The sequence below is a fragment of the Macaca nemestrina genome, chromosome 3, assembly GCF_043159975.1.
Source record: "Macaca nemestrina isolate mMacNem1 chromosome 3, mMacNem.hap1, whole genome shotgun sequence".
Lineage (NCBI taxonomy): Eukaryota > Metazoa > Chordata > Mammalia > Primates > Cercopithecidae > Macaca > Macaca nemestrina.
In genome coordinates, this window is record NC_092127.1 from 186,056,577 (window position 1) to 186,200,755 (window position 144,179).

General features: G+C 41.0%; 2 protein-coding genes across 15 annotated transcripts; one reads left to right on the forward strand and one right to left on the reverse strand.

Annotated features, from left to right (window-relative positions):
* Window positions 1-22,039: 22,039 nt before the first annotated feature.
* LOC105487943 (uncharacterized) lies at window positions 22,040-104,416 on the reverse strand. 10 transcript variants are annotated; one of them, XM_071093860.1, is made up of 5 exons: window positions 104,065-104,416; window positions 52,075-52,245; window positions 51,084-51,187; window positions 42,405-42,552; window positions 22,040-23,695 (listed from the first exon to the last, which is right to left on the reverse strand). In XM_071093860.1, exons 1-3 carry the CDS (start codon window positions 104,169-104,171, stop codon window positions 51,154-51,156), a joined length of 312 nt encoding a protein of 103 aa, XP_070949961.1. In that variant the 5' UTR covers window positions 104,172-104,416; the 3' UTR covers window positions 22,040-23,695; window positions 42,405-42,552; window positions 51,084-51,153. The 10 variants fall into 10 exon arrangements, 7 of the variants coding, with proteins under 7 accessions (XP_070949961.1, XP_070949964.1, XP_070949962.1 ...); XM_071093861.1 differs by lacking the exon at window positions 22,040-23,695 and adding an exon at window positions 35,892-36,202; XM_071093862.1 differs by lacking the exon at window positions 22,040-23,695 and adding an exon at window positions 40,920-41,047.
* Window positions 83,411-114,562, forward strand: LOC105487944 (heparan sulfate-glucosamine 3-sulfotransferase 1). Of its 5 annotated transcripts, XM_011751607.3 has the most exons (3): window positions 85,308-85,368; window positions 111,345-111,516; window positions 113,197-114,562. In XM_011751607.3, exon 3 carries the CDS (start codon window positions 113,305-113,307, stop codon window positions 114,226-114,228), a length of 924 nt encoding a protein of 307 aa, XP_011749909.1. In that variant the 5' UTR covers window positions 85,308-85,368; window positions 111,345-111,516; window positions 113,197-113,304; the 3' UTR covers window positions 114,229-114,562. The 5 variants fall into 5 exon arrangements, with proteins under 5 accessions (XP_011749908.1, XP_011749906.1, XP_011749911.1 ...); XM_011751606.3 differs by lacking the exons at window positions 85,308-85,368; window positions 111,345-111,516 and adding an exon at window positions 83,411-83,646; XM_011751604.2 differs by lacking the exons at window positions 85,308-85,368; window positions 111,345-111,516 and adding an exon at window positions 84,178-84,370.
* Window positions 114,563-144,179: the final 29,617 nt, after the last annotated feature.

The window sequence follows — 144,179 nt, forward strand, 5'->3', positions numbered from 1 at the left end:
TCTGTCTCAGTGTAACCTTGAGCAAGTCTCATAACCTCTTAAAGCCTCTGCTTTTCAAATAAACAGAGAACCCGGTGCTGCATAACAATAGCAGCTACATTTCTTCCTGGCACGAGCTATGAGTCTGACACTCTACAGGGTTTTCTACATGTGCAGTTTATTTTTATTTTTATTTTTATTTTTATTTTATTTTTTTTGAGACGGAGTGTCACTCTGTCGCCCAGGCTGGAGTGCAGTGGCCGGATCTCAGCTCACTGCAAACTCCGCCTCCCGGGTTCACGCCATTCTCCTGCCTCAGCCTCCCGAGTAGCTGGGACTACAGGCGCCCACCACCTCGCCCAGCTAGTTTTTTTTTTTGTATTTTTTAGTAGAGACGGGGTTTCACTGTGTTAGCCAGGATGGTCTCCATCTCCTGACCTCGTGATCCGCCCGTCTCAGCCTCCCAAAGTGCTGGGATTACAGGCTTGAGCCACCGTGCCCGGCCGAGTTATATTTTTATTATTAATATCGCCCTGAGGAGGTTATGGCATTTGCCCACTGTCACAAGTTCAAGGACTCTGAACTTGAACTCAGATCTTCCTGACTACCAAGCCCATGCTTTTGGATCTCCATCTCATGCTTCTCTACTTAGGCTGGCCATGTGCCCAGGTTTGCGTGGGAGAGTGCCAGCCCTGGCTGATCACCATTTGATATAGTTTGAATATATGTCCCTGCCAAATCTCATGTTGAATTGTAATCCCCCGTTTTGGAAGTGGGGCCTGGTGGGAGGCATTTGGGTCATGGGACAGATCCCCAACGGCTTGGTACTGTCCTTGTGATATTGAGTGAATTCTCGTGAGACCTGATTGTTTAAGTGTGTGGCACCTTCCCTCCCTCCCCACTCTCTCTCTTTCTCCTGCTTTCACCATGTGATGTGCCCCCTCCCTCTCCAACCTTCAGCCATGTGTAGGAAAAGCTCCCCGAGGCCTCCCCAGAAGCCAAGGAGAGGCTGATGCCATGCTTGTACAGCCTGCAGAACCATAAGCCAATAAAACCTCTTTTCTTTGTGAATTACTAAGCCTCAAGTATTCCTTTATAGCATTGTGAGAATGGCCTAACACACTTTTCCCACTGATCTTTTCACTTTGCAACTTGTGTTCCCTCTCCATTAGAGGCAGCCATCAAGTAGGTTCTGTTCCCCTTCCATCTTTACTACATCCTAGAAAGAGTACAGAATCAGCTGGCCACAAGGAAGCTGAAGGGGAGAGTGATCACTGCACTTTATTAAAGGAATTTGAGTGATATGGTGTGTTATGGAGAGTCAGGTAGCTTTGAAATGAACACATCCAAATTTATTTGCCAAACTGAGAATGAAAGAGCTAAAGTGGTAATAATGATGATGATGTTAATAATATTAGTAATATGATAATAATGATAATAAAAACAATAAACACAACAATCATAGGAGTAAATATAGTTTTCTAGCCTCAATAATTTAGACAATTAAGTGTTCATTCATTAGCAAATCCTTAATGCACAGTTACTGTTCATCAGAGAAACTGAGTGGCTTTGTGTACCATTCTTTTATGTGAATATCCTAATCTCTGAACCACTTTCTTCCCTCTTATCTGTAAAATGGGAATAATAACCTCCACCTAATAGAGAGTGATGTGGCTACTATTCAAAGAAAAAACAATTATTGAAGGAACCATCCCCTAGCTAAGCAAATGTTTGCCTCTCACTCTTTTAATTCAAGTACCATGGCATAGTTATTCATAAAAGTCAGTGTGTTTATGCATTCTTTCACTCAACAAATATTTATAATATGCATAATATATGTCAAGTACTTTTCCAGGGGTATGAAAATAGGGCCGAAGAAAACAAAGAAAATTCTTGCTTTCAAATTATTCATATTCTAGTGGGAGAATACAGGCAAAATACATAGTTAATGTAATACAACAAAAAAGGCAGTGAAAACAAATTTACAAAGGTGAGAGGATGAATAGCAATGGAGGGGATGGTGCCACTTTAAACAGGATGATCAGGGAAGGCTTTCTTCTGGGGTTGACACTGGAGCAAACAGGTGAAGCTGGTGACAGCGCAGACGATGCAGGTGCAGAGACAGAGTTTCACGTGGGGAGAGGAGTGTGTGCACATGGGCTGCGGTGGGAGTGGGGACCAAGGAACAGCAGGAGGACCTGTGTTGCTAGGAGAAGGAAGGCAGCAAGAGAAGTCAGAGGCAGAGTCATCAGGGCTGTGGACCATGGCAAGGGGCTGGTGATTTATTGGGATCCTATTCCCAGTGTGATGGAAACTGTTGGCGTGTTCTGTTGAAGGTCAGTTAATAAAGATCATTAAGACAGAGCTAGCGTTTGGGTGAATACTAGATGTTAAGCAGCATGGATATAAACCTTGTACCAAAAGTTACTTGCTGAAGCAAACCAGACTGGTCTTGACCAGGTCGAGAGACCGTGACAGCACAGTGGAAGATTCCACTTCCAAGGGAGTACCTTCAAAATGAGTTTTTATGTGGCAGATAGGAGGCCCCAGCTTGCAGACCTATCCAAGATCCATGATGGGACATGAGGCATTATGTGATCAGTGCAAATGAATCCTGTGGAGATTTCTTTCCAGCCAGTTGCCTTGAATGAGAAGACCTCAAACTCAATTGAATTCCCTGGGCCAGGCTAGGGCTTCATAGACACAATTTCATTCAGATCTCACAACAGCCCTGTGGGGTGGAATTTCCAATTCACACTTTGCCTGCGAGGAGTTGAGATGGGAGATGGTAAGTGATTTGCCACGTTCACAGCTAGAAAGCATTGCTTCCGAGACATGGAAGCCCACCTTCTCCCTACACAGCCCCTGTGTGTTTGTGAGCCCCTAGACACCTCCTCTTTGTCCCTTTCATCGTGCAGCAATAAAACCTGCCAAAGGATGACTTAATGCCAGTAATAACCACCTCCCCACTGCAGGGGCCTCTGCAGTTTACCCAGCTCCTTCACACTCATTTTCTTCTGCCCTCTGCGAGCCAGTTCGCACCCTCCCTGCATTTTATTTTCACAGGCATGGCAGGTACAGGATGTGATAAATACTCTGAACAAGGAAACATTTAGCCTAAGCCAACAATTATCGGCAGCATCTATGACGAATGACTTAATATAACCCTGAAAAGCACAATGTGATGACTAATTTGTGGTTAAAGGTAGTTGGAAATTTACTTCGTAAAAAATTACATGGAAGTAATGTGAAGTAACCCGATCAACTTTGAAAGAGAGAACAAAAAAAGAAAAGGTGGGGGGGGGGGGGCAAAAAAATACACACATAATGATTTACTCCTCTTTGCAGAGGTAGCAATAAAGATAAGAATTACAATCCCAAGAGCAGTTTGAGAGGGAGTGAACATGTTTCATTTTGCATACTGGATGCAGAACATGGATCAGAGCAGGAAATGTTTAAGTAAGAAAGCTCTGGGGCTCCATGGACTTAAGCAGACCCTTTGTTTTAGATGGGAAAGGAATCTTTGGCTATCTAGTCTCTACAGTTACCTGATGAAGAAACTGAGGCATACATACAGGATCTTATTTGGGGTCCATTGAGTCAGGGCCTTCTCCTCGGCAGGGAGGAAAACGCAGCATGTTTCCAGAGAAGGATGCAAACTCGGAGGTCCTGCTGGCCTGAGCTCACTGGCTTCCTCTGGGCCACTTGAGACAAATCACCTAACCTCTTTGAGACTGAAATGTTTTATAAGAAGACCATTGTAATCCCAGCACTGTGGGAGGCCGAGATGGGCGGATCACAAGGTCAGGAGATCAAGACCATCCTGGCTAACACGGTGAAACCCCGTCTTTACTAAAAATACAAAAAATTAGCCGGGCGTGGTGGCGGGTGCCTGTAGTCGCAGCTACTCGGGAGGCTGAGGCAGGAGAATGGCGTGAACCCAGGAGGCGGAGCTTGCAGTGAGCCGAGATCGTGCCACCGCACTCCAGCCTGGGCGACAGAGCGAGACTCCGTCTCAACAACCAAAAAAAAAAAAAAAAAAAGAGAAAAAAAAAGAAGACCATGAATGACAATACCAACTTCCTAGTGTTGTAAGAGTTAAGTGGCTTATTGCATGTAAAATACCCAACACAATGCCTGGCATACAGTAGGTTCACCAAAAAATGTTCATTCCTTTCTTCCTCCACCTAGTTATTGTCTTTCCCCGTGGAAGTCATGAAAGCCATATCAAGCCTTTCTTAGTTCTCTAACCAATTCCACACCTCAGGAAAAAAAAAAAAAAAAAGATTGACATTAACCTCATGTTTCATTTCTTAGACTGCTGTAGCAAACTATCACAAACTCGGGGGCGGAAAAGAGTGGAAATGTTTTGTTTCACAGTTCTGGATGCCAGACGTTTGAAATCAAGGTGTCATTAGGGTTGGTTTCTTCTGGAGGCCGCAAGGGAGAATCTGTTCCATGCCTCACTCCTAGCTTCCGGTGGCTGTGAGCAATCTTGGCATTCTCTGGCTTGTCAATGCATCACTACAATCTCCACCTCCCTCACCTGACCTTCTCCTCTGTGTCTATATGTCTGTGTCTCAAATGCCCTCTCCTTTCTTTCATAAGGATACCAGCTACTGGATTTAGAGGCTATCCTAAATCCAGGACAACTTAATCCTGAGATTTTGAAATTAATCCCATCTACAAAAACACTATTTCCTTTTTTCTTCTTTTTTTTTTTCTTTTTCAGATAGAGTCTCACCCTCTGTCACCCAGGCTAGAGTGCAGTGGCACAATCTTGGCTCACTCCAACATCTGCCTCCCGGGTTCAAGCAATTCTTCTGCCTCAGCCTCCCGAGTAGCTGGGACTACAAGTGTACACCACCATGCCCGGCTAACTTTTGTATTTTTAGTAGAGACAGCGTTTCACCATATTGTCCAGGCTGGTCTCGAACTCCTGACCTCGTCATCTGCTCACCTCTGCCTCCCAAAGTGTTGGGATTACAGGCGTGAGCCACCGTGCCTGGCCCCAAAACACTATTTCTAAGTAAGTTCACATTTACAGGTACCAGGGGTTAGGACTTAGACATATCTTTTTGGGGAAGGGACACAATACAAGCTACTAAAGAGAGAAAACAACTTGTGTCTCTTGGGGACCCTCTGATTTCTCATACCTAGTACAGTGCTTGTAACCTACTAAGTTTTCATTAAATGTATGTGGAATACATGAACACTGTCACTTTAAGACTTCCCCTCTGTGATCCCACATTCTTGCCAGATGGCCCCTCCAACCCTGAGAGCTGCAGCTTTCCCAACCACCTGATCATCCCACTGTCTGTACTATCATCGAAGCTCCACAGGAAGCCAGGCCCCTGGAAGGCACAGCTCAGCAGGACTGTGTGACTGTCCCCAGACAAGCTGCATGGCAAGGTGCCTACATGCTGTTCAGAAAAGCAGAGCAGGCCTTGTTTCTGCTGAGCTCCATGGTGACAAATGTCAGTGACAATGCTGTCTGCTTAGGTGACCTTCCTTCCCACAGGGACATTGGACATAGTACATTCATGATTACTAATGCCTCTGCCTCTCTACACCTTAACTTTGCTTATGAGTGTTCTTACTCTCCTGAATCTTTTTCTCCCTCCCCTTCCTATAGTGTCTTTATCCCAACTATCAAATTCATCCCACTCTAAATATCTTCCTTAACAATAACTCCCCAAATAACCCAATCTACTTTCTAGCTAAATATATACTTTCCTAAAGTTCCTATTTATTCTTTAAAAGATTTAACACAATAGTAAATAATGACGAGTTTAATTACTTGTATAATGCTCGGCTTCCTGAACTATCTATAAGTTACATGAGGCAGATCTTTGTCCATTGTATAAATAGAATGCATCTCCAATGCCTGGAGCTAGAAGATGCTGAATGTGTGGAATCGACCACTTGAATCTGCATGCCACACTTTTTGTCTTAGCCTTTAGTCCTCTCATTCACACTTCAATTTTCCAATTCCCCCTTCATTCACTGTAAAGTATGTTCATGATCTACATTATTGTACACAACAAACTTGGTTTCCCAATATCCAGTTCATCATTAAGTCCTATTCATGGAACTATCAAATAGCCATTGGCTTCATCTTTCCACACTAGTAGGTGGATCCTTCCTCCCTGTATTTGTTTGCTACAGCTGCCATAACAAAGAGAAGTGGCTTTAACAACGTAACGTGGCCCTAACAAAGATGGTGGCTTTAACAACATAACTTGTTTTCTGGAGGCTAGAAGTCTGAGGTCAAGGTGTAGGCAGGTTTGCTTTCTTCTGAGGCCTTTCTCCTTGGCTTCTAGATAAATGTATTCTCTGTGTCTTTATAATGTCTTCCATCTGTGTATATCCATGTCCTAATCTGATCTTCTCACAAGGAAACCAGCCATATTAGATTAGGGAGCACACTAATGACCTCATTTTAACTTAATTCCCTCTTTAGAAGCACTATCTCCAAATACAGTCACATTCTGTAGTACTGGAGGCTAGGACTCAAGATACAAATCCTGGTGGGTGACAAATTCATCCCTTCAGACTTCAGTTCAAACAGTACTTCCTTGGAGAGGTTTGCACTGATATTTCAAATGAGGTCAGAATTCCCCATTACAGCCTCTTATAGCAGCCTACACTGTAAATTCATGGCATTTACCATAGTGATAATTTCATATGTGTGTGTATGCAAATATTCTATTTATGTGTATCCCTCTACTAGATTATAAACTCCATGAGGGCAATGGTTGTGTCTGGTTTTTCTTGTCATTAATAGGTCCAGTGCCCAACATTATCACTTCTTACCATTCACTCTTTATTATCTTCATCCTTTCAATTTCTAGGATACCACAGTTCCTTTTTTTCTCTTTCTACTCCTCAAGACTGTTCAGGATTCTTCACTCTCCTCCTGCTTTTGACCTACCTCTTGGATATTGTTTCTTTGAGATTCTATCTTGATCACTTTCTCTTCTTGCTCAATGAGCTCTATCTGGGAAATTGTCAACACTCTCAAGGCTTTAGTAAATATCCTGTTCTCTTATGACTTCCAAATTTCTTTTTCTAGTGTGGTTCTGCCTTCATTGATTCATTCCTGTATTCCCTACTACCTACAAGTTATTTTAACCTTACCCACGCCTCAAAAACATGTTCAACAAAGCAATTACATTTACCTTTAAATCTACTCTACCTCTATTTCTTGGCTTACTGAATGGCATCAATGTACACCCAGTTGTTCCAACAATAATATATAGTACAGGATCCCATTACAAATGTAACAGATAAGAATATAAAGATTATCCAATCCAATTTCTCTCCAACATCTCAAACTCAACTCTGTTGACTCCTGTGTATTCCTTGGTTCATTTCTTAAATCAGACACTTACTATTTCTCTGTAGCCACAAGAATATTTAACTAATAAAAATCCAAATCACTTTTCTGCCTAAAACCTTCTCTTGGGACCCCATCCCAACAGGATACACATCTGTCTGTTTCGCCTGACTCACAGAACCCTACATGAGCCAAAACACACTTATCTCTTTACACTGATTTCTTACTAACTTTCCGATTTTTCTGCATATCCTGTTGTTTGGCTAGCCTAATTTCTCATCTGCCTTTGAAAAGGCCAGACTTCTCCACATTCCTGTATATACCTCTCAGACCTCACTTTAGAAGTGTGGATTTGCGGAGGAAGCCATTAGCTGTCACTCTTCTTGAGAATATCTCAGCTGCAGAAAACTGCCTTGCCCAAGGTCACACCTCCTTCCACGGACAGCCTGCATTCATTGCTGATCAACAATTCTAATGGGCCTTTTCAGCTCCAGAGCTCCTTTTAGTGTTGGCTAAAGAGTTTTATGGGGCTGTATTGCTGCTCACTTTCTCCTTCTGCATATTCCTACTTCTGTACTTTTCTCCACAGGTGTGGAACCCAAGGGAACTCCTGGATAAAACTTCTACTCTCTAATCTCCATCTCAAAGTCAGCTTCCTTGGGAACCAATCTGTGACAATGGATATTTGCAGATGTACCCTCTGCTTGAATAGCACTTCTGAACATTCTTTTCCCGCCCAAATTCTTTGCATTCGTCACATCCCAAGTCATATGTCACGTAGGTACTGCTGACAAAGTGAGTCACATTCTATTCTCTCCCACTACAGCACGTTTCACTTTTCCCTGATTCCAACACATATTACACTGCATTATAATTATTACTCAGATATTTTCATTTTCTTCTCTAGTAATTTTATACTCTTTAAGAATGTGGTATTAATTATCCATTGCCGTGTAAAGAATTGCCACAATCTTGTTGGCTTAATACAAATAACACTATTTAATATTCTTTTGCAGCTCTGTAGGTCAGATATTTGGGGGAGCTTAACTAGCCTTTTTGCTCAGGGTCTCCAAAGACTTAAATCAAGATGTCAGTCAGCCTGGCTCTTCACTAGAGGTTTTGGGAAGAATCCACTTCCAACTCATGTAAGTTGTTGGCATAATCTAGTTCCTTTTGGTTGTAGGACTGATTTCCCTATTTCCCCACAGCTATCAGTGGAAGTCAGTCTTGGGTCCTAAAAGCTGTCTGCTCTCCTTCTCACATGGCTTCCTCCAGCTTCAAAGCAAACAATAGTGCATCTGCCCCTTCTTGTGCTTTGAAACTCTCTGGCTCCCATTTTTGTCTCCTTTTTCTTCACCAGTCAGAGAAAATTCTTTGCTTTTTAGGTCTCATGTGATTGGATCAGGTCCAGATCAGGCCCACTAAGATATTATCTATTTTATAATGTCAACTGTGTCATACAACACCATCACGGGTGTGGTATTTCACATTCACAGTCATCACTTCTAGGAAGTAGAGCATGGATTCCTGGTGGAAGTTCTTACAACCGCCTACTGCAGATAGAAAGAGCATCTTATTCACAGAGTATGTTCATCAGTGCTCAGCAGAGCTTCTTATATAAAAAATATTGATGCTCATGTCCACTCTTAGGTTTAACTGACTTCAGCTTCCATGAATATGACACTATTAACTCTCTGGTCTTAGTTGCATGCATAGCCAAAAAGCAAAACAAAACAAAGCAAATAAGCCACAACAAAAAGCACCTCAAATTGCAAATAAGGAAATAAAATAACAGTAAGGAAGCAGAAACTAGACTGAAGGGCTCTTGTGATAAGCATTGACCCACAGGAGAAAAGATAAAAAATAAAAGGGAATTGTTATGAAAAGAAAGAAAACCCTGTTGAATAATCTAAGTGCAGTTTTTCAGTTTTGCATATTTTATAGTTGAGTCTATCAATCTCCAAGGTCAAAAAGTGACCAAAGTTGTTTTACTATTAAAATGCCTTGATAAGATTAATTTTAAACAGCAGTCTGGTTTGGAGCGGCAGAAATGCAATGCTCACTAGTTTGCCCCTAGAGTGTACTGTGATGAGCTGGCACTTTTGATTTGGGGATGGAGTCATTCACGTGATTCTATTTATGTATTTGTTTATGTAAATCATTGCAGTGTTTTCAGGATTGCTTTCTGTCTACATATATGCCAATGACTCTAATACTTTTTGGTAATTACAGCTTCCTCCCTTTCTCCTGCTGATTGCAGCCATTGCTTCCCTTTGTGCTTAGATGCACAAAGTGATGACAAAGGTGGACAATTGTTTCTGGCTACAGTTCACTGAATAAAACTCTTCCAATTGATTCAGAGCGCCGATGTCAAGCAAGAACCTATACTTCTTGACACTGCATTTTTTCCCAGTGAATAATAAATCACTGTGCTTCCACCAACAGATTCTTTCCCTCTGCCTTTCTCTTTTTCTCTACCATTAGTCATGCTGGTAGAGCTCACCGCCTGCCATTTGGCATGCCTCTGCAAATGCTCTTACCCATGTAGAGGTGGGTTTGGTTTCACTGAAGTTGGGGACATTGCTGTGCTTACTTGGGTCTGAAACCCACCAGCTGTAATCTTTTTAAAAGTATTTTTTGACTGTTCATACTTATTACAATCTGTTTTATTCTTGGTGCAAATTTTTCAAACATTTCTATTATTACATTTTTGAACTTCAGGTAACAGAAATATGCTTCAGAATAAAAGATACAAGTAGAAAATATACAGTGGGTAATCTTGAAGGGAGAACTAGTGTTAGCTAATTGACTTGTGTATGATTCATATACCATAGCTCCTTTAAATAGCCCAAGAAATCTAATAGTGAAAAGTATGCCTTGTGCTCTTTAAATAGGTGGAAAAGTTAGACTAAGAAAACAGAAGCAACTTGCCTAGGTTGCTAACCCACTAAGTGAAAGATCTTAGACTCGAAATAATGAGTGTCTGATTGTAATGCCCTCAACATTTTCCCATTTATGTTTCAACTTCCTACTTGATTATGCTATTTTATTTCATCTATGTATTCAACATTCAAAGAATCCCTACTATGACCCCGACACTGTGCTGGCAGCAAAGTATTCACACAGGCAAAGACACAGTACTGTCCCACAGATGCTCATAGACTACCATAATCAATGTCCATGCAAATAAATAATTATGATGCAACTTCTTCAAAGTATTGTAATAAAAATAGTTTCGATGTAGGTCTATCTAGAGCTACTCTTCCAATGCAGTAGCCACTACTCCTGTGTGGTTATTTACATTTCAATTTGAAAAAATTGAAAGTATTTTATCAATAAATGTAAGAATTCACCTTCTCAGTTGCAGTAACCACATTTCAAGGGTTTGATATTCACATATGGTTTGTGGCTACTGGATTGGACAACACAGAACATTTCTATCACTGCATAAAGTTCTTTTGTACAAGGCTAGTCCAGATGATGAGTTAGAAAAAACCTTACAGAAAGTAGCTCTTGAGCTGAGACTTGAAGACTAAATTAGAGTTTCCAGGCAAACCAGCAGAGCCAGGAGATTCCAGGCTGAGGAAAGAAAATGTGCCAAGGCAAGGAGATAGCACAAGAAGGTACAGACTGTCCAGAAAGATGCAAACAAATCAGATCAATTTAAAATTTTTGAAGGGTGAGCTGGCATAGGCAGCACAACATGGATTGACTGGAAGATGGGGGACTCTTCACTAATAATTTCCTAGGTCACTGTATGGGATATGTATGTCATAGGATGGAGTGCAGATTTTCTCTTATAGACCAATAGTTTTCCAGCCTTTTTAGTTATATAACCTTTTGTTTTACTTATCTAATAATATATCATTAGGAACTTCTATACAACAGGCAGATACAAATAGAAATGCTCAGTTCAAACAGGGCAGAAGTCTTTCCACTCAGGAACTTGTGGACCTCGGAGACACCCTCATTCCACCCTAGTGTTCTGAAAAGCTAGTGGGGACTCTAGAGCCACTGGAGAATTTTGACCATGAGGCAGGTGATCTGAAGCTGTGTATTTGGAAGCTCATTCTGCTCCAATGCGACAGACTGCTGGATGGAGATAGGACAGAAGTAGGGATGGATGAGTACAAAAGCAGGAAATAGATGAAAAAAAAAGATAGTTAAGTATTGTTTTTAAATAGGGGGAGAAAGGACAATGTAAGGATCTGAAAGAATCTGGAATACAAGGCAAAGAACAAACATTCACTAACAGTCTTCTTTTTTTTTTTTTTCATGGGCAATTTGGCAGCTGTTGGTATCATTTTTTACGATGTGGGATTCTAGAGGGACATTTTACTTATTGGATGATTGGTTTAAATTCTCTATTCTTCAAAAAATAGCAGGGCAGGGAGGGTGATGGTTTACATTTAGGCCTTGAGTTACTGCTCTGTCATTCTGTCAAAGCCTGAGGGAATATCAAAAAAGCCCTTCTATTCACTTCAATGAATAATGTATGTCGTATTTCTTTATTCTTCCCCATAGCAAACACCAATCAGAAACATCAGAAACAAACAGACCACAGGAAACCAGAGTCAAAACCGGCATTTTGTCAACTGATTAGATAGCAGTTAGTTTAATGCTAACATTAATCAAGGTCTGATTACTCCATTGTGAGGAGCAAGGACTTTGTGCAAAGATTAATACACAAGATCTGGTTCAGAATATCTCTGCAGAAACCCCCATGCAGTAATTAAGAAGAACACAAAATGAAGGTTATTGATCCGTTATGTTATTGAGAAACAACATAATTGATATGTTAAATCTTAATTGTTCATTCCAAAGTAAAAGAGACAGTTCTCACAGATCATTAGTAACAAGGTTTTTTTTTTTTTTTCTCTGTTGTTTTTATCATTTAAAACAAAATATTGAGTTCGTATGTTACCCTACTTCAAATAAGCATTGATTTAATTGTCAAGAAATCTTCATTTGTAAGTATTTAAAATTATCATTCTTTGGACAAATCTGAGGCAATAGAATTCAGACTTTGGAGTCAGACAGATTCTACTCATCTGGCTTTGGGGAATCAAGTATGTCATTCAACCTGTCTGGGCCTCAGAAATCTCTTTTATAAAGTGGCAGTGATAACGGCCTCCTCACCAATTTGTTAGAGGGATTCAGGGAGAAAGTCAGTTTCTCAGAGCCAGTCTAGCACACTGCCTAGCAGCAAAGACAATGGATCAAAACTGCTGTCTTTCAAACCCAGCTTTGCCACTGATTAGCTGTGCAATCTTAGAAACATTACTTAACCTCTCTGTGTGCCAATGTCCACGTCTCTAAAGAGGAATAATAGTAATAGGCATTTCTGACAGTGTTCTTGTGAGGATTAAATAAATGAAGTGTTTGGAAGGTGGTCATGAAAATTATGAACACTAGATAACTGTTCATGTATTGCTATTATTTGGAAGTGTTTAGGAACATAGCTGATTCTTAATAGATATCAATTGCAGCATTTCCCCCTTTACAGCTGGATGGTCAATGATTTAAACCAGAGCCCTTGCCTTTTTTTGTATATATGTGGAAATGAACAGGAAAGGAGACAAATTAAAGCAAGGTCTCGTGTCTGTTTGCCTTGTGCAATGGTGTAATCTCAGCTCACTGCAACCTCCGCCTCCCAGGTTCAAGCAATTCTCTTGCCTCAACCTCCCAAGTAGCTGGGATTACAGGCAGCTGCCACCATGCCCAGCTAATTCTTTTTTTTTTTTTTTTTTTGTATTTTTAGTAGAGATGGCATTTCACCACATTGGCCAGGCTGGTCTTGAACTCCTGACCTCAGGTGATCCACCCACCTCAGCCTCCCAAAGTGCTGGGATTACAGGTGTGAGCCACGGCGCCCGGTCTACCTTGTTCATTTTACATGGAGCTTCCAGGAAGCATCCTTTTGCCTAATTTCTTAATGTGAAAAGATAACATAGGAAATATGAAGAAAGCTTAATGGAGAAAGACAAAGATAAATAATTGAGAAATAAAGACTCAAGGAGAAATAGATTGCTCTAATCAGGAAACAGATTCCAATTCATATCTTGACAAAAATTTGAGGGCAACTTGCCTTCAAAAAATCAGAATAGGATGTTGGAAAAAAGAAACTGTAAGATAACAAGACATCTTGGGGGTTAAAAAATACTACATGTAAAATTAAAGGGAAAAAATACATGGGCAAAAGGTAAAGTCAAAGAAATTGCACAGAACTTAGAAACAAAAAGATAGAGAAGAATGTAAGAGAAGAGACAAATCCAGTGGTCCCAACATTGAATAAAAGGAATCCTGGACAAGAGTAATAGGGACAAGGCAGGGAAGGATATTACCAAAGATATAATACAAGAAAAGTGTCTAGAATTGAAGAAAATGGAAATCTTCAAATAGAAAATGTCCCAACCACAAGATACAGCCATACTTCCACTAGAATAGTTAATATTTAAAAATAAATATGGAAAAATGGAAAATACTAACTGCTGATGAATATTCAGACAAACTTACACTTTCATGCACTGCAAGTAGAAATATGAAACAGTATAGCCTCTTTGGAAAAAATAATTGTCAATACCTTATAAACATAAACAAGCGATTACCAGATGACCCTAGAGTCTCACTCCTAGTTATTTGCTCAAGAAAAGTCAAAATATCTGGCCACACAAACACCTGTAAATAAAAGTTTATAGCATCTTTATATGATATCAAGAAGCAACTCAAAGGACTATCAAATCATCAGCTGGTGATTGGATAAACAAATTTGGGTACATACCAACAATAGAATACTACAGTAATAATAAGAAACAAGCCATTGATATATTCAACAACATGAATAAATCTCAAAAGTATTATGTGACAGACGTGAGACACCAAGGTCTATATACTGTTTGAGTCTATTTATGTGACGTTCTGGCAAAGACAAAATAAAGAGATGGAAATAAGGTCAGTGGTTGTCAGAAATTGGAGATGAGGAGTTGAGATCAATTAAGAAGGAGCAAGAGGGAACTACTGGTGTTGCTAGAAATATTCTGTTTCATCAGATGATGATGAATACATGATAGTATACCTTTGTGAAAACTTAAACTGTACTTCAAATGAGTAGATTCAATTATTTGTCAACCCTTCAGCAAATATGATGTCAGTAAAAAGGAAAAGGCCCACTACGTGCCAAACAAGATGATTTTTTGAAAGCTCTCATTAGATATGTCATTTAAAAAATTCAGGCCAGGTGCAGTGGCTTACGTCTATAATACCAGCACTTTGAGAGACTGAGGCGGGCGGATTACCTGAGGTCAGGAATTCGAGACCATCCTGGCCAATATGTTGAAACTCTGTCTCTACTAAAAACACAAAAATTAGCTGGGCATGGTGGTGGATGCCTGTAATCCCAGCTACTCTGGAGGCTAGCACAGAAGAATTGCTTGAACCCAGGAGGCGGAGGTTGCAGTGAGCTGAGATGGCACCACTGCACTCCAGCCTGGGTGACAGGGCGAGACCCCATGTCAAAAAAAAAAAAAAAAAAAAAATTAGAACACTAATGATCAAACAAAGGACCCATAGTCTTCTGGAGAGGTCAGGATATCTTCAAATACATCAGGAACACTGGATGCCCGAAAACAACAGAATGGATTTCTGAGATGTAAGGGCAAAACAGTTTCCAACCCAGAATTTTATACACAGCCAAATTGTCAGGGCAGATAAGAATGAAGTTTATTTCTCACATACACTGTTAGGAAGTTCCTTGAGAACGTACTCTAGCATACAAGAAAATAAAAACAAGAAAACATGACCACCAGAAAGTGGTAAAACCAACACAGGGCAGTAGAAATGGGAAGTCTAGAGAATATTGTTAACAAAGCCATTTTACAGGGCAAATAGTCTGTATTGGGTTAAAAGAATGAAAAGAATGATCACCCCCTAAAAAGGCATAAATCAGAGCAGATAGTAAGGTTGGAAATGTAGAAAGAAGGGGCATAAGTAGGCTGGGCGCAGTGGCTCTGGCCTGTAAACCCAGCGCTTTGGGAGGCCGAGGTAGGCGGATCACTTGAGGTCAGGAGTTTGAGACCAGCCTGGCTAACATGGCAAAACACCGTCTCTAATAAAAATACTATATATATATATATATATATAGCCAGGCATGGTGGCGAGCAGCTATAATCCCAACAACCCAGGAGGCTGAGGTACAAGAATTGCCTCAACCCCAGGATGCAGAGGTTGCAGTGAGCCGAGATTGTGTAACTGCCCTCCAGCCTGGGTGACAGAGCAAGAGTCTCTCTCTCTCTCTCTCTCTCTCTCTCTCTCTCTCTCTCAGAAAGCACAATTTGCAAGAAAATTTTAAAAAAAGAAAAGAAAACCTTGCAAGAAAACAAAACTGAATAAGAAAATTGTGATCCATATTTGAAGCTATCATGAAATATTGGAAGAGAAACTCAGCAGGCTTCAGGAAGCACATTCCAGCGGGTTTCAAGCACACCTCCATGTCTATATCTGAGCATAATGTCGGGGGACAGGCAGGGTCAAAGAGGTTTCCCTTCATACTGGCAAACACCGAACGATGCTGACATCACTACATGCAAATCACACAGATTCGCTGAGAAAACTCACTGAAGTTGAAAATGAAACAGCAGAATTACATATTTGTGAAAAAAATCAAATTTGAGCATTTGGTGTAAAGAATTGATCGGATGTGTAAGATTTAATGTTTTCCTTTTATTATCAAAATGTAAATCCGGCACATAAAATTAACAAGTAATTGTGTGGAATTAAAACAGATTTGTTGGATATGATATAAACTCTAAGCATAAACATTTACCTGTTTCCCCACTATCTTCATCATTCAAGTGAAATTGTTAGCAGGAAGATATGCCAGGTTTATCTCTGGGACTGAACTATCAGCCTCCCCAGCCCTCCCTACCTCTGTATACAACACTGTACCTCTTAGTGTTACGGAGTTTGAGATGACTCTCTTAACAGGATCTTCATTTACTGATATTACTCGCTGACAGCTGGCTCTGATTCTGTGAATACATAATGTTCTTAAAAAATTGCTAGCTGGGCTTCAAGATATTATATTATCCTACCAGAATAAATATTATTTTAAGATCAGAGGAAGGTTCTTGTTCTTTGTTAAATTCCTTATTAAACATTTAGTGTTCATAAATTTGTTTAATATAGTTGCTGCCTCAGCATTCATTTTTAGGCCTGATGTAATTTATTTGAAACCCAGGCATGCCATGTCACCATGTAACCTCTGACCTAGTTATAATTTCCCCTCCCCTATGTGACTGATAGATTCTGCTTGTTCCTCATCCCAGTGATGCAAAACCCTGCATACCCACAGCTGCTGACTATGAGCAATCTAATCGTGAACCTCAGAGTCACGTAAATAAGTTCCTCCTTTCACACATATTCTCTTTAAACTAGCCAGTCCACAACCTCGTTGGAAAAGCCTAAGGGATAATGCCAATAGACCTTAATGGGGGCATAGTCCCACAGGTTGGGTCCTGTGCTGCCCCTGCTGGTTGAGCTTTTCACCTTCTCTGAACTTCCCATCAGCACCCGTAACCTCTCTGGGACATGTACAAAATATATACTCTTTCTATTTCATGCATTTTGGCTTCACTTTCTCATTATATCTCACCTGAAACACACACTCAAACCTAACATTTCCCCTATCATGGCTCTCCTGGAGAGTTGCTATCTTGGCTTGGGGTCACTCTCAAGAGAGAGCCCTCAAGACCAAACTCCAAAATATCATTACAACACTATTCTATTGGAAAGCAAAATTCTGATCGACTTAAGTAGCCTTGGTGGTCTATGGTAACTTTCCCGTACATCTGGATCAAACACATTATGTCCCTCGATCCACTTGAATAGTATGTATCCAAATATTCATCTCAGGTAAGAAAAATGGAGGTGAAATGTGCTTAAAGTTCCCCAGTTCACTTATACAGTGGTATATCAGTCATTCAGCAATGCTTTATCAAGCATCTAACGTGTCAGTCACAGTGCTACATAATGGAGACATGATAGTGAACAGCTCATTATGTGATCAGATTTTGTTGATGAAAACTCATTGTTGGCTACAAGACAAATACATTAGAGGGCCAAATGGCAGCTATTAGAAGGCAATTGGATGTTTAATTGAGAGAGAATGGAAATGTGTAAAATCAACACGACTTGATGCTTGGGGAGAGGAAGAAGGAGGTATCAAAGACGTCTCCCACATTTCTAAATTCTTATTTGGATGATGTTCTAAGGACAGCTTCTGATAACAATCATGTTGGGGTACTGAAAATAATTTTTTTTCAGGAAATCCCTGGAAAGCCTCTCATTAGGATGGGGAATTGCCGCAGGCACTTGGCTTATCTCAAGAGTTTGCATGCTCGTAAATTCATTCAACTCCAAGACTCACTAATTACACCCTCATATTTTAAGCTTATTATGGAAGAAATTCAAACCACATGGGCGTCTGTCTACAAGCCAAAATTTGCTCAAGATAAGCCAATAGTAATAACTTAACTTCAGGCCTCGTGGCTCTTGAACATATTTAAACCTTGATGACTTAAGAGAGAAGGAGGCTAATAAATAGCTCAGAGTTCTTTCCAGATGGAAAACAAAGATTTCCCTTTTCCTGATTTCCCCTTAAACTTGTCATTATTTGGCAGAAATGGTCAAAATAAATGCACCATGCTGCAAAGCAGCCAACACATAAGAGACCAGATAGCAGCAAGACGAATCCACTTGTCTAGGCAGACATATGCTCTGAGCACAGATGTTCAAGAAATGAAGGGTGTGCACTTGTGATAATGTATTGCATCATTTCTTTGACCCCAAGATAAAAGCAAACAAAAGAAGCAAAATGTGCCACTCATCAAGCTATAAAAATGAAACCTGCCACACGAGCTCTGATCTATCGCATGAATTCTCCTTACCAGAAAGATGGAGTATTTTCATCAGAATGCCAGCTATTCATTCCTTCTTCTGCCTACACATCTTTTTGAAAGAGGAATGTGGCCAGGGAATAGGAAAGAAAGGGTTTTAATTTAATTTAATTTAGCTAATCCATCAGACCACATTTACAGACCTATACCAACCTCCCTAAAGCCTGGGAAAGAGGGAACACCAACCAGCCTCTATTGCAACAACTTTGGACGTATCCCTTTACTTTCTGCTCATAGCAGCTCTACAGGGGTGCAGTTATCTTTCTTATATTCAGATGAAGGAGTTTACCAAGGTCATGTAACTTACCCAAGGACACATAGCTAGGATCGAAATCCAAATCTAACTCTGAAGTTCATATGGTCCTCTAATTCTCATTCATTCTCAGAAGTAGACAGTCTATAAAATACAAAGCTGTATGGTTATAGTATATGTAAATAAACAATGTAAAATGATACAATGTAGCTCACATTTCAATACTGGGTCAGGTAATGCTTTGCATAATACTATAGGGTTTCATAGGTGAAAACACAGGAATGTGAAGGGGGAGATGTACGTGTTTTGGTATCAGACCACAGTCTGTCACAGCTCTCACTCTTGCATGCTGTGCTACCCAGAGCAAATCTCCTAAGCTCATAGCTGCAGGTTCCTTATCTAAAAGATGTAGTTTTCTCATCTCATAGAGTTTTTGTGAGGATTAAATGAGATGATGTGGTTAAATTACCTGACAATATGTCTGGTACACAGTATCTGTCCCCAAAATGCCAACTTCATGTTACTTCAAGTTAGAGACACTGTGCCACAGACAAATAAAAGAGAGATTCATTAACCAAGTTAACATTCGAATGGCAAGTTTCAAAAGTTCTCATGATGAATGTATTTATAAACCAACCTATAGGTATGTATATGTCATACATATTTGAGTTTTTGTATTTGTTAAAAAATAGTTCCTTTTGAAACCTTGTGATAATTACATCTATCAGAGACCTACTTACCTAGTCCTCTGCTAGGGAAAAAAAATGTAATTTCTTATTAATGTCACCAACACAATGGTTGAAGCACGCATGTACATTTGCAGCCCAGCTCCCAGGAAGATGAGTGTAAATGCAGCAATTAGTAGCATGTTGCACTAGGCTTCAAAATCTTACCTGCCATTCTTATGAGCACAAGACCAATACTCAGACACAGTTGTGCAGAGAACAAGGTCATCTCTGGTTAAATAAAAATCAGTTTCCATTAAAAAGGTGAGAAACTGTAATTATAGAAAATTTACAATACGTAGGAAAAAGTACAAAATGATTCCCCAAAGATATTGCCTCTCTATAATGGTTGCTATGCAGAGATTGTTTATATTATTATAATTTTATTAAATGGACCCTGCCATTTTACTCAGCGTTTTCCTTCAACATCACAAGGTAATTTTTAGCAGAATGGTTGAGTCTGTGAAGACAGACTGTGATATCCAGGCTTCTCTACTAACCAGCTCTGTGTCCATGAGCTGATCACTCAGCTTCTTCAAGCCTCAAGCCTTCTCATAGGAAGTGAGGATAATAACAGTAACTACCTAATTATAGGGCTGTGTGAGGATAAAGTGAGATGATCCATGTAAAACTCTCAGAGTGCTGGGTAGAGAGTAAGAAATCAATAAGATTAGTATTATTTATAACTGGTAAGATGTTTTCAACTGAAAATGACACAAAAAAATTTCAATTGACTTCAGCAAATGGAAGCACATTTACTTTCAAAATGGTAGCCTAGACATAGACCTGACCAGAGGCTCAATCACTGGGGAAACTCTTGCTCTGATACAAGTTACGCACGTGGAGTGACAGGACAGCTGCAGGGATGCCAGTGCTAGCCCATTGCTTCACGGCTCCAAGGCGGCCTAGAGTGAGAACTTACTGCCCTCAGTGCCAGTTCACAAGTCCCAGGATTTTCATGATTGGATGGACCTGGGCCATTTACTTATCCAAAACAATGACTGTTGCTGAAGATATTTGCTGCTTTGATTGGCTGGTTGTGGTAGACTAAGTAATGATACCCCAAAGGTATGAATGTCCTATTCCCCAGAATCTGTTACCTTATGACAAAAGGGATTTTGCAGATATTATTATATTAAGGATTTTGAGATGGAACTATTATCCAATGTGACTACAAGGGTTCTTATAGCAGAAAAGCAAAAGAGTTAGAGGTCGCAGTACAAAAAGCACTGTGACAGTGGAATCTGAGATTGGAGTGATGTGGCCACAAACCCAGGGCTGCCAGAAGCTTGTGCAGGCTGGAAGTGGCAAGGAACATATTCTCCTTCCAGAGTCTCCAAAAGGAACTAGCCCTGCCTGCTGATGTTTCGATTTTAGTCTCATGAAAACCGCTTTGTACTTCTGACCTCCAGAACTGTAAATCACTAAATTTGTGTTAATTTGCCACAGCTGCAGCAGGAAAGCTAATACACCAGTCTGTGTCACAGTTTTCACCCACACTGTGCTCAGACTACATGATTGAAAATGAAGGAGACATGAATGCCCAGGAGGAAAGCAGAAATTCTGTTATTAGAAGAGAATGAATACTGGGGGCAAAAGTCCACAATGTTCAACCTATCAATATTGGTTTTGTTGCGGCTACTTTTTGCTGTTTTTTTTTTTTTTAATTTTTATTTTTTTTGTAAATTCTGCATATACACCATTATGGTAGCTGAATGAATTCTTGAGTAGCTTTGCCATAGTGTGTTTACTTATTCTTCTGCACTTACATGTTGGATCCTTGAAAGGAGTTGTCTTTCTTTGTTCACTCTGGACATGCATGATGTGGGGATAATAACACAGTGCGGAGAGATCAGCATAATAAGAGAGTGGTATGTGATTTTCCTATTGATCACTTCACAAAGAAGGTATATGCCAGTAGTAAAGAACTCGATCTTACAAATGCAAAACAGTGAATTATGACATATTAAATGCTAAATTTTCCTCTTTCACTTGTTCATCTTGAGGACCTCACTTTTCCTCCTTTGACTCTTGAATTCATAGTCTATGAAGCAGCTGGAGTTGAACAAATGGAGTGAGCTCAAAGCTGTCTTCTAGCTCCATTATTACATGGAACTAGATTGCAAGGGAAGCACATGGTCTGCTTTGGGGCACAGGGAGATTTTGCGGAGGTGTGTTGAAGGGTTCTGGACTCAGGCATAATAAGACAATATTACAAAGAGAGATGATCAAGAGATCAGAAGGACTAAACCGCAGGGCCAGCGGCACTACCACCTAGTCTTCTCTTCTGTGTGATGTAGCAACAGTGGAATTGAATTCTTGGCCAGTATAGTAGAGGAAGTTTTCAGTGAGAAAATGGTCTGGAGAAAACTGTTATTTTTCTGGAGTAGTAGTGATAGTGGTATATTAAAATTGCAAACAGAATAGTCTCAGAGCTTTTCTGATCCAAATTCATTCTGATAGTCTCTTATAAAGGGGTTTTGATAATCTGACAAAAACTTCACGGGCGATTTTGATTATCCCCATTTCCTGAGGTCATGTGGCCCAGAGAGCCCCATCTCTGCCCGTTGAAAACCGGCGTCCAGCTTACATTTAACTTCCTTTGTGGTTCTCCATCTTGATTCTGAATACCAGTCTCTGAACCGATTTTTCATATGTAGGGACCCGGTGGACAATGGAGAAAGGAGAAGAACTACCCCTGTCACCCCACTTTTCATCTATGGCCTTTTTGGGGACCAGAGCACAGGCAGAGCTCTATGATTATCTATAATTAAGATCACTTTTCCATCCCTGAAGCAACCTCAGACTGAGCGGCTTAGGCTACAGAGGCTGTCTGAAGTCTCAGAGGTACAATTTCAACTTCTCCAGTAAAATACATTGAAGAGAGAAGTCAAATTCTGCAACTCAAACCTGCTGTCTCTCATAGTGAGATTCTGGCCACTACAAAATATGGCAAAATTCAGGAACTCAATTTTCTCTGACATCCCAGCATCAGGTCCTGACAGGACAAGCTGTTTAATTATCTGTCTGGCAAAGCGGGACAAATATTTTTGTTGAGTTAGTGATGGTCAGTGGTGGTAGATGCTTTATCTACAGAAATGTCTATCATCTAGTCTCATTTTGGGCTGTTGACCAGCTATTTTCTAGGCTGCTGTAAAAATAAAACCATCTTTATTTTTTGTGGTACTATTTTTACTATTTATTAACCAAACCAAGCATGCAAATCACTGGAGATTTAGTGATTCAGCAAATGATAATAGAACCCTAAATAACAAGAGTGATGGGGGCACAGTAAATCTCTGCTTTATCTAAGACATTCACTTTTGAAACAAGAAATGATTTAAAAATTAGAAGACTGTGGCATGATTTTTACAAGAAAAGGAATAATTAGAAGAGCTATATTTATTACTCCATGTCAAGAATTATGCTACGTATTTCACATTCATTGTATTATTTAATCTTCACAACAAAACTTAGAACTATGTAGATTTTATGGAATTGGAAAAATGAAGGAAAAAAGCCAGAGTTCATTCAGTAAAATGATTTTTACTACCTATTCTAGTTTATATATGAAAAGTAAAAAGCCTCCCTCTGCCTTTTCTGGTACAACCATGACCTGTCTCTCGGTTTAAAGAATATTTGCATTCCCAAGCAAATATTCTAGGCTTCTTTCGTGACAGAGTTGAGGAAATGATGGTGTCTAGAATAGAGACTTAGTCATAACCACAAATCACTGTCTACCCAGCCACATGCTTCTCTGGTACATTTGGATTGTGTGATTTTGGACTTATTTTTCCCCACTGACAGAAACCTACATCAAATTGACAAAAGCCAGTGGTATTGTTAAGACCATAACGCCAATGAATAAAGAACTTAGTGAAAGCATCTTGGGGCACTTGACAGCTGAATCACCCAACAGGAAATATGCAGAGCTCTGTTGGCTTTTAAAAAATTGGAACAAGGGGTTTAGAAATGGTGTCAGGATACCTACTCTATCTCTATCTTTCCTTGGTTCTTCGGTCTCTACATCATACTCTATGGTCTGGCTTACTCCATGTAGCAGAAAACTTGTCTTCCCATGCCTGGAGAAAAACTGACTCACATGCATTCTGGTCTCAGGTTTAGAAATTGGCTCACCTTATGTTGGGTGCCCATCATCTAAAGTCAGAGAAATAGCTCTGTAAGATCGGGGTACCTCCAACACAAACAACACAAATGAAGTAGAAAGATAAAATGTTCCAGAATAGGGGGACTGCTGATCCAACAACACCTTTGACATGCTGTGGGAGGGCACTATGGAGGTTCACAGCCAAGAGGTGAGGGAGAAGCTTCTGGTAAGTCGAATGCAAACATTCCGGTGCTGCATTTTCAAACTCGAAGTAGGTTATTGTCAAGACCTCCGAGCTTGCATGCATTCATTTATTCATTTCTTAGACATTTCCTGGTGCTGAAATAGAAGGAAAAACAATAATAAGATATGATTTCTATCCTCAGCATTTACTGCCTCCCTGGAGAAATAGACAACTATACTAATGATGTCAGCATTGTGAGCCCAGTGTATTAACGAAGGCTCACGAAGGGTGGTGTTTTTCATGCTGTATGTTGAGACCCACTGGCAGGTCATTAAATCAATTTACTGGGCTGCAGACAGCATGTTTTAAAGGAATAAAATAGGCCAGAATATATCAGGGTGCGTTGTACTGCAGTGAAGATACAAGAGTTTGGTAAAACAATTGTGTTCTGATTGCACAGGAGGCTCTGTATATGCGGGTTTGTGTACCAGGTCATGTTGTAAAAGGCGTTTCTGACTTCAGGTCATCATCAAAAATCTTCAAATGTCATCAGTATAGTGTGAGTAGGAGCACAGAGGAGAGGCATCTAGATGAGATTAGTAGGAGGTAGGAGAGGAAATGTTTTCAAAGAAGAGAGCTCTCATGCTGAAACTTGGGCAGTCATTCCAAGAGAAAGAACAGCTTGTGAAAAAGGCCCTGAAGAGTGAGAAAGGAGGGAAGATTGATAAAGACCTGTGGCTGGAGAGTAGCAGAAGGAGCCTGCAATGGGTCAGGCATAGGGCTTGAGTCCCTCAGTCTGCCCATGCAGGAGGAAGGACTGATGCTGAAGAATAGGGAAGTGGGGCACATACTTATCATGAAAGGTAGAACGTGATAAGGATAATTAGGATAAAATGCTATGCAGCTTTAGAGTAGTCCAAGAATACCTACCGTTCCTTAGAGAACCAGAGATAGCTTTATTGAGGAGGGAACATTTGTGAGTTATCTGCAAATACTTTGAGTTTGGCTCAGGAATCAACTATGTAGTGTTGGTGTGGCTGCTATGGTGAGTCAGGTAAGTAGGAGAGGCAGACATTCCAATAAAGTTTTAGAACAAAAGAAAAGGGGGAGCTATCAAATTGGTACACAGCTACCCAAACCAATTGTAGTGCTTCTTTAACGGAGTTCTAGGTACAATGTCAAGTAAAGTTTAATTCACTATTTGACATTGTCCTACATGCACAGTGGAGGACCACATCCACAATCCGGCTGCCAGAACTTATATCCACCTACTTTCTCTGTGAATTCAGCCTAGTTGCCTAGTCTCTCTGTGCTGGGGCATCCATATGGCCACAAGTGGTATCTGTAGCAGCCAAAGAAGTGTGCTGTTCAGATTTTCATTTAAGAACAAACTTGCCTTTTAGTTGCAAGCAGGGCCATTTGCCACCAGGCTTCAGCTGCAGAGTGTTTGGAGTCTACTGCAGAGTTCGAGCTGACACGAAGATTTGTCAGAAGCCCCAAATCAGTGACAGAGCACAGCAAGAGCATTAGGGATTGGCCATGTTTATCCAAAGTGGAACTCTGCAAAAATGCCACCTTTTTCCTTGGGTTGCCCAAAATCTTATCAGAGCCGTATCAAAATTGGAGGCTAACTCTACCAATCCTGCCTCCTGCAGACTCTTCTGTTTCAAGCTATCAGATCTGCTTTGTGGTCTGAAGCCTTTCCTCATGCAACTCCACTTCCTTCCCCTTTGTCTGTCACAGGCGAAATGTCCCAAGAAGCCTCTTGCCCTCCTAACAGTGTCTGAGCATCTGCTTCCCTGAATGAACACAATACCTAAATGTTGGGCAGCCCCAGGTCTCAGTCCTTGAACTGCTACTCTTTCAACTCTCGTTTCCTGGATGAGTCAGCTCAGTTTCTAGGGTTTTTAATACCATTCTTACATTGAGCATTGCCAAATTTATGTCTCCAGCCTAAGCAGTCGGCTGAACTCCAGACACATATATCCAACCCGTATTTACCATCTCCACTGGATATTTAATAGGAAACTCAGACCTAATGAGTCCAAGTCCAATCTCTTGTTCTTTTCTCCCAAATATGTCCTTCCTTCAATCTTAAGCATTTTAGTAAATAGCAACTCCATATTCCTGGTTGCTCAGGGCAAAAATTCTGGTGTCATCCTTGATTTCTCTTGTTCTCTCATAACCCACATCCAATCCATCAGCAAATCCTGTGAGCTCCACATAAAAATACATACTGAACCTGAGCAGTTCTCATCATCTCCACCAATAAAACACTGTTTCAAGCCACCATGCCCTCTTACCTGGGTTATTGTAATAGCCTCCTATTGAAACTTCTTAGTTCTTCCCTTTTCCCACTCAAGCTATCCTCTTTACAGAAGCCAGAATATCCTTTTAAAATGTAAACCATATCATTTTCTGCACAAAATCTTCCAACAACATCTGTCACTCAAAATAAAGCCTTAATCCTCAAAATAGCCAACAAGGTCTTATATGATCTGGCCCCTTCTTCACAATTGCTTTTTGTTCACTCACTGATTTTAACCACACTGGTTTCATTGCTATTCCCTAACTACTCCAATATGCTCCTATGTCAGAATTTTGCACATGCTACTGTCTTTGCCTACAATATTCTTCCCTAAGATATCTGAATGGTTCTCCATCCTACCTCCTTCAGAATTCTGCTCACATGCACCCTATAAGTGAAGCCTTCTGCTGTGGTCTGAATATCTGCATCCCCCCAAAATGCCTATGCTGAAATCTAATCCCCGAAGTGATGGTATTAGGAGGTGGGAATTTTAAGAGGTGATTAGTAGGTCATGAGGGTGGAGCCCTCATGAATGAGATTAGTGCCCTTATAAAAGAGGCCCCAGAGAGCTGCTTTGTTCCTTCCACCATGTGAGGACAGTGACTATGCCACCATGTGGCAGTGAGAAGCCACTAGCTATGATCAGAAAGCGAGTCCCTCACCAGACTTCGAATCTGCTGGCACCTTCATCTTGGAATCTCCAGCCTCCAGAACAGTGAGAAATAAATGTCTGTTGTGTGGAAGCCACATGATTTATGGGTTATAATAGCCCAAACAGACTAAGACACTTTCCCTGAACTCTGTGCAATATTGCACTTCCTAGAACTCTTTTTCTCTTCTCTACTGACACTTGTTTATAACATTCTTAACATCTAATAAAATTGGCATGTTCAGTTTTTCTCATTTCTCTCCTCTTCTCTACTAGAATGTAATTTCCAGTATAATTTATATGTATTTTATTCCCTATTGTATCCCTGATGCTGAGTTCAATATCTTACACATGGTATGAAGCCAGTAAATGTCAGGTATATAAATTAATAAATTAGGATAATAAGAGTGCCAACCTGGTATATGGGTCATGACTCTCAGATAGTTGATGCAAATTACTTAACACAGTGCCTGGCACATAGTAAGTACTCAACAACTATGAGCTTGTGTTAACCTTAGTAATTATTCCTCGTCATGAATATATGTAAAGTAGACATTTAAATGGTAATGTCCATTCTCTGGACAAAACTTGACAGCAATGATTTGGGGTAGGGGCCCCAGAGTCCAGGCATCTCTCTATGAAATAATTTGTTCAAATTCTTTTACAGAAAACTTTAGGAGGAAGCAACCCATGCAGATGAAAGTAACTAAACTTAATCTACAAAATTAGAACTCTAAGTAGTTTACCATTTTTTGGCGGGGGGGACAGAGTCTCGTTTTGTCGCCCAGGCTGGAGTGCAGTGGTGCAATCTCGGCTCACTGCAAGCTCTGCCTCCCGGGTTCACGCCATTCTCCTGCCTCAGCCTCCTGAGTAGCTGGGACTACAGGCGCGTGCCACCACGCCCGGATAATTTTTTTCTTTTTTTTTTTTTTTAGTACAGATGGGGTTTCACCGTGGTCTCCATCTCCTGACCTTGTGATCTGCCCCCCTTGGCCTCCCAAAGTGCTGGGATTAAAGGTGTGAGTCACCACGCCCGGCCAGTTTACCATATTTTTAACAAATGCATTGTACTATACTACTGTACAGTAGATTTCTAGTGTAAATGCCAATCTCTTCCTCAATAGTGTGAGAAACTTTCGCCAGAGGTAATTGAAAGACAAGACTCTGGTTTGGTTTGCCTGGATTTCTCCTCTTTCATTGCCTAAGACTGACAACTGTGACTACTTTTTTTTTAACAGATGTTTTCAGAGTGTCTATTATGTCAATACAATGTCCTAAGCAAGGGAAATTTAACAGCTAACAAGATGATAGGCTTGGTTCCTACCTTCATAAAGCTTATAGTTTATCAGAGAAGAGGGGCAATTAAAAAGGGAATTAGAGTCAACAAGCGCTATAATAGTGAAAGTTCAGGATGCACGTGAGAGAAACTAACTTAGCTGGAAGCTGGGAAGAAAGACGGGAGAAGATTTGTCTTTGTTTCCCAGCAGAAGTGACATTGGAGAAGAGTGTGAAGTTACCCTGGTAAAATTTTTTACTAGAAGTTATTTTAATATTAGTAATACATGCTGCACACTGGTTCGATAAGGAGCTTGAGTTATTCACAGAGTTTTTCCTTTCATCTTCACAGGTGTACTTTGGAGCAAACTTGCATGCAATTATTGATTACCACTTTGAATTGTAATTAATTAGAGCTATTAAAAACATATATACATAAATATACATATGCGTATATATATACACACACACACAAACATATGTGTGTTTGAGCGTATTTGTAAGCCGTTATAATTTATCCATATAAAATTGTTTACTTTTATTTTAGGTTCGGGTGTACAAGTAAAGGTTTGTTATACAGGTAAACTCATGTCATGGGGGTTTGTTGTACAGATTATTTAATCACCCGGGTATTAAGCCTAGTACCCAATAGTTATTTTTTCTGCTCCTCTCCTTTCTCCCACCGTCTCCACTCAAGTAGACCCTAGTGTCTGTTGTTCCATTCTTTGTATTCATGAGTTCCTACCATTTAGCTTTGAATTATAAGTGAGAACATGTAGTATTTGGTTTTCTGTTCCTGCATGCATTTGCTGAGGATAATAGCCTCCAGCTCCATTCATGTTTCCACAAAAGATATAATCTCATTCTTTTTTAATGGCTGCATAGTATTCCATAGTGTATGTGTACCAAATTTTATTTATCCAATTTGTTACTGATGGATAAACAATAGGTTGATTCCATGTCTTTGCTATTGTGAAAAGTGCTGCAAAAACATTTGTGTGGATGTCTTTATGGTAGAATGATTTGTATTTCTCTGGGTATAGACCCAGTAATGAGATTGCTGGGTAAAATGGTAGTTCTGCTTTTAGTTCTTTGAGTAATCACCATACTGCTTTCCACAATGGTTGAACTAATTTACACTCCACCAAGAGTGTATGCATGTTTTTTTCCACAAACTTGTCAGCATCTGTTATTTTTTGACTTTTTAATAACAGCCATTCTGACTGGTGTGAGATGGTATCTCACTGTGGTTTCGATTTGAGTTTATCTTATGATCAGTGATATTGAGCTTTTTTCATATGCTTGTTGGCCACATGTGTGTCTTCTTTTGAAAAGTGTCCGTTCATGTCACTTGTTCACTTTTTAATGGGGTTGTTAGTTTTTCTCTTGTAAATTTTTTAAAGTTTCTTACAGATGCTGAATATTAGACCTTTATCAGATGCATAGTTTGCAAAAATTTTCTCCCATTCTGTAGATTGTCTGTTTGCTCTGTGGATAGTTTCTTTTGCTGTGAAGAAATACTTAAGTTTAATTACATGCCATTTGTCAATATTTGCTTTTGTTGTAATTGCTTTTGGTGTCTTTGTCATGAAATCTTTGCTGACTCCTATGTCCAGGATGGTATTACTTGCATTGTCTTCCAGGACTTTTACAGTTTTGGCTTTTATATTTAACTTTTTAGTACAACACGAGTTGATTTTTGTATGTGGTATAAGTAAGGGGTACAGTTTCAATCTTCTGCATATGGCTAGTCAGTTATCTCAGCAACATTTATCGAATAGGGAGTCTTTTCCCCCACTGCTTGTTTTTGTCAGCTTTGTCAAAGACCAGGTGGTCGTAGGTGTGCAGCCTTGTGTCTGGGTTCTATATTCTGCTCTACTGGTTTATGTGCCTGTTTGTGTACCAGTGATATTTTTTTTTTTAAGAAAACTCCTGGCAAAGGAGTTACTTTGGTAAACTTCAGGTGGCTTCAGGCAGATGAGAAATATGTAAAAGGGCTTGGAGCCTTGAGAAAACATGAGGCCTCCAAGTCTTAAAAGTTCTGATAGGCATTCTTGAAGGCAAAAAAAGGCTCATTAGTTGTGTTGCATGAACAGCTAATCCATAATGAGAAGAGTTTCTCAGAATCCTATTACTAATTGCAGAACATCCTCAATTTGTCTTTAATAAGTGTTCAAAGTTAACTTCGAATATCAATAAAGAAGTGTTTATTTTTTGACAGTATACTCTAAAAATGTCTGCTAATCACTTTTAAACCCCAGCTAAAATTATTTATCTGTCTTCATGGCCATACAACTCTGCCTCATTCAAGTCCATAGTTGGCCTTGAGTTTGAAAATTGACCTTGTTTCTAGGCTGCAGTATGTGCTTATTCTTCCTTCTCTTTATGGGAAAAGTTACTTGCTAGTGGAGGTGGAACTGAACATAGATTCTGAAATAGACACAATATGAGAAACTTGATACTTCCTTCCACTACCAAGCCCAAGCAAGGGATGCCGTACAAGGCATTAGGTAACCTCCTTAATCTCAGGAAATACACAGTAAAAAGGAAGTGATAAGGCCTATGTTTGAGTCAGTTCATGCTGCTATAACAGAATGCCATAGATAAAGTGCCTTAAGCAATAGACATTTATTTAGCACAGTTCAGGAGGCTGGGGTTCTGAGATCAGCATGGATGCTTTCCTCTTGGTTTACAGATGGTCGTGTTCTCACTGTCATGAGGACATGTCAAAGAGAAAGACTTCTGGTCCTTTTTAGCCACTTAAAAGGGCATTAGTCCCATACATCTGGGCTCTAGTCTCATGATCTAATTACTCCTCAAAACTCCACCTCTAAATATGATTGCATTGAAGATTTAGGCTTCAGTATATAAATTTTGGGAAAACACAAGCATTCAGTGCATGGCAGAATATAAATATCAAAATAAAATTTAAAAAATAGTAAAAATTACAAACTTCCTGAAATGATGAGGGAATTGCCCAAAGAATGTAATAGGAAATCAAGAGAGAGAACATGAGAGTCTGAAAGAGCACCTCAGAGGAAGAACAGTTTAACCTGGGTCATGAGTAAGTAATAGGATCCTGATAGATGTGTAACAGCTGGATAATCCAACATAGAGAGAGGAAAGGTGCCAGGGTGAGAACACAGAGGTGAGAAAGAAAATATAATTAAAGAGGTACAGAGAAGCCTGTGATTAGTGTTCTGGGGATCAGAAGAGACCCTTGTACCCTTCTCTATGCTGGCATAATATATATTCTCATTCATTCCTTCAAATATGGAATGATTATTAAATGTCTAGGTTTTTTTTTCAAACTTTTAGTATAAGATTTTAAATCAAACTAAGAAAAATATATTTAAAGAAGAAATGCATGAATTACAATAATAAGCTATTTTTTAAATAGTTTCAGCTATTTAAGTTTGAAGCTCAAGAAATTACATGTTTAAGTGCCTAAGTAGTCTTCAGTTGACTTTTAATTAACCTCTTTTGCCATTTCTCATCCAGGGAAATTGGAAAATATTTTATAGTCAAATAAAAACTTGCTTTATAAAAGAATTAAGCAAATTTGAGCCACTACGATAATCTTTCAAAACATCTGATATTTGTAGCTGAATCCGGTTAAATTGTATTTATTCTTTATCAGTCTTAGTTATCTTGGCATTGCTCTCGTATTAATAAGATTCAGACAAAGCCTAGCCTTGCAGTGTAAAAGTGATAGAGAAAATCATTTTCCCTAGTCAAGTTGAATCTCATTTGTTGTGATTTCTTTCCTTTAGATTCTGATGTTTGCAGGTGCTTTTTGTGGAACATTATTTAAAACATGTCCTCCTGAGTGTACAACAACCACTTCATGAGGATTATTCTTCTTCTACCCTGTTTGCTTGCAGTGGAAGTTTCATTCATTCAGCTTAAACTAAATTTCAATAAAGAAAAGGAAGAGGTTCATTTTTAACACTTCCCCCCTTAAAAAATAATAACAAGACTATGTTTAATTTGCCTAAAAATAGATATAGAGGTCATGGCATTCAGTTTTCACTTTGATGATTGTAAGGAGAGGCATCTAGCCTCCTTGATGTCCCAAATCATGAGTTTCTTACACCACCCATGTTAACTTGTCACCTAAAAGGATTAACCGTTCTATTAGAGTGGGCTAGGTTGTCCTGCAGTAACAAATAAACTTTATAATCATGGTGGCTTAGCCCAACAGAAGTTGATTTCTTTCACACACAAAGTCTAATGCAGTTGGCCTAGGATCCTGGGATGACTCTCCATCCAGTGACTCAAGGATCCAGGCTTTCTTCACCTTATAATATAGCCCCTTAACCTGTCACTTCTAAGGTTGCTTCAGCACAGGGATAAAGAGAGGAAAGAAGCAAACCAGACTGTAATTGCCTCAGCCTGGAAGAAACATGTGTCATTGTGCTTACAATTCATTAGCCAGAAAGAGTCACTTGGCCTCAACCTCATTGCAAGGAAGAGCGAGAAATGAAGGGGAGCACACGGAATGTGAGGTGAGCAACAACCATCCCTGTCTCAATTACATAGTTAATTACATTTGACTCTATGCTAAGTCAAATACAGAAGTTCATGGAAAACATGGAATTTTTATCACATCGAAATCACTGCCAAAAACCAAAGTGTACATGATTTGGAGACAGAGTATTTTTACCGCCCGGTTTGCCATATTTCAGGAATAAGACCATTGGCAGGTCCCACAGACACTCTGAGCCTCAATATCTTCATCTGTAAAGTGGAGAGAATGCTGGTATAAGTCAGTTGAGAGGACTATAAGTAATGACTGCAAAGCATCTAATTAAGGGCCTGCTAAGTGTTAGGTATCCAGTTTTAAAACTGGCAATTATAATTATTGTATCTTAATGACAATAAAATGGAGATATCATTATTATCATGGAAAATAATTAATTAGTTTTGTTATATTTAATTTATCAAGAATAATGCAATAAATTTTCAAATAAAAGCCTCCATGAGACTTCCTAGCTGAGTTCAGAAGCAGTTTTGACCCTGCATTTAATTTACTGTTAGCAGCAAATATGGTATATTATTACCTTCAGAATTTCTCATTTGAGATGAAAAAAAAAATGAGCTGTTAAAGTAATTGTAAAAATTTTAAAGGGGCCTCAGTGAAAGCAGAGAGGTGAGTTTCCATGGCGATATCTGAACAGTGTAAGAGAACGGAAGAAGGGAAGGGGGGCATTTAATGAGCAGTTACATGATGTTAAACGGTGTGCTTGGCACTTTGCATCCAACGTCAACCTAAACACAGGAAAATGATATGACATCAGTATGATTGTCACAGGTTTATGGAAGAGCAAACATACTCAAAGGAAGAGACTCTCCTAGCGGACCACCTAGATTGTGGCCCCAGTGCTGTATGACCTGCCTTTGCCTGTAGCTGGTGCCCAGACTCTCCTGACACCAGCGAATCTCCTGTAATTCATCTTCTTTCTAACCCTTCATGCTCAAGGTCTCTCATTTCCCTGGGTTTAGGGTCTGATTTGTTCCCAGCCTTTCTCAGCACTCCTATAGGCGTAACATACAAACCCCTGTCTCCAGCATGGCCTCTCACCAGGACAAAAGGTTCCTACTTCTTTGTGGTAACAGGAAAAAATGTCCTCAGATACATTGTCTTGGCTCTTTAGAGACAGTTCCTTCTTAGAGTAGAAAACCTATGACAAAACTGGAGGTGGTAGATTTGTGAACTCACAGTGCTCCAATCATCCTAGGAAGGGTTGGTTGGGCAAGAATTCTCCATGGGTACCAAATCTCTGGGGAATTTTGAGAATGGAATACTCGTATAGTCTCAAAAGGTCCTCCACCGACTGCATAGTGGTTGAAAAGGGGAAAAGTAGTAACTACACAGTGGCATAAAGAGACGGCACTTTGACAGTGTGATCAAAATTAACATTAGCAATAAGGAACAGATGGATGTCACATGCCTCTAGATGTGTGCATGGAGAGGGAACACCATCACTTATGAGTATCCCCATTGGGATGCATAACCTGAATCTGATCATAAAAAAGCTTCAGACAAACCCACATTAAAGAATATGCTACCAGGGTCCTGTGTTTATTAAAAATGTCAGTGTCATGAAAGTGAGAAATACTGAAGAAACTTCTGAATTAAAGGGAATTCAACAGACACAGTTGCTAAATGGACCAGATCCCGTTTTGAAGGGAAGAGGACTTGCGCATTATTAGGACGATGACAAATATGGCATATAAAAATGTAGATTAGATGAAAATATTATAACAATGTTAAATTTCCTAAATGAAATGCCATTGTGGTTAAATTATTTAAAAGAATATTCTTAGAGAATACACATGGAAATATAAAAAATAAAAGAACAAGATGTAGCTAATCTACTTTCAAATGGTATAGAAAACAATAATTTTAGAATGCATATTTCACACGCATACGTGTATGTGTATGTATGTATGTGTGCATTACTATATTTAACAATATTTGAAAGAGAGAAAAGGAAAAAAAATAGAGGATGATGAAGCAAATGTGGCAAAATGTTAAAACGTGGCGAATCTGAAAAAAAGCATATGCAGAAGTTCTCTAGAGGCTGTTTTTTTCCAGCAATTCAATGAGCTTTAGGAGTTTAAACAAATTGAAGTTTCTATTAATAGCTAGCAATTACTGTGTGGCCATGCTTTGCTATGGATTGTCCTAGGCAGATCACTGGCATTCTTTCTAAGCTTTTTCGTAGCTGTAGGTGTGGAAATTGCGTTTTCATTTTATTTTTAGATATGAGGAAACTGAAACAGGATATGCACCCCACAGGAAGTGTCAGGGTCATGGATTTGAATTCAGACCTGGCTCACGTCTTTGCACAACAGAATGAGACGGTGCATGTGATGCCAGGCAGGAAGAGGTAAGGTTCCAGCCTTTAGGGGCTCGTAGGGGCTCATACCCCATAGGGAGAGTAGAGAGGGAAGACAGACAAGTAGTTGGGTACACAGTGTGGTGTGGTAAGCACAGTTAAATTTTTTTTTTTTTTGAGATGGAGTCTCACTCTGTCACCCAGGCCGGAGTGCAGTGGCACGATCTCAGCTCACTGCAACCTCCACCTCCTGAGTTCAAGCAGTTCTTCTGCTTCAGCCTCCCACATAGCTGGGACTATAGGTGTGCACCACCACACCCGGCTAATTTTTGTATTTTTAGTAGAGATGGGGTTTCACCATGTTGGCCAGGCTGGTCTCGAATTCCTGACCTCAAGTGATCCCCCTGCCTTGGGCTTCACAGTTAAATTCTTCTAACCTGAATTTCTAGAACACCTACTGGGGGCTGTTGTCATGCCAGTCTCTTCTGCCACTAGAGACACATGTCCTGTCCTCCTGGAACTTACACTGAAGTGGATGTGACTGATGTTACAGTGCATAACTGCTGTGGTAGCACATAATAGGGAAATCTATCCAGACTACGAGGCTAAGGTTGGCTTCTTAGAGGGGATGTGAGTGTTGCCTTACTTAAGTTCAGAGGTGGAACAGCCTGTGAAATTCCATTCATCCCTGAGTTCTAAAGACTTGGCATATAGGAAATTCACAAGCTGTTGACTCTGGAAAAGTGAGATACATGTTTTCTCTACTCTGCAGAGTCTATACTATTCTTGAATGAATCAATGAGTGAATGAGTTCCCTTCTGTGATTCGTAAGGAACCCAGGGCAATGAGGTCTTCCAGGATGTCAGCCTCTCTGTCATCCTTCCAGGTCACAAGAAAGAGCCAGCAGGTTTCAGCAAGCCGTTCCCTGGCTGATCTGGTGGTGAGAAGAATTTGGGGGTGGCGGCATGGTGACTAACCACAGCCAGGGCGATTCCTGCACTCCCTGGCTTCCGTGTTTAGCTTTCAGATTAGAGGAAATGCTTCATCAGGAAAAGCTGCTTTGTTCTCTCTCGTTCTCTTTTATTTTTTTCCGAGTTATTCATCACTTTTTCAGTCCCTTATTCTTGGAGGAGAAAACAAAGCCATCTTGTTGAAGCTCTACCTTAGGTATTATTCTTGCCAATGCCTTGCAAAGCCAGCAGCCCAAATGCTTTGCAGGTCAGATACAAGGGCCCATTACCATCAAAGATTAAAATCAGCATAGCTGCAAAACATGAGGCTCTTGGTTTTATTCAGTGCTTTTCTTACATGGTCTCATTGCATTCACAGAGTAGTGTTACAGGAGGTTAGAGACCCTTGGAGATAAAACACAGGGATTTCAACTTTTTGGTGACGCCCCAAGAACCTAGGAAGGAGCCTCCAGGCCTGCCCTCTGGGAACAGGGGCTTCCTCCAGGGATGGGAAGCCCATCTGGCTCATCTCTCTGCCCTTGGCTTAGCTGACCATGCAACTGCAGCTGCTTGCTTGGGTTTGTTTCATGCATGACAGTTTCAGTTACCTTTCACTCGAGAAATAGATCTCCCCGCTAAAAGAAAAAAAAAAAAAAAAGAAAATGTTTGAAGACTATGGATCAGTTTCAATACCTTCATATTGTTGATTAAAAAACACAGGCCCATGTTGCACTGGCCGTCCCTTTGCATCTCACTCTGCGCCTCAGTGAGCTTTCTCAGCTGTGCTACGCCAATGGGCATTTGCAGACCTCTTTTCCATCTTTCAAATTGTTGGCATCTCTCAACTATTCACATTTGTGGATTAATTTGTTAAATATCTTTCATTGTTATTCTAGTGGAGTTTAAGGAGGAAGCAACAACAGGATATGTATATACATATACATATACATATACATATATATACACACATACACATATACATATACACACACACAGAAAGAGACAGAGAGAAAAGCGTTTTGCCTCATTGAGGGACTCCTCTCATTGCCTGAAATATTCACCAGAGACTTGGAGCTCCAAGGACTTGAGGAAGGCGCCACAGTGAGTGGTGGAGTCGAAAACTGGAGGATTTGGTTGAATATTTCTATCACTAGCGCCTGGACTCTTTCCCTTCCCCTGCCAACCAAACATCCAAGCATCTGTCCTTTCTACTATGTCAGGAAAAGGGATTTTATTTTGTGGAGACTTGAAAGAGGAATTCACTACCCTACTTAGAAAGAATAAGATTAAGTAAAGCTTCAATATCCCAAGGCAAATAAAGAAGTTATTGAAAATAAAAAATTAGAACCAAATACCATTGAAAGCCTAATTAGAGAAGAGCATTAACACTTCTCTCCTTAAGGAAACATTAACTGTTTTTTCAATTTGTATACCTTTTTTCCCCAACAAAAAGTGTGCAATTGTTGTTAATAATAAAAGACATGATAATTAAAAAACAAAAAAGCAAAAAACAAACAAGCAAACAAAAAAAGCACAGGCTCAGAAAGGGACAATCACTTGCCTAAAATCTCAAATCCACTTAGTCCTTAGAGGCAAAGAAGGAACTAAGTGTTAGTCTTGGGTATCACATCAGTTTCTTCTCCAGGGTATGCAATTGCGGTATCTGGCTCAGGTGACCACAGTGAATGTAAAAACCCAATGATTGACCCAAGAGGAAAGAAAAACAAATTTAAAAAGTCCTGACAGCTGCATTTCTGGAATGTCCCCACCCCTTCCTCACACACCTGTGGCTGCCTGAGCTTCTGACACTGAGTGGTTATGGGAGGCCTGGTATTTCCTTATGGCACTGCCACTGGTGCTGATGAACCAGTTGAGGCAGTCACTTTTACCTCCCTGAGCCTCACTTTCCTCCACCGGAAACTGATTTAGGGGACAATAGTTCAGCACTGTCTCTTCTGGCTTCTATGTTCTTCTGGTTAAGAAAAAACTAACAACATTTCCCCTTGTCCGGACTTCGCAAAAGATTGAACATGAGGCTTCACTGATATCCTTGATGGAAACATTTTCTTTCCAATGTAAAATGATAAAGCCTGGTCATGTGCAAGTTGCTCCCAGCTGCTGTGCCAGGGAGAGAAGGGAGGCATGCAATCAGCTTCCAGGTAACGGAGACAAGCTGCAGCGCTCAGGGCCCAACTGAGAAACATATAAAGAGTGATTATATAATGAGCGTGTGTGTATATATACATATATATATATAGAGAGAGAGAGATTGTTCTATCTACAGAAAAGAAAGATTTTTCTGTAGAAGATAGTTATCCCCTGAGAACCAGGAAAGCTGTTGATACAATTCACAGAAGTCAAAAAAGTCTCCAAACTACATGAAGTTCCCTTAAAAAGGTAGGCTTGGGTTTCCCTGGTCTATGTATTTTGATTTGCATTTCTCTGATGGTGAGTGATGATAAGCATTTTTTCATGTGTGTCGGCTGTATGAATGTCTTCTTTTGAGAAGTGTCTGTTCATATGCTTTTCCCACTGTTTGACGGGGTTGTTAGCTTTTTTTTCTTGTAAATTTGACTGAGTTCTTTGTAGGTTCTGGATATTAGCCCTTTGTCAGATAAGTAGATTGCAAAAATTTTCTCCCATTCTGTAGGTTGCCTGTTCACTCTGATGGTAGTTTCTTTTGCTGTGCAGAAGCTCTCTAGTTTAATTAGATCCCATTTGTCTATTTTGGCTTTTGCTGCCATTGATTTTGGTGTTTTAGACATGAAGTCCTTGCCCATGCCTATGTCCTGAATGGTATTACCTAGGTTTTCTTCTAGGGTTTTTATGGTTTTAGGTCTAACATTTAAGTCTCTAATCCATCTTGAATTAATTTTTGTATAAGGAGTAAGGAAAGGATCCAGTTTCAGCTTTCTACTTATGACTAGCCAATTTTCCCAGCATCATTTATTAAATAGGGAATCCTTTCCCCATTTCTTGTTTTTGTCAGGTTTGTCAAAGATCAGATGGCTGTAGATGTGTGGTATTATTTCTGAGGGCTCTGTTCTGTTCCATTGGTCTATATCTCTGTTTTGGTACCAGTACCATGCTGTTTTAGTTACTGTGGCCTTGTAGTGTGTAGTTTGAAGTCAGGTAGCATGCTGCCTCCAGCTTTGTTCTTTTGGCTTAGGATTGTCTTGGCAATGCGGGGTCTTTTTTGGTTCCCTATGAACTTTAAAGCAATGTACTTTAAAAGTCACTTTTTTCTCTCATAGAGAAAAAGGATGTTGTCTTACGGCTTCTCCACCTGTGCCTTTTTTTTTTTTTTTTTTTTTTTTGAGATGGAGTCTTGCTCTGTCACCCAGGCTGGATCCCAGCTCACTGAAACCTCTGCCTCCTGGGTTTAAGCAATTCCCCTGCCTTAGCCTCCCAAATAGCTGGGATTACAGGCACACACTACCATGTGTAGCTAATTTTTGTATTTTTTTAGTAGAGACAGGATTTCACCATGTTGGCCAGGCTGGCCTCGAACTCTTGACCTCAAGTGATCCGCCGACCTCGGCCTCCCAAAGTGTAGGGATTAATGGTGTAAGCCACCGCGCCCAGCTGGAATGGTTTTCATACTGTCTGCCTCTTCCTTCCTTCTTCCCTTTCACCCAGTAGTCTCTCTCTCCCAAAACAATACAACTTTTTCCTGCTTAATCCCTACTGAGAACACCAAGTACATTTATGTAAAAAATAATGACAATAGTAAAATTCCCGAAAACCATAAAAGCAGTTAAAAACAAAAGTTTGAAGTGTCGATGCTCCATGAAATTACACTAATGTGATGAATTCTAGTGTTGGACATCACCTTGCTCTTTCACGAGAATAAAATGCTATTGTATAAGTGGTTCATCTGTGTTTTTTAATGGTATCTATGGATCGTTTCCTTTCTGTGAAGGTACAATGTTTATTTTCATAGTCATAAAGAAAATTAAAGAATGTCTACACAAGTTTTAAAATTCAAGGCGTATGCTAATATTCCCACTTTCTTTTCCACTATGGCCAAAGAAAATTATATATATAAATTTGAGAATGTTACTGTTGTCATTATATAACTATATATATAATGTATAATACTTCAAACTTTTGTTTTTTACTGCTTTTATGGTTTTTGGGAATTTTTACTGTTGTCATTATATAATTATATATAATATATAATAAAATTATATATAATATAATAAAACTATATATATATAATTATATATACATATTTTGTTGTTGTTGTTTGTCTTATTGCAGGTTGATAATATTGACCAATTAACCAAGTGTAGCAGTCTGTCATATTTTCCACACATATCGTAGGTTAGAGTTGACCAGTCACATTTTTCCAGTGCACTTGCTATGAAGTGTGAGTGCTCCCTCACACCTGCTGAATCTGTGACTTTAAGCACTTTACTTCTCTGAACCTCGCTTTCTTCATATGTAAAAAAGAGATAATAGGACTTCATAAGAATGTGGGGTGGACTAAACAAGAAAACATGCAGGAGTGATGCCTTACATACAATGGGCTCTCTATCTGTGGTGATTCCCTTTCATCTCACCAGGCAGATTGGTCTGATGAGCTTTGTAGTGCGGGCGGCAAATATTGTAATTCCCGCTCTGTGGTGGAAGGGACTGAGCTCACAGATATAAATAAACTGAGCAAGATCACGCAAATGGTGTCAGTTTAAACCACTGTTGCTCCTTTGGGATTAATTGTGCCTCCACGAGATGTTTGGCAATGTTTGGAGATTTGGGATTGTCACAGCTGGGGAAGGGGACCATTTATACTATTGGCACCTAGTGGATAGAGGCCAGGAATACTGATAACCATCTTTCAGTGCACAGAAGAACACCCTATAGCAAGGAATTATCCAGAGTAAAATGTTAATAGTGCTCTTTCCAATTCACCTCACATTTTCCAAAATAAAGCAAAGCACCTTGTAAAATGAAAACATTATTTTTGTTATTTGAAAGACATGGTAATATAATAGAAAACTTTAAAATTTGAAGTATCTGAGTCTATTCTTAACTCTCCTACTTACTAACATTTAATCTGAAAATTTCAGGCAAAATGAACTCACCCGAGCCCGTTTCTCTATTTGCGCAATGTAACAGGGCATTTCAACCGTAAGAAATAATTTAAATGAATGGTTGAGTATGGTGCCAACATGTAGTAGGGGCCCAGTTCATGACGGGACAATATAATAATGACAGTAGATATGGGAGGAGATTAATGGAATAACTTTCATTTTTTTAACAAATATTGATTGAATTTCCATTATGTGCTAGGCACTGAAGATATATCTCAGTCAGTTTGGCTGCTATAATAACAATATCATTAACTGGGTAGCTTAAACAACAGAAATTTATTTCTCCCACTTCTGTAGTCAAGAAGATCAATGTCAGAAGGCTGCGTGGTAGAATTTGGTGAGGGCCATCTTCCCGGTTTACAGACAGCTGTCTCCTCATTGCATCTTCGTATGACGGGGTTGCGGGGGGAGAGAGAGAGAGAGAGAGAGAGAGAAAGATTGAAAGACAGAGAGAGAGAGGGACAGAGACAGAGAGCAAATGAGAGAGAGAGAGAGGGACAGAGACAGAGAGAGCAAATGAGAGAGAGAGGAAGCTCTCTCCTGTCTTTTCTTATGAGGGCACTAATCTCATCATGAGAACTCCACCCTTGTGATTTAATTACCTTCCGAAGGCCCCACTTATAAATACTTTTCCATTGAGGTTTAGGGATTCAGTATATTAATTTGAGGGGCACACAAACATGCAGTCGATCACAAGATGCAGAAATTAACCAAACAGAAAGAGCCCTGACATCATGGAACTTATATGGTGGAGGACAGAAAATAGACAAGCAGGAAAAGTAAGAAGAGAAGTCTCTTAATATAATGCAGGTGGTGGTCCTGGAGGTCTTCTAGGAAGAGGCAACTGGAATAATGATCTGAAGGGTAAGAAAGCACAGGAGTGAAGAGGAAAATAAAGGGTATCCTTGAGAGAAGAAAGAACAAATGCACAGACACTCAGGCAAGAGGTGTTTGAAGATAGCAAGCAAGAGGGTCAGGTAAACCCATGCACTGTCAATCTGAGTCTGCACTGTTTCAACCGATGATCAGTCTGATGTGCTCACTAGACTTAAGACCTCTTCAGGGTCAACATGAGAATGCCCATGTCTGGGGTACAAGGTTGTGGCTTTTCTGCAGAGAGACCATGCTTCCCCACACTGCAGCCTCTTTTACATCATGACTCTGAGAGTCTGCTGGACCACCAGCCCAATCAGAAATGTTCCATCCTCCCCTCATCTCAACGGGAGAGTTCTGGATCCCTCTAACGATCTCCCAGGTCTGTGGAGCTGCTCATACTGCCTCAGGCCCACTGTCCAGCCCCCTCCCTCCACAGATAGTTCTACCTCATCTCTGTCCCACAGATAATTCTGCCTCACCTCTGCCTATGTTGAAGGTGTCCTTGTGGGGTGCTTCTCCGGGACTGGTGGCCTGGAGAAGGATGTCATCCATTTCCCCACGTTCTGACTTCCCCAAACCTTCCTGAATCTTTTTAAAACTTCCTTGTTTCCCAGTCCACATCCCAAGCTGAGGAGAAACGAGGCCCCCATTATCTCAATTCCTGTATCTATTTCTGTCGCTGAGCTCTTTTCCAAATGTTGCTGAGGCCAGAAGAAGCACATTTCAGCCTTCACTCTGTCATAGCCTGAATCTCTCCACCTCAGTCATACGGAAAGTCAGCTCCTCTGGCTTCTGGTCCCTGCTGAATCTACAGAAACTCATGAAATTATTCATCCTTTTATCAAGGCCTGACTTTAATACTCACCTCACTACACAGGGTCTGTAACAGAACTCAAAGTTAATCAGTGATTGTTGTTCCAGGCAGGACTCTGAGGTGATAAACTCTATCGTTTTGGAGTTCTCTTCAACATGGTACCAGGGTACCTGAGAAATATGAATATTAGAGAAAGCATCTGAAAAAAAAAATCAAACATTTAAGTCTATAAAGCTGCATTATCCCCAAAAGATCACTTGCATTATTAGATAGAATTGTTTGCCAGACTGGACTAAATTTAGATTTTTCTCCATCACCCAGTGAAATGGGGGCTTCCGAGAAAGACTAGAAAGAAAATAAAGATATCCTTTTCTCACATTTTAGTGTATTGTGAATGCATGTGACCCTAAAACAGAAAAAAAAAATAGTTGCATTAATGTCAATCTAGAGAGTTCCCAAATTTGAGGTAAACAGAAAAATAGAATTGTTTGCTTGTTTCCCTAAATGAAAGAGGAAAATCAAATGGGAGGAAAGAATCCTCCCAAGTCGTCTGTGGGGCTTGGGCTGTATAGACACATTCTTTGTGCCTGTCTTTTCCTTTTCTTTATGTTTGAGACTGGCCCTCAGTGCCTGTCCCAAATTCTGAGAGCTGTCCTGTTAATTGCTGACTTGTCCATTTCTTGCCAAGAAGGCTCTGGCTCTAGTAACAGCTGCTGATTCTAGTGCCCAGGCTTATGATTAGGGTTGCCAGAAAAAAAAAAATTGAGATAAACAATTTTTTTATGAATATGCCCAAAATATTTTATGAAGCATACAACAGAAAATTTTTGTTTACTTGAAATTTAAATTTAACTGGGCTTGTTAAGTTTTCGCTTGCTTAATCTGGCAACCCTACCCTGAGCAATAGCAAACCCAGACCCTGATCACATGCCACGTCGAAAGGGAAGAGGGTGGCCATGTCACCATCCATCCACAATGGGCCTCATTTAAGACTGAGAGACGGAATTGACTTCACCTCCAACATTCATAGTTGTATACAGATAAATGTAAATATAATTACACTCAAAAATATATTCAAAACTGAGGTTTTGGGAGGAGAAGACTGAAAACACCCAGCCATCCTGGGTCTCACCATGGAAAGAGGAGTGCCTTCCTTCTATATAAATATAATTGAACTCGACAAGGGTCTCGTGAGTAGGTGTCATATTTATTTCACAAATGGGTAACTAAGATTCGAGGGGTAAAAAACAGTGTATTTTAGTTAAAAGTCACTAGATTTATAGCATTTAAGATAAGTATTTGAATTTCAGATAAACTCAGAAATGATTAGTATTTTATTTTAGTTTTTATTTATATTAATTTTATATTTCTAATTGTTGTGGGTATGCAGTAGAAGTAGATATTTATGGGGTACATGAGATTTTGGAACAGACAGGCAATGCAGAATGATTACATCAGGGTGAATTCATCACCTCAAGAATTTATCCTTTGTGTTACAATCTAATTATACTCTTTTAGTCATTTTAAAATGTACAATTAAATTATTATTGGTAATGGTCACCCTGTTGTGCTCTCGAATAATAAGTCTTATTCATTTCTTCTATTTTTTTTTTACCCATTAGCCATCCCAACTCCCCCCATATCCCTTCACTGCTCTTCCCAGAGTCTAGCAACCATCCTTCTACCCTCCATCTTCATGAGTTCAATTATTTTAAGTTCCCACAAGTAAGTGAGAACATGTGAAATTTGTCTTTCTGTGCCTGACTTATTTCAGTTAACATAATGAACTCTAGTTCTATCCATGTCACTGCAAATGACAGATTCTCATTCTTTTTTTTTTTTTTTTTTTTTTTTTTTTTGAGAGGGAGTCTCCTTCTGTCACGCAGGCTGGAGTGCAGTGGCGATATTGGCTCACCGCAAGCTCCGCCTCTCAGGTTCATGCCATTCTCCTGCCTCAGCCTCCTGAGTAGCTGGGACTACAGGCGCCCGCCACCACCCCCAGCTAATTTTTTGTATTTTTAGTACATACGGAGTATCACCGCATTAGCCAGGATGGTCTGGATCTCCTGATCTCATGATTTGCCAGCCTCGGCCTCCCAAAGTGCCGGGATTACAGGCGTGAACCACCGTGCCTGGCCGATTCTTACTCTTTTTTATGGCTGAATAGTACTCCATTGTGTATAAATATCATATTTTCTTTACCCATTCATCTGTTGATGGACAATCTTGGCTATCCTAAATAGTGCTGCAATAAACATGAGAGTGAAGATATTTCTTTGAGAGACTGATTTCCTTTCTTTTGGGTATATACCTAGCATGGGGCTGCTGGATCATCTAATAGCTTTATTTTTAGTTTTTTGAGGAACCTCCAAACTGTTCTCCATAGTGGTTGTACTAATTTATATTCACAGTGTATGAAGGTTCTCTGTTCTCCACATCCCTTCTACCATTTGTTATTGCCTGTCTCTTGGATAAAACCCATTTTAACTGGAGTGAGATGGTATCTCATTCTAATTTTGGCTTCCATTTCTCTGATGATCAATGGTGTTGAGGATCTTTTCATTTTTCTGTTTGCCATTTGTATGTCTTCTTTTGAGAAATGTCTATCCAAATATTTTGCCCATTTTTAAATCGGATTGTTAGATTTATTTTTCCTGTAAGAGTTGTTTGAGCCCCTTATGTATTCTGGTTATTAATCCCTTGTCAGATGGATAGTTTCCAAATATTTTCTCCCATTCTGTGGGTTGTCTCTTGACTTTGTTTCCTTTGCTGTGCAGAAGCTTTTTAACTTCATGTGACTCCATACGTCCATTTTTGCTTTGGTTGCCTGTGCTTTTGGGGTATTACTCAAGAAATCTTTGCCCAATCCAATGTCCTGGAGAGATGCCCCCATGTTTTCTTTGAGTAGTTTCATAGTTGAGGTCTTATCTTTAGGTATTTAATCCATTTTGGTTAGATTTTTGTATATACCAAGAGATAAGAGTCTAGATTCATTTTTCTGCATATGGGTATTCAGTTTTCCCAGCACCACATATTGAAGGGGCTGTCCTCTTCCCAGTATATGTTCTTAGCACCTTTGTCAGTAATGAGTTCACTGTAGATGGATGGACTTGTTTGTGGATTGTCGATTCTTTTTCATTGGTCTATATATCTGTTTTTATGTCAATACCATGCTGTTGTGGTTACTACAGCTCTGTAGCATAATTTGAAGTCAGGTAATATGATTCCTCCAGTTTTGTCCTTTTGGCTCAGGATAGCTTTGGCTATTCTGGGTCTTTGATGGTTCCATATCAATTTTAGGATTTTGTTTCTATTTCTGTGAAGAATGTCATTAGTATTTTTTTTTATAGGGATTGCATTAAATCAGTAGATTGCTTTAGTAGTATGCACATTTTATCAATCCATGAAATTAGGGCATCTTAGAAATTTTATGTCCTCTTTAATTTCTTACATCAATGTTTTATAGTTTTCACTGTAAAGAGTTTCCACTTCTTTAGTTAAGCTAATTCCTAGGTATTTAATTTTATTTGTACCTATTATAAATGAAATTCTTTTCTTGATTTATTTTTCAGATTGTTTGCTGTTGGAATATTGAAATGCCACTGATTTTTGTACGTTGATTTGGTATCCTGCAAGTCTACTAAATTTATCAGTTTTAATAGTTTTCTGGTGGTCTTTAGGTTTTTTCAAATATGAGATCATGTCATCTGCAAACCAGAATAATTTGACTTCTTTCTATTCAATTTGAATGTCCTTTACTTCTTTATCTTCTTTGATTGCTCTAGCTAGTACTTTCAGTTGTAGAGCAAGCTCAACTATGTTGAGCAACAGCAGAGAAAGTACTCCCAGGTATATTAAAGCTCCATTGTATTTTATTTGTGTCTTTTCCCTTGCTGCTTTTAAGATCCCTTTTTTTAAAAAAAAATTATTGACCTTTGCGACTTTGATTATTAAATGCTTTGAGGTAGTCTTCTTTGGTTTTATATAACCTTCTTACACTTGAATGTTGATATTTTTCTCTAGGTTTAGGAAGTTCTCTGTTATTATGCCCGACTGAATAAATTTTCTTCTCTATCTCTTCCTCTACCTCCTCTTTAAGGCCAAAAAATCTCTTAGATTTGCCCTTTTGGGGCTATTGTGTAGATCTTGTAGGCCACTGGTTTTTACTCTTTTTTCTTTTGTCTCCTTTGACTCTCTATTTTCAAATGGCCTGTTTTCAAGTTCACTAATTCTTTCTTCTGCTTGATCAATTCTGCTATTAAGAGACACTGATACATTCTTCAGTATATCAATTGCATTTTTCAACTCCAGAATTTCCACTTGATTCTTTTTTGTTATCTCAATATCTTAGTTAAATTTATCTGAGAGATTTTGGAATTCTTTCTCTCTGTTATATTGAGTTTCTTTTGAGTTTCCTCAAAACAGCTATTTTGAATTCTCTTTCTGAAAGGTTGCATATCTCTGTTTCTCCAGGATTGGTTCCTGGGGCATTATTTTATTTGTTTGGTAAGGTCATGTTTTCCTGGATAGCCTTGATACTTTCAGATGTTTGTCCATGTCTGCAAGGAGGAGTTCAGTATTTATGGTAGTCTTTGCAGTCTTGGCTTGTTTGTACCCATCTTTCTTGGGAAGGCTTTCCAGGTATTCAAAGGGACTTGAGTGTCATGATCTAAACCATATCTCTATTAGAGGGTACCCCAAGCCCAGTAATGCAGTGTTTCTTGCAGAACCGTAGAGGTACTGCCTTGGTAGTCTTGGAAAACATCTTGAAGAATTCTCTGGATTACAAGACAGATACTCTTGTTCTCTTCCCTTACTTTCTCCTAAACAGAGTCTCTCTCCTTGTGCTGGAGTTGGGGGTGGGGTGACACAAGTTCCCCTGTGGCCACCACCACTTGAATTGTGCCGAGTCAGACCTGAAGCCAGCACAGCCCTGGATCTTGCCCAAGACCTGCTGGAACCACTCCCTGACTATACAGCCTATGTTCTCTCCAGGTCCTGGGGCTCTACAATCAGCAGGTGGTGATACCAGCCATGTCTGTGTCCTTCCCTTTAGGGCAGTGAGTTACCCCAGATCCCAAGTGGGTCAAGAGATGCCATCTGGGAACCAAGGACTGGAGTAAAAACCTTAGAAATCTACCTGGTGCCCTATACTACTATGACTAAGCTGGAACTGACACCACGAGACAAAGACTTTCCCATTCTTCTCTCTCCTTTGCACAGACAGAGGAGCCTTTCCCCATGGCCGCCACCACCACAGGTGCACAAAGAGTACTGTCAGGCTACCTCTGGTGTTCGCTTCAGGTCCAAGGACTCTTCACCTTGTGGTAAAGGCTGCTAGGCCTGGGACTCACCATTCAAGACAGAGGACTCCCTTCGGTAACAGGGCAGGTCCAGAAATGACTTCCAACAGCCAGGCCTGGAAGTGGGGATCTCAAGAGGCTGCTTGGTGCTCTACCCCACTTGTGGCTGAGCTAGTATCTGATTTTTGGTTCTTATGAAGGTTATTTTCTTACATAGATATTTGTCAAATTTGGTGTTCCTGCAGAGAAAACAATTGGTGGAGGATTCTATTTGGCTATCTTGCTCTGTCCCTCTTTTAGAGTCCTGATTAGTATTATTAAATTTCTGATTTTATCTTTGGGAAAGTAATATGTATACTGTGAGTTAGATGAAATAGTCCATGATTGCTGTACACAGATTATCAAATAGCACTACAGAAGATATTCAAAAGATAATGATTACTGACATTAATTTCTATGGGCAAGTTTCCCATAAAGTGATGCCTTGACTTAGGTCACAGACTTGATATATAGGACACTCTAGGTCACATGAATAGAGTTGTTTAGTAAAGTAGATTTGAAGTCATGTCTTGTTCTCAGGTAATTCCTTCAGGCTAAGAATTGGCCTCCCATACAGTCCTATTTTCAAAGGCAAATTCCACTGAATTACTCTAGTAATACCTCAAGTTATGAGCCTCTTTTAATGAATTATATTTATTGAATCAATTTTCCCATAAACAGTGAGCTCTGGGGCCAAGGACATGCTGTGGTTTTATTATAAAGGCCTTCTTTGTGGATAGACCCATGCTTTGCTCATCTCTGAGAAAATGTGAGCATAATGTTGCCTGAGGGAATATCAACAAGAGTTAAGGGAAGGACATGGGAAAACATAATGAGAAATAAATGTTTGTTGTTTATAAGCCTCTCTGTTTATGGTCTTTTTGTTATAGCAGCCTGAACAGTCTAAGAGAGCTGCATTTTCTTAGGTAGTTCAAAACAGATAAGATAGTCGCAAATTATATCAATAATTATAAAATGTATATTTATGTCTGTATACAACCTATCAGAAAACTGTCAATGTTATAGATTTAATCAATTTCTTCTTTATTTATGTCAGTTAATACATTTAATGCATTTTACAGATACAATGACCTCTCACACATGAAAAAAATTACTGCAAATCAATTGAAATGGTTGCATTATCAATCAACTATTAATCAGACCAAAGAACCCAGTTGAGACTTCCACAGTGAGTTAAATGCTAGCAGGTATTTATCACCTAGGTTTCTCTTATGATGAAGATCGACAGATTGTGCCAATGAGAATGTTCATAGCCATGCTTTTTTGTCCAACCTGGTGTCTCTCTCTCTCTCTCTTTCTTCACTACATGGGTGTCATGGGGTATGTTATGGGCTGACTGATGTCCTCCCAAAATCCGTGTTTGAAGTTATAATCCCCAGTACTTCAGAATGTAACCATAATTTGAATAGAATCTTTAAAGAAGTAATTAAATTATATAATATCATTAAGATGGGCCCTAGTCTAATGACTAGTGTCTTTATAAGAAAAGAAAATTTGAACACAGACATGTACAGAGGGAAATCTCTGTGAAGACAAAGGGAGGCCAAGGCAACCTACAAGCCAAGGAGAGACACTTGAAACACATCCTTCCTCATAGCCCCCAGAAGGAACCAACCTTGCTGACACTTTGATCTCAGATTTCCAGCCTCCAGAAGTGGAGAAAATCAATTTCAATTTTTTAAACTGCCCACTGTGTGGTATCTTTGATACAGCAACCCTAGCTAACTAATATATGATGTTTAGCCTCAACGTATAACTTAAGTCATTGTGTAACTTTTGTATCTCTGTAAAATTGTTTGAGTCTTCCATAGGTTTTATTTGCTAGGAGATACAAGGCTAAGTTGATCTGTCAGTCTTCATCATAAATTTTGACCAGTCCATCATGTAGCAAACCCATTTACACTCTATCCACCTGATTCTTGTCTATGGCTCCTTGAGGTGATGGTCCCTAGCTGTTCTTAGTGTAATTTCTACCTCCTTTCAGATGCTTTTTGCTTCTCCTTCCCTAGTATGCACAGAGGTAAGTAAAAAACAAAATAAAACAAAAAACCAACTTTTTTTTTTTTTTTATATGGAGTCTGGCTCTGTCACCCAGACTGGAATGCAGTGGCACAATCTTGGCTCATGGCAAGCTCCACCACCCGGGTTCATGCCATTCTCCTGCCTCAGCCTCCCAAGTAGCTGGGACTACAGGTGCCCGCCACCACGCCCGGCTAATATTTTTTGTATTTTTAGTAGAGATGGGGTTTCACTGTGTTAGCCAGGATGATCTCGATCTCCTGACCTCGTGATCCGCCCGCCTCAACCTCCCAAAGTGCTGGGATTACAGGCGTGAGCCACCACATCCAGCCAAAAACCAACTTATTAATACCTATAAACATGTACTTGGAGAAACAAAACATATATACCAATAGTCCCCTACTAATTTTACTTAATTGGAAAATTGCATTCACCCTTTTTTGTAGCATAATTATCATCTCATACATTTTAATGAACTTATTTGTTCTTTGAATGTCATGGCTTTCTTATAGACTCAATTCATTCCAACTAGTTATAGTTTCTTTCTTTGGATGCTCAAATTGTTGCAGCTTGACTAGTGGGGGTCTTGTTAAGCTATCTCGTTTGTCCTTTCAGTACAGCTCTACACATTGCCACAATTTCCTTGTTTTCTGGCAGCCACTCCAGCTCATAATCTATCCAAATTTTGCGTCATCCCAAGACTCCCAAGGCATGGAATCAATTGTTCTCCAAGGAGCCTTGGTTCTCTGTAGTTCAAGAACTAAATAGTATTAGGGCATAAGATGTGGCCACTCACTGTCCATAAGCACTGGGGGACAGAAAGACAGAAAGAACTGAAAAAAAAAAATGACTTCTATACAAGGTCATGAAGTTCACAACTACATTTCTAATTTAGCTTTAAGATTAATCAATCATTTTAATTTTTTCCACTCCAATATGCCTAACTTAGACTTTAACCCATCACCCAAACTGTAATTGTGCCCCATTTTACTTTTAGTTTCTTTTTATGTCTCATTGACCAATGTGACTTTGTAATCATTTTATTGACCCTAAAGAATTCAAAGTACCTCATAAATGGCCTCTATTTATTCTCCCTCACCTGTCACTATATCTATGAAGCAATTCATCCCCTTATATACATGTCATGAGCATCAACACATTCCAATTTCATGGAGTTATGTTTTACAAGCTTATGGCTCAATTTTCTAAAGACGCAATTAACAGGCTGAGTGACCTTTACCTTCATCTATAATCTTAAAAAAATACTAAGTATGAAAAAGAAAAAGGTCTTGAATGTTATGATTCAGGATCGTGAAAAGTCCAAGATCAAATCTGCTTTGTTACTTACAGTGTCTTCACAGGATGAATATGGAGGGAAAGATGAGGTAATTGTTCTATAAGAAACAGGACACCAAACCTCACTCAGTCAGGTTTTTTCTTCCCCATCTGAACCTGAAGATTAAAAGAGTTAAACTGCATAAAAGCACTTGATAAATTTAAACCGTGTATAAGTTGTCAGAATTTTTATTACAAATTACCAACCATTATACTGATTGAATTAATTCAAGCATTAAGCTGTTAAGATGATCATATAAGTGCAGTCGGCAAGTCCTCACAAACTGTATATCCTGGATTTCCAGTTTAGTGCTTTATTCACCACATTATGCAGCATTTCAAATATGAAAATGAATTCCATGGATGAGAAGCAACCATTCAGCCATGGGCCAGGCTATCATCTTTGCCTGCACACCTCTCTGGAAGAGATTCAACCGGAAAGGCCCCACTTACCTGAGATAAAGGCCAGTCCAGGAAGGACTGTGGTGCCAGGTGCTTAACCCATAAACAGTACAGCACATGGCTGCATTAAGGTTGTAAGGCACACAAGGCTTCCTGGCCTATTTTATTCATTACAGTTTCCAGGGATAACACTCCAAACTCTGATTCAGAGGTATACCTTTGTTTTCATTCCAACATAGCCAAAGAAAGAAAGCTCATGATACAGCAGTTTAATTACAGTATGCAAATTTTTATGCTTCCATTTCCTTTTGTGTTATACAGGTCATACTTTATTTACAGGGAAGGAGAATACAGCTCAGGAAAGAGAGAGTAATCAAAGGGGGAGGATGAAAACAAACAAAGGACGCAGTCTGTACTCAATCACAGCGATGTGGTTGGAAGGGTGATAAGGGATAAAGGGACACGAACTTGCAGTCACAATTGCCATTATGTGACATCACTGATCAAACCTTTGCTTAAGCTATGTCTCTTTGGCTCAAGAATAAAGAGCATGCACTGCAAATAATAAATGATTCCTGTAAATTTACTTTTAGTTTACATACATTAAAGTGTCCTCTTCCTCTCCTCTTCCTCTTCCTCCTCCTCCTCCTCCTCCTCCTTCTTCTTCTCCTTCTCCTCCTCCTCCTCCTTCTTCTCCTTCTTCTTCTCTTCCTTCTTCTCTTCCTTCTTCTTCCTTATTCTTCTTGAGGCAGGGTCTTTCTTTGTCACTGGGACTGGAATACAATGGCATGTTCTCAGCTCACTGCAACCTCCACCTCCTGGGCTCAAGCCATTCTCCCACCCCAGTAGTTGGGACTAACAGGTGTGTGCCTTTATGCCTGGCTAATTTTGCATTTTTTGTAGAGACAGGGTTTCCCCATGTTGCCCAGGCTGGTCTCAAACTCCTATGCTCTAACCATCCTCCATCCTCACCTTCCCTAAGTGCTGGGATTACAGGCGTGAGCCACCATGCCCAGCCTCCTTTTTCTGATACACAGTTTTTGTTTATTTGTTTGAAACAGGATCTCACTCTGTTGCTCAAGCTGGAGTGTAGTGGCCACAATCATGGCTCGCTATAGTCTCACACTCCTGGGCTCAAGTGATTCTCTTGACTTAGCTTCCCATGTAGCTTGGACTACAGGTGTGTGCCAATCATAGTTAGCCATGGCTGGCTAATTTTTTGCTTGTTTGTTTGTTTGTTTGTATTTTAGCTGGGATGAGGTCTTGTTATGTTGCATAAGATGATTTCTAACTGGGCTCAAGGAATCCTCCCACCTCAGTCTCCCAAAGTGCTGGGATCACAGGCATGAGCCACTGCACCCAGACTGTTTTATGAGGTTTGGCAAAGGCCTAGAGTCATGTAGCTACTTTCTCAATCAGGATACAGAGTAACTCCAGTGATACACAACAAAGACTATTTCTTTATGTTCAAATACGCCATCTCCACCTATCCTGAATCTCTGGCAACTACTGTCAGCTCTTTATGCCCATAGTGTTATCTTTTCCAGAATGTCATACAAATGTGTAGCTTTATTCATTTAGTATAATGTGTAATGTATTGTGAATTCCTCCACATTTTTGTGTATATCTGTAATTTGTTCTTTTTTATAGTCCTATAGCATTGTATTATATGGATACACCAGTGTTTGTTCATGCATTAGTCAAAGAATATTTGGGTTGTTTTCATGTTTCTGTGACTACCAATGAAACTGCTATAAACATTTATGAGTTTTGTATGACATAAATTCACTTCGCTTGAATAAATACCTATGAGTAGGATTGTGGAATCATATGATGAGCATGAGTTTACATTTATAAGAAATTACCAAACTATATTATTAAAAAGTCAAGGGCCAGGAGCAGTGGCTTATGCCTATAATCCCAGCACTTTGGGAGGCCGAGCTGGATGGATCATCTGAGGTCAGGAGTTCGAGACCAGCCCGGCCAATGTGGTGAAACCCATCTCTACTAAAAATACAAAAATTAGCAGGGCATGGTGGCATGTGCCTGTAATCCCAGCTACTCAGGAGGCTGAGGCATGAGAATCACTTGAACCTGGGAGGCAGAGCTTGCAGTGAGCCAAGATCATGCCACTGTACTCTAGCCTGGGTGACAGAGTGAGACTCTGTCTCAAAAAAATTAAAAGGTCAAAAAATGACAGAAGCTGGCAAGGTTATGCAGAAAAGCAAACACATATATACGGCTGGTGGGTGTGTAAATTTGCTCAACCATTGTGGAAAGCAGTGTGGTAATTCCTCAAAGAGCTAAAAACAGAACATTCCACCCAGCAATCCCATTACTGGGTATATACCCAAAAGAATATAAATCATTCTATTGAAAAGAACATATGTATGTTCATTGCAGCACTATGCACAATAGCAACATGGAATCAACCTACATACCTATCATTGGTAGACTGGATAAAGAAAATGTGGTATGTATATATATATATACACCACATTTATACACACACACACACACATACACACACACACACATACACACACACAACAATGGAATACTATGCAGTCATAAAAAAAAGAATGAGATCATGTCCTTTGCAGGAACATGGATGGAGCTAGAGGCTCTAGAAGCTATTATCCTTAGCAAACAAATGCAAGAATAGAAAGCCAAATACAGTATGTTCTTACTTATAAGTGGGAGTTAAATGATGAGAACACATGGACACAAAGAAGGGAACAGACACCGGGTTCCACTTGAGGGTGTAGGGTAGGAGTAGGGAGAGGATCAGATAAAATGACTACTGTGTACTAGACTTAGTACCTGGGTGATGAAATAATCTGCACAAGAAACCCCCACGACATAAGTCCATCTATACAATAAACCTACACACGTAATCCCGAACCTAAAATAAAAGTTTTAAAAAAAGAAACTGCCAAACTGTTTTCCAAAGTGACTATACAATTTTGCAATTTCACCTGCAATGTATGAGAGTACTAGACTAGTAGAGAGTCTACAACCTCAATATCTCTTAATATTGTTAGGTATTATTGTTGTGGTTAATAGTATTATTATTGCAATTCTAATAGTTGTGGAGTGTCATCTTATTTTTGTTTTAATTTGCATTCACCTAATGACTAATGATGTACATATTTTCACTTGCTTTTGCCATCATATGTTTTCTTCAGTGAAATATCTGTTCAAACCTTTTTTCTAATTTTAAATAATTTTTCTTTCTACTGAATTTATTAATTTCTAAGCTTATGTTTTTTTGTTTTTGTTTTTGTTTTTTTTGAGATGGAGTCTCGCTCTGTTGCCAGGCTGAAGTGCAGTGACGTGATCTTGGTTCACTGCAACCTCCGCCTCCCGGGTTCATGCAATTCTCCTGCCTTAGCCTCCCAAGTAGCTGAGAATACAGGCGTGTGGCAGCACGCCCAGGTAATTTTTGTACTTTTAGTAGAGATGGGGTTTCACCATCTTGGCCAGGATGGCCTTGATCTCTTGACCTGATGATCCGCCCACCTTGGACTCTTAAAGGGCTTAGGATTACACTGCGCTCAGTCTGATGTTTTATTAAGTAAAAGCTACTATGATTGTAGTCAGAATCATAATACGTAGAATTTGAGTTAATGATAGCAATATGAAGCTAGATTTTAAGAAGTCAAAAGGCTTACGCTTCTAGATCACAGCTTCTCAGAGTTTAGTGTGCAAGCAAGTCACATAGGGATCTTGTTCAAAATGTGGGTTCTGATTCATCAGGTCTGGGTGGAGCCTGAGAATGTGATTTCTAATACAGCCCCAGGTGAAGCCAATGTTTCTAGTTGATGCAACACATTTTGAGTAACAAGAGACTACAGAAATCTGGAATCTGGTTCAAATTACCTTTTTAGAATCCCAAAGCTGAACAACACTCAGCATGTAATTATGTTTTCCTTTTTTTTGGAAGAAATAGAAACATGTAATTAACAAATACATCAAGATAGTTTTAGCTCCTTGAAGACATAGTGCAAACCTCTAGAACTTGAATAGGTATGTCACAAAGTCCCTGTAACAAAAACCTGTCCAAAAATTATGTTGTCATGTTTAATTGGTTAAAAAAAAAATCATGGGGGGCTCCTTTCATTGAACTCAATCCAACGAGAAAATAATTCTGTTCATCGCTCACTGGAATGATTTTTTTAACCCCAAAATATTTTAATGTAGTCATTGGTTACAGTCAAAACTTCCTGTGTCCTTCTCCTATAAACATTGGTGTGGGAGCGGATGAGTGGTGTTCAAATGGCCTAGGACCTTACCTAAATAGCATCATATACAGGGGATTGTAAATAATGTGAGTACTATATAAATGTTGCTTCACATTGCATAAGATATAAAATAAAGTGACGGTAGAAAAATCCTTTTATTTTGCAAGTCCTATTAGAGCCTGGAATTTTTGTCTCCGATTTTGGCAATGCAAACACTGGTCTTTAAGAAGGTAATTTGTATTTTAAGGAGTAAGCAATATGATCCATTGAGATTCAGGAAGAAACTATTAGAGTTTCTATTTTCACACATTTTTAAATTGAAAAACTAAGAAAATTATATTACACCAATGTTTACTACATCACTTGACACATGGACCTTCATTTAGTCTCTATGTCATAGACTTACCTTGAAGAATTTCATTTTGTATATAAGTTTGAAATATTTTGGGGACATCCAAACAAGGACGTCAAGGAAGCAGCTAGACAAGTGATTACAAGGGAGAGACGGGCAGATCCATAAACCAAAAAGGTGTCTGAATATAGAGGGGAGCAGATGGGACGCCTTTGGTGACAAAAGCAAGTGTAACTAGGAGGAGAGTGTAACATTTAGAGTTTTGGTACAAGAGGAAGAAACGAACAAGAACTGAGAAGGAGGCAAGGGTCAAGGGTGGCAACAGAAGCAAGCAGGTTTCCAGGAAAAAATGATAGCGTGTCAAGAAAGACTGATTAACCACATTAAATACTGCTAGAGGGTTGAGGAAAATGAGGGCACGATGTGCCTACTGGATTTGGTTACACGAACACTATGGTGACCTCAGGAAGACAGCAGCTATCTCAGAAGATCCCCTGAAAACTGGAAGCTGTGGGTCCATGTTTAAGCAAGGACATTCTCTCCTTTGGTTGTTAACAAAAGTTGATTTTATCCTGGTGTAAAGAAATACACACATCTTGTTTTAGTGTGCTCAATGTGAACATTTTTGAAAATCAAAGAAATGCAAAAGTCGACAAACAAAATATTTTTAAATCAATCACTAAGAATCCTATTATCTAAAAGCAATCCCTGTAATAGTGCTGTGTCTCACTTCTGTGCTTCCTCACTTGATACGTTTTTATTCTTTTAACTTATTCTGTGTAATTGTGATTATATTTTATGCAGCATTTTATGCACTGACTTTTTCACTTCACTTTTTAATAAACATTTTCCAAGTTTTAAATGCTTTGTAAGCATAATATACCATAAAGTGAGCATACCATGGAGATATTCATCCCATTTAGGTGGTTTCCAATTTGAAGGCTGTTATAAATAAAGCTGAAATGAGCATTTTTCTGTATAATCCTTTTCCCCAATTTTTCTAGATTATTTTCTTACAGAGAAATATCTGCAGGGAATTTTATGAGTTAAATGTTAGAAGGACCCTCAAACTCTAAGGGCCTATTTTAAATGAACACCTGTGTGCTATGGATTGAAAAGAGGAACCCCAAATCAATGCTAAAGTAAGATGATAAACCCTCAGTGGTTTTAATTCATTAACTCCCATGGACACACCTCATCCCAATTTCCTTTCTCACAATTTAGAATCTTACTTTTCCACTTCCTCCTCCGAGTTCATCTGGAACTTTCCTAATACTGAGCAGAAGAACATAACTGCCAGTAAAATGAGAGGGAGAAAGGAGAATAAGAGGCAACGAGAGAGAAGAGAAAAAGAGGGAATGGGAGGAGGAAGAGCAAAAAGAGGGAAAGAGAGGAACATAAGGCCACTTGGTGCATTAATTGGTATGATTTGACTGTGTCCCCACCCAAATCTCACCTTGAATTGTAATAATCCCCATGCAGGGCATGGCTCAGTGGAGATAACTGAATCATGGAGTGGTTTCTCCCATAGTGTTTTCATGATAGTGAACAAGTCTCACGAGATCTGATGGTTTTATAAGGGGTTTTTCCCCATTTTGTTCAGCACTTCTCTTATCTGCTGCCATGCAAGACATGGCTCTGCTTCTCCTTTGCCTTCTGACATGATTGTGAGGCTTCCCCAGCCACATAGAACTGTGAGTCCATTAAGCCTCTTTCCTTTATAAATTACCCAGTCTCAGATATGTCTTTCTTAGCAGCATGAGACCAGACTAATACATTAATTTTTTAAAAGCCTTTGAGTTTTGTGTAATTTATATTTTTCTCCAAACACTTCCATTTTTTTAAGGCTGGAGCATTGTCATAGAAGACACATCGACACATCAATTTTAAGTTATTTGACAACCAAACTTCTTTTTCTGTTACCCCACTTTCTCCCTTTCGAGAAACTCCTCTTAGTGAAGTCTTCGTGAAACGCTCCTGACTATAACTTAAAAAGAAAAAGCAAAAGCAGCTCTTCCTACCCTGGCCTGGGTCAACAGGAAGCTGGCACGTGAATTGGGCTTATCCAGTTGTTAATTAATTATGGGGTTTGTATCCTGAGACAGTGGCCCAATAATGCGGAGGCCTCAGCAGCCAGCTCATGCTTCTGTTGTGACCCCTGCTGCAATCTTCGATGATCAGCTCCCCTGTTGATTACCCATTCCTAAGTCTGGTCTTCCTGCTTCTTGTTCCTTCTATAGATCCCCAAGAACCTTTCCAATAATCTGTCTTTTTACCGAGTCCATCTTTGTTGCTTGTAAAGAAGCCTCTGTGTGAATCAGGCAGGCAGAACAGGGCCTCATTTAGAAATTTGGACTTTAGAGCAATGGGAAACCACTGCACGAGTAAAAACTTTCTGCACAGGACTGATTGCACAGGGGGAAAACAGAGACATGGAGGATGAGGGGAGTTAGTAAAAAAAAAAAAAAAAAAAAAAAAAAAAAAAAAAAAGGAAAGAACAGAGAGAGAGAGAGAGAGAAATGGGAAGAAGTAGAGGTCACACATGTGGAATTGCCCGGGAGGGCGGGGAGCAGCCAGAAGGCTTCAGAGAGGGGCCGACACATCGAGATCAAGAACATTCAAGGACATTCTCACTTGAGCATCACACACAGACTCGGGGGACCAGGAAGTGAAGACAAGGACTGAGAGACTGTAAAAACGGCATGTTTCTGAAAGCAATGGCAAGGGCAAATGAGGATGCCGGGAGAGACATGTTATGCCTTTCCTGAGCAACTTTGCAGGGCTTCATGTAGCTCACTTCAGGGCAACAGAAAGAATGAGCAGTTTGGTAATAATATGTCCTTCTGGCAGCCTCTGACTCCGCAATACTCATCTCCAACATATTCGACACCAAAAGGCCACCCCAGCATAGAGCCATCTCTCCTTCTTACCTTCTAGAAGAGAGTTCCTTAAACTTCACTGAGAAGATTCACTTGCAACTGTGGTTAAAAATTTAGCTTCCCGGCCAGGCGCCGTGGCTAATGCCTGTAATCCAGCACTTTGTGAAGCCGAGGTGGGTAGATCATGAATTCAGGAGTTCAAGACCAGCCTGGCCAAGATGGTGAAAACCTATCTCTACTAAAAATACAAAAATTAGCCAGGTGTGGTGGTGGGCACCTGTAATCCCAGCTACTCAGGAAGCTGAGGCAGAGAATTGCATGAACCTGGGAGATGGAGGTTGCAGTGAGCCGAGATCTGACTACAGGGCTCGAGCCTGGGCAACAGAGTGAGACTCTGTCTCAAAAAAAAAAAAAAAAATAGCTTCCCAGTTTTTGCCCCTGGAGATTCCGATACAGAGGGTCAGGGTGGGATCTGAGAAAATTTTTTTAACAAGTTCTATCACATAATGCTTGTCATCATAAAAGTGTGGAAAACACTACTATATAATTAGTTACTTGATGCAGGTATGTAATAGATACCTAGCAGGGTATATCAGGTGTCTATTGGAGCAGGGGCTACAGGAGAGGATTGGTTTAAAGTAAAAATGATGCTTTCCCTGCCATGGGAAGAATTACAGTCTTGTGGGATGGACACAACTATTTGTAACTAATTTGGATACAAGCCAAACTACAAGCATAGGGGTGACCGTCCAGTTAAGGGGCTATAGAAGACAGAAGACAGCATTGAAGGGGTCGATGGCAAATTGTGGAGACTTGATGAGAAAGGAGGCCTTTGACATAGGGCCTAAATGGACTTGGAGTAAAAATAAAAATCAATCCCTTTGAGGCCGGCACTGGAAAGAGAATATCCTGGAGGAAGAAGCACCTGGTTCTGGAGCTCCGACCTTGTTTTCAGATCCTCTCTTGCTTTGCCTCCTTCTCTGGTTCCACTATCACCATCCTGCTGGCCTCAGAGGGCAGCAATCTTCAAACACTCTGGCCCAGACAGAAAAAAAAAAAAAAAAAAAAAAAACAAAAACCCTTTCCATGAACTCTGCATTGTCCAGCTGAGGCTGAGGTAAGGCTGAAATTAAAAATAATGAAAATCAATAGGCCCTTTGCTAAATGCTGAAGAGCAGAAACAAGGAAATAAACAGTCCCATAAAATCAAAACTTCATCTAAGAGGCCCACTCCACCCACATGGGACCCCTAAGGAAAGGGAATTATTCCTGACTCCTTCTCTTCCTATGTCCTGATCTCCCTTGACTTGGCAGGTGCTATTTTCATCTTTGTCTATCATTTGGACTCCTAAAAGTCTAGACAAGGAGAAGGAGAATCATTCTTCTTGGATCCAGCGTCTGCCCTCCCAGGCCCAGCCTCCTGAGTTAGAACTCACCTCTCCTCCAAGTAACTAAGAGCGACTGACTTTCCTTTCTGAGCTTCAATTTCTTTATGGCCTTTCAAAGAACACCATGGCGACTTTGTCTGAAATCAGGGCTGGATGCTATCATTCATTAACTGCATAAATTCTGTCTAGGCATTTAACCTTTCTGAGTTACTATTTGTCTGTAAGTAAAATTAAAGGTTTACATTAGAGTTTAGCTCAGTCCCATTTCTGATCTGTCTATAATTCTAGGGACATCCACGGGCATGACTGAAATTGTTCATAGTATATATTATGCCTCAGTAGTAACGCCTTAAATGAAATAGCCTGAACCTAAAAGCTCAAGTCTAAGAGGAGGGCTCACATACCTAAACTCCAACATCCCTCTTCTTTTAGAGAGCACACCCAGTGTGTGGGAAGGGAGCTCTTGGATTCTCTACTTCTCTATGTGTAGTATTTAAAATGCATTAGGAGTGAAGGACTCCAGAAGACCTTTCTCTCTCTGGCAAACTTAGCTGCATGCAAAAATAGCATACTGGACAAACAGAAAAAGTGAGTCATCAGCTTCTCCTTCAGGCCCCCGCATCCAGTGTCTGAACCATTAGAAATGAAAAGCAGGATTCAAACTAGCCTCATGGCATCAAGCAACTTTCTAGGATCTACAAACCATAGTACTTACGACTTCCTTTTCATACATAATATGTGCACGGGGCTTTAGTATGATGATGATGATGATAATGCTCAAAGATGAAAAGAACTACAATGGAAATAACAAAATGGCTTGAGGTGTCTTCCTTGGCATCCCCCAAATCTATCCTTTTGCTGAAGTTCACACTACCCAATACACGTTTTTTTAATCATTAAAGGAGCATAGAGCATTAGATTCTACTTTAACGGGAGGTCTATGAGAACTGGACCTAGAAAATATAGAAAAAACAGAAGCTGGATAAAAATACTTCCCAGTGAGAGCACGGAAGTGACCAAAACTGGGAAACCATGCTCCAATGATGAATCAAAGTTAGAAGGCTTGGAGGGCAGGAAGCAAATATTCACAGCTGGGTATGGAACCAAGTCCAAAAGGAAGGCACAGAGGAGAACTGGCAAATTGGAGAAGATGGGTGAGCAGAAAGTTAGTCTGGGGAAATACTAGAAAACAGCTCTACTGGCCAGGCACCGTGGCTCACACCTGTAATCCCAACCCTTTGGGAGGCCGAGATGGGCGCATCACCTGAGGTCAAGAGTTTGAGACCAGCCTGACCAACATGGAGAAACCCCGTCTCTACTAAAAATACAATATTAGCTGGGCGTGGTGGTGCATGCCTGTAATCCCAACTACTCAGGAGGCTGAGGCAGGAGAATCACTTGAACCCGGGAGGCTGAGGTTGCAGTGAGCTAAGATAGCTCCATTGCACTCCAACCTGGGCAACAAGAGTGAAACTCCTTCCCCCCCGCCCCCCTAAAAAAAAAGAAAAAAGAAAAAACAGCTCTACTACTACTACTACTACTACTGATAAGCGGCCTTTTAACATTCTCATGGTGTAGGCCATGGAAACTGTCAGGAGTTCTATAAGTCAAGGCAACCTTTCAAAAAGAGACAGCAGGTTAGTGGGCATTTTTTTTTTTTTTAATTTTTTGGCTACATGATGTCATAGGCTTCCAGTTGAATTTGGTTTCTACCACTTAATTGCATATTGCTGATAAATAATTTACAACAAAGTTAGCAGCATAAAACACCACACATATATTATATCACAGTTTCCATGGATCAGGAGTCAGGCCTAGCTTTGTTGAATCCTCTGCCTCAGAATCTCATCTGGAAGCTGCAATCAAGGCTTCAGCCAGTGCTACAGCCTCACTTCAAGGCTGGACTGGGAACACATCCTTTTCCAGGCCCATTTGGTTGTTGATGGCATCCTGTTTCTGGCAAGCTGTCAGGTAGAGGGCCTTGGCTTCTTACTGGCTGTCGGCTAGAAGTTGCCCTCAGTTTCTGACTATGTGGCCTCTCCCGGGGACAGCTTACAGCCTGGAAGCTTGCTCCTCACAGCCAGCAGGAGAGCAATGTTACAATCACATCAAATATAACCATGTACCTGCAATCACATATATCCCATCTGCTTTGCCATATTCCATTGGTTAGAAGCAAGTTACAGGACATGTCCATACTCAGGCCAAGGGGATTATCAAAGAGCATGATTACTGGGAGACAGGGGTCATGGGGAGCACCTTAGAGTCAGTCTGTATGTCAGACATAGAGTTTCTTGTTGGTGTGTGCTATTGATGCTGCTCTTCTGTTCTCCTTGAGAAACCAAGCAAAGACAGCACAGTACTAGAAATGAGCTACCTCTCATAGTGAAGTATAGGCTGCCGAACCTGAAAATGGAGCTCTCTAGTCATACCAGGGTTAATGAGACACAGTTGTTTCTCCTTTCTGTAGACTACCTGCTGCATTTCCTTTCCCAGAAACCAAAGCCTTCATTTCCCCAAACACTGTAGACAGAAATCACTAACTAGATTAAATGAGGGGAGTAAGCAAACAGGGAATAGTATAAAGATCTACATTTGGGTTCCCTAAACCACCTGCACAAGTTGCAGCAGAGCTTGGCAAAAAAGCCTCGTGGAAAAGACAAGGGATTTGGTTGACTTGACATGTGTCAGCAGCATGATGCGGCTGCCAAGACCAGTGAAGGCAACTGGAGGCTGTGTTAGACTCAGTATAATTGGTGTAGACAGAGGGAGGAGACACGCCTTCCTCACTCTGTACTACTCTGACCACACATGGAGAATGATGCTAATGGCAGATCTCATGTGCTAAGAGAGACACGCATCAAGAGCACTTGCAAAGAGGACCCCCAGGAAACCAAGGACATTAAAACCATGGGAGATAATAAAATGGATAAGGACTGGGAATACCTATTCTGCAAAAACAAAATCCTAAGCTGAATAGTAGCATGGCTGTCAGGCACTAGAGGGCTGTTGTATGGATGAGATATTAGATGGTTTTATATGAGCCTAAGGGATATAACTAAAGCCCATAGTGGAAGTACGGGAGGATTCAATTTCTGCTCAGCGTAAGAAACATTCTCCAGTCAGCACAATTGCCATAGCAGATAATATATGCTTCTTATTGGAGGTCTTCACTGAGTCATTCACTTATTCCACAAACATTTATTAGCTCCCAAACTGCCAAGCTCCAAACTATGCAGACACCCAACAGAAAAGATGCATTTCCTGAATGCACCTTGAATAAGACAAGCAAACAATTTCAATACAAGACTAAAAATGCTAAATGCTGAAGTAACCAACAACCCCCAAACCTCAGATATTTCTTTCTTGCTCATGTCACATGTAGGAAGCCACAGCTCAGGTCCCATGGTTCTATGTGCCTTCTCATTCTGGGGACCGAACTGCAGAAAATTGGCACGGGAAAAGAGCAATGAAGCTGGTGAAAACTTATAATGCCTTTGAAAATGTCCTCTCGGAAGGGGCTAATCTGCTCACCCTCCATTGACTGAAGAATGTCACTTGGCCAAGCCTGGCACCAGTGACAGAAAAGCACAGGCGGCCACTGAAAGTCATATAGCAAGATGCAGGTATGTCTCTTCCTCTATGGAGACGCAGGGAGCAGATGATCAGGAAAAAATGAACTAATCAACTCTAATGCCTTTGGAGACATGCTGGGGTAGGTGAAAGAAAAATCTAGTCCTTTTCCCCAGAAGAAATCAGAGATTGTGTGGAAAAGATAACACTTCAGAAGGATCTTCGAAGATGGTGGCCGTTCTTCACAGGCTAGGACTATCACTGTCAGTTTCTAAAGTCACTATATTCACACATATATGCATTATGCAGAATCATACATTTCAATGTGAATGTTTATGAATGAGTTAGCACTGGTCTAAGCAGGATAGTTTTATTGGCTGGAGAGAAAGGTGAAAGAGTGAACAATCGAACTTTCCACTTGGGGAGAGAAATCTACAGAAATTTAAATGAGGTAAATGAAATTTTACAGTTGAGAAATTATAGCTGTGAAGAGCTAGGTTAATCTGGGGATGAAAGTGGGTGAATCAAGAGAAAAATATAAGAAGCTGGATTTAATTAAGAAACCTAGAAGGAAGATATTAAGAGCTGTTGTCCATGAGGAATAATACATGAAAGATTTTTCTGTCATTTTTGGTTTCAAAGGCCTAAATTATGGTTTTTCCATCCTCCCCACAAAACTGTATCTGTGAAAATTCCGCAGATAGAAGAATAACCATGCTGATTAAAGTTTGTTTATTTCTTTATAGGAAATTTTTATTGTCTGGCTACTGGGAGCAAAACAATTTTCACTAGGGTAGAAGATAAAAATTGTCCCTTTTTTCTTAACTGTGGCCAGTGAACCAAGGGAATTTGGATGAGACAAGAATGGGCACTTGGCCTAAAACACTTAATTGCTCACATTGTGCACCCTTTAATTTTTAATACATTTTATTTCTGCATTCAGGGAGTAGTTGTTACTTTGTTTTGTTGTTGTTGTTGTCTTCCTCTTTCCTCTGCTGCAAAGCTATTCTTCTAGAACTTTTGCAATGAACACACTAAATGCCAACTGTACCATGCAGTGCCTGTGAGAATAAGTGCTTCCTTATTCGTTTTCAGCTTGAAAACTGCCTTCTTCTTCTACAAGGAAAAAATACAATTTTAAAAATTAGTGTTCGGATCCTAACAAAATTATCACAGTATTTCCCACTAAAGCTAGTACTGGGGCACAATTAGGGGCCAGCATAGTGAGTTTCAGTACTTGTGAATTGGTAAAGTTGTTGTGCAAGGCAAAATATGTTGAATGGAAGTTAGAAGGCCTCTTTGGATTTCTGTGTCCACAGTTGCTAGCAATGTACTTTCGGCTAATCACAATAACACTGAACACTTACTCTGTGCCACATTTGACTTGAAGCTTTTATGGGTACTAACTCATACACTCCTCATAACAATATTATATGTGGGGAGCATTATTGTTTCTATTTTACACATTAAAAAATTGAGTCACAGCCACCTATCCCAAATATATAGAGACTTTTTAGAAATCAGTAACAAAAATACAAACAAGTCAATAGGAAACAATAGACGAAAGACAAAAATAGGCAAGTCATGAAAGAAGAGATCTGAACAGCCATTAAACACTGTAACTAATTAAAAGTAAACTAAACTAAAAGTATAGCTAAGTAAAAGTGTTCAACTTCATTTGTCATCACAAAATCCAGTGAAAACCAAAATGACACACTACTACCCACTCAAAAAAAATGGCTAATATTGCAAAGACTGATTCTACCAAAACCTTTGAAAAAAAAGCAGAGAAACATGACTGGTAGGGTATGAGTTGGCCTCACTTCTCTGGAAAGCAGTTCAACATTAACCACTTAAGTTGGGCATGTGAAAGTCCTGTGATATGACAATCTTACTCTTAGGTTTACACCAAACATATGCTTGAAATCGCGTACCAAAAAGCATGTATATGAGTATATTAGTCAGGGTTCTCTGGAGGAACAGAACAAACGGTATATATGTATATACGAAAGAGAGTTTATTAGGAAGAATTGGCTCACACGATCACAAGGCAAAGTCCACGATATGACTTCTGCAAGCTGAGGAAGAAAGAAGCCACCAGTGGCTCAGTCTGAGTCCAAAAGCCTCAAAACCAAAGAAGGTGACAGTGCAGTTTTCAATCTGAGGCCAAAGGTCCAAAAGCCCCCAGCAAAATCATTGCTGTAAATCCAAGACTCCAACAGCAGAAGAACTTGGAGTCTGATGTCCAAGGGCAAAAACCATCCAGCACAGGAGAAAGATGAAAGCCAGAGGACTCAGCAAGCCAACTTATCCCACGTTCTTCCACCTACTTTGTTTTTATCTGAGAGAGGACTGCTGGCAGTGGATTGGATTGTTCCCACCCACATTGAGGAACATGAGGTCTTCCTCTCCCAGTCCACTGACTCAAATGTCAATCTCCTCTGGCAACACTTTCATAGACATACCCAGAAACAATGACCAGCCATCTAGGCACCCCTCAATCTAATCAAGTTGACACCTAATATTAACCATCACAAAGAATGTGCATGAAACGATGATTTGTGAAAGTCCTAATTGGAAACAGCACAAATACCCTCAACAGAAGGATGACTAAGAATATTGAGTATATTCATACAATATGACATTATTCAGCAATGAAAATGAGCCTTAGCCCATGCAACAACATGGATGAACTTCACCACAACGTCAAAAAAAGGACTGAGATACAGAAGGATGCTATATGACGGTAGTGAAATAAAGTGTCAAAGATTGAAAAAGTAAGCTCTAGTTTTAAAATTCAGGATAGTGGTGACTTTGGGGAAAGAGGAATATTATTTCTATTTTTTGTAAAATTTCCCAATCAGCTATAGTGAACAGGTAGTAATATACAATGAAACAAATGCAAAAGTAAACTTTAAAAATTCAGCTTCACCCTTGAGTGCTGACATGTGGAGGTTGAAAAGCAATGCAGAGTCTTCTCGGGTATCATCTGGGCCTGCAAATGCTTCTTTCTCCCGTCGTGCTTTCAGCAAGTTCAGTGGAGAATTGTGCTGTTCGAAACTTCTCCATTGAAACTAAACCTGTGCTTCCTGGATGCGTGTACAGATCCCATTTCCTTTCTGAAGCTTCCCCTTTTCTGATCAGCCAGCTAGAAGCAGAACTCCCTTAAGCCCTTCCATTAAAGCCATGTTATTTCCATAAGTATGTCAAACATTTTGAGAGTTGGTACCCATTTCTAGAACACAGTAGTATCCATTTCCTGACTGTTTAAACGATTTAATAATTGGTAAGTGCTCAAAATTTGATTTGGAGTTATTTTACTTTCTTTATTCCCTATTATAACATATAATATAAAAGATAATGTAAAAGTCACACAAAAAATGATGAGAAAATGTTCTAAAACATGACTTCAGGATGCTGTTTCAAATGTTAAAAAATAACATTTTTTCTTTACTTTAAAACGAATTTTAACATTTTAGTATTTATGAAATGAAGATTATCTCAAGATTGATGGCGTTTTAGCACTGTTGTTGGTCAAGCAGTCTACATGATGTTGATGTCACTGCCTGACATTGATGGCCTTGCTCCTATTGGTAGGCAGACTTAAGCTGGCCTCCAGTGATCCTAACCTCCTGGTATTTATGCTCTTGAGTAAACTCTTCCCTCGAGTATGAGATGAACCTAGTAACTTGGTTTTTTGTTTGTTTGTTTTTTGAGACGGAGTCTCACTCTGTCGCCCAGGCTGGAGTGCAGTGGTGCAGTCGGCTCACGGCAACCTCCGTCACCCGGGTATTAGTGCTTCTCCTGCCTTAGCCTCCTGCGTAGCTGGGATTACAAGCCTGCGCCACCCACTCGGCTTTGTGCTTTTAGTAGAGACAGTGTTTTGCCATGTTGGCCAAACTGGGCTCGAACTCCTGACCCCAAGTGATCTGCCTGTCTCGGCCTCCCAAAATGCTGGGATTACAGACATGAGCTACCACACCCGGCCCTAGAAAGTTGTTTCTAACAAACAGAATATAGCAAATATAACAGGCTATCACTTCTAAGATTAGATTACAAAAAGACTATGGCTTCTATCTTGGGCATTCTCTTTTGCTATCTTACCTGCTCACTTTGATGAAGCCCCTATGAACAGAAGCCACACGACGAGATGCTAAGGGAACCTCTGGAACAGCCAGCAAGAAACTCAGTCCAACAACCTGCATAAAAATACATTCTACCAAAAGCCACACTAGTTAGCTTGGAGGCAGATCCTTCCCTGGCGAGCCCTGACATGACTGTAGTCCTGGCTACCACCTTGATTATAGCCTGGGACACCAGGAGCCAGAGGACTCAGCTAAGCTATGCCAAGACTCCTGACCCAAAGAAGCTGTGAAAGAATGAATATGTGTTGCTTGAAGGCATGAACTTTGGAGGTAATTTGTTATTCAGAAAAAGTTAACTAACACTCATGCTACCATTACTTCAGTTGAGAAATCAGTGTTATTTGAAGTACGTATGGTGAGTATAACTGCTCTTTAAAACATCATTTAAAATGCACTATGATTTCACCTTGGAATGAAAAGGTAGCATATATGAAAGTAAACAAAAACCAGAAACAGAATACTGGGGTATACTTGTAGCTTTATAAAGTCAATGTCCTTATTTCTAGGAATAACCAGGAAGTATATACTCTCTTGCAAAGCAACAACCAAATCTTTGTGGGACTGTATTAGTTTGCTAGGGCTACCATAAACACAGTATCACAGATTGGATGACTTAAGCAACAGAAATACATTATCTCTCAGTTCTGGAGGCTAGAAGTCCAAGAGCAAAGTGTCAGCGGGGTTGGTTCCATCTGAAGGCTGTGAGGGTAAATCTGTTCCACGTCTCTCCCTTTGGCTTGTAGATGGCTGACTTCCACCCGTCTTCACATCGTCTTTCCTCTGTCCTTATCTCTGTGTCAAAATTTTTCCTTTTTATGAGAACACAAGTTATGTTAAATTAGTGTCTACCCTAATAACCTCATCTTAATTTCTTTTTTTTCTTTTTATTTTTTTATTTTATTTTATTTTATTTTAATTTATTTATTATTATTATACTTTAAGTTGTAGGGTACATGTGCATAACGTGCAGGTTTGTTACATATGTTTACTTGTGCCATGTTGGTGTGCTGCACCCATCAACTCGTCATTTACATCAGGTATAACTCCCAATGCAAACCCTCCCCCCTCCCCCCTCCCCATGATAGGCCCCGGTGTGTGATGTTCCCCTTCCCGAGTCCAAGTGATCTCATTGTTCAGTTCCCACCTATGAGTGAGAACATGAGGTGTTTGGTTTTCTGTTCTTGTGATAGTTTGCTAAGAATGATGGTTTCCAGCTGCATCCATGTCCCTACAAAGGACACAAACTCATCCTTTTTGATAGCTGCATAGTATTCCATGGTGTATATGTGCCACATTTTCTTAATCCAATCTGTCACTGATGGACATTTGGGTTGATTCCAAGTCTTTGCTATTGTGAATAGTGCTGCAATAAACATACGTGTGCATGTGTCTTTATAGCAGCATAATTTATAATCCTTTGGGTATATACCCAGTAATGGGATGGCTGGGTCATATGGTACATCTAGTTCTAGATCCTTGAGGAATCGCCATACTGTTTTCCATAATGGTTGAACTAGTTTACAATCCCACCAACAGTGTAAAAGTGTTCCTATTTCTCCACATCCTCTCCAGCACCTGTTGTTTCCTGACTTTTTAATGATCGCCATTCTAACTGGTGTGAGATGGTATCTCATTGTGGTTTTGATTTGCATTTCTCTGATGGCCAGTGATGATGAGCATTTTTTCATGTGTCTGTTGGCTGTATGAATGTCTTCTTTTGAGAAATGTCTGTTCATATCCTTTGCCCACTTTTTGATGGGGCTGTTTGTTTTTTTTCTTGTAAATTTGTTTGAGTTCTTTGTAGGTTCTGGATATTAGCCCTTTGTCAGATGAGTAGATTGCAAAAATTTTCTCCCATTCTGTAGGTTGCCTGTTCACTCTGATGGTAGTTTCTTTCGCTGTGCAGAAGCTCTTTAGTTTAATGAGATCCCATTTGTCAATTTTGGCTTTTGCTGCCATTGCTTTTGGTGTTTTAGACATGAAGTCTTTGCCCATGCCTATGTCCTGAATGGTACTACCTAGGTTTTCCTCTAGGATTTTTATGGTATTAGGTCTAACATTTAAGTCTCTAATCCATCTTGAATTAATTTTCGTATAAGGAGTAAGGAAAGGATCCAGTTTCAGCTTTCTACTTATGGCTAGCCAATTTTCCCAGCACCATTTATTAAATAGGGAATCCTTTCCCCATTTCTTGTTTCTCTCAGGTTTGTCAAAGATCAGATGGCTGTAGATGTGTGGTATTATTTCTGAGGACTCTGTTCTGTTCCATTGGTCTATATCTCTGTTTTGGTACCAGTACCATGCTGTTTTGGTTACTGTAGCCTTGTAGTATAGTTTGAAGTCAGGTAGCGTGATGTCTCCAGCTTTGTTCTTTTGACTTAGGATTGTCTTGGAGATGCGGGCTCTTTTTTGGTTCCATATGAACTTTAAAGCAGTTTTTTCCAATTCTGTGAAGAAACTCATTGGTAGCTTGATGGGGATGGCATTGAATCTATAAATTACCTTGGGCAGTATGGCCATTTTCACGATATTGATTCTTCCTATCCATGAGCATGGGATGTTCTTCCATTTGTTTGTGTCCTCTTTTATTTCACTGAGCAGTGGTTTGTAGTTCTCCTTGAAGAGGTCCTTTACATCCCTTGTAAGTTGGATTCCTAGGTATTTTATTCTCTTTGAAGCAATTGTGAATGGAAGTTCATTCCTGATTTGGCTCTCTGTTTGTCTGTTACTGGTGTATAAGAATGCTTGTGATTTTTGCACATTAATTTTGTATCCTGAGACTTTGCTGAAGTTGCTTATCAGCTTAAGGAGATTTTGGGCTGAGACGATGGGGTTTTCTAAATATACAATCATGTCATCTGCAAACAGGGACAATTTGACTTCTTCTTTTCCTAACTGAATACCCTTGATTTCTTTCTCTTGCCTAATTGCCCTAGCCAGAACTTCCAACACTATGTTGAATAGGAGTGGTGAGAGAGGGCATCCCTGTCTTGTGCCAGTTTTCAAAGGGAATTTTTCCAGTTTTTGCCCATTCAGTATGATATTAGCTGTGGGTTTGTCATAAATAGCTCTTATTATTTTGAGGTACGTTCCATCAATACCGAATTTATTGAGCGTTTTTAGCATGAAGGGCTGTTGAATTTTGTCAAAAGCCTTTTCTGCATCTATTGAGATAATCATGTGGTTCTTGTCTTTGGTTCTGTTTATATGCTGGATTATGTTTATTGATTTGCGAATGTTGAACCAGCCTTGCATCCCAGGGATGAAGCCCACTTGATCATGGTGGATAAGCTTTTTGATGTGTTGCTGAATCCGGTTTGCCAGTATTTTATTGAGGATTTTTGCATCGATGTTCATCAGGGATATTGGTCTAAAATTCTCTTTTTTTGTTGTGTCTCTGCCAGGCTTTGGTATCAGGATGATGTTGGCCTCATAAAATGAGTTAGGGAGGATTCCCTCTTTTTCTATTGATTGGAATAGTTTCAGAAGGAATGGTACCAACTCCTCCTTGTACCTCTGGTAGAATTCAGCTGTGAATCCATCTGGTCCTGGACTTTTTTTTGTTGATAGGCTATTAATTATTGCCTCAATTTCAGAGCCTGCCATTGGTCTATTCAGGGATTCAACTTCTTCCTGGTTTAGTCTTGGAAGAGTGTAAGTGTCCAGGAAATTATCCATTTCTTCTAGATTTTCCAGTTTATTTGCGTAGAGGTGTTTATAGTATTCTCTGATGGTAGTTTGTATTTCTGTGTGGTCGGTGGTGATATCCCCTTTATCATTTTTAATTGCGTCGATTTGATTCCTCTCTCTTTTCTTCTTTATTAGTCTTGCTAGTCGTCTGTCAATTTTGTTGATCTTTTCAAAAAACCAACTCCTGGATTCATTGATTTTTTGGAGAGTTTTTTGTGTCTCTATCTCCTTCAGTTCTGCTCTGATCTTAGTTATTTCTTGCCTTCTGCTAGCTTTCGAATGTGTTTGCTCTTGCTTCTCTAGTTCTTTTAATTGCGATGTTAGAGTGTCAATTTTAGATCTTTCCTGCTTTCTCTTGTGGGCATTTAGTGCTATAAATTTCCCTCTACACACTGCTTTAAATGTGTCCCAGAGATTCTGGTATGTTGTATCTTTGTTCTCATTGGTTTCAAAGAACATCTTTATTTCTGCCTTCATTTCGTTATGTACCCAGTAGTCATTCAGGAGCAGGTTGTTCAGTTTCCATGTAGTTGAGCGGTTATGATTGAGTTTCTTAGTCCTGAGTTCTAGTTTGATTGCACTGTGGTCTGAGAGACAGTTTGTTATAATTTCTGTTCTTGTACATTTGCTGAGGAGTGCTTTACTTCCAATTACGTGGTCGATTTTGGAGTAAGTACGATGTGGTGCTGAGAAGAATGTATATTCTGTTGATTTGGGGTGGAGAGTTCTATAGATGTCTATTAGGTCTGCTTGCTGCAGAGATGAGTTCAATTCCTGGATATCCTTGTTAACTTTCTGTCTCGTTGATCTGTCTAATGTTGACAGTGGAGTGTTGAAGTCTCCCATCATTATTGTATGGGAGTCTAAGTCTCTTTGTAAGTCTCTAAGGACTTGCTTTATGAATCTGGGTGCTCCTGTATTGGGTGCATATATATTTAGGATAGTTAGCTCTTCCTGTTGAATTGATCCCTTTACCATTAAGTAATGGCCTTCTTTGTCTCTTTTGATCTTTGATGGTTTAAAGTCTGTTTTATCAGAGACTAGTATTGCAACCCCCGCTTTTTTTTGTTCTCCATTTGCTTGGTAAATCTTCCTCCATCCCTTTATTTTGAGCCTATGTATGTCTCTGCGTGTGAGATGGGTCTCCTGAATACAGCAGACTGATGGGTCTTGACTCTTTATCCAGTTTGCCAGTCTGTGTCTTTTAATTGGAGCATTTAGTCCATTTACATTTAAGGTTAAGATTGTTATGTGTGAACTTGATCCTTCCATTATGATATTAACTGGTTATTTTGCTCGTTAGTTGATGCAGTTTCTTCCTAGCCTCGATGGTCTTTACATTTTGGCATGTTTTTGCAATGGCTGGTACCGGTTGTTCCTTTCCATGTTTAGTGTTTCCTTCAGGGTCTCTTGTAAGGCAGGCCTAGTGGTGACAAAATCTCTAAGCATTTGCTTATCTGTAAAGGATTTTATTTCTCCTTCACTTATGAAACTTAGTTTGGCTGGATATGAAATTCTGGGTTTAAAGTTCTTTTCTTTAAGAATGTTGAATATTGGCCCCCACTCTCTTCTGGCTTGGAGAGTTTCTGCTGAGAGATCTGCTGTTAGTCTGATGGGCTTCCCTTTGTGGGTAACCCGACCTTTCTCTCTGGCTGCCCTTAAGATTTTTTCCTTCATTTCAACTTTGGTGAATCTGGCAATTATGTGTCTTGGAGTTGCTCTTCTCGAGGAGTATCTTTGTGGCATTCTCTGTATTTCCTGGATTTGAATGTTGGCCTGCCCTACTAGGTTGGGGAAGTTCTCCTGGATGATATCCTGAAGAGTGTTTTCCAACTTGGTTCCATTTTCCCCCTCACTTTCAGGCACCCCAATCAGACGTAGATTTGGTCTTTTTACATAATCCCATACTTCTTGCAGGCTTTGTTCATTTCTTTTCTTCTTTTTTCTTTTGGTTTATCTTCTCGCTTCATTTCATTCATTTGATCCTCAATCGCAGATACTCTTTCTTCCAGTTGATCGAGTCGGTTACTGAAGCTTGTGCATTTGTCACGTATTTCTCGTGTCATGGTTTTCATCTCTTTCATTTCGTTTATGACCTTCTCTGCATTAATTACTCTAGCCATCAATTCTTCCACTTTTTTTTCAAGATTTTTAGTTTCTTTGCGCTGGGTACGTAACTCCTCCTTTAGCTCTGAGAAATTTGATGGACTGAAGCCTTCTTCTCTCATCTCGTCAAAGTCATTCTCCGTCCAGCTTTGATCCGTTGCTGGCGATGAGCTGCGCTCCTTTGCCGGAGGAGATGCGCTCTTATTTTTTGAATTTCCAGCTTTTCTGCCCTGCTTTTTCCCCATCTTTGTGGTTTTATCTGCCTCTGGTCTTTGATGATGGTGATGTTCTGATGGGGTTTTGGTGTAGGTGTCCTTCCTGTTTGATAGTTTTCCTTCTAACAGTCAGGACCCTCAGCTGTAGGTCTGTTGGAGATTGCTTGAGGTCCACTCCAGACCCTGTTTGCCTGGGTATCAGCAGCAGAGGCTGCAGAAGATAGAATATTTCTGAACAGCGAGTGTACCTGTCTGATTCTTGCTTTGGAAGCTTCCTCTCAGGGGTGTACTCCACCCCGTGAGGTGTGGGGTGTCAGACTGCCCCTAGTGGGGGATGTCTCCCAGTTAGGCTACTCAGGGGTCAGGGACCCACTTGAGCAGGGAGTCTGTCCCTTCTCAGATCTCAACCTCCGTGTTGGGAGATCCACTGCTCTCTTCAAAGCTGTCAGACAGAGTCGTTTGCGTCTGCAGAGGTTTCGGCTGTGTTTGTTATTGCCCTGTCCCCAGAGGTGGAGTCTACAGAGACAGGCAGGTTTCCTTGAGCTGCTGTGAGCTCCACCCAGTTCGAGCTTCCCAGCAGCTTTGTTTACCTACTTAAGCCTCAGCAATGGCGGGTGCCCCTCCCCCAGCCTGGCTGCTGCCTTGCTGGTAGATCACAGACTGCTGTGCTAGCAATGAGGGAGGCTCCGTGGGTGTGGGACCCTCCCGGCCAGGTGTGGGATATGATCTCCTGGTGTGCCTGTTTGCTTAAAGCGCAGTATTGGGGTGGGAGTTACCCGATTTTCCAGGTGTTGTGTGTCTCAGTTCCCCTGGCTAGGAAAAGGGATTCCCTTCCCCCTTATGAGGCAAGGTGAGGCAATGCCTCGCCCGATCGTCCGGCACTCCCCAGTGAGATGAACCCAGTACCTCAGTTGAAAATCCAGAAATCACTGGTCTTCTGTGTCGCTCGCGCTGGGAGTTGGAGACTGGAGCTGTTCCTATTCGGCCATCTTGCTCTGCCGCCAGCTAACCTCATCTTAATTTCGTTACCTCTGAAAACACCTATCTCCAAATTTAGTCACATTTTGTGGTATTGTGGGCCACAACTTCAACATATTAATTTTGGCAGCATACAGATCAATCCATAAAACCATGTAAAGTAACATTTCGTAGGTTCTGGAGATCCAGATGTGTATGTCTTTGTGGGGGCCATTATTCTGCCGACATCAAAAGTGAATGATGAAAGAGAAACCATGGGGACCTTCCTACTGCTGCAGTATGAATGGCATGTCACCCCTGTGAATGGGACACAGCTATCAACTACAGAAATAAAATAATGTGCTCTGCACAAGGAACACCTCCCAGCCTTGATCATTCAAACAAAAATGGACCAATTGTTTGGTTTTCCATTGAGGGCCTCTTCTTCTTGCTCTGCCCGTTCAAGGTCACTTGCTTTGCAGGTAAATACAAGTCAACTCAGGAAACATCCACAGCTCTGGGTAATGGCACTATTTGAAACCAGTGGCAGAAGGAATATTCTCTGGATTCAGTTATTCAACATATATTGATGTACAATATGAATATATATTGAACCATGAACAATGAATAATGAACAATATTGAATACAACGTATATTGATATACAATACAATATATTGATGTACAATATGCCATAGGCCATATACTATTAGTGACTTTCAACTGAACAGTTACCCTAAATCTCAAAATATTCTATTATATGTAAATATCATTGTATTATTTTATTTAAAAAATGAGGTTCAGGGAGGATATGTAAGTGGATTTGAAGGAAAGAGATTCAAACATAGCAATATCTGACCCCAAAATCTTGTTCTTTGACAACATTTTTCTTTCACTATGATTTTCAAGCACCAGTGACCTCTGGAGCAGATGTTGTTTGTTCTCAAGAACTGCTCCCTTAAAGCAGGTGTCCCCAACCCCCGGGTTGTGGACCAATACTGGTCTGTGGCCTGTCAGGATCTGGGCAGAACAGCAGGAGGTAAGGCAAGCCAGCACTGCCTTCCTGAGTTCTGCTTCCTGTCAGGTCAGCGGCGGCATTAGATTCTCATAGGAGCCAGAACCCAACTGTGAACCATGCATGCGAGAGACCTAGGTTGTGCGCTCATTTATGAGAATATAATGGTAAATGTAATCAGCTTGAATAATCCCCAAACCATCCTCCACCCCACCCAGGACTGTGGAAAAATTGTCTTCCTCGAAACCAGTCTCTGGTGCTAAAAAGGTTGGAGACTGCTGCCTTACAGAGTCTGCAATACAGAGGTCATTCATTCAGAGTACTTAAGAGAGTTGAGGAGCTTTTTTTTCTGTATTAATTCTTTCTGAGGAAGGTAGAACCATCTGATTTAATTCCTTTTTGTAATAACAGCACACATACTTTCAGTGTGTACTCTGTGTCAGGAACTTTATGTGTGATAATATGAGAAGGGTATCATTATTTTCCCCATTTTCCAGAGGAAGAAACTGAGGTTAAGTAATGTGGGTGAAGTTATAGAGCTAATGTTGCAAAGCTAGAATCTGCTGGTTCCAGAACCTGCCCTCTTGGGGTTTGTGATGTTGACTGCATGTCTATTTTGGGGGAGCTCACTTCCTGTTCTTTTTCTACTTATAAGTAGGACCTAAAAGACATAGGCTACAAACACGATAGACTCACAAAAACATCAAGAAAAAGCCATAGCCCTGGTAACAATTAAAGAACAGGACAGTGCATAATGAGTGCTAATTATGGGCAAAGGATAAGTGAATTAGGAGCCAGACAAGAAAGGGATACAGAAAGCTCATCGGTTTTGCAGCTTGAAATCAGCCACAATGAATGATACCCCTCTTTCCTGCTAATGCAACAAAGACTGAGACAGATGAGAGCTAAGTATCTCCTTTATTACCAATAGAGGCTGTGATGGAGGGTATAACCGTGACAGAGCCAAGATACCCACTAGCTGAACCCCAGAACTAGGCACACTGACCCAGGGAGGAAGAGGCCACCCCAGACCCAGGTAGATCTCTCTCCTACAGGGAAACATCCCTGAGGAGCAGCAGAGAAGCCTCGCAGGCTAAATGCTCCCTGATGCATCTCATTCCCAAGAGGAAGGACAGAGCTGATGGAAGCATTTATAGCCATTCTTCCCCAATTTATCAATAAATAAGTCCCGCTATCTCCTGAGGCAGGCACAGTGTTTCTGCCAACTCAAAGTGGCTTCCAGGAAGAGGTGAATCCATAAAGACAAGCAGACTCCATAGCCGGAAAGGGCATTATATACTCCAAAGAATACACCAATACTTCTCTAATGTTTAGCTCCATGAGAATAAGGATACTGTCTCTAGCTTGCTTATGCATCTCCAGGGTCTACCCTAGTGCTGGACGGAGACTAAGAGCTAAAGAGTTAAGTGATGCTGGAATGAATGTGTGACCCTCGACAAAAAAGCTGATCTGAAACACCACATAAAATCAAGGGCCTCAACGTGAGATAAAGTTTGCTGGAAACTGCATCTCTATAACAGCTTTTATGTTTAAAGGATGATTATATGTGGGGAGAGAAAAATAATTACACTGAGAACTGAACTTTTAAGCATAGCATTTTCCTTTGTCAATTAGTTGACTCAGGGCAATTATAAAAATATCATGAATATGGGATTTAAATACCTTATGGATAGTTAAATTCCTGGAATGTAAGTACATGTTGAAGGCATGAAGAACTCAGATCTCTTCTTCATTTGAAGAAATGACGTAAAATATAGTGGAGTCCTCTTTCTAGTTTTAGGAAGTATATATGTGCAGGTAGAGAATGGAAGGAGAGAATTCTATCATGAGACAGGAAGAAAGCATAGAACTTGACTTTGACCTGTTTCTAAATTCAACACTATTAGTTGCAAGCTGGAACATAAAACCTTTAAGAAGTTACTTCTCTGTACGTAAAACTAGGGGAAAGGAAAGGAGAGTATTCAAATCTCTCAGCATACAGCTACTCAATAAATGTCATGTTTTTATTTGCCTCTTCATTTCTCTTTCTTGTTTCCCATACCATCTAATAGATTTTTCTAAGATTGCACAAAAGAGTTATTTTTCATTAGTTTACAGAATTACTTTACAATAATCATTATGGTGCATATATTGAAATATCCTAACTTGATTATTTTAAATATGAAAGCTTTTTTTTTTTTTTTAATTTAAGAACTAACTGCTGGTACATATACACCATGGAATACTATGCAGCCATAAAAAGGAACCTGACAGTGTCCTCTGCAAAGACATGGTTGGAGCTGGAAGCCATTATCCTCAACAAACTAACACAGGAACAGAAAGCCAAAAGTCACATGTTCTCACTTATAAGCGGAAGCTGAACAATGAGAACATGTGGACACAGGGAGGGGAACAACACACACTGCGGCCTGTCAAGGGGGTGGAGGGAGGGAGAACATCAGGAAAAATAGCTAATGCACGCGGGGCTTAATACCTAGGTGACGGGTCGATTGGTGCAGCAAACCACCATGGCACACGTTTACCTATGTGACAAACCTTCACGTCACATCCTGCACATGTATCCTGGAACTTAAAAGAAAATTAATTTTTTTTTTTAAAAAAAAGAACTAATTGCCTAAGCTTCAAAGCATTCTACAAAATATTTATTTCCACCACAAAGCAGGTTTATATATGTATATAAACTATATATATGAACTATATATATAAACTATATATAAACTATATATATGAACTATAGATAAACACTATATATAAATAAATAAATATATATATATATATATATATAGCCAGCTCTTATAAGTGTCATTGTAAACATTTCCAAAAGAACAGTGTTCCAAAGTCAATGGAAAGAGAACTCTACTATTGTCTAAGAGACTTCTTGTGGCATTAGTGCTATTTCAAATCTAGAATTAAAACAAGGCTTTGAAAGGAAAAGCCAGCACCAGTGGTTTTCAGGGACAATACGGAAATACTCTAGAGGACTTCAGTGGGGACTCCAAGACAGAAGGCAGCTGCTAGAAACAGCATGTGCTGACTGAAGCTGAGAGTTCAGAGTAGGAGGTAAGGGTCTGAGAGTCACAGTTCAAATGCTCCTTGGACCTTCCTATTACAAATAGAACTGGGAACTCATGAGAATGATTAGACTGAATTGTAATTTTTCTGTTCATGCACATCTGTGAGCTCCTAAGTAAGGGATTGAATTTCATTCTTCTTCATAAATCTCTACCCACATACCTAGCACAGAGGCTGCTGTTTGGGAGGTACCTAATACATATTGATTCAACCGAACTGATGGGCCTGCCAGGAGAGAAAACTTTTTTTTCTTCCTGAAGAGTGTGAGGTTCCCAGTATCCTTGAATAAGGCCTAAAAGAGCAAATCATCAAGATCTACTCATCAAAAGATCAGCCAGCTTTGGTCTCAAAATCTAAAATCAAAGAGAGTACCACAATTTGCCATTGCCCTGAAGGTATTCCAGCACTCAGCAGGCGCTAGTAATTTGAACAAGGGGACCCCTTCAAGCCTGCAATACTGCAATTTTTGTAGCACTGATATGTGTAATTTTGACCACAGTTTAACACAGGATAACAAATAAAAGCAGTATTTTATTTGTCTATAGTTGTTTATCTAACACAATAGACTATAAGCTTTTTTCTGAAATTGTATTTACTGTGATACTTTATCTAAATTAACTAAGTGTTCCTCCTCTGCAGTATCATCTGCACAGGGCCAAAGTCTCCATTAGAAGTCTTAGGCACATTGCCCAGAGCTTATGGTGCCTTGAATGCTTCCCAAAAATGATTTAATTTCTTTTAAAAATCAGAAAAATATAAACTTTTAGGTTAAAGAAGATATTTAAATAAAGAAGAAAATATATTCACCTGTATGCTAATGCAGTCATAAAATATAATTTTAGCTTGGCAAGGCAGGGAGCGGGATTCATAAAGGAAAACATCATAAAAGTCATAACTGGACCTTGTAACCACATCTGCCAAGATGTGTCAAAGTTGGTGTTATAAAGTAGATAATCTTGAAAATCCTGTTTTTGGGGAAAAAAAGTCAGTCCATTTGTCACAGATGGATGGATTGTTGTTACATACACAGAGACAAAATTGGGAGTTGGGATGGGGTGGTGGGGGAGGCAGGAGATGGGTGAGCTGAGTTGGAAGGAACAATGATCCTCCGTGTTTTATGACTGTGACCCTCATTTCCTCTCTCACTAGCAGACTGCTGTAGCTAATTAGCAAATCAAAAGAAACAGAAACAATTCTAGACCTCAGCACAATCAAATTAGTGGAGTTATTTGAGGATATCATTTTCACACAGTGCAATCATGCTCTCTTTGTTTTGGTCAAACGAGTGAAAATTATCTTTCAAACCCGACGCCCTTCCCTCTACCCAACTGGCTCTGTGGATAGTGGCATTTCCTATCTGCTCTCATAAGTTTTACAGATGATCTTTTTCTCTTAAGACAGGAATGTACAATGTACAATTAAACAATACCCAACAAGCTTCCCTTTTAAAAATACATTTGACTTTTAAGGTGATTCAGCAGTAAGAGCCATTAGTACATCATCTAAATCAGGGCTTGGAAAGTTTATTAAAATTGGATTTTTAACCTGATCCCAATTTCCTTTGCAGATAAAGAATCCCACTGGAGTCTTTAATATTCATGCTATTAACCTGAAAGATTCAAACAACCATGATGGGAAGAGAGGCTATACAGGGCTGCCCACTAGACTAAGGTTACAAATAAAATCCCATTGAGTCTGGGCAGGTAGACTACTGTGGATTCTGTGCATCTTCAAAAGGAGCAAATTCTCTCTTTTTCTCCTCTCCGCTTTACCTGACTTCCCCCTCTCCTATTACATATTTTGGGGGAAAGAGAAAAACTACAAAAATAGCAAACATAAGCACACTACTCAATTACATAGAGCACTGGACTAGGAGTCTAGTTTTTACTGGAAGGTGGTTTCCTCCTCTAGTGCTGTAATAAACTCCCTCAATTATAAAACAGGGAAGTCTGGGCTAATAATCTCTAAGATTGGTTGAGAAGATGCACTTTGGAGTCAGGTGAGAACTATTTGAATATCAATCCTACCACTTATTAGTATGTCACCTTGAATGTGTCACTAAACTCTTCTAAAGCTCTGTTTCCCCATTTATAAAATGAACAAAAGGTGCAGCTCATATGATTCATTTTGCATCGTACCTGGCACTGGAAGCCTTAGATACACGTTAGCTGGTATTATTACTGATCACTGCCCAAACGCATAGGTCAGTTGCTTTTGTTTCTATTTCATGCCTTTTCACTCCTTGAGCCTTTATCTTCTTCAGAACAATTTACAACTGTGTTAACTGATGCCTGTGAGTTTCTGTAAAGATAGGCTATGAGTGCTAGCCTTGTTTTTCCTTGACATAAGATTTTATGCTCCCTTAGGGCAATAGAGATGTCTTAATTTTTCATCTCTCCCTTGGTAACTGGCATAGTGTTATACACATACCAGGTGCTCAATAAAGACTTGGAGATCTTAAAATATTAGCAGTACAGAGATCTTCCACGAAAACCCTCTCATTTTTCAGTTGTTGGCACAGAGAAAAAGAGTCTTGGGCCACACATCTATGACTGACAGCCACTTCGCCAGTCCACTACCACCGTGTCTTCCAGGAGCCTCTATTCTCATGCCTCTGGCTTTGAAAGAGAAACATGTTTGACTCAAACCCTGCCTCCTCGAGGGAAGTTCCATTTACAAACTTTGTTTTTTCTTGAGAGCATAGTATATTTCAGATACCATACAGGACTCTGGGATTCAGATACCATGCAGGATTCATCATTAAATCATGATACCAGAGCTCAAAGCATTTATAATCTATCAGGGAAGACAGATCCCTAAATAGATGTTTCAATAATGTGCTTGTGTTGTTACAGGAGAGCTAAGCTCTGGTACTATATGAACTTCTGGATAGGAAACCTAACTCATGACCAGAAGACTTCAGGAAAAGCTATTTAGGAGCAGTGGCAAATGCCTGGACTCACACACAAAGCTAAGTAAGAACAAAATAGGCAGTTGATATTTTTATTTATCTGAATGTAAGAACATTGATTATTGAACAATGAACAATTGCTCAGATTTTAAAAGAAATGAGGAAAAGTAAAATGCTAGTCCTCAAATTCCTGTCACTTCACACATGTGCCCTGCAATCATTTCCTGCAAATGGAAACTTCTAACAAAAACTCTGGGCTGGAAACCTGGGGTTCCAGTTTCTTTCAAGGTCTTGTGGTAGGGAACTAAGTAGGTCAGTAACCTGCGTTTGACTTCCAGGGTGCAAACAGAATCATTGCTAACCCCCTTTGTGTCTCACAATGGGTAATGAAATTCATACTATGGCACCAAAGCACTTTGAACTCTTTAGAAAAAGTAATCATATCAACTTAGAGCATCAAAACTGCCCCGTATTTTGAAGGACTCATGATCTGCACTGTGCTTGGCTGCTGGTGGAAGCTTAAAGACACCAGTAATTGGCAGAGCTTTATCTTAGACTTCCATTTGACCCTCACAACCTCACACATGATTTTACACAGCTTCCTGTAATGGGGGAGAAAAGCACTTCTTTTAAATCTAATGTTAGTTGAAATGCTAAGGCTTTCAAAGTGGGGCTTTAAAGTCACTTTTTAGAAATTGTATTTTTTTTTTTTTTACTTAATATAGACATGCCAACATTATTCTGACTGAAAGAAGTAGACAAGGTCATTCAACTCCTAAAAGCTTATTTTCCAAAAGCACAGTTAGGTCTCAGCTTTCGGGGTGCTTCCGGCTTTATCAAAAAGACAGAAAATACTGGTCACTGTGTTTCTTTCTCAAAGTGCCGACGGTAATCTGTGTATGAGATAAAGGGCCAATTTCCTATAGGAACCTTCTCTTAGATGGGAGAATATTTTTAAATTAAACAATGTTAGTGTAATATATTTAAAGGTAAATCACAAATTCTAAGTCTTCCAAATATTTATTTACTAATATGTAAGACATGGAAACTATAGAAATCTCATTAAAGGAAGTTACTTTGATGAAATTTGCTTTTTGGGGGGTATGATTGCTGTTCGCCCTTGAGGGCAATTTGCTTTGGCTCAGGTAAGCAGGCAAGCCCGTTTCTCCAAGGCGATTCCAACTCCACGCTCCTCAAAACCTTAAATCTTAAATTGAGTTATTGGGTGCAGGTCGGTTCTCCCACAGAACCTCCCAGCTTCCGGAACAGAGGGGCGGGGAAGAAAGACTCTGCTTTTTATTTCAGAGCTGACGTTTGCAATCCTAGTGCACTAGCAAAAAAAAAAAAAAAAAAAAAAAAGAAAAAAAGAAAAAAAAAGAAAAAAGAAAAAAGCTGAATTTTCCGCGCTCTTCTGGCAAATTGGCGTCCACTCTCTGACGCGAAACCAGAGGAGGAGTATTCAATGGCGACAGGGCGCTCTTTGAAGCCGGCTCCTCGCGGGGATTCCGGCCCAGGCCGCCGCCGCGGTCCCAGTCCGGCTGCAGAGAGAATTGGAGAGGATGGAACCTCCTGCTTCCCGCGGGGCGGAAGGAGCGCCAGCGCCTAAGGTGGGTCACCTGCCGGGAAGGGAACACTGGTGGTGCAGACGCACGTGGGAGGAGCACAGGTCCCGGGTACAGGTGCCGAGCTGGCGACTTGGGGAAGAGGTAGGCTCGGGCTCAGACCAAGCAGGCGTGAGGGAGTAGACCGGACGTCCCAGGTTTGCAGTGACGGCGGAATCACCCACCCAGCCGCCTCACCTTTCTGGAGCGCTGGTCCTTTCCCTTGGACTGAAACCCGAGGGGCCGCCGCACCGGGTGGGTGGGACCGACTACTCCAGGACCCGCTGTTGGAGCTGCGTGCCAGGCGGGGCTGTGCCGAGCAGCTGAGCACAGAGTGGAGCACCAGGCACCTAGCGGGCCGGACTCGGGTTGGCACCCAAGCCGGCCGGACAGCAGTGGGCGCTCGCGATCCTCCTCTGCCCAAAGCGCTCTCCCTCCGGGCCCGGCCTCCTCCGTCCCCTCCTTCTGCTCCTGCTCCTCCTCCTGCTCCTCCCCTCCTCGGGATTGAGCACCAAAACGCCCGCCTGCAAGGTCCTAGGCGCGCTGGCAGCCAGGAGTCGCCGCCACCACCACCGGGTCTCAGTGGGTGCCTGCGCCTTTTCCCCGCCCGCCTGCCCCGGGCCGTTCAGAAACTTGCTCCACCCGCCGCGGGTGCTCGGCAGTACTGCCCATGGCCCAGCCCAGGAGCCTATTTAGGGCGCGGGACGGGCTGGACAGAGGCGCGGCTCAGGTGAGTGCGGCGCGCGCGGGGTGGGAGAGTGGCAGGACGCAGGTGTGGGGGGCTCCGAGGAACCTTAGTCTGGCGTTCTGGACTTCGGGCAAGTGCAGAACCCAAGAAGAATCGGGGCTGGAGCAGGTGGAGTGGATGCAGAGGGAAGCAGGAAGAAGAGGCTGGGGATTTTCCCATCCTCCTCACCTCTTACCCTAGCACCTCTGCTCTGGAAGTCCCGAGGGACCGGTTGATCTGTAAGGACAGGGATCCGGATTTCTGACTCTTACTGGGTTGGGTGTTTTTCCCCCCAGCAGAGTCGGGAGGTTCGCTCCTGCCAGCTGCTTGGCGACCGCAGCTTCAACATAGGACCCTGTGGGCCAGCGAGAGCGCAGCACTCAACGGAACCTGGGTACCACCTGGGGCCAGAAACTGGGGCAATGACACAGCCCGCAAAAGTAACTCGGTCGAGGGAGCCTTTGGAGGTGGAGAAGCCTTGGTCGGGTTTGCCTTTGCATTTGGTTGGAGATAGGCATCTCCCAAGGGAGAAATTGAGGCGACAGCCCTGACAATAAGTAACCCCCAATGCTAATTACGTGAGGGTCTTTTTTTTTTTTTTTTCTTGTTACTTTTTACTGATATTTTTTCCCCTCGTGGGTTTCTATTTCCGGGCCCTTGGGCAGCGGATGGAGGTGAGGGATGGCGGGGCGCGAACCTGCGGTTGGAGCGCCTAGCCCCCAGATCCCAAGAAGGGTTTTATTCGCGGAACTTGACCTCGCCAGGTGCGCTCTACCAGCCAGGGGGCGGACCACGCGCTGCTCCTCCTTCTGGCCCCAGCCCGTCCCGGGAAGCGGAGGACAGACCCAGAACGTAGGCGGATGATAGGAAGAAGCAGCTAGAGCCAAAGCCGGGTGCCGGCGCGGGATGGGGTGTGCTGGACTCTTGCAGTTATTTGCCGGCGCTATAGGGCTTCCATCTCTTTCCCTCCCCCGGGAGCCAGCGATTCATCGCACACTCAGGTGCTCTCTTGGGCCGGGGGTTGCATCCTTCTCTCTTCCTCCTCCTTTGCAGAGCCAGTGGTACCCTTGCCTCGCCTTGCGCGAGTCTCGCTCCTCCCTTCCCCACAACGTTATCATGAGCTATTTTTTATCTACAACTTATGCCAAGATGCTTTTGGGGGGATTCTAGGGAGGCCACTCCAAATCCACTGTCTTTGCGCTGCGCTCCGAGAAGCAGTCTCTTGCTAGCCTGGAGCAGCCTCAAGGAGTGGCGGGGAGGGGAGCCGAGAACGGAGGAACCAGTCCGCCCTCTTCTCCTCCCTCAGCGCTAGCCCCGGAGGGAAACCCCACCACCAGTTCGGCTGCGCCTTCCGCCACTAGCCCAGGAAGAGGGTCCCCAGACGAGTCCCCACGCTCTCGCTCTCAGGCACTGGGTGCTCGGGGACTGCTGAGGCAGCAGCCTGGCACAGGCAGGATCCTTCATTTCCACCCGTGCGTTCTCGCTTTGCAGGCAAATCTCATTTTATGTTGTTGAAATGCTTCCACCCAAGGGTTAATTCCAGGAATTCCATCTTAAAAAAAAAAAAAAAAAAAAAAGGAGGGAGAAATAACCCAACTTCTTCTGCCGCCCTGCATTTCTAAAGCAAAGCGCATCCTTTGGCGTTCGGATTTTTTTCTTGCTTTCTGCATTCCTGGTAATTTTGGGTAACACTGGGTGCAATTAGAATAAGACTTACCTACTAAAATTCCAAGAAACGCGCGCTTGGCTGCAAATCCCTGCCTTACCCTTCCCTTTGTATATCCAGCGCTTAGATTTTCCCCCACAGGATTGCAGAAATAACATATTGAAATGGACCATTGTGTTACATAAGGTTTTCTCCAGCGTTAAGCGGAGAAAGAACAGCTTCTAAAAGAGTCTCTCCAGGTTTTTGGTTAGCCCATCTAACTCCTTCAGCTGAGTTTGTCAGGGATGGACAACTTCATGACTAAGCACTCTTAAGTGAAAGTGGTTAATTACAACAGCAGCATAGATGAAGATTCCTTAGTGAGGCTTATTAAGCTGTGCTTCTAGACTGTGGATCCTCTGTGAAGCCACAGGGTATACAATGCTCTGCAGTTTTAAGATGGGAGATTTTTGTTCTGAGAAGCTGGTGAGAAAGTGGCACCTTGAGATGGCATCGGAAAAAGCAAAGGGTTCTTTACTTTCCTGTCATTATGTCTAGGATGCAGCCTCAAGTCCTCCCAGGGTTCCCCCAAAAGTTGGAGCATGTACTTTTCTTATTAAAATAAGAAATTATTTTACTGGAAAAATCCGGGGGGCGGTGTCTCTGAAGGGAAAAGTCACATGGAAGCTTTTCTTGCCTTGAATTGAAACTTGATGTTGACTAGGAAGGGGCTGGAAAGATGGCCTGGGTGGTGTAAATGGTTTCATCCGTGCACAGTGCCTTTCGAGACCACGGCATCTACCCATGATGGCATATCCCCACTGTGGTTGCTAAATCGTGTCTGTCTATGGGGGCTAAGGTTTGGAGGAAGGCACGGTAAGATGTATTGGGTGTCCTGATGAAATTGAGCCTGTCCCCTGGGTCAGTGCTCAGGCACCAGGTTTCGGGGCCTGCATCTAAGCCTGGGTCCCTGTGTTAGAGACAGTTGTTGTAGGAGGAGTGGTAACATTTTAGCAGCTTCCAGGGAAATGCAGTAACTTTCCAGCTAGTGTTGGAAAAAATCAGGGCTAGTCCTCATTTTTTCCCTCAACCTGGCTACTTGACCTCGTGCTTTCAATTGAGGCTGCTCTTTTCTTACGGCAGAAGGCAAGAGAGTGCTAGCTGGATTTAAAGTTAACTTCTTAGCCCATGACCTTGGGCAACAATTTCTCCCTCCCTGAGCCTAAGTTTCTTCCTCTGCAAAATAGTGATGAAAAGATTATTATAAGAAAGTGAGAAAATGTATACGAAATGCATCTTGCTGATTATAGGACACTTGTGCAATTGTAAAGGGTAAAAAATACAAAAAAAAAGTTTTATCGTAGATCTATTTTAATGTTCATTTTAATTGTAGTTTGCATATGTCTGAGTAAATTACATATGCTAAACATTAAGTGGGAGAGATTTCATATAATTGGCCAGTGTCTTCTTGTGATCACCCCACCTGAATGCTACAAGCAGCGGGCCTCACTGCTTCTCAGAATGATTCCTTTCTTGTTTTCAGGATCACAGTCAATTTTTCGAGTTTTTTTCCTTTTAACATAATACATGTGACATGTCTTAAGAAAATCTATTTGAAGAGAAGGCCCTGATGTTAATTAATCAGAAAAAGGAGAAAAGTCATAAATGGGCAGTGACTCCACTGGGGAAAAGTAAAACACGACCAGTGTCACGAGATGACCCGGGCCCCCCTGGTCTAAATCTTTCATCAGTATAATGCACTGACTCCCCATTGCATTTTAGGTGTTGTTCCAAACTGTCTCCAGAACCTAACTCAGTGCCTGCCTGGCACTTAGACATTCAATAAGTATGTTTGGAATAAATTGAATGAATGATTGGACTGAATCTTCACAGCAACCCTGGAGAGCAGATGGCGTCATTTCTATTTTAAGGATTTGGAATCTGCCGATCGGAAAACTTAATTAATTTTCTAAAGGTACAAAGGATTCCAGACTAGAATTCAGGCCTGTCTGTTCTTATTCCACTCTGCAGTCGTGCCTGTAGTGCCCTCTCTCTTCAGACTCACTTAAAATCCTTCTAAGCAGTGGGAACCAAACATCCTATTGAGGAAACACAAGCTTCCCTTCGTAGAAGGGTTTTTTTGATGGGAGATGGGCCTCTTTCTCCTTGTCCATATCTCCCAGCCCTGAACTAGGGCTTAGTTGAATGATCCCACCTGGGGCCTGGAATCTTGAAAGACTAGCTAAAGGACACAGGGACACTGGAGTGTTTGTTTACCACCTTGGGTCATGGATCAAGTGGCATTGGCAGCGGTAGGCATGTCCCAAGCTGTGGTCCCAGAGGTGCCTTTTCTGCAACACCATCTTGACGTGCCCCTGGTGCCCAGGTTCCTTTCATTCCTTGTCATTTTCCAATCCTGGCTTGTCAGCTTCTCGGCAATTCCTAGAGGCAACCCACAGTCTTCAAGTGAATTCCCTTTCTCCCTGACTTAGCCAGAATTGCAACCTGCTGATGTACAGCTTCTCCCCATTCATCTTCAGGCCTGTCTCCAGCATGAAGCATCCTTACCTTCCTTTACCCTTGGGGAATGAAGTCTATAGCTTTTTCAGATCGTTAGAATAATATCTACTGGGCCGTAGTTTGTCAATAGTTATGTGCTACTACAAGAGGTCTAGAAAAATGAATACATTATTCTTCCAAGCGATAGCCTGAACATAACAGAAATAGATCCCTGTGGGCATCTTTCTTTTTCTCTAATACATGCTTTTTGGTAGTTTTCCAGCAGGGGTCGCAAACTCTAATGCCTTCAGCCAGGCAAGTAACAGCTTGAGTGGAACAGGACTTGGGCCCTGTGCCTGAGTAAGTGGGGGTTGTAGTCCAGATCCAGCACAGGGGTTGCAGGCGGGACTTCAGGTCTGCTCTTGCCAGATCTGGTTATGTTTTTTTTTTTTTTTTCCAAGATAGACTGTCAATTCACAGTTTTATGTGAAATCTACTCACTTTCAAGTGCCAGCAGCTAATTCAATATTCCTCAATAACACCATGTGGGCCAAACCAAACATTTCTGTGTGTAAGCCTTATATCTGTCACACAGGCCTCCAACGTATGGCCTCCCAGTTTCCAGGGACATAAGGGAAATTTGGAATATGAAATTCAGGAGAGTATGTTATTCAGAATATCGAGGCAAGAGTGTAGGGGCATGGAGTGCAGACGGTGCTCTGGTTAGTTACTGTTTACATTTACAGAGTGAACCTCTGTTCGGGATGTTCCTTCTTCCTATCTCTGTGACCGGTTACAGCAATCGCATTTACTCCTTTAACACATGTTTATTGAGTTCCAGCCATGTACCGCGTATTGTTCTGCTCACTGGTGACACAGTAAGGAACAAAACAGATGGAAGTCCTAGCCCTTGTGCTTATCTTCCGGCGGAGGAGACAGACAAAAAGCAAGACAGATAAGCAGAATCTCTCCTAGTTAGATAGTGATGTGCTAAGGATTAAAAAATAAATAAAAACTCGGGGAAAGTGATAGGAAATATCAGGATACTGGGGAGGAAACTTAGGCTGTTAGCCAGGGAGCTTGCAGTTCAGTCTCTGGCTCAACATAACCTAAAGTTAAGTTTCATTATCCAACATAAATATTTTCTATGTGGGAGTTTGATTGTATCCTGGGACTATCATCTGGTGCATAGTTTTGGATATTAGGCTATACTCTCAATTTTAATAAAATTGACTATTGAGCACGTTTATTTTCTGCCATGTACCTGGCATTGCATTACGTATTAGAGTACATTGATGAACAAAACCAATCAAGGAGTACGCTGCAAGGAAATTACAGAACAGCATGAAATACATTAAACATGATCTCAAATGATTAGGCAACTAAAGTGATTGAGGACTCTGGTAAGGATGCCTTAACTGTTGAGTTTTCATACTCAGAACTCTGACGTTCAGCAACCTTTTTTGACGGCATCTCACTCTTGTCGCCTAGGCTAGAGTGCAGTGGCGTGATCCCAGCTCACTGCAACCTCTGCCTCCTAGGTTCAAGGGATTCTCCTCCCTCAGCCTCCCAAGCACCTTTTTAATTGATCTTTTATTTTGTTCCAGGAACAGTTTACGTCTGTGCTTATTAACTTACTTTAGGCCTGCTCCCATCGTCCATGGAAATTTTTTTGAGGCTTCCATTTCTTTATCTGGCAATGATATTTTTATTATAAAATTTCATTTTGCATTATGAAAAGTATTTAGTTTTTAAAATGTGTTCCAAGTGTAAAGTGTGTTTGTGCCCTTTGAGACTCTGGTACACCTTCTTCCAACTCTGTCCCCACCTTTGCTATTGATTGCTGTTCACAAGGCAGTTGTGCAGGAGGTTAAAAAAAAGTTCTTGTCATTGGTGAATCTGCCGTTGAGTATGGGAGTCGGATAAATAACCGAGTCTCTGCCTGTCTCATGAGATGGACCATCTCAAGAATATTTCCCTTTCATCACCCTATTTCTTTCTTTCATAGTAACAATTTCTTCAGTAATGTAATTTGGTAGCAAGTATGTTTATGGAGTCACCTTGTTACTTGATTAGCTTATTTGCTTACTTTCTCACACTCTCCCATCAGAACATGTGCTCCAGGACAGCAGGGGCCTGGAAGTATATGTTTGCTCCAGTTCCTAGAACGGTATATTGCTCAGAAAAGAAGAAACAGGCAGCATTTCTGTCTGGGGGAGTTAGGAAACACTTCATGGTGGAAGAAATATTTAAGAAACGAGAGAGACATGGTGAGAACAGCCAAAGAAGAATGATAAAACACAGTCAAAATTGCATAGCCCTCAAGCCTTTGTTGAAAACTCATTTGTCTATTTTAGGGATTCCCAATACGGTCAGTCCAGCTGAATAACTGGCGTATTAATACAAGCCCTTTGCTGAATAGATCCTGGTCTGCTTGTGCAAAAGCACTCTGGCATGAAAAGAATGTGGTAGATAATTCCTTACTTTCACATAATGTGACAATACCCACAGCCTATTTTATCTCTCGTACCCAGTCCTGCGAGGGCCACAGGGGAGCCCTTACCATCTTCATTTGGTATTGAGGGAAACTGAGGTACAGGAATGAAGAAACTTTTCTTAGAGATGCCCAGAGTAAAGGGGGCAGACTTGATCCAGGGACAAGATTCTCTACCTGCTGTGAGCAGTTGGCTCAAGGTGGAGATTTGTTAAATCCCTGGAGAACTGAGTAGCCTACATTTTCTATAAGCAAAGAAATACATTTAGATTTGAAATATTCACATCTCCTTTCATCCCTCAAGAACTTCTATTTCAGCATTTTAGGTCTTGTCGAATTTCCCCTAGAATTCCTGCAGATGAAGTACTTGTACACCCTGCAGTAGGTTGTTTTATGTAAATGTCTTCATTCTTTAGTTTAGGAGGGTAAATCAAAGTTCTGTATCAGCAGTTAAAATACAGGGAGAGAAAGGTGATTTCAGATGCAGCTGAAATGAAAAGACATGCTTGCCTAGCTGTGCTCCGGAAAACACATACTTGTGTGGCAGGGAATGAGAGTGGGCTGGGAGCCTCCTCTGGAAAACTGGCTTGCACTTTACTTGAATTACTTCTAAAACCAGATCTTTCCCAGTGTCCTGGGTAGGAAGGAGGGGGAGGGTGTTGGTTACAGATTTCTGAGATTAGATTTTGCAGCTATTTTTGTGGTTGAAAGAGCATGACTTTGGAAGTCATTTATATTTGAATTTCTGGCCTTGTTCTTACTGGTTGTGTCACTCTGAGTAATAGACAATTTTTCTGGGCCTCAGTTTTTTTCCATACTCCCATGAGGATTGAGGGAGATGGCCAATATGTAGTGCCTAGCACAATGCTCAATGTGTTTTGTCTTGTGTAGATTTGCCAGATTTAGCAAATACAAATACGGAACACCTAATTCAATTTGAATTTAAGACAGACAACAAATAATGTTTTAGTATAGTATGTCTCAGATACTAAAAAGTAAAAAATGTGTCATGTTTATCTAAAATTTCAATTTAACTGGACATCCTGTATTTTATTAGCATCCCTATTCTCCTAGTAGAAGTTTTGAAAGATTCTTTTCTGAAAGTTCTTGTGCCATAGGAAGATAAAGAAAGCAGTGTAGTCTTCAAGATGAAATGACTTGTCCAGGGAGTACGGTCCAAGGCGAAAGAGAAGGGCTGTTTTCCTTGGTGAGCTAAGCAACAGAACAATCAAACCAAAGCAAGCTTATTTCTTTGCTTAAAAGGACCAAAAGAAGTGTAGACCAAAACAGAACTCTGGGCATTGAAGAAGTGAGCCCGATTCTTGCCTATGTCACCAAAGCACAAGCCAGATTATTCTCAACACCCTTCAAGAAGAAGGTATTTCAACCCTGTGAGGCCACCAGGGTAGTGTTCATTCCGCTAAGATAGAACCTGATTAAATACTAACATTGCTCCAAGCTCGTTACTGTAGGGCTGGAATCAGGAAGACTAGCCTCACGCAGGGTTCCACTGAGTACACTGAAGGGATCCTTTGTGCTTTGAAAACTCACACCTGAAATTGCTCCTGCAATAAAAGCTAATAAAACTGTTAGAGAGCTTTTCAGACTCGCTCCCCACAAATAGATGAACACAGATTATAAATTGAGTCTGAGATCTCTCCTGACTCCATGCTGTTCTGAGGAGGGCTGTGAAAATGTTGCATTTCCGTTTCAGGCGATAGTCTAATGCGGAACTAAATTAACAAGAGTTTTGTTGCATGTGGACTTTCCAAAGCAGAGTTTCATGCTTTCTTCAATAGTGAGGTATTGCTTATGCCAAAATAACGGGTTCCTCTTGCGTGTAATATCAGTGACTCCTCGTTTAACCTGAACTTCTTACTAGCAGGGTGTTTACGTGAAATATGGGCCAGAAAGAAGGTAGAACAGCATTGTGATTAGTGTGAAGGCTTTACCAGCCAGAGAGATATGGTTAGAATCTGCTATGCTCCTTTGCAGCCATGCCGTAAGAGGCGAGCTACTTTACAGCTCAACATCTCAGTCTCCCCCTCTGCAAAATAGGCTTAATTAAAACTATAGCACAGATTTTATTTCATGTGCATTAAATTAATAATTTATGTCATGCACTTATACAATGTCTGGTTTACTGTCAGAATTTGTTTTTTTAAAGATGCCATTAATGATGAGGGAAAGCAAGGAAGGCCTCTGGATTGCAAACTCAATGTTCTATCACAAAGACCACAGACTAATTTGTTTTATCAAATTATATTTTTAATGGGTTAAACGTGCCCCTACCATATATGTTTTCTTACTAGAAGGCCCCTACTTTTTCTTTTTTAAAAATTTTATTGTATTTTATTTTACTTTAAGTTCCAGGATACAAGTGCAGAACATGTAGGTTTGTTACAAAGGTAAATGTGTGCCATGGTGTTTTGCTCCACTCATCAACCCGTCATCTAGGTTTCAAGCCCTGCATGCATTAGCTATTTGTCCTAATGCTCTTCCCCGCTCTCCCGCACCCCCAACTGGCCCAGATGTGTGTTGTTCCCCTCCCTATGTCCATGTGTTCTCATTGTTCAACTCCCACTTACGAGTGAGAACATGCGGCATCACAAACTAAATTTTATGCGTCATATTCATGGGATAGCGTCTCAGTCTTTTGCCCTTTGTTTCTTTAGTCTTAATTTATATCATGCAAGTAAGCACTGTTATTCATTTTCTAGGCCAACAACTGAGATGCAGCAATGTAGCAAAATATGGAAGGAACAGTGAGAGGAAGATGCAGAAAAAGTACAGGGAGAGGAAGAGAAGTGGGGAGATAAGATGAGATGGACGGAGGGTGAGAGAAAGGAAGAGATACAAGACAAGAGAACAGAAAAATCATGAAAAGCAGAAAGAAGGATTTGAAGAGCATAGAAGTCCAGTGACGTTTTGTGACAGGGTGGTCTTCAGCAGCCCCTGAGTAAACCCCAGTGCAGCCAGGCCACTCCCTCTCCCTGCCTCAGCAGAGCTTCTCAGAACCCCAACACAATGCCTCATGACCTTGAGGGAAAAACATAGAAACTGTCGGGCTCCAACTAGAAAGCATATGGAGCATGATAGGAAAGGGAGCCATGTACCTTCTCCACAGTCTGTTTCTGTGACAGCTGAACATCACAGATGAAAACTGAAGACAAGGAACCTGAGTGCCATCTTGTGGAGGGACAAGCCATGGTGCCCCTGTGGGTCCTCTCACTGTGTGTGGGTTTGGTTTGGTTTTAATGGTTTGCATGGTGTATCCTGGCCTTCCTCCTGTCCCTAAGCCCCACCTCCTGCTCCGTGGGAACTGAGTCTTTCTGGGGTGATGAGTACATTGATGCCAGTCATTCTGTGATGCAGGATCATTCTTGGGGCCAGAGCTCCATTCGCAGTTTGAAATTCGTGGTGGCTCTGGGCACAAGAGACTTTTCCCTGATCCAAAAGGGAGTGTAGTATTTGAAGCATTTGACGATGGGGAAATGACTTGGCATCATTGAACTTTGGTCGCCTTATCTGTCAAATGGAATTATATTTCCTTATGGACTTTTGTTGTGGGAACCACATTTTATGATGTATGCAAAGCACCCGTGAGAGAGCTTGATATGTAGTTAAGTGTCTATAATGTGGCACTTAATAGTAATGATTATTTTTCTTGCTGGTAAGCCTGATTTTGATTGAAAAGCAGATTACAAATGTCATCATAGATCTAGCTGCTTATTGCCTTCGAGTCCACCGCTGCCTTCTGGCCGATCCTCCCCTCCAGGTGGCTAAAGTGCCACAGTGTCCCAAAGCAGCCGATCTCATCACTCTGCTCTAAAGTAGGAGGAGAGCAAGGTGCAGGGGGGCTGCGAGGAGGGGGGCTCTCTTTTAATCGCAGAGGAAAATCTTTCTCAAATGACAGAATATTTTCCCCTTGTGTCCCCTTGGCCAAAAGCTAGGTAGGTCACAGGCTCATAGATAAAATAATTACAGCATAGGAAACTGAGGCAGGAAGACATTTGAAGCAATGAAAAAGGAAAATGAATCGACTATGGTAACTCTGAATTGATCCTTCTTGCCTTCGGGCAACAATTACACTTCTGTTCGTATATTACAATTGGAGATTGATCCTGCTTAGCTTCATCACTTCTCTTTTACTGCGGTCTTCAGCTAAAACACAAATCTTATATCTTTCTGGCTTCTGTTTTGTTTTTCCTTCCCAGCTCTGTCATTTTTACAGCCATTTGCAATCTGCAATATTTCTCTATGTTAATCTCTCTTGCTAACCGGAGAAATCTTTGTAAAACACAAATATAATCAGGTTATTGCCCAGTCCTGTAATTCAGAAAGTTCCATGGATTTCCATTATTCATAATATTAACGTTTAACTGCAGGACTTTTAGATGCAGGAAGAGGTCAAGTCCCAGCCACATCGCTTCATCACAATATCACCTTGGGCGGGTGAATAACCTCTCTAAACTTCAGGTATTCTTCCATGATTTTTAATTATGAATTTTTCATACACTCATTTATTAACATTTAATTTGTTCTAATAGATAAAATTGTGGGAGGATGGGGACTTTGTCTAGAGCTCCCCACTCCAAAAATCTGTCTCTAATCTGGACCAGTGCCTGGTAGACAGTGGTCACCCAGGAAATAATTGCGGAGTGAAAAACCATGCAACCTAATGCCCTCCATTTCGTAGAATAGCCAGGATTAAATACGATAATGCATTTACTTATTATTTTAATTAGAATGCATTTTATTAACTTAGAATGTTTAATACACATAGTGGGTGCTTGAAAGCTAGCTCTCCTTTTAGTTTTTTTTTTTTTCCCCAGTAATAAAAGTATTGCTGAAATTCAAGTTCTGCAGGATGGTTCTCACATTCTAATTTATTAAGCCTCATCATTAGCCACTCTCTGTTCTGTACACATACCTCATCATCTGACCTCAGGACCACCCTTTGTTCCCAGATAAATCAGGAACGTGAGCATTCACACCCCTGCACATGCTGTTTCCTATGCCTGGAACTTCTGTACGTTCTCCTTTTTCTTATCAGGTTCAGACTGTATCATTCTTTACGGGCTGTCTAGCTCTGTCCCAATACACTGCTCCCTCTCCATGGTAAATCACTGCCTGTGTGCCTTTTGCCTTGGATCACTCTCTTCCAGGTACTTGATGGAACGTGCTTTCCTTCCTATTTGGAGTTCAACAGGGCCATGCAAAAGCGAGGGGAACTGATATGTGGTCACCTGGCCTGAAGCTTTTAAGAGCCAGCCCATGCTTTGTGCCTGATCTCCTCCCCACCGGCCTGGTGACTGGCACTATGCCAGAGAGTACCTGCTCTGTCTTTCTGCCTCTCTGAGAGACAGAGCGGTGTCCTGCCACCAACCCTCATGAGACAAACAGCAAAGGGGGGAGGGACAGAGATGTAGGTGCTGATCTCAGGCTAACCTGACATACCCTGAAGGAGGCACCACCTCTCCAGTCCTGGAGCTCTCCGACTTGCGCAGCGGGCATTGTTGTCATTGCTCATTGACTTGGCTGCATCCCTCAGGAGACAGCTCCCAGACAGCAGGACAGAACCCCGGTCATGCCCCTTCATGCCCCTTCACACCTCTTGTCCAGAGTATAAGTCCTCGATCCCTGAGTGAAATATGGATTTATGTATGGATTTATGTGGTGAGAGGGGATGAAAGGAGGGGTCTTTGGTCATGGTTGTTAGGAAGTGAAAGTACCATTATGATAAACAGAATTATCAGTCTTTGAGGGGAGGCGGATCTTTTCGCTCAGATTGCCTGAGTTCAGATTGGCAGCTGTCTTTTGTCATCTCATGAAGGGTTTAAAGTGACCTGAAAAAATGTCACCTGGGTAAGGTCAATGCTACCTGCACTCTGCCCTTCCCTGGACTCTCTCATAGGAGTTCGTACGTGCATCAGCCCTTCCCCAACCAGGAAAGCACCTGTTCTAGGAACGTTTTACACTTTCAGTCGTACTGGAGCAGCCTGCTCCTGCTGGCTTCTCACCCCCAGACAAGTCTCCTTAGCTGCACATATTTCCGCAGAAACACTCTCTCTGCAGTGTCATCGGGTCATTTGGTGACACAGACCACCAGGCCCTATTCATTTAGCCAAACCCATGTGTTTGGTTTAAGATTGTCATCACCTGCTACTTTTTCTTACTTTAATTCTTAAGGTTCTCTGCTAAAGGCAGCACAAAGGCTAATTACCTTATAATAGTTGTCCTTTAGAAACACTAGATTAAGAGCCACTTTATGCTTTTTATTCTGCTTTTCCTTTGTCATCTGTCTCTGCATAGCTATCAATAGAGCAGCATTTTTGTGCTTTCACTGGAGAATGTTTCTTTCTTACTCATCAATTTTCAGAATGTTGTTTCTTTCTTTACTTATGACAATTATTTAAGCAGACAAAAATAGCTGTCGTTAAACTTAAATTATTACTGATATTTTTCTTTCACTTTTCTCTTCAAGTTAGTATCATTGAGCTATTATTGATTGAGTGAATACTATTGAGCAATTATTTACTGTGAGTCTATCACATGTCAGGTGGGCTAAAATGTTTTTTCTATAATATTTTACTTAATTCCACCTAAGAAAACAGGCAAGACAGGGAAACTAGGCCCAGAGTGAAAAATAGCTTCTTCACGGGCATGTAACTAACCCAGAATGTAAACCCAAGATAATTTAAACATGATTGCTTTGATCTTTCTGCCCCATCCATTTATTTCTCTATTTCCCTATTTACATACTTTAGCATGGACATTAGTTCAAAGCGTTGAACTTTGTTTTTGTCCTCACCAGACCCCTGAGCTTTCCTCAGGTGCCTTCTCCATGAAGCATATTCCAAATTTCCTTGTCCCAACCTCCTTAACGTTGATGAAATAGTGTCTGTTCCACAGTTTCCTTCATCTCCTTGGAATGGTAGTGTTTGCTTACATATCCATCTTTCCCCCTTACACAGTGGGTTCCCTGGGATGGGACCTAATTTTCTTCCTGTATTTCTGGGCTTGGTTACCTATGACCCAAGCAAGTAACATCTAACCCTCGGGAGTGTCTGAATTTGCTGATCTTACATTGTGGGAGTGAAGAAAGGGGATAATAATTGTAGAAAGAAATCCTGGATCCTAACTTAGTGACTCACAGTATTAAAATTCTCTCTCTCTATGAATCTAAGCATTGGAAGAAAAACTGTGAAAAACCAATCCAGAAATTTCAACACAATTTCCAAGGCTTTATTTAACATGAACTACTGTTCTTTGGCCAAGCCTACTCATCTTCCTTGGCATGTTGGACACTAATCAATCTGTTGGTTTAGATTTGATATCAATCTGCAATACAAAGCCAGGCCTGAGTGTTCACACTAGCTAGTGGGGGAAGTAAATATGGTTGTTAAAGCATAAAAGCAATGGGACTGATTTGACCAAGGCAGCCACAATCAGTTTTATTCTTTAGACGCCTCTGAAAACTCATCTTTATGGTAGCATGCTATGGGCTGGAACATTTCAGGACCTCTAGGCATTGCTTCCTTCATTAATGTACTGATGACCTTGAGAAGGTTGTGAGAAGCAGGAAGTCTTGAAAACTTAGTTCATCATTGGAACAATCACACACACGTGTATATGTGTACACACACACACACACACAGAGAGACACAGCAATTATATGCCACAGGCCCCTCCTGAAAGGAGATGGAACCAGGACTTGATGAGTGAACCTTGCTGAGGTCCCGTCAAATGTAATGAACATGATAGAATAAAGATCTACATAGCCAAGGCTCTCTTGCCTGCAGTTATACTGCTCTGCAAGTGCCTGACTGCAGAAGCTAAGCATGGTCAGGCCTGGTTAGTACTTGGGGTGGGAGACTGCTCAGGAAGATCCATTGTTTTATGCTTTAAAAAAAAAGAAAGGAAAGAAGCCTATCTCATGCAGCCTCCTGCTTGTCCTTCATTTCTCCTCCCAATATCTTTGCTTTTCCTTCTTTCTCATTAAGAGTTAGAGGAAGAAATGCAGTTATTAACAGATGATAACTCATGTTCACATGGTTTTTGTTTTTATTTTGAAACACAAAGCAATCTATTTCTAATTGTAGCTCTGCTATCATTCTTCTTACCTCATAACACATGAATAAGACCAAAATGGTTTTCATGCAGATCTCTCAGTCCATTGTCTATGAGTCTCTGTGTTCTTCCCACAAGCATCCTGTCCTTAGCCCTCTCACAGCCCTAACCCTAATGTGATCATGGCTGTTTGTGTTTTGTTTTGTACCTTCTCTCTCTATTGTTCCCTCTCCACACCCTATACCCTGCATGGTCCCAAGCTGTTTGAGGGAAGAGACGGGGTGGGTGTCAACCGCGTCTCTAATTTCTTAGTGCCTGATGCACCGTACACTTATTTAGGCCTTGACTCTGAATTGTGGATACTCTCACACCCTGATACTTTACAAAGTTTGCTTCTCCATTTGCTAAGGAAGAGGCTGAGTGTCATATGTGGCACAAACCAGGAAACTAGACCCCCGTGGCAGCTCTCAGTCCTCGGCTCTTGTCCTAAGCAATTCTACTCACTCCCAGTCGTCCATACCTCATTTAAGCCAGCAGAAGCCTTAGAGCCAACTGCCTTCCTCCAGCCTAAAAGGTGATTAAGCTGCATGTTTGGTGTGGGGATAAGGGAAATCTTATCCCACCACATGCCCCAGGTTGAAAGGATTCTCTTCTAATGGTTATTGTCACTGATAAACTTTTTATAGAATACTTATCTTAGTTAATTAGGGCTACTATGACCAAGCACCATAGGCTGGATGGCTTATGAACAACAGAAACAGACTTCTCACAGTACTGCAGGCTGGAAGTCTGAGGCCAGGATGCCAGCATCCTTGGGTTCTGGTGAGAGCCCTCTTCTGGGTTGCAGCCCCTGCTGAATTCTCCTTGTATCCCCACATGGCAGAAAGAAAATGAGCCAGATTTCTGGCCTCTTATAAGGGCACTAATCCTATTCAGGAAGTCTTCACCCTCATGACCTAATTACCTCCCAAGGGCCTCACCTCCAATACCATCATGATGGGGATTCGATTTTAACATATTAATTTTTAAGGACACAGACATTCAGTCCATAGGAGTACAATGCTTTCTTATTTGCCTTGTTTCATTCTAGTAATGGTTAAGCATTCTTCATAGATTATTTCTCAGTCTAACTGATCCACCTCTCAATCAGGTCCTAGGTTCAATGAATATTCATTGAATGAGTGCTAAGTATGATCTGAGTAGAATCAGAGCAGCAAGTGCAGGTCGAGAGGACCTACCCAAGGAAACAGCCTCTTTTCCACTAAAGGCTGTATTCTTCCCCCTCCCCATCAAAAAGACCTCAGCAGCTTAGAAGTTTGATATATGGTGCTACCTTTAACCTATAAAATGTTAGACTGATGCCCACACTGGTGACAAAACTCTGTGGTTAGCTTTTAACAACAATCACTGTGGCTAGGAATTTTGGATTCCGTAGCTCTTGGAAAATCCTCTTGAAATTTTGGATTCCAAGAGAGCTAAGCTCTCTTGGGGTGATCAGCCCATATGTTTCTCAGTCCTCTGAAGCATTCATGTTTTAGATTGATCTTATATGATCTTAGAATTTATGACCCAATCATTTTACTCTGTAAATAAGTCTTAGAGTATCCCTGTGTCTTGCTCACCGTCACATGGAAGTCAAGACAGAACCAGGGACTAGACCCCAGCTCCTATTTCCCAGTTCAGCACCCTATTTACCCTGGTGCTTTGGCCCTTTCAAGCAAAGAAGACTTCATGGATATGCATATTATGTGTCTGAATTATTGATGACCTGAATTGAAGCTTTATCAGTTATTGGGATATGGAAGTCTGACAGTGACAAAAACTGAAATTTGGTGGGAGTTTTCTACGCCAGCCCTGCTCTTTAACAGTTTACACAGTCACATCTCCTTTGATCCCCATGACAATCCCACGAGGTTGGTGCTGTTACTATCCCCACATTTCAGATGGGAAGATGCACATAGAGGTCGCATGGCTTGCTCTTGGTCATATGGAGTCAGTATGGGTGCAGCCAGGACTCAAACCCAGGCCCTTAATCACCAGCCTCCCCACTCTGAACTCCTGTGATTTGTCTTGATGATTCCTAAACTTCTCCTTCTGGCATTACTTTATTTAAGTAATCATAAATAACATTTTAAAAGTATAAAATGTAAATCATTTTGCATCCACATGCAGAAAGAACGAATGACCAGGCCACTGATGGTTTAACTTGACATACACCATTGCATTTAATCTGAAGATAGTGTAATTATAGTAAGAGATAACAAGAAATTACAGAGAGGGCTGTGTGGAGTGCACGATCTAGGTGTTGTTTCTCTGGATAGATTACATGGCGTTTAAATATTTCAAGATTAGCAAGATGAAAAAAACAAGCATCTCCTGTTTAAAGTAAAGCTTGAGTCAGAAGCAAATGAGATACTAATTTATTTGTAGAACCTGAGCATCAGTATAATGAAATATTCAACTTGAATGACACTTTAAAAAAATTTCAAGCAAGGGACAAATGGAAATCACAGTGGTGTGTATAGGTAGGTGGGCCAGAGGAAATAACCATGTACTATTGCTTTATTCAGTGCTATCATATGAACTGCAACAGTGTTTTCAGAAAAGGAAAAATGTGGTCAATATAAAATCAAAACCCACTAGGGAATACTACTTGTATTATTTCTATGCCAGTTTTCCCTTTGAGCTCTTTCAGGCATAGATGCCGCTTTGTCATTGCTCTACCCCTGGTGTTTTTCATGGTGCCTGACAATACGAAGCACTCTCTTAAATGTTTGTTTTTAAATGATCATGATAAACCAAGACCACACGTATCTAAAAAGAAAGATAATAAAAAGCTCCTGGGCCAAAACTGAACAAAAGTTTCCAAGTTACGCCATTAACTTTTCTCAAGTCAGAGCCTGTACATAGTGAAGTGACATTGCTGAGATTTAAGTTCAGGACTGTATGCTTCATCCTAATGCCAGGGCTATTTTTCCTCTCCTTTTTTTTATTTTTCATTTTTTATTTTTTATTGTTTTTTTTTTTTTTTTTTTCCTGGAGATGGAGTCTCACTCTGTCGCCCAGGCTGGAGTGCAATGACGTGATCTTGGCTCACTGCAACCTTTGCCTCCCTGGTTCAAGCAATTCTCCTGCCTCAGCCTCTGGCGTAGCTGGGATTACAGGTGTGCACCACCACGCCTGGCTAATTTTTGTATTTTTAGTAGAGACGGGGTTTCACCATGTTGGTCAGGCTGACCTTGAACTCCTGACCTCATGATCCACCCGCCTCAGCCTCCCAAAAGTGCTGGGATTACAAGCATGAGACACCACTCTCGGCCTCCTCTACCCTCTTTCTAAATTTCTAGGCAGAGGACTGAAGTTTCTCAAGCTGTGGGTCCTGTAGCCTCATCCACACCAGCACCTGCCATGGCAAATCTTAGCATAGGCTGAGGTTTTCCTTGTACCCCATTTAGCTTTGTCTCCTACTGCCCTGAATGAATGCTCCCATGGGACTTTCTTCTGAGCACGGCCAAGTCTTCTCCGAGATTGTGTTCAAACATGGCCTTTGCTGTGAGGTCCTTCCAGGCCCTCCCTGACCCTCTGCCAGCTCCCATCTCTCTCCTCTGGGCTCTTGAGTTTCCACGGATGGATCTATGTCTACTCTGAAGTCTAGTCATTCATTCCTTCCACGTGCATCTTCCACATTATAAGGTGCTCCTTGAAGACAGGGATGGGATTATTTCGGTGTCCCCAGGAACTCAGTACAATTTTAGAAACATCGTAGATGCCTTGTAAGAGTTTGAGTGATCACCTACGGGCAATGCATAGACCTTAGGCATTGCTCTCTGCAGACTTGCCATTCAGTCTTTTTTATTTTTATTTTTTTCCTTTTCTTCACTTTACTTGGCAAGTTATATCCATTTATGAGATTCCTAAAAATCAGCACTTTTCACATAAGTATCCATAGTTGAGTTTTGAAAAATGTGAAGATCAGACCACTCTGGTCCCTGGTCTCTGACAAAATCTGCCAGAGTTGGCAGCACCTGCTTCTTTAGCCAAACCACACACACAGCTGCTTGCCACCATCTCCCACCAGCCAGCTGGCTTCATACATAGATGTCACCTGCCTAAACCTGGAAGCATTTGAGTGCCGCCCCGGAAAGACACACAATGGAGGAAGTCCCAGCCAAACTGTTTTGCTTTCCTATTTATTCTGAGGACCACGTACTAGTCAGCTAGGGCTGCTATCATCAAATGTCATGCAATGGATGGTTTAAACAATAGACATTTATTTCCCACAGCTTTGGAAGCTGGAAGCTCAAGATCAAGGTGTCAGCAGAAGTGGTTCCTCATGAAACCCCGTTCCTGGCTTGCAGAGGGCCACATTTTGGCTATGCCTTCACATGGTGGAGAGAATGAGAGAGAGAGAGAGACAGAGTGAGCTCTGTTTTATCTTCCTCTTCTTATCAGGACACCAATCTTGTCAGGATCGAACCCTGCCCTTACAACCTTATCTAAACCTAATCATCTAAACCCCCCCACCTCCAAATACCATCACACTGAGGGTTAGGGTCTCAACCTATGAATTTGGGAAGGGAAAAAACATTCAGTCCATAACAACCTGGCTCAAGGAATGAGACAAATCATCTCTCCCTATTTGCCCATTTCAGGGGAAACAATTTACTTCGGTTTGTATAAATTTATTTTCAGCTGTGAATTATTCCAATCTTCATTGCCCCCCAAAAAAGGACAGATTTTGGAGGGCACATAACCTCCATGTGTATGGAGGTTAGTAAGATGCAAATTGGGAGACCCATGTTTCTGAGTCAGTTCAGTCCCTGCAGGCCTGACCTTGGGGTTCTTGTTCTCTGCTTACCTCCGTTTCTCTATCTGCAAAATGATGAGACAGAACAAGATGATGGCACGTGGCTGTTTTGCCTCTGATGCTTTGTGTGTCTTTCCTGATCATTTCTGGGTTAACACAAAAGATTTGTGGGTACTCACCATCTGCAGTGTGATCGATGACCATCCACCCCATCCAGGGGAGCTTCTTTAGCTAAGATGGCACCTCTCAGAGGCTCAGTCACCCCTGGAGCAGGGGCTGAAGCCATGCACCCCAGAGTGGGCCCAAGGCAGCCCAGCTCCTGTCTCCTGTCTGTTATGGGGTCCCTCTTCCACTCAGTTGCACTGAGTAATAGGAGAAGCCCTGTCTGTCCGCCCTCCTGTCACAGAGCTCTGCTGCGCAGTGCCTGAGCCAGTGTGTTTCTGCTTCTAATGAAGGATTTATTTAGGTCACTGCTGCCTTCTGCGCACAGCAATGCAGATTAAACATGTTGAGAAGTAACTCCTCCTCTTCCTTCACTGGGGGCCTGCCTCACCACTGCACACACCTGGCTGCTCATCATTCATTCAGGAGCCCTTTCTGAAGGACCCACGGCCACTGCGTGCCCTTCCACAGAGAACTGAATTATTTCTATGTGTCACTGTCCTTTCTTCTTTGAGCCTCTGTCTGGTTGAGTCACTGCAGTACTTTGCATCATGAACAAATGTGTTTGACTAATTATCATCCCAGGATCCCATTTATAACACCCAGGATTTTTCTTTTTAAGGGACAAAAATAACTACCATGATTTGAGAGCTTACCACAGGCCAGACAGTATGGCAATACCCTAAGCATGCCACATGTACTATTTTATTTAATCCTCACAGTAAATATGTAGGGCCAGTGCATTCAATCTCAAGCTCCAAGTTTCAGGGCTGTCTTGCAGATTTTAAGTTACAGAGCTAAGATTTGAGACTGGGTTTTTGGCTGTAAATCCTGTTAATTCCCAGAGTCTTCCCTCCATCTCCTGCCTCCCAAAATACAAACTCGGCAGCCAAAATCATCCCTGTCTATTTTGTCTACCACAATTGTTTTCAATCCTAGAATTAAAAATATACTACCCCAACAACAGTAGGAAACAAACAAATAAAAATCAAAAGACCTTGCCCATCTCTCCCCCGGGGCCAAGAGTATCAGAATCTGAATTGGCACCCATATTCTAAGCTCACAGGGCTCTAGCCATTCCAAAGACTATCGAGGGTTAGATTAGCTCCTCTGGAAATTTATGAGGAATACAGAATCCCAGGCCTCTGCTCAGGCCTCTTGCATTAGAATCTGCATTTGTAACTGGCTTTCTAAGTGACATGCGTACATATGCATGTTTGGAAAGCACTTTGCCTGATGGTTGTAACTTGCAGCCACAAGTCTCTCCCAGGAGGAAATCTTTAGTTACCTCTCATGTGAACTTTTTATCCAAATCCTTGGGCCCTAATCCTTCACCTGATCTGGGGAATAATGTTGTGTGCGTTGACTTCAGACTACCTATGGGACAGGTTGCATTTATCATTCTCATTTTATCAAAGAGCACTTAGAGGTTCACAAATAACACTGAGATGGGAATCCTTCTCCCAGTGAGCACACCATGCTACCTTCCTTGGCTTGCCAAGGCATCTCCTTCCTTCGATTTCAGAGAATTCAATTTATTATCCAGTTAAACTTTTGTAAATATGGCACCTCTCAGACATGCAGAGAATTCAAGGAAGCATAGAAGTCTAGAGGAGGAGATATTCGAATAGTCCTCCTCTTTTTCAAGGAAACAATGGGGCCAATTACTCTAACTTATCCCCCACTGCATAGTAAATTGGTCCAAGAAAGCTTATTAACATTATGTGGCCTGACTTATGATCCTTTCTACCCTAAACTCTTTTCACCCCATTCCACCTCACAGCAATTACCATAAGGAAATCCAAACAAAAGTGAATGTCAACATTCGTTGAAGATTGACATGTATAAGCAATTTCAAGAAAATAAATATTTATGTAGGTCTTGAAATATCACTGTCCTCTCATAGACTGACAGGCACAAACTGAATCTATTTCCAATTTCACTGTTTCCAAAATGACCTGTCAAGGATGAAAATCTGACACCACTGCGAGGTGCTCTTCAGTAGCTGTGCAAAGATGAAAGTGAAGACATTTTTCGTTCTTAACAATGAAAAAATAATCTTATACTGTTGATTGTCCAGAAGTTTGGTAGACTAAAAAAAATGACAGTTCTGTTGTTCAACCTGTCTTTCTCATGTTTCAGTGTGTTCCAGAAAATTAAATCACTCAACACCATGGGATTCTTGGAAAGAAGCAGTTCTTGCATAACAGTATAATAAATCTCACACTTCTTCTATCTCATTGTGGTTTTAAGTAAGCTCTCCCTCGCCTGGAATGCAATCCCCACTGCCCAAGGGAAAGCATCACAATTCAAAGGGGACAAAGGCACACCATGGACTTTGAGGATGGCCAGTGGAATATTTTAGTTTGATATTACCAGGTTCTGTGACCTTGAGGAGGTCATTTAACCTTAACAGCATGTTTCCATTTCTGTCATGGCAGATATGAATATGAAAGGCAGGCCATTAACATTTGTTGAATGACTGTGTGCCAGACACTGTGCCATGTATTTGGCATGGGTCATCGTATTTAATTATGATGACACCCCTATCAAGAAGATTTAAGCTCATACTTGCAGAGGGGAACATGGAGCCCCAGAGAGGTTAGACATTGACTGAGGTCAGTTAGCAATAAGAATTCTAGCCTGGATCTACCTGATTGCAAAAATCTTCTTTGTTCATCTACTACTCTTCACCACATTTTTATTGCTTAAAAATATAAAATAAAATGAGAACAATCACCTCTTGTAGTGTTGCAAGTATTAGAAGAAATAATTTATACTCAAGTGCTTGCCACCTGGCACCCAGTGAGTGCTCAGCAGGTAATCTCTTCCCTTCTAACCCTTTTGTTAAATCCTATAAGTGACTTATGGTTGTATGTTTTGATCATCCCTGCTACCCTACAGGAGATTCCTACCTGTGACAGTGTGTCATCATCTCTTGTTGAGGGGCTGTGAAGGTGTCCTACAGACCGACAGATGGCAGGCATCACTGTTCCAGATTCATTAAATGTACCTCTTGTAAAATATCCTAGTTATTTCATTACATCTATGAATATGTTCCAGCAGTGGGACTGAGAGAATATATTATAGTTAATTACATTTGAAATCTAGGTCATGATGTGAATTATGTAATAAGGAGACATAAGGAGAAAATGAAAATATTTTTGAAGGGTTGTTTCATAGCTTCCCCTCCTTTTTTAATCCAAATATTTTCTAGGCTCTCAGGTGATGTCGCCCAATCACGATTAGAAATGCTGAGTCCCCCTTTCAACTTCTGCTTTCTGCTTGACTCTCTAGAGACAGAAGTTTCAAACCCTTAAAGTTTCTCTTGCTACTGTGTTAAAATATGTTCCCAGTACCTTCCAGCTATTTTCCCGTCTACTGCATTTGACAAGTTCATTCAGCAAACAAAATGTCTAGAACGTGCTATATACCAGAAATCATGCCAGGCCCTAGAGGATAGAGTAGAGCAAGGCAAGACCTCCATTTGGAGGAAAGGCCTCCTTGGAAAGGAGTTTGGATTTAATTCCAAGTGCAAGGGAAGCCTCCATCTGGAAGATTCTGTGGACTCTCCATTGGGTTTCCCATGCCTGGCATGTGGCTACTGTCTTCACAGTGGGACTTGAGGAAGTTCACTGTTGCTGATAGGAAGGACTTTAATCTTCTCAGTTCATGAAACTCAGGCCTTGGGTTTTCACCGTAGAACCCAGAATACAGCCTCCCTGATAGAGGGAAGTAAACAGAGAGGTAGCTGGATCTCCCTTTGGGACCTATTAACCCATCTATAAAAGGAAGGCGGAGGTTCATTGTGCCCATCTTAGCAAGTCTCAGGTTTCATAGAAATTCCGTCCTTCATCAAAGAATTGGTGCAAGGCACAAATATTCAACAGGACCAAAGAAGTCGAGCCAAGTTCATTAACAACTTGCTCACTATCTCTAGACATTGCCAAGAAAAGTGAAAGGGACAGTGAAGTACCTGGCTAACTTTCTAGACACACGACTTCATTTCTCTGAACCTCACTTTTTAAAATAATAACATGACTTACCTTGAGGACTTGCAGTGACGATTACAGCAAGCCCTGCATGGAAAGTTGCCAGCCTAGTGCCTGCTGAGTAGCAATTGCTGCAGACGGGAGCTGCGATCATTGCTTTTGCCAAGGTTGTGGCCTCTGCTTCAGGTGCTATGGAGAATTCTGTATCCATGCCCATGTCAGCCAAGGGCTTCAACTGTCAAAAGTTCCCATTTGTTTACTTTTATCTGGTTTGTTTCCTGAGGGAGAAGATCGAATTTGCCTTTGTGCTGCCTGCAGGTTCAAACCTGTCTTCCTGTTCTTCTCCTGTTTAGGAAGCTCCTAATCTGTGAATGGGTAGGGAATCTTGCTTTCAGGAAAGTGTGTTCCACACTTAAAGAGCTCTCAGATCAAGAATTGCAAATGTGCTCAGTGCTCTCTGTCTCTATGCTCTCTAACTCAATTGCCACCAGTCATATGTGTCCTTGATATGTGCTACACAGGTAAATATATACACACTTGGATTTCGAAGACTGGGTAGAAAAAATGCAAAATCCTTCATTAATTTTATATAGTGATTAGGCCAGGTATGGTGGCTCACGCCTGTAATCCAAGCACTTTGAGAGACCGAGACAGGTGGATCACTTGAGGTCAGGAGTTCGAGACCAGTCAAACCCCATCTCTACTAAAATTGTAGTACAAAAATTAGCCAGGTGTGGTGGCACACAACTGTGGTCCCAGCTACTTGGGAGGCTGAGGCACAAGAACCACTTGAACCCAGTATGCAGAGGTTACAGTGAGCTGAAATCATGCCACTGCACTCCAGCTTGGGCAACAGAGGAAGACTCTGTCTCAAAAAAGAGAAATTATATAGGTGATTATATGTTACAGTGATAACATTTTAGATATGTTAAGCTATGTGAAATATATGTTTTAAAATGTGACCTTTGGAAAATGTCTGAATGCATATGTGATACAAAATATATTTATATTGGACAGTCCTGACACACATTGTTTCATTTCCGTCTCAAAGTAATCATTTGAGGCAGGTGGAATTATTACCATTTTACAGATGAGGCAACTGAAGCTAAGAGAGGTTAAGTCACTTTGACCAGGGTCCAAACTGGAGACAGGAATCCTGACTCCAGAGCCTGTGCAATTCATTTGGACCCTTCTACTGACCAGAACAAATGAGCAAGTTTGACCCTGTACTGCATGTACCCTGTGTGTCAGCTGACACTGGAAGTTGGTGGTCAGGGAGTTGTCATTGCTGGGTAGATTTTGTTGGGTTTTTCTTCTTTGGAGTCCCCAATACATTGTCATTATTTTACATTACAAGCACTTACTCGAAAGACAGTAATAACAGCAACTAGACTACAGAACTGGAATTCAGGAGCCAAAAGTCCTGGGAACAGATTTACTATGTGACACTGGGCAAGTCATCTTGGGGTGTGAAAGGCAGGGACTAAGTGACCCCCTTCTTCCCTGATGTTTATAATTTCACTGTCAAGATCAAGGTGGCCCACAGGAATGGCTTTATAGGTTCACCTGAGCTTAGGAATCTTTTTGTTTCTGAGAGTATTACAAAAAGGACCAAAAATCCTTTCTGTGCCCCTGGGAAGTCCAAATTATAAAACCACAAGAGGAAGTTGGCTCCCAATGCCCATGGTGTGCATGTAATATAAAACAGGTTACACTATATTTCGATATTAATATATGTGTGCATACATTTACACACACACATATATACTTACACACGTTTTTACATATATACATAAAAGATACACATGGGGCATATTTATAAACATGATATATATGCTATATATAGTATGTGTGTATGTATATGTGTGCATATATACTTGCATATGTATATATAAGATGTTAGCCAATTTCTTTCTCTATAAGTCTCAAATATTTTTGAATGAAAAAGGTCTAGACATAAGTAAATACACTTTTAGAAAGGATTAAAGTACAAACAAGGAACTTTTAAGCTACTTAACTTCCCAATATGTTGTTGTTGTTTTCTTTCATGAAGGACAAACTATATTTAGTTTCTTCTTTACTGTGTGCTGGTAATTCCCCTTCAGGAAAGAAACCTCAGATGTACACTACACTAACCAGGATGCCTCAGGTTAGAGTGGAGGGAGCATAAACAGTCAGATAATATGAATTTCAGATCTGGCCTCTGCCTCTACACTTAGGTATCAAATAATATGAATGTGTTGTTCCCTGAGTCTGAACATGGAACTATAAGACGGGGATAGCAGGCCGGGCGCAGTGGCTCACGCCTGTAATCCCAGCACTTTGGGAGGCCGAGGCAGGTGGATCACGAGGTCAGGAGATCGAGACCATCCTGGCTAACACGGTGAAACCCCGTCTCTACTAAAAATACAAAAAAAAAAAAAATTAGCCGGGTGTGGTGGCGGGCGCCTGTAGTCCCAGCTACTGGGGAGGCTGAGGCAGGAGAATGGCGTGAACCCGGGAGGCGGAGCTTGCAGTGAGCCAAGATCGCGCCACTGCACTCCAGCCTGGGCGACAGAGTGAGATTCCGTCTCAAAAAAAAAAAAAAAAAAGCTGGGGATAGCAGTGAGCAACACACAGCATAGCTCTCTAAAGGGTAGTAGTTTGTCCGTCTCTCCCTTGACCAACCTGTTATACCTGCACACACACACACACACGCATACACACATACAGACACACCCAAACATGCACATACAATTGCATACATTCTCACATCTCAAATATGTAAGAGCCAAGCACAACTGGTACATTTGGTTGAACAACCTGGATGACTTGAGAAGGAAATGAAATTCAACTGAAACACCCTGAAACCATCAGTTGACTAAAGCAATTGACCCGTTAAATTGAGCTCACCAATCGGTAGAACCAACCTGAAACATCATCGTTCGTGGTTATCCTTTCTAAAGCATTCTTGATTTTTTCTTAAAGAGTTACATCACTGATCCCTCAGGTCCCTTCTCCAGTGCACTGTGGTTCTCTAAAGGCTTCTGTCTGTTTGATTACTTGCTCTTTAATATGTTTTTCTAAACAGATAACACAATATCTGAGAAAGATAGATCAGCTGGTTGATCATAAAAATGGATGTCCTGGAATTTGTTCTTCCTTTATTCATTCTGGACAAGTTTTAAACTGATGAAGTAAATTTTGAAGCTACTGTACAAAAGATGATGGGTCCTCTTGATGGAGAACATTTTTACTACCTTTGTAAATCCCACAGTCCCCAAGCCAGGCCTGTCTCTTACCCTTCCCTTAATGTGTTTTAACAGAGACGACTCAAGTGAGAGCATCCAATCACTTCTTTAGAGGACAACATGACAGACTGAGTATCAGCTCCTTGAAAACATAAACCATGGACTGGTCTGTCTTGTGGAACCCTGAAACATCTAGGCCAGCAGTTCCTGTGTCCTTTACTGCCTAAATGTTATAAATCTTAAATAGGTAAAGAGGAGAAGTTTTGTGAAAAAGAGGTGGTTGTGGATAAAGAACCCTGAGTTTAGAGTTTTCAATTTGGGCTCTGAATTTTGAAAGACTAATAGAATTGTGTCCTTAGACAAGGCTACCCTCTATAAAATGGTGGTGACAGGCCAGGTGCAGTGGCTCATGCCTGTAATCCCAGCACTTTGGGAGGCCGAGGCGGGTGGATCACCTGAGGTTGGGAGTTCAAGACCAGCCTGACCAACATGGAGTAACCCCATCTCTACTAAACATACAAAATTGGCCAGATGTGGTGGCACATGCCTGTAATCTCAGTTACTCAGGAGACTGAGGCAGGAGAATCACTTGAACCCCGGAGGCGAAGGTTGCAGTGAACTGAGATCGCACCATTGCACTCCAGCCTGAGCAACAAGAGCAAAACTCCATCTAAAAAAAAAGAAAAAAAATGGTGGTGACATCTGCCCTGCCTTCCTACCTTACAATGTAGGATTGTAGAGACAATAGCTGAGCATAGTATGAGACCACATTATCAATAGTAAAGCTTTGGACACGTGAAGGCTTTTTTGTACGTTGTAGTAATTTCACTTGTTTATCCCTCCAGGCCTACTTCAAATGTTTCCACCACTGTGAAACCATCCCCAATTATTTCAGGCAAAATGAATGAACATGTGTCTTCGTAGTACCCTACCTAAATTACAATCATAACATATATCACCCTGATGCCTATAATCAGGCTGCATCAATTAACTTTTGCCAATTTCCTGCTGCAATACAAATCACTCCAAAACTCAGTGGCTTAAAACCACAATCATGCATCTTCGCTTATGAGATGGGATGGCCGTATGTGTCTCTCATCCTCCCCCGGGACCATGGGCTAGCCAGGGCATATTCTTCTCATGGCAAAGGCAAGAGTGAAAGAGGGTGAGCCAAAACACACAAGACCTCTTGCAGCTAGGCTGGGGACTGATATGTTGTCTCATCTGCTCATATGCTAGTGGCAAGGCCAATTCAAGGGTTGGACACAGGGTGAAGAATTGGGACTAATCATGAAGTCTTTCATACTAATTTACATGCTTTGTTAGATTACAGCCCCTGGCTGGAAGAGCAGGGGGCAGGAACAAAGCCTGCTTCTATATCACCTACCCCTCTGCCAGGGACTGGTGAATAGTAGCTATTTTATTGATTTTTGCTGAGTTCCGAAGGGTCTTCCCAACCCTTTCCTTTATAGTAAGGGTTAGCACGCTCTGACTGGGGGGCCAAACCTGGCCCGGTTGTATGCAGCCAAACAGCTAAACATATAAATGATTGCAAAAAATAATAATAGTAAAAAGGAAAATAATATTTAATGACACGTGAAAATTACATGAAATTCACTCAGTGCCCATAAATAGAGTGTTCTTGGAACACAACCACACCCATTCCCTTGTGTGTTGTCTATGGCTGTATTCCATCTATAATAGCACGGTTGAAGTTGGAGTTGGCCTAAAGTATGTCCCTTAAAGCCTAAAATACTTACTCTCTGGCCTTTTGCAGAAAATGTTTGCCATCTGCTCCTGTATAGGATAAGAAACTGAGAGTCCCGGGGGGTTGAATATAGTCCTCACTGCAGAGTGGCTACAGAGTCGTTAGTTGAATTATTCCTGTCTTTGTTATATGTTAATATCTTCCCTTTTTGTTCCCTAGTAATTGAAAGCCTGAAAGTCCCATGTGCCACTGACTAGGAGGCTTCCGTCCTGCTGCGCTTCATGACCCAGCGACGAGCGGCCCAGTGAAGCCACCGTGGTGTCCAGCATGGCCGCGCTGCTCCTGGGCGCGGTGCTGCTGGTGGCCCAGCCCCAGCTAGTGCCTTCCCGCCCCGCCGAGCTGGGCCAGCAGGAGCTTCTGCGGAAAGCGGGGACCCTCCAGGATGACGTCCGCTATGGCGCGGCCCCGAACGGCTCTGCCCAGCAGCTGCCTCAGACCATCATCATCGGCGTGCGCAAGGGCGGCACGCGCGCGCTGCTGGAGATGCTCAGCCTGCACCCCGATGTGGCGGCCGCGGAGAACGAGGTCCACTTCTTCGACTGGGAGGAGCACTACGGCCACGGCCTGGGCTGGTACCTCAGCCAGATGCCCTTCTCCTGGCCACACCAGCTCACGGTGGAAAAGACCCCCGCGTACTTCACGTCGCCCAAAGTGCCTGAGCGAGTCCACAGCATGAACCCGTCCATCCGGCTGCTGCTCATCCTGCGAGACCCGTCGGAGCGCGTGCTATCTGACTACACCCAAGTGTTCTACAACCACATGCAGAAGCGCAAGCCCTACCCGTCCATCGAGGAGTTCCTGGTGCGCGACGGCCGGCTCAATGTGGACTACAAGGCCCTCAACCGCAGCCTCTACCACGTGCACATGCAGAACTGGCTGCGCTTCTTCCCGCTGCGCCACATCCACATTGTGGACGGCGACCGCCTCATCAGGGATCCTTTCCCCGAGATCCAAAAGGTCGAGAGGTTCCTGAAGCTGTCGCCGCAGATCAATGCCTCGAACTTCTACTTTAACAAAACCAAGGGCTTTTACTGCCTGCGGGACAGCGGCCGGGACCGCTGCTTACATGAGTCCAAAGGCCGGGCGCACCCCCAAGTAGATCCCAAACTACTCAATAAACTGCACGAATATTTTCATGAGCCAAATAAGAAATTCTTCGAGCTTGTTGGCAGAACATTTGACTGGCACTGATTTGCAATAAGCTAAGCTCAGAAACTTTCCTACTGTAAGTTCTGGTGTACATCTGGGGGAGGGGAAAGAATTTTAAAAAAGCATTTAAGGTATAATTTATTTGTAAAATCCATAAAGTACTTCTGTACAGTATTAGATTCACAATTGCCATATATACTAGTTATATTTTTCTACTTGTTAAATGGAGGGCATTTTGTATTGTTTTTCATGGTTGTTAACATTGTGTAATATGTCTCTATATGAAGGAACTAAACTATTTCACTGAAAAAAAAAAAAGATTTTTCTGGAGACGCTATCTTTTTTTGAATATAATTAACTTGCCCCCAACTCAAAATAGCTGTCTGTGTTGCACTCATTGCAAAATCTAAATTCTTTTGTTACTTAAAAAAAACCACGTTTTTTATGGCTGTTATAGTCGTCTCTCTCCCCTCTCCTTTCTGCATTGCTCTTTTTAATTTTCAATGTCTCATTGTGATCATCAGATTTATTTTTACTTGGATTGTAAGATTTATCTCCTTGATGGTTCCTTGCCATTTTTGGAGGTCACGGTTTTACCCATTCCCACGTGTAAACTTCAAGTAAACGAAGCAATATTCAGGATGGAGAAGCAGTTAGTGACTGGCTAGAAGTCCCTTGGGATCCATCTTGACCTCAAAGAATATTTGCATACGCTTCTGATCTCAGCAGTGGTTGAAACCTACAATAAAGAGGATTAAACCCTTGGCCTTCAGAACGATCTCGGGCCTGGGTACTTTGCCCCAAGTGGCAGTTGGCCTCCAGAAAGCCAATTAGAATAGAAAAGAGAAACTGCAAAATCTATGTGTGTCTTCATCCTGTAGGTTCTGTGAAAGGCTGACTAAAAGGGTAGTAGTCTTTTGCTTAGTTTAAAAGTGCTTACTTCCTGAAAGATACATTGGCATTATAGACATATATTCCATATGCACTGAGACATAAATATGTGTATGTTTCAAAATCAACTCTAAATTTGGAGTCCTGAATGTGAAAGAAAATGTAAACTCCCAAGGGTTGAAGTTAAAAAGAGAAAAGGGCAGAGTTGAGGGTAGCACCGAAGAGAGCCACTGTACCTGCCCCCAGAGGAGAGGCTGGAGTTCATTTTCACTTCTGCCCCCGAGCAGCCAGGTTGTTGGAGATGGTCACATAAACCCGTCTTATCCTCAGTTTTTTCATGCATTCTTCATGCAGTCAGCCTTTTACAAAATTAAACACATCGGATTTTAGTAAAAATAAAACATTTATTACAGTAAAAGAGAAAATACAAACAAGCAAAATAAACTGGTTTCCTGACATAGTTTATACCGAAGGAAAATGACAGAAATGGATATTATTAATCACCTCCTACACTTAAGAACTCATTGAAATTTCTCCAAGCCACCCCAGGATGCAGATATTATTATGGAAATTTCAAATAGGAGAAAATAGGTCCAGAGAACATGAGAAACTTGCCCAAGATCACATTGACTATAAACTCAGGCTTAGAGGCTACTCAGAGTCAAAGCACAGGTTATTTATGTATTTACTTTTTACCCAACTCTTTCTGAGCTCAGAAGGAAAAGCCCAGACTCAGAGCCAGTTCTTCCTGACCTGACTTGACATTTCTTCCCAGGTGCCAAGTATCTTCCATCCTAAGAGGTGTGTCCCAGCTACAGGAAGGGCAAGAAGCAGCCTCCATTTTTCTCAGCAGTGTTATCAGGGAAGTGAGTCACCTTGGTATGTTTCAGCAGTTCCAGCCTGACCTGACCTTAGCATGGCCTATGCCTCACCCCATATCATGCACAGAGAGCAGAGAGGATGCCTTCCTCTTTATAATCCATTAAAGTTGTCATTAAACCATCATCTCCCCCGGAGGAGGTAGCGGAAATATTTACAGCAGGCCCCTGGTGGACTGGGTACTTCTCAATAGGCAGACAGCCTCCCTCTGCAGCACATCGTTGGACCTTGCTTGTACCGTACTCGTTGAAGAGCTGAAGAAATAAGAGGGCTCAGAAAGGTTAAGTCGTTTCCAAGCCTGTTCAGGAATATGGTGACTGAAAGGAAACTGCAATGAGAGTCTCTGACTCTGAAGAAGATGCTCTTTGCAAATGGCCTGTATATTCCTGTGCCCTGACAGGGATGGTCTGGTTGAAGCGTGAACTGTTGTTGCAAGAGGCAGCGGGGAGGAGTGGAGGAAGACAGGACCGGCACATGGAACATAATCTAGCTGCTGGGACTGGCATAGTTGATGGAGGGCATGGTCCAGTGTAAAATGATTAGTGAATGTAAATCCAATGTTTTCATTTGGGGGTGCAGAGCTGTGGCTAAAGGAATGTTCAAATGAGTCTACCATGAGCAAGGGGTCAGAGGTCCTAGTGGCACTGTATGTTCATTCATTTTTGGTACAACCCCAGCCAGTCATTGAGAAAGTACACAGGGTAAGAAACCTTCACTCCAGATTTACCCAAGGTATTTATTAATAGATATCACCGAGCACTGTCAAATTCAAAGGAGGCCCTGTAGTAGACCCTGGCCTGTCCTGATAGGGCCAAAATGCAGTGACTCGGGAGCCTAATAGACACCCAGTCCCTCCCAAACATGCCTCCTACCAACTCCATTAACAGAGACAGATGTCAGTGGAAGGGGTGGGGCTCCTGTCCAGACCACTCCAGCCCAGGGACAGCCTGGGGGATCTAGGTGGGTCCTTCCAGAGAGGCAGCTGAGAGCAACTGAACCAAGCCTCAGCTATTAGATTTGGAATATTTACACACTTGACACTCCAGAGTCAGAACAGCACCTTCCATTTCCCTTCCTCCTGGAATCAGATAGGGTTGAAATCCTTTTAACACTATTTGGTTATCAGCTCACAGCCTGAAGGTTTGCGAGTTTAAGAAAAGTGACATGCCTCTGAGCACAGGGTGCTTTACTCCTTCTGTGCTGGGAGGCTTACCCAACTGAAAGGAGATGCAGGGTAGGGGAGGCCAATGCCTAGTGTGCCTGCTGCTTACAGGGGTGGAGTCACAGGTCACCATTATCCATTAAAATTTTACTTTTTTGAGCCCCTACCATATGCTCAACATGGTATTAAGTCCTCAAGAATATAAAAAGAAAATACAACAGGAACTAGTAGACATTAACTGTTTGTTCTGGACTTTAACAAAAATCCAGAGGGTCTTGGAGTACAAGGGGAAAGACATTTAGCTGTGTATAGACTGGGTGGGGCGATATGTTCCATGGTTTGACATTCAGTTCAGCAACATTGCTGAGAGAAATCAACTAGCCCCCTTATAGAGAAGAGGAAACTGAGGTTTTAAAAGTGGTCCTGGCCAGGCACGGTGGCTCACGTCTGTAATCCCAGCACTTTGGGAGGCCGAGGTGGGTGAATCATGGGGTCAAGAGTTCAAGACCAGCCTGACCAATGTGGTGAAACCCCATCTCTACTAAAAATACAAAAATTAGCCAAGCATGAAGGTGCGTGCCCGTAATCCCAGCTACTTAGGAGGCTGAGGCAGGAGAATCACTTGAACCTGGAAGGAAGAGGTTGCAGTGAGACGAGATGATGCCACTGCACTCCAGCCTGGGTGACAGAGCAAGACTCCATCTCAAAAAAATAAAATAATAATAAAAAATAAAAAGTGATCCTGACCTCATGTCACTTTTTTCAGAGGAAAGGATTCTTGCTCCCTCCAGGGAAATAGTCCAGAAATGGGAAATGTTGACATCACGTATCACAAAAGAAGTTGAAAAAGATCAGAGACCCTCTCCAGAATGTCATTTTTCAGAAATATTAAGAAATAGAGAATCTTCCCAGAGGTCGCATGGCAGGGCAGGTCACTTAACTTGTGGGCCACAGAAACCCTGACCCTCCTATGGGAAGGTTTCATGGAGGAATCGCCATAAAGCTGGGGCACGAATGGCAGTGGTGTCACCAGAGCAGGGCATTCTGAACAAGGGAAACTTGAGACATGAAGACAGTGGTCATTGGGAGAGACCGGGGGTAGAGGGTAGAGGTAGGCAAGAGATTTGTCTAAGTGGCATGTCAAATGTGTTAAACTCAATGAGAAGCTACTGCTTTCCAAGGCTGGAGTGCTGAAAGCTTACTTAGCAGGCACCCTTGTGAATTTGGCTCCTGTGCAGGTGTATCTGTTGCATAAAAATAACTATCATTTTTTGCACACCTGCCATGTGCTTGGTATTTTAAATATATTGCTTCTAACCTATATAACAACTCTAAGAAGTAGAACATGGGCTACTAATTTTACAGAAAAATAAACTCAGAAATTAAAGGGCTTGCCCATGTTGATAGAGCCATTGTTTCTTACAAATGAAATTTTGTCTTCGGTGTCTCTGTTCCTTTTCAGTCCATCTGTTTGTGGGTAAGTGGGGGATGACATAAAGCATATGTATCTGTCTATTAGGCAGAGCTGTAAGGGAAATTATGGGCATCTAGGATTTGGAGTTGGACAGTTAGGGTGACGCCAAGATCACCTTCAAGCAAAGCAGTGGCTGGGATTTGATGCAACAAGGATGTGACAAAACATGCTTCTAACTGACAGCAGCTCATTTTGGAAGACTGAGCCTGAGTTAAAGGCCAGAGCAACGTAACAGAGTTCTCCAAACAGCACACAATGAGAGAAAGCCAAAGCTAAAGAGGACATCACCAGATTTAGCTGCTTCACTAAAGTGTTTTGATGTAGAAAATGAACTTGGTGCTTTAGTTCTCCCTGATGTCAAGACCTTTATTCCATTTTGCCCAAATTTCCCAGTTAGATAACAGTAAAGAGAGAGAGCCGGAAGACCTGGGTGTGCATCCTAGCTGTATCAATCACTGGCCATGGGATCTTAGATTCAGATTCTGAGAACCTCCATTTCCTTCTCCACAAAAATGGGCAGATATGTACTATACTCTGTTTTGGGGAAAACTCAAATTCAATGAGATAAAGTAGGTAAAAACTATAAACTCAGTACATATGTTGTTTAGTGGTTAAAAACATTTGGGACTTTAGGAGACAGACCAAAACTGCTTTTGAACCAGTCGGCAGAAATGCACTGCCTTTTTTCCTCCTCTGCTTCCCAGCTATGTGACTGTAGCTATTGCTGTTAATGCTTCATCCAGACCTCATTTACCATGGAACTGCTCTCAACTGCGGCTGCCACAAAGATTGTCTTCTGGTGACTCGCCCTGACTATTTTCTGAAGGATTTCTCTTAGTTGGCAGGAGTTTCCTTACCTGAAGATGCCCGGGAAGTGTTGCCCACCCTACTCTCCTGCTTTCCTAGGGTTAGGGCATGACTAATGATTGACTGATCGATGTGGGATGGGGCAAGGGGGGTAGTAGGGTAACTGTTCACCCTCATTGCCTCTGGGCAGGACAACCTCTGTTGCGACTCATGCTCAGAGCTCCTTGTGAGATCAGGCTGAGGCTAGACTTCTTCTGAAACCCTACTTTTACTTATTTCTTCTCAAACTTCATCCTTTTCCCACATTACCTTACCCATTTCTTCTGCTACCCTATTCTCAGAAAATGTGTTTCCCAAGAATACAGGAATCCCCCCTCAGGCTTTGCTTCCAGAGCATCAACTCTAAGGTTTTAACCTTGCATGCATGTTTTCTTCTCTCTGTATTTTAAATGCATAATGTGATCAACCCACAGAGTTATCAGAATTCTTCCAATTAAATGAGATACAGCAGAGAATGAGTCTATTTTATTGGCTAGCAAATAGCAAAGTGTTAAATACAATAATGGATGAAATTGTTACCAAGTAGTAGGCTCTTTAATTAGCTTATCAGACTACCAAAATAGTATAATGCATCAATATCAAACTTAAATTCCAACTTCATAAAACAATTCTGGACCCAACAAAGATGAAGGTATTACTCCATCTTATGTAGCAATATGTTGTATTTCTATTGTTTGATAGATAGTCCACTTAGAACTAACACATGGATGTCTCTTCCTTTTGATTGCAACCCTCTGGCACTTAACACTGTGCCTGGCACATGGTAAGTAAGGAGTATTAATGCTTGTTTGTGGATTGAAGGGTAACTCTAGGTCAGCTGTCAGTTTTATGCGAAAGCCCCTTCTACCACATCCCAGTCTCATGATCTGGCCCACCTCCTGGAAGTACCCTTTCTGGCCCAGACACTGGTAGGTACTTTATAATATGCTGTTTTATGTAATCTTCACAAACCTCAGGGGAAATAATCAATTCAAGCTTCCTGTGTTTGCTTACCATTAGATCCCCAATAAATAGTAACAATACTTGACATAGGAGCTGTAAATATTTATTAATCAAAAAATCACCCTAATACCCAAGCTCTTTTCACTATGCCTTACTATATGACCTCTTCTCGAATACTGAAACAGTGGATAGTTCTCCAAGGTAACCCATGATATCTCCAAACTGGCTATTGAAATTCATACTTACTGTACCTCGACCTACATTCTCTCCTGAATCTGAGTTCTACCACACAGTGCCATAATGAACAGGTCTAATACCACTTTCTCACGTTGGCCTACTGAAAAGAGCTCTGACCTTGGATTCTGAAGACCTGAATTTAGAAGTTTATCTCCCAGCCTTTTTCACAGCTATGTGACCTTGGGCAATTTCCTTAACTGCCCTGAACTTCCAGTACCTTTCTGTAAAATAGGGATAATGATGCCTTCCTCACAGAGATTCTACGAACATTTTATGGAAAATGGACAATGGACATATAAGAGATCACAATTTCATAAACTCTGCAAATATGTAAAAGTAAGTCTTTCTAATTCCTATTTAGCTCTCATGACTGGTATCATCTTTGACAGAAAGTAAAGGAATAATACGTTTATTAAAACCTAGGTATTATCTCATTTAACCTTCATATCGACCTATAAGATAAATGCCACTATTTCACTTATTTTATATATGGATGGGGAACCAATGCACGGAGACATTAAGTAATTCGCCCAAGGTTACATGGCTAGTAAATGGTAGAGCCAGATTTGTCTCCTGCGTATTCTCTTCATAACTAAAATGCTTTACCTCTAGGCTATAATGCCTGTAAATGCAAAAGAGAATCTCTTCTCCAACATGTCTGTTCATAGAAAGAGCTAGAAAACAAAGAAAGCAAAGATAGAGATCAGAAACTTTATATAAATATCAGAAAAAAAGGCTGTGGCAGGCAGAATTCTACAATGGCTCCCTTGGTTTCCACCTACCTGTATACAAACCCTGCATAGAACCCTTGCCTTGAATGTGAGCAGAAATTATAAATAAGATGAGGCATTTACTCTCTTGGTTAGAGTACTGTACATGGCAAAGGTGATGGGCTATAAAGACATTGTGTTATGTAAGACTCCAACTTATCACACTGGGAAGATTCTTCTACTGGTTTTGAAGGCATCACGTGCCATGTTGCGAGAGTAGCAAGGGACTGCAGTGGCCAGTAGTAGCTGAGAGTGTCCCCAGCCAATATCCAACAAGAAAGCAAAGATCTCAATACTCCAGTTTCAAAGACTAAATTTTTCCAACAACAAGTGAGCTTGGAAGATGGCCTCAAGCTCCGTATAAGAAAGTCGTCTGACTGAAATCTTGATTGCTGCTTGGAAAGGCTACAGCAGAGGTAGGATGTGCTCGAACTCCTGTCACAGGGAAATTGAGATAATAGGTGTATATTGGTTTAAGCTGCTAAGTTTGTAGTAATTTGTTACGTAATAGGTAATTAATTCAAAGTGTAAGTCTATTATCTGGTCTATTCATCTTACCTCATGCTCACTTTTCTATATGCTCCCTTGAAAACAAACAAAATGTATGGATTTTTGTTGCCCAAGGCTTGCATTCCCATTGTATACTAACCAGAGCCTAATAGCAAGGTTATTCAGAGATGACAACTGTCAAATTTTTATTTATATTCTTTGAGATAAAACACACACACACACACACACACACACACACACGACTGCGGCTTCATCAGTTGATAGAGTTGAAAGGGAACTTACAGGTCATTTTAGCCAAACTTCTCTTTTTATAGAAGGATTTGAGGTCTGGAGGAGTAAAGTAATGTAGGTAGCAGCAGAATCCAAGGGAGATCTCAGAACTACTTTGTAATATCTATCACACTGTGTATCTGTTGTCTAATCCCTTGCTCTCCAAGTGAAGGTCTGTTGCTTACTGTGCAAACCAATGCGCCACACAGTTCTCTGCATAAAGCAGATACTCAGCTGAGAGTTGATTGAGATTATGCTCCTCATTTAGTAGCGTTTTTGGTGCAGCAGGAAAAACAATAATGGCTAAACAGACCGGGTGTTCCAGTTACCTAAGGCTATGTAACAAACCACTCCAAAACTTAGTGTATAAAGAAACAATCTATTACCTCTTATGGTTCTATGGGTAAATTGGAAACATCTGGGAAAGTCTTGCTTGGGGGTTTATCTGGTTGTAGTCAGGTGGTGGCTAGGACTGTAGTCATCTGAAGACTAACCTCATCTGGATGGCCAAGATGGCTTCTTTAATCACATGTTGGGATGACTGCAACACCTCCATGTAGCCAACTTGGGATTCCTCACAGCACGGCCAACTTAGAGTTATTGGTGGAACTTTTTATATGGTAGCTGGCTTTCCCTAGAATGTTCCAAGAAACCAAGGCAAAAGCTGCAAATGTTACATAGTGAAACTATTGCCACATTTAATGTTTCAACAAGGCCAGCCCAAATTCAGTGTGGGAAAAGACCATATAAGAGGCAGAATAATAGGAGGAGTGTTCACAGGGAGGCCCTCTGTGGAGACTAGCTTCCATACCTGGTTGTTCCTCGACAATCAAATGGACAGAACACCTGCTTAATGGTTATGTGGTCATACTTAAAAAGGGAGATTAATATAAGTGTAAGCTTTCAGGATATTAGTGTCCATTACACAAATGTAAGTTATCATTATTATAAGTCCTTGGGCTTGCTATGTAATTTCAACTATTTTGACCTAAGGAATGTGGCCAGTTCACTCCTCTTTTGATACTGTGTGATGGTGATTAAGTGATTTTGCATAGATCAATTTATTCTACAAGTAGAATCAGGCATGCACAGTATGTTGCTTCCCCTGAATTTTTTTATGGCTCCACCAAACCACGTGAAGAAAAGATACACTTAGAACAAATTACAGGCTGGAGTCAGCTTGGAAAACTTTGTGTTATATGAAAGCACAAACCCTGACAGACCTGCAAAACCTCTTAGACAATTTGTCAGACATAAAAGACTATTGCTGAGACATTTAACACTGGATATTAAAAGCTGTGCACAGCATTCAAAACACAATATATGGCAGACTCTATTTCCACTTTCTTTAATTTGGAAGTTCTATCTTTAGTAGTAATTTACATTTTCCACACAATTAAAGACTGTACCTAGTTCTGATTTGCACTTCAAGTATCCAATTCGACTGTGATTTACATTTTCTTCTCTGTTTATCTGTTTATTTTCCTCTCAGTCAGAAAACGAGGTTTTAAATTTTGGCATCATCACTTAAAATCTGGGTAATGATGGGCAAATTTGATTAACCATTTCAGAGGGTCAGTTGGCTGATATGTTAAATAGGAATATGATTTTATTTCAGGAATTGTGGCTCTTGAAGCCTATGAGCATAGCCAGGCATGCAGTAGATATTGAACATGTACATATTCACTGATCTTTTAATACACTTTTTGTTGGTTCATTCAAAGGGTCTGTAAATAGGAATTCACTTGCGACAATAGAACAGCCCTTCAGATATCATTGTACCACCATGAATGTCAAGGCCAATACATCTAAAAATCAATGAAATTTTATTGTGCCTCTAATGGTAACCACTTACGTAAGTTCAAGCCATGGGCAAATGTGATATAGTGGTATAGTAAGAATTATGCACAAATGCTCCTTGACTTACAATGGAGTTATATCCCAATAAATCTGATTTATTGAAATATCTTGATAAGTTGAAAATATTGTAAATCAAAAATACATTTAATATCCTAATCTATTGAACATCATAGATAAGCCTAGCCTACCTTAAACATGCATAGAACACTTACATTAGCTTAAAGTTGGGCAAAATAATCTACCACAAAGCGTATTTTAGAATGAAATGTTGAATATCTCATGTCATTTATTGAATATTGTACTGAAAGTGAAAAACAGATTGGTTGTACGAGTACCCACCACTAGCACATACAGCTGAAAGCACACTGGGCCTGAAATATGTTTGAAGCATTGAACTAAAATTAATTTTTGAATGATGGGGATGCTACAGCACCAGGGTCATCAATTTCTCTCCCTTCCAGTGAGGCTTAAGAAGAGCTGATAGAAGGCACTGGAACATGGATGCTTGTTTATGGGTCAGCAGCAATAGGATTTTTCAGGACTATACTAAATGTCAGTTTACCCCGGTGAGCATGTGGCTGAATGGGAACTGCTTCTCGCTGCCACTGCTCAGCCTTGCTAGAGAGTATCTTACTGAATATCACTAGACCAGGAAGATACCAAAATTCAAAATTGGAAATATGGTTTCTACTGAATTTGTATGGCTTCTGCTACTATCACAAAGTCCAAAAATAGTAAGCCAAATCACTGTAAGCTGAGAACCATCTCTGTGTTGGTCTTCAACTTGTTCTTGACATACAGCTTCTAAAACCCTTGGAATTTCCTAAGGGATAAAAAGCAATAAAGCACAGAAAGGAGCCTTTTGTTATTCAGAACAGGCCCCTTTCAACCACACCTGAGTTAACATTGATGAGAAGACTTTTGTAAAACTCCTGGATAACCACAGGATGGGAGGTGGTTGCCAGGGGAACCAACCACGTGATTAAAAGTTCTGAACTTTCAGCCCTAGCTCCCACACTCCCCCACTTCCGATCTCCATGAAGGAAGCGGGTGAAGAGGGACTGAAGATTGAGTTGATCACCAATGGTCAGTGATTTAATCAGCCATACCTACTTAATGATGTGACCATAAAAACCCAAAAGGACAGAGTTCAGAGTTTCCAAGTCGATGAACATTTGGGGGTGCTGGGAGGATAGCAAGGGCAGAGAGGCCATGGACACTCTGCACTCCTTCATTCTGCATCTTCCCATGGCAGAAGGTGGAAGGGCAAGGGACGGTGAGAGCAAGAGAGCAAAATATGCTGAACTCACTTTTAAAAGAAACCCACTCTTGTAACAGCTATTTCACTCCCTTGATAATGACATTAATCCATTCCTTCAGGCTGAGCTCTCATGACATAATCACCTCTTACGAGGCCCTGCCTCCCAACAGTGTTGCATTGGAGATTAAGTTTTCAACACATAAATTTTGGGGACATATTCAAACCATAGCATTCCATTCTTGGTCCCCCAAATGTATGTTCTTACAGTGCAAAATACATTCATTCTATCCCAATAGTCTCAGAAGTCTTAACTTGTTCCAGTCATCAACTGAAAAGTTCAAAGTCCAGAGTCTCATCTAAATCAAATATAAGTGACACTAAAGGCGCAATTCATTGGAGGCAAATAATTTTTCAGTTGTGAGCCTGTGAAATTAACAAGGTACACGGTTCCAAAATACAATGGTGAAACAGGCACAGAACAGACACTCCCACTTCAAAAGGGAGAAATAGACAAGAAGAAAGGAGTAACTGGGCCCAACTAAGTCCAAAACCCAACAGGGAAAACAACATTCAGTCTTCAATCTGGAGAATCATTTATTTTGACTCCATGTCCTGAATCCGGAGAACAAAGTGGGTTAGGAACTGGGTCCCCAAAGTCTCAGGCAGCCCCATGCCTAGGACTTTGCCGAGCACAATCCATCCAGAAGCTATCATAGGTTAAAATTTTGCACCTGCAACTGCAGGGCTCCTGGAGCTGCATTCCAGTGGCTTTAGAGTTCTGGGGTCTCAGGGGCTGTTCCACTCTCATAGCACCATTAGGCTTTGCACTAGTGTGTGCTGTCTGTGGTGTCTACTCCTGTGACAGGTCTATGTCCCCAGACTGTCCAAGACATCCTTTGAAATTTAGATGGAGGCCATCTTGGCCACACAGCTCTTGCATTTTGTTTGTCTGCAGAATTAGAATCGCATGAGTTCTCCCGAAGTTTATGGCTTGTAACTTTGGGAACGGTGGGCAAAGCCACACCTGGACTCACCTGAGCCACAGCTGGGGTGGCGGAGGGATGCTGCACCAGAATTCAGGGATCCCTGAATTTTAGATGTCACAGGGCAGCAGATTCTGAGGTTCCATGGGCACTTCTTTGAAAACCTTGCCTTGAAGTTTCTAGCTCACCTGGGATATCTCTGAAATGCTTCCAAGAGCATTCTCTTATTGTCTGGTTAAATGGAAGCTGGCTTCCTTCTATCCATATTAATCACTTTAGCAAATGGTCACTTGGCCACACTCTTAGTGTTCTCTCCCAAGCATATTTTTTGTTTTTTGTTTTTTGTTTGTTTGTTTCTTTCTTTCTTTTCTCTATTCCTGACATGTCAGGCTAAGCTTTTCCAAGTCTTTTCATTCTGCTTCCCTTTTAATTATAAATTTCCTCTTTGCATCACTTCTGACTTCTATCACTTCACTGTAAGCGGTTACAAGTAGCCAGGCAAGTCTTTCAATATCTTGCTTAGTAATTTCTTCTACCAAATATCCTATGAGGTTGGTGCAGATGTAATTGCGGTTTTGCCGTTACATCCAATGGCAAAAACCAGCCTAAGAGTTTATCACTCTTACTTAAATTGCACCTTCCATAAAGCCCTTGAAAATGGACACAGTTCAACCAAATCCTTTGTCAATTTAGGACAAAGATAGGCTTTATTTCGGTTTCCAATAAATTATTCCTTGTTTCTATCTCAGTCCTCATCAGAGTGGCTTTTACTGTTCATATTTCTACCAACATTCTGATCATGACCACATAAATAAACTTTAAGAAGATTCAGACTTTTCTTACAGCTATTCTCTTCTTCTGAGTCCTCCCCACAACAGCCCTTAATGCTCTGTTTATGGCAATCTAGGCTTTTCCTAGCCTGCTTTCCTAAATAATTCTAACCTGTGCACATTCCCCAGTTCCAAAGCTGCTTTCACATTTTCAGGTATTTGTTATAGCAACATCATCACTTGTTCAGTACCAATTTTCTGTCTGAGTCCATTTTATTTTGCTACAGCAGAATACCACATATTAAGTAATTTATAATAAACAGAAATTTATTTGGCTTATGGTTCTGAGGACTGGGGAGTCCAAGAGCACTTGAGAGCCTTAGTGCCATGTCATCCAATGGAACAAGGCATATAGATGAGGGTGGGAGTGAGAGAACATGAGGGGGGCAAACTCACTTTTCTAATAAATTTAGTCTTTGGTAACTAATCCACTCCCTTGATAATGACATTCATCCATTCATTAGGGCAAAGCCTTCATGACCTAATTACCTCTTGTTAGGCTCCAACCCCAATCATTGGAGATTGAGTTTCCAACATATGAATTTTTTGAGATACGTTCAAACTATAACACATATCTCCCATTTGTCAGCTTCTGAGTTGTATCTTTTATAATAAACTTGTAATCTTATGTAAAGCACTTTTCTGAGTTCTATACGCTATTGTAGAAAATTATTAAACCTGAGAAAGGGGGTTACTGGAACCTCTGAATTTGTACTTGCCAAGTCAGAAGCAATGATGACACCCTAGATCTTGATACTGACTTTTGAAGTGGGGGCAGTCTTGTGGGACTGAACCTTAGCCTATGGGGTCTGATACGATCCTGAGATCGTACGAGTTAAATGATTGAGTTAAATCATAGGACACCCAGCTGTTGTCTGCCAAGAATTTAAAAATTGTTTGGTGTGAGGGAGAAAAAAAGCACACATTTGATGACCAGAAGTGAAATAGTGGTGTGGAAGTTGAGTAAGTATAAAGAAAAACAATTTGTTTTATCCTGTGTAACAAACAAACACCATTTTTAAGATAATTATCAGGATTATAAAGATCATTTTGTTTTTCTGAAATATTCCAATGATGAAGCAGAAAAGGCTGATAATTTTCCTGTTTTTCCTTCTTACACACAGACAGATGCCGATTAAAGATAATTTTCTTAAAAAACTTGTTCTACTAACTAGTCGAGAAATTTACTTCTTCTTCTAAAGATGATTGTTAACTGTTTTTTAAGGATGTAAAATGACTATTTTCAATTATCTATCTTTTTTTTTTCATTTTTACCAAGGTGATTCCTTTAAAATTAAGTTTTTTCCCTCTCCAAAGGAAATAGCCCTACTTATTATTATTATTTTTTCTAGAGAGGGGGAGGATGGCAAGTTTGAAAAGGACAAAAAGAATTCTAAAGGTCAAGGGATATCTCAACCTTGCCCATCTATTTATTAAAATCCAATCTTACCCTTATTCACAATTGTCAAAATGTAGAAACAACTTATGTCCATCAACTGATGCATGAATAAACTAAATGAGACATATTTATACAGTAGAATATTATTTAGGCAAGAAAATGTATGAAGTTCTGATAATGCCCTGCAGCAAGGATGAGCCTTGAAAATGTTATGTTAAGTGAAATAAAACAGATAAAAGAATAAATCTCATATGATTCCACTTATATGAAATATCTATAATGGGAAAATCCATAGACATGGAAAGTAGATTAGCAGACACCGGGGCTGGCGGGTGGGCAATAATGTGTTACTGCTTAACACGTCTAAAGTTTCTGTTTGGGTGTTGAAAACTTTTAAGAAATAATGGTGACAAGTGCGCAACATTTTGAAAGCAATTAATGGCTCTGAATCATATATATAATCATACACATGAGATTAAAATGGCAAATGTATGTTATATAAATTTTACCATCATGTGAGTGTGTGTGTGTGTTTCTGTGTGTGTGTCCCAAAATAGGGGAAAACATTCATCTTGGGTTCTATGTGGACTTTGAATTTAATTGCAAGCAAGTCAACTATGTTCTTGACTCATTTGTAGGATATGCATAAAATCTTCTATAAAAATGCTAAATCTATGCATCACTGTTGCATGACAATTTCAGTTTCCAATTGCTGCATTATTTATCAGTTTATAGATGGGAAACAAACATGGTACTTAATGTGAAAAGGCCTAATTACACCCACATTTCATGTGCCTAACTTGTGACTTAGCTTCAAACCAAATAAATCATTTACACTTATAAGTTAAACTACTGTACAAGCAGTTTTCAATTTCTCCCGTCCTGAGAACTATGTTATTGCCTCTCTAAATCACATTGTTCCCAATCTACCTGTGAAATGTTCAGCAACACAACCTCAGCGTGAATGCATCATCAGTCAGCAATTTCCAGGGTGGAAATTAACCCCTTGCCCTCTCAGTTCTGTTAAACAAAAATTCCTGATCACGGGTTGGGCATAGCTGCCCAAACTGGAATAAGTACTAAATAGATGAGTTCCTTAATAGTCGAAAGCAGATAGTATACTTGAGCTGTAATAAAATTAACCAAAAGAATACATTAACAAGGGTTGGGTGTACCTTGAAATTCTTTTTGTTTTGTTTATCTCCATCTGACACACACAGGCTAATTGAGCAGGTATCACTTTGTCTTGTATGTCAACTTCCTGCTAGATAGTAAGTGAAAAATGTTATATAATTGGAAATAAGACTGACTATATATTTAACGTTACATAGAGTTAAGTGTATATATATGCAGTCTTACATGGAGAAAACTTGACAACTTAGAATCTGATTTGATTCCTTAAATAATAGTTTAGTTGTTTAAAGTAAGTCCTGGGCAACTCTGGGCATTCTCCTACTAGAGGCCAGTAAATAGGAAGTTCAAGGGATTTGGAGGCTGATCAAGAAATAGGATACGATCCTGAAAGGCTGTAACACCCAACAAGCCTTATGGGGCAGTACTTGGACAGGGTTGCATAACAGGAAAGTCCTTACAGCACGAGACCATCTAGTGGTTTGTGTGCCCAGTTGATGTTGCTGAACAGTAAGGCTGGGTCAGAAAGCTCCCGAGGGTAGCAGTTCATTCTTCTGAATTTGTAATTACAAGGCCCTATCTTATCAATGGGTAACGACTGTCTGGTGAGGTTTCCCGGAGTATGCAAAACAAACAGGCTACAAATGACTTGTTTGGGTTATATTTTAAATAACTGGATATGCAAAACATTTGACTTTGGAGCGAGTGGAGTTTTGAGCTCAGGGATCTCAGCTTTCTGCGAAGAAATAAACAACCCAGTAGCCAATACGTAGAGGCCATCTTTGGCTCACTTATATAACCACAAGAAACTAGAGTGTCTACCTTATATAGGAATGGATTGTTCATCTTTGAGTGGACTTCTGTCAACTCAGAAGATCCATCATATGGCTTGTATTAGTTTTCTATCACCACGGAAACACATTACCACAACTTAGTGGCTTACACAAGACAAATGTATTATCTTACAGTTCTGAAATTTGGATGTGCAAACTCAGTCTTGGTGAGCTAAAATCAAAGTGTTGTCAGGAATCTGTTCCTTCTGGAGGCGATGGGAAGACTGTTTCACACAGTCTTTTCTAGGTTTTAGAGTCCATTCTCATTTCTTGGCTAGCAGTCTCACATCAAGTCACCTTCCTTCAGACTCTGAACTACCTCTGCTTCCCTCAAGATTCTTGGGACCACATTGGGTTCACCCAGATAAGTTATCTCCCCATTTCAAGATTCTTACCTTTGTCATACCTGCGAAGTCCCTCTGCCATGTAAGGTAACATATTCACAGGTTCCAGGGATTAGGATGTGGACATCTGTGGTGACATTATTCAGCCCCCGCAAGGGGTGCTGGGAAAGACACAGACTCCAGGTCTGTGAGGAGCCTCAGGTTCAGGACACAGATAAAAGGAAGATCAGTGGACTCCATTCAAGGCAGCCTCTCAACTGCACTGAGTGACATCTGGAAGGGGGTATAGCTATTTTCAAACATACAGGTAGTGGGGATGAAATTTATGGTTTTAACAACTCAAGCTCTCCTAGCCCATGGAAGCATTCTGACTCCCAGCTCTCGAACAGTTTAAGAGATGGAGCCAATCAAGTCAGGCTTGTCTTCCTCAGGTTTCTTCCTCTTTGGACCATACTGTTCTGTGTTCCCTTTTCAAAGTTTGGGCCTCTCTGTACCCTAAAATCCCAGTGACTGGCAGGTGGCTCAGATGCGGTTCTTGTCCTGGTGGAGCTTATGGCCCGGTGGGAAAGACATAAATATACATGAAGACTCCATTTCCTTCCAGGACCCTGAGCATCTTGCCAAACTATTGGTTCTGCAGCCCATGCATTGACGCATAATTGCAGGTCTAGCCATTTCTTCTTCCAAGTAAAGTGCACAACCAGGTGCACTGCTCAATGTTCTGTTCATTGGGAGGTTTTCCCTTTACTACTGTCCTTCATGGATGTTCTGGAAAGAAGCTGTGGTGCTGCAGCTGTCCACATTTGGTGGTATCTGCATATTATGCAAAACCATCTGAAGCCAGATTCAACTGTTCTCATCCTCTGTCAACTGATCATAGGGTACTATCCATGAAGCCACAGGTGCAGGTTAGAAGAGAGAAGGCAGGGTAGACAGAGTAGGAACCATGGGCATTTGGGTCACTTCTTCATGTAATTTATTTATGCCTTCAGGACCTTCTTGGGCCTGAACCAGTATACAGAATTTCCTTTGGTGATGAAGTATTGTACTGCATGCCTAACCTTATGGCTTGGTAGGTCAGGTAACACCCAGTTCATGATAGGTAGCTCAGATACTTAGTGGCCCATAGTCAAGCATTCAGTTTCTACTAAGGCCTAATAGCTGGCAGAGAGGTGTCTCTCAAAAGGAGAGGAGTTTTCTGTGGATGATGGCAGAGCTTGCTCCAAAATCCTAAAGCCTATACTATTTGCCTATGGGGGCAACAAACATTTCCATCTGCTACTAACACTTCGAGCATAGGTTATTGTGAAACACACAATATGATTGAACCATTATTCTATAATTTGGATCTGAGGGGTCCAAGGCTTGAGAATGTCACCTAACCTGATGGAAGTAAGCCAGTGCCACATGAGGGCTGAACACACAAACCTAGAGTCAGGGTTATGGGTTCAAATCTCAACTTCTCTTCTGTCTATCTAGAGTGGAAATGTCACTAGACAGATAGAAGAGAGTTTGACCTTGGACAAGTTCTTTGACTCCCAGTGCTTCATTCCATTAGTGTTAGGATGGCGATGATAATGGCAATCTCTCACTGGATTATGGAGAGTTTAATAATTGAATGTATGGAAAACTCTTAAGAACTCTTCTCGTATGATTAGGTGATGAATAAATATTCATTATGATTGCTGCCTCATTTTAACTTAGCTCTCTACTCAAATACCTCCTCCCTATAAAGGTTTCCCTCACCACCTTATAACTTCTGATAACTTTTGATTTTCACTGTACTTGATTTTTCCTCATAGAACTGATCATTACTAGATATAGTAATAATGTATACTTATAGAATAAATAATATTTTAAATGTTGCCTCTTATGTTTAATTTTTTTTTTTACCAAATGTAATTCATTTAAATCATTCTACAGATATTAACTGACCATCTACTATGTGCCAGGAACCATTCATGGAACTAGAAATTTAACAGTAACTAAAAGGTAAAATTTTGTTCACTTTCTTTTCTGGTGTTGACTTACTGACCTTCACTACCAGGAGCCTGTCTCCATGAGGGTAGGCACGTTGTGTCTTCGGGTCATTCCTGAAAACTCAGAACCTAGAACAGTTGACTATCCCATGAAGTCAACACTTAGTGAATAAACAAATGAGTGAATGAAAAATATTTTTATCTGGCACATGGAAATTGCCACCAGGGAAGAAAAGAGGAGCAAACCTTGAAGCTCTTTAACACAGAGAGAGCTGGGTAATGGAATGCATCTGAGATTTCCTCCTTATGATTCTGCAGGGTGTGCACTTTATGTCTATTCTTAGTGTGGAAAGTGAGAATCAGAGACAGCAAACAACTTCTTCAAGGACACACAGTTAGATGCAAACAGAGTCGGAATTCTAATCCAGGTCTATTTGACCAGCAGCTCTGCACTTTACTTACTATATCTGTGCAGAAGAGCACTGAGTTACAGACCAGTAATGAGAAGAAATAGTGAAGGGTTGGTAAACACCTCAGTTACATAAGGAGCTTCTCTAGGCTGTGTGCATCACCCCACACTCCATCTAAAATAGATATTGGAGATTTTAAACATCTAGGGTTTAGATACCTGAAAAAAATAAATCATTTTAGTGGTTTATGAAAAAAGGAAGGAAGAAGAAGAGAAGCAGCAGCAGGAGGAGGTGGAGGAGGAGGAGAAACAGCAGGAAAGGGAAGAGGAGGGAGGAAGGGAGTGGAAAAGAAGAAGAGAAAAAAATGAGTAACCAGGCGGACATTTAATTGGCCTTTTGCTCACATCAGTATTTCATCCTTGGCCACCAATTGCACACTTGAAGTTGTTTACCTTCCTGGAGGGATTTCTCAATCGTTCATTGTGAAGGATTCCTAGCCTCTCCTCAGTGGACAGCCAAGAGCCTCCTCTCAGCTGGGAGCCTTCCTCCCCTTCACTGCAGTCTCCCTGAACTGCTTCCAGAGCCCAGCTTCTCTGGCCAGTGGCCAAGGACTCAAACAGGCACTGCTCTTTCAGCACAGAAACACAGAAACCAAGTGCCTTGGTACAAACAGAAAGCTGCATTCTTTGGCTGGGATCTGGGTGAGATAATTACCCCGCAAGGTCTTCCTCTCATCTAAGCTGTTGTTTAGCTAAACAGCACAACAGGGTTTGTGGAAAGTGCTGCATAAAGGTTCAGTTCATTCATTTGTTGAGCCTGTGATTAGTGACGGTGAGTCTCACCTCCCTGAGCTACAGATTTCCTTCTCTGAAAAGGGTCATAGAACTAGATTATCTTTAAATTTCTGGAAAATTCCAAAACATGATAATTTATCCTAGGTATGAAAGAGGAAAATGTAAGAAAAAGAGAAATTTGGTTCCTCCTCCCTGCCCCCTTCCCTTCCCTTCCCTTGTCTTCTCTTCCCTCCCTCCCTTCCTCCCTCCCTCCCTCCTTCCTTTCTTCTTTTTCTTCTCTCTGTCTCTAATGTATCAAGATTTTAAGTAAATAATTTCTGGATGAAATTAGTACCTTGAAATTTTGAAGTTCTCTTGGGTAGAAACCAGAAAGATATCCTCTAAAAAGCTGTAGACATTTTATTATGCTCTTTACATGACGAAGCTTGAGGACTCCTTTGCGGTCACCTTTTTCTCTGTTCATTATTTACAAATCTCATTTCTTGAGACATCATAGAGGAATTCAGCGATGGGTTTGGTCATGGAAACCTATTTTCCGTTTTCCATTTTCCATGCTACACTTGTTAGTCGTTTCGGTGGTAGGAGTTGCTAAGACAGTGAGTTAACCTTGTCTTGGCCTAGAGCTGGAGCCTGGTAAAAACTGGTGAAATTGACTTAGAATGTGTTCTGTGGTCTATACCTTATCATTGTAGAAATGGATAATCTTTTTTTTTTGAGACAGGGTTTAGCTCTGTCACCCAGGCTATAGTACAGTGGTATGATTTCAGTTCACTGCAGCCTCAAACTCCTGGGCTCAAACCATCCTCCTGCTTCAGCCTCCTGAGCAGCTGGAACCACAGGTACATACTACCACACCCAGCTGGAGATGGTTTTTGAAAGTTTGTTTACTGATATTTCCATATAGGAGAAAACACAAATGAAAGAGAAGCTGAAGACTCTGATTTCATTAGAGATATCGTGAAGTTCTGGGTAGAGAAAGACTTCTCTGGGGTCCAGTGAAAAAGTAGCTCCAAATGGGGCAGAGCCACTGTCCACATCCCAGCCCCCTTCCTCCTCAGATTTGGAGACGGTGGGGGCAAGTGGCACGAGGGATAATTATGCCAACGTCACCTGGATTCTCTGTTGATTTTGTGTGAGCTGGAAACACACTTTTGTGTGTAAACCCTTTGGGATTTAGGGGTGCTGCTGTTGTAACACAGCCAAAGCTTTACCCAATTAACATAACCCATAGGACAAGGGCAACGAGTGGACTAATCGTAGGCACAAGGTATTCTCTTTTTGCAAATGAAAGAAAGAATCAGAAGATGCTGATGAGAGGAAGGATACCCTGCAATCAAGTGAGAAGGGCTCAGTGTCACTATCCGTTTGGATTAAATGTCAGTGTGACCTTGCGTGGACAGAATTCATGTCTTTGGTGTATTCTGTCTCCTTGAAGCTTAGCAATGATTCGTTAGAAGGAAATGGAGGCTGGGGTTTGAGCCCAGGACTGTCTCACACTAAAGCCAATGTTCTTCGGAGCATGCAACACTGACTCTTTTTTTCCATTTTGCTCTGCTCTGGACTCTGTGCCTGCATATGCATCATTTTAATATATGTATAATTATATCATGTTATATATTTTATTATCATAGCACTAGAGATAATCAACTTTCCCTACTAAAGACTTTGACACATTCATAGCTTAAAAAACAACACAACAATAACTAGTGTTTGAAATACTTCACAGTTGGTCCTTCTATAAAAATATTCTTTTGAGTTTGAAAATCCTTAAGCTCTTTTTCCATAGCTGTGGGGGCTGGTAGGACTGAAAGGATTTCAAATGTAGAGGAATTTTTATTTCCTTGGCAATCTCATAATTCAAACAACTTTAACTTTTAAATGTCACACTTGTGATGTACTATAGGTAGTCATTAATAAACATGAATGGGTTTTTGAGGTTCAGAAAAGTGGCAGTAAATAAAGGGATGGAAACATTGACGGAGAGAGCAGGTGCATGCTATAGGGAGCTCCACTTTCCTTGCTGGCTGACATTTGCACAGAGTTAAGGTCAGCCATGTTGGCTGTGATCTTCACAGCCAGCAGGGGAGTTTTCTAAAAGTAAAAGGCTCCTGGTGTCATTCCCCACTTACACACCTTGATGGCTGCCCATTGATAGAAGATCATTTTGCTTTTTTTGTTTCTTGGCTTTTATTTTCAATGTAGCATTCAAGGCCTGTTGTATGCCTGGCCAAACTTAACCTTTACCGTCCTCTTTCCCTGCTTTTCTATATGTTGGGCTGCAGTTCAAGCCACAGGAGTGCTAGACACACTAGCCTGCATTCCCAAACAGGCCATCCCTTTTCACATCTCTGTGCCTCACTCAAAACATTTTCCTCCTGTTGCTTCCCAGCAATGTCTTGAGTGACTTTCAGAGCCCACCTAACACATCACCTGTTGGGATTGACTTCCCCTGGTATTCCACAATAGAAGAACTCAGCACATCTGTGACATCCACCAAGCACTTGACTCTCATCTGTAGGGAAGACTTTACCATTCAGTGTCATTGTCCCTCCCCAGCAGCTATGCCTTCACCACCTTGTTTTGTTGCATTTTACACAGCACTGGCGCATAGATGGTACTCAACAAATGTTTGTTGAAAGAATATTTAGATAGTTGATAGATAGATCACAGATATTGAGGTTCCTCCACATTCCTTAATTTAATATTTTCTTTCTCCACATTGAGCAGAAGACTCGCTTGTAAGTTCAGTGGTGTACTGCAGGGCAATGGGAACAGTCTTCCTGGGGTGCAGGCAACGAGGGGTGCAGGCAAAGAGGGGCGCAGTGTTTGTGTAGAGTTTAAAAACCGTAATAAAAACAATTAAAAGTGGGTCTACTTTTTGTTATTACCATGCACTTGTAATGCTAATCAATGTCACTGGTAAAATATCCCCCTCTTCAGGCCATTCCTGCCCTCTACCCCTCCTGGTTAGGCCAGGGTCAGGATCTCTCATTATTTCCTCCCCTATGCAGAATCCTTCTATCCTGTAACATGATTCTGTAGGGCTTCTCCTAGAGATCATTCATCCATTCATTCATTCAACACATGTTTATACAGTTTTTAATATAGAGCAGCATTGCTAGACAAAAATGAGCACAAAAGCAGTACTCTTCTTGTCTTAGAGCTTGAATTGCATTTGGGGGAGACAGAAAATAAAATGAGTATGTATCACATGCACACAAATACACACACATACACACGCTTTGGGGTGGTAATTGTTTGAGAACAGTAGCCCAAGATGATGTGACCCTGATGGAGGAGGGGTGCCTTCAGAACGGTTTTCAGTGGCAGCCATTGTGTCTGGGGTGGAGCAGGGTGAGATGAGGTATGATTGAAGAGAAGGGGCCAGAGATGTGAAGAGCAGGAATAATACTTGTAGCAGAGAGAAGAGCAAGTGTGAGGACATGGGGTGGCACACAGGTATTATAGAAAAACACCTGCCAAATACTCACAAGGACAACAGGCATTATGTTTCTGCTGTCTTTTAAATCCCATACTTAGACCTGTCTCTTCAGTTCACTTGTTGATATGGTTTGGCTGTGTCCCCATCCAAATTTCACCTTACATTGTAGCTCCCATAATTCCCACGTGTTGTGGGAGGGACCCGGTGGGAGACAATTGAATCATGGAGGTGGTTTCCCCCATGCTGTTCTCATGGCAGTGAATGAGTCTCACAAGATCTGATAGTTTTGTAAGGGGAAATCCTTTTTGCTTGACTCTCATTCTCTCTTCCCTGCTGCCATGGAAGATTTGCCTTTCACCTTCTGCCATGATTGTGAGGCCTCCCCAGGCACATGGAACTGTGAGTCTATTAAACCTCTTTTTCTTTATCAGTTACCCAGTCTCAGGTATATCTTTATCAGCAGCGTGAAAATGAACTGATAACACTTGTGCTCTTTGTAAACTCTCCTGATTTTTTACCTGGAGACAGGGTGAAGCCCGGCAAAAAGATGGAATGTGTTTTATCCCAGTGCCTGCTTTGATGTGGCTGACTCTTTTCGGTGGTAGTGCTGGGCATTTGGACACAGACAGAGGGTTCTCTGTCTCTCCTCTCAATTGTCATCCCTGGTTCTCCATCACATGGTCCAGATGTGCAAATGATAGGGCTCCAATAGCTCTCCATCCCCTCTCATCAGTATTTCATTATTAGAGTGTGGTTCATGTCATCTGGTGCCTTAATTCAACAGATAAAGCAACTGAAGCTCAGAGAAGCTGGGTTGCTGACATGGTGTCACATAGCTATGTAGTGGTAGTGATTGAGTGAATAATATGTGTCACCCTTCTCTAATCACAAAGCATATGCTGAACATCGTGAAAGTCACTTTACACAGACCATCTCTTCTCAACAGTCTTGGATGTTAGAGAAAAAAAAAGTGTAGTGAGGGAGCCTAATTAAGTGGCTTTTTATCAGACATTTCAATAAGAAAATCTCCTTCTCCTTTCTGTGTCTTATGTTATCTCCAGATACATACTCTCTTCAAAATATGTAGGTCCATTTTTATAGGTGCTTTTGAAGACAATGCTATGGAGATGTTAGTTTTTTGCTTTAATATTTTGCAAGCATCAGACCCATCTACATAACATCTGGCACAGCAGGCTACACTTTGTAACCATTAATACCCCAAGCCTGTGGGTCAGTAATCATTTGTGTAACTGATTCAGCGTTAGCCAAGACCACAGACAGTGCCAGAGAGGGTGGAACTGGAACCTTAGTGTGATATGCTTTGATAACCATTAACTAGCTGCAAGCTGAAAATTCTCCTTCTGGGCCTGCTATGCTGTTTGTTCTCTTCAGTTTGAAAAGTGATAAATGAAAGGGCTGTATGGGCAACCTTAAGAAATATATGACTAGAATAAAAAGACTTTCACTGAGGCCCATTGTGCTAGAAGCAGGTGGGGAAAGTTTATACTCTCAAAGCTAAAATAATTCCTAAGTAAAGGTATAGATAATTACTCAGACACTCTAGGAATATTTTACAGGTAATTGTGATATAAGTGAATGACTTTCACCTATCAAATTTATTTATATATATGTATATGTATATTTTATAAATATGTAGGGTTTAACACTGATGAGGATCTATCAATCTATCAAGTTGAGGATCTATCCACTTGAATCTCAAGTTCAAGTGGTGGAAATATTCAAGAAAGCAACTGAACCATATGTATCAACGTCCTTAATGGGGTGTTTTGGTGAATAATTCTAGTTCAAGAAATCTGTTTTTAGGAAATAACAATACCTGAAGGAAAGATGTGTAAACAAATATTTTATTAAATGATAGTGTGAAGTGATACTGAAAGCAATTGAAGTATCTATTAAAAACACATATGCTCTTATATGCCTTAAAATTATATATACAGTTGAGTCTTGAACAATGTGAGGCTTGAAGGCACCAATCCCCAGTGCAGTCGAAAATCTGAGTATAACTTTTGACTCCCCAAAACCTTAACTAATAGCCTACTCTTGACCTGAAGCCTTACCAATAACATAAACAGTTGATTGACATATATTTTGTATGTTGTATGTATTATAGATTGTATAATAAGCTAGTGAAAAAATATTAGAAGAAAATTATAAGAAAGAGAAACTTTTTTACTATTTACTCAGTGGAGAAGTAGACCATCATAAAGGTCTTCGTTCTGTTTGTCTTCACATTGAATTGGCTAAGGAGGAGGAAGAAGAGGAGGGGTTGGTGTTACTGTTTGAAGAATGTCAGAGGCAGAAGAAATGAAGGAAGCAAAAGGTGAGACAGGAGAGACAGGAACCCTCAGTGTAACTTCACAGAAATACAACTTAATTTAGATTTGATATTTTACTTTTTCATTTCTCCATGAATGTTTCTATATAGTCCCAGTCCTTCTTCTGCCATTTGCTTTAGTGTCAGTGCCTGTATCACAGAAGGGTTCATGTCATAAAAAGAAAGCAGAAGCAGTCTTGATTAACCAAAACTCTTCTTCCAGATTATCCACTGCCAATTTGTTTTCTGGCACTATTTTTTTTTTCCATCTTCTTCCACACCATTGGGCACTGGTTTGGGAGCACTCAGGTCCATCGATTCATCTCTTGTTAATTCCTCTGGTGTGTTGACTATTAGCTCCTGACTTTCTCCAAGATCCATATAGTGAAACCCTTCAAAACTGTCACCTCCCTTCCTTTGCCATATTCACAGTCTCTTTCATGACTTCCTGAACTGCCTCTGTCATAAATCTTGTGAAGTCAAGCACAACGTCTGGACACAGTTTTCCCAAGCAGGAATTTATTGTCTCGGGCTTTCATGACTTTTCTCATAGCAACGACAGTATAATTCTTCCAGACTTTCGGAATGTTCTGTGTCAAAGTTCCCTTCCACAGTGTTGGCAACCCTTTCCATAGATCACTGTGTGTAAGGAGCCTTAAAGGTTTGTATGGCCCTGGATCTAGAGGCTAAACTAGGGATGTTGTGTTTGGAGGCAAATAGATCACTTTGGCACCACTGTCAGTGTTTAACTCAGGAGGTTGCAGATGGTCAGAGGCATTGTCCAATTTCAAAAGAACTTTTGACAGTCCTTTACTAGCAAGGTATTTCCTGACTTTAGAAACAAAGCATAGAAGGAACCAGTCCAGAAAAAGGGTTCTTGTTGTCCGGACCTTACAGGTACACAACCAAAAGACTGTTGGCACTTCATATGGGTCCCATAGTATTTCCAAGATTTATGGTATTGCATAAAACACAATGAAAAATATGCAAGAATCGTAAAAGATCACTTTTTACTGTGATTTGCAATTTACCAGAGAGACAAACTGCTCAGGGGATATGATTAGTGTGTAACCCAGCATTTTAAGATGATACTGGTAACACACGAGCTTGCCTTAATTGCAACAGGAGGTGGCTACAAAATTATTACGATGGTACAGTATTACTACTGTTAATTGTATCCAGTTATAACTTAATACTACATCTTTACATTTGTTTGCCTTTCTCTTGATTGCAAATGGTGCCATGTTTTGTCTGTGTGTGCATATATTTTGCGAATTTTTAACTTTTCATAATAGACACAGATATAGTAGTAAATGATAAAATAGACTAGTATTTGCATATATTTATGTTTCATGACATAGTTAACCTTTCTTAATTGTTTTCAGTATTTCCAGGCAATGCGATTGGTCTGTGAGTTTTTTCAAATTGTCACTTCAAATCCCCCCCAAAATTTCCGATATATTTATTGAAAAAGATCTATGTATAAGTGGACCACCACAGTTGAAATCCACGCAGCTCAAGGCTTAACTGTCCTGCTTGAATGTTTTGCAAGCATCAGGCCCATCTGGCATAGCGTCTAGAACAAATCTTGATCCAGAGAAAATGCTCTACAACCATTAATATTTTAAGCCTCTGGGTTGGAATATCATTAATCATTTGTGTAAGTGATTGAACATTAGCCACACCACAAACAATATCAGAAAGGTTGAAATTAGAACATTAACAGGGTTTGCACTGATGACGACATTTTGCTGGCCCAGGTGTGGTTATGTAGAAATTCTTACACATTTCATGGTACTAGAGATTGATAATTGTTGAAATGTTTTGATACCTATGGTTAATTTCTGAGAATAAAACCCAAAGGAGGAATATGAAAACAAAGAGCAACAAGAGAAAGTCTTACTTCCAAAGATATACATTGTTAACATTTATAATAGTCAAGCTTATAAACAAATCAAGTTTTGTTTTATGTAACATAACTTACATAACAATTCAAATTATAAGACAAGGTTAAGTAACTCATGGCATAGAAACACAATGGTGTATTGTATAGTCTTTATAAGCACATGGAGTTTTTTCTTTCCAGAAAGCCACATAAAATATTGAAGAGTATTTTAATGTTAGTTGAAAAATATAGGACAAAAAGGATACAATTATAACACGTAAAAATATTATTCTCTGTACTAAGACAATATGTTATTCAAAACACGATTAACTGGGTGGGGTTTTCTGGTGAGGCTGCAGATTTCTTTTTTTCTTTTTCCATCCTGCCTTCTCTTCCACTCCCCACACAGGTTCTTTGTCAGTCATTAGAAATGAAAATGTAATAACATTAAAGATGTATAGTGTGTCTTTAGGGGAAATAAGCAACAGTCAATTAAGAACACATAAAGGCTATCAGTGCCTTATCAATACCCCATTCTACACACTCATGGAGAGCAGCTAGCATTACAAAGGAATTCACAGAGAGAGTGTGCTCTCCTAAGAGGTGATGAGGACTGAAAATAAAAATAGATTATTAAAAGACTTAGAAAAATTTTTGAATGAGAGGTGCACAAAAGATTGTTGAGCTCAGCTAGATATTTAGAAAAAACACTTAACTATTGAATTTGATTTTCCACAAAATGCCTCTCAAAATCATTGTCACAAAAGCGTCAGACTGGAAAGTAGCAGTGTCCAGATTTTTGGGTTTCTATTAAGTTCTGCCCTGTGGATTCGAAAGGCTGTTACTTGAAGAAATGGGTAAGATCATCTCTGTATGACTCCAAGGGGCTGCATCACCTCTCTAAGGAATATATATATATATATAAAAATATATATAAATATATATATATATATATATATATATATTTTTTTTTTTTTTTTTTTTTTGAGACGGAGTCTCACGCTGTTGCCCAGGCTGGAGTGCAGTGGCGCGATCTCGGCTCAATGCAAGCTCCGCCTCCTGGGTTCACGCCATTCTCCTGCCTCAGCCTCCTGAGTAGCTAGGACTACAGGCGCCCGCCACCGCACCCGGCTAATTTTTTTTTTTTGTATTTTTAGTAGAGACGGGGTTTCACTGTGGTCTCGATCTCCTGACCTTGTGATCCTCCTGCCTCGGCCTCCCAAAGTGCTGGGATTACAGGCTTGAGCCACCGCGCCCGGCCAGGAATATATTTTTATTAATTTAAAGCAGTCTGTGCCAGTGAGGATACCAACAGGAAATACAACAAATTTAAATTGAGATAATTTGGGATGAGTTCATTAAAGAACTAACTACAAAAGTATGAATGGGCTATAGTGGAACCACAGAACATATTATGAAAAGCTGGGCTAATAAAAGAAACAGTGGGAAAGACAGTTACCAGTACTCAGTAGTTTGAGAGTAGTAACTTCAATCAGGGCTACACCTGGGGCCCATGGAAATAAGTAGCCTGATTTCCCCCTCCTACCTGCCAATATCCTGGTGGATGCCGGCTAAATCCATGGGTCAAACTCAACTGGAAGCAAAAATGTAGTCTTGTCTATCAAGTGATGGGCATTTGGGTTGATTCTATGTCTTTGCTATTGTGAACAGTGCTGCAATGAACATATGCAAGCATGTGTCTTTATAATAGAATGATTTCTATTTTGGGGGGTGTATACCCAGTAAGAGGATTGCTGGGTCAAATGGTATTTCTGCTTATAGATCTTTGAGGAATTGCCACACCATCTTCCACAATGGTTGAACAATTTACACTCCTACCAACAGTGTAAAAGCATTCCTTTTTCTCCACAACCTCACCAGCATCTGTTGTTTCTGAACTTTTTAATAATTGCCATTCGGACTGGTATGAAATGATATCTCATTGTGGTTTTTGTTTGTATTTCTCTAATGATCAGTGATGGACACATGGTGGGGAACAACACACACTGGGGCCTCTCGGGGGTTGCGGAGGAGGGAGAGCATCAGGAAGAATAGCTAATGGATGCTGGGCTTAATACCTAGATGATGGGTTAATCTGTGCAGCAAACCACCATGGCACAAGTTACCTTTGTAACAAACCTGTATATCCTGCACATGTGTCCTGAAACTTAAAATAAAAATTGAAGAAAAAAATAAAAATAATGTAGTCCATAGAAATCAGCCTCCTGGAGGAAAACGCAGGGTGATGAAGAAGGATCCAGAGAGCCAGACAGAAGGTGGCCTGAATACAGCCCAAACAAGGAGGAGCCAACCCCACAAACCAGTATGTTTTTCATCGTTAGCATTGGTGAAAACAGACTGAAGGATCATTTCTTTGGGAAAGCTAAACTGTATTAATTTGTTTTCATGGGGCTTATAAAGACATACCCAAGACTGGGCAATTTACAAAAGAAAGAGGTTTAATTGGACTTTCAGTTCCATGTGGCTGGGGAAACCTCACAATCA

What these genes read in the sequence shown, in the direction of transcription:
- LOC105487944 (XM_011751606.3), top strand. Translation starts at nt 113,305, where the DNA reads ATGGCCGCGCTGCTCCTGGGCGCGGTGCTGCTGGTGGCCCAGCCCCAG.
- LOC105487943 (XM_071093863.1), bottom strand. Translation starts at nt 104,171, where the DNA reads ATGGCTTCAGCCCCTGCTCCAGGGGTGACTGAGCCTCTGAGAGGTGCC. An exon ending in CATCGATCACACTGCAGATG is followed by an intron (nt 52,246 to 104,064) that starts GTGAGTACCCAC and finishes ATTGTATTCCAG; the next exon opens with TCCCAGTGACAAAGAAAGAC. An exon ending in GAGGAAGAGGACACTTTAAT is followed by an intron (nt 51,188 to 52,074) that starts GTATGTAAACTA and finishes TTTAATCTTCAG; the next exon opens with GTTCAGATGGGGAAGAAAAA.